Source organism: Mustela lutreola, chromosome 3, assembly GCF_030435805.1.
Source record: "Mustela lutreola isolate mMusLut2 chromosome 3, mMusLut2.pri, whole genome shotgun sequence".
Taxonomy (NCBI): Eukaryota; Metazoa; Chordata; class Mammalia; order Carnivora; family Mustelidae; genus Mustela; species Mustela lutreola.
Genome location: NC_081292.1, coordinates 68,091,805 through 68,235,983, shown reverse-complemented (window position 1 = coordinate 68,235,983; position 144,179 = coordinate 68,091,805). Strand labels below are relative to the sequence as shown.

The window sequence follows — 144,179 nt, the reverse complement described above, 5'->3', positions numbered from 1 at the left end:
AGAACGTACGAAACCAATAGTGAACCCTAGTATTAGTTACAGACTAAAGTTAATAGTAACATATCAACAGTGGTTCATCAAGCTTAACAAGCGTACTACACTAATACAAGATTTTAATAAGGGACACTGCGTGTGGATAGAGCGTTGAGGGTGTATATGGGAACTCTCTGTACTTTCCATTCAATGTTTCTGAAAATTATGGAGAATGAAGTTTCTAAGTCCAGTGGATCCTGCAGTCACCCCATGTGGGTCTTCTTCCTGTCCTAGAGCTACTGGCCTATTCAAGATTTGCCACTGAAGGGAAAAGTCTGAAGCTGAGGGCAAGCTTTGGTTCTTCTCTTATGTTCTTCTGAATAGGCTGGTGGCTCATGGTCATTTGGTCTGAGATTTGAGTGCGCCTAAGAAGATCTCTTGGTGGGCTATGCGCTGTCTCGTACAACCATTGTGAAAATTAAGTGAGGTAACATTGGCAAAGCTCTCAGAACAGGATTTGGGCCATGTAAATGTTACGTGATTGTTAGTCATAATTTATCATAGGAGTGGTTGTTGCTAAACATTTTAACAATTACATCACAAAAATTTATGATTGCTATCTGCAATATCAGATCAAAATATACTTTGTGTGTATATATCCATATGGATATACATGTTATAATGTCTGTAAGATGAAGCATATGTATTCATTATATAATGCCTTGCCCATAGGTTGGTGTTTGTTTTGTATTCTTTTCTGAGATGATCTGTGAGGAGCAGCCACAAGAAGAAACGTGGGAAACACTCAGGAATAAAACAGTTTATTATACTCAAAGTTCCCAGAGACCGGACGCACAGCATACCCCACAAGGGTACCAGGGTGCGAAGGTAGGAGCAAGGAGAACTTTAGGCCAGAATTTTTGTTGGGATTTCCCCAGGAAAGGTAAGGCAGAACAGGGCAAATGAGGTACCTGGGTGGCTCAGCTGGTTAAACATCAGCCTTAGGCTCAGATCATGATCCCATGATCCCAGGGATCGAGTCTTCGGTGAGGCTCCTTGCTCAGTGGGGAGTTTGCCTCTCCCTCTCCCTCTACCCCTCCCACCTGCTCGTGTTCTCATGCTCATGCATGTTCTCTCAAATTAATTAATCAGTCAATCAATTAATTAATTTTTAAAAAACAGGGTGAACAGTTTAGGATTGGCTAGTTTGAATATTTTCCATGGGCTTTGGGCTATAAGGTTGGCCCTTAGTTACCTGATACCTGACCCTAGGATGAACAAGGAAAGGGATATTGTCTTTTTAGATGACAGGCTACCTAGATGAGGTCCACTCTAGATTGGTTAGTTTGCATATGAAGGACATACTCCTGGCTGGGCCCTTTGCTATCTCTAACAATTTTCTAGGTCAGGGAAGAGCGATCTTTCCCCTGCTAGAAAGGTTTTTTAAGATGTCAAAATAATGTAACAGAAAAAAAAAAATATATATATATACACACATATATATGTATCTATATACATATACATATATAAAAATAAATAAATAATATGGAGATCTTCAGGCAATTCCCCACATGCTATTATGTAGAAATATTTCAGTGATTACAGCTTGGAACCCAAGTGAGGACTCCGTCTTTAAAAACTTTAGCCTGCCCTCAGCCCAGCTGAGCTCCCTCCAAAATGAACAAATTGATCCTTAACTTTTTAAAATGAATTTATCTGAAATCTATGCTTTTCTTGCTCTTGTAACCCAAGCGCTTAACATAATGTCTTGCACTTATTCATTTCCTCATTTATCTACATTTATTGAGGACCTACAATATACTAAACACAGAGCTAGTAGCTGTTAAAAAAAAATCCTAATTAAAAATACGAACCTGTTACTGAATACAAGCTGTAGGTCACCTCACATTCTCTTGGCCTCACACAGCTCCTGGGCCTTCTGCCACTCACTTCTGTTCAGCTGTTTCTGCAGCTGTCAGCTCCCCGCCTGAGTTCTACTCAGTCTATATTGTTCTACTGCCTGAGGCCAATTGGAATCTGTGGTTGGAAGTCTGTACTGTTCTACTGTGTGAGGCCAGTTGGAATCAGGAATCTGTGCCACTTCCCACGACCTCCTCCCCTCACATGAATGAAACACAATGCCACAGGTTAGAAAAACCTGGCTTCACAGACTGAATGGGCCAGGCAACCTCACAGAAGTTTGGGGAAGGTGAGGGGCACACTTCCATGGCAGATAAACTTCTCTGTCCCTGCCTATAATGGGCTGTTCTGAGGTATGGAGTCCTGGTACAGTATAAAGGAGGTATCCCCTTTATAGGAGAGGCTCTCAGTGTCCCTTCACAAAGGAATGAAAGGTCTTGTGTTTGCTCCTAGCATCACTGCCTTTCTCCCTCACTTTTGCTGCTTGGAGATTGCATCCCCCCAATGAAGCAATAGTAATTAGGTGTTGCCTTAGGCTATTTTCTGGTAAGTCCGGGTAAAGCCTTACTCATAGAGCCATGCTCTCAATAATCCCCACTACCAACCTTCTTCGTATCCTACTGTGGGTTCTCTCCTTGCCCCTTGCATTCAATTCACTCAGCTCTGTACCATGACTCTCCATGACTCTCCTGATAAAATTGGCTCCATGGATTCCTACCTATTTTTATCCCAGTCCCCCTGTTATTTTGCATTTCTTTTTCCAGCCTTTGCTCCTCCTTCTTATTATAGTTCACAGTATTTTAATATTGGGGGGAAATTACTCATCTCCTACCCTTAGTCATGTGATTCAGGTACAATTAAACTTCCCTCCCCTACTGTCCAGGTAGTCATAATGATTAGTTTGGAGAGAGTCATATGACTAAGTTAGTCCAAATAGAGTCTGTTTTGAGAACTTTGTTGGAATTACTGAGGAATAAAAGCCCTTTTTTATCTTAAGAAGAGAAATAAAGTAAGCTTGGACATGGAATCAGTCTGAGAATGAAGCCAGATCCAAGGGAAAGGGAAAGGGAGGCTGGCTTTGGAAGAGGAGGTTCTATCTACAGAATTCACTCATGCCTGAAGTTTGCTATCCTTAAATCTTAAAGTTTTTTTTTTTAATTAATTAATTAATTTTCAGAAAAACAGTATTCATTATTTTTTCATCACACCCAGTGCTCCATGCAATCCGTGCCCTCTCTAATACCCACCACCTGGTACCCCAACCTCCCACCCCCCCGCCACTTCAAACCCCTCAGATTGTTTTTCAGAGTCCATAGTCTCTCATGGTTCACCTCCCCTTCCAATTTCCCCCAACTCCCTTCTCCTCTCTATCTCCCCATGACCTCCATGCTATTTGTTATGCTCCACAAATAGGTGAAACCATATGATAATTGACTCTCTCTGCTTGACTTATTTCACTCAGCATAATCTCTTCCAGTCCCGTCCATGTTGCTACAAAAGTTGGGTATTCATCCTTTCTCATGGAGGCATAATACTCCATAGTGTATATGGACCACATCTTCCTTATCCATTCGTCCGTTGAAGGGCAACTTGGTTCTTTCCATAGTTTGGCGACCATGGCCATTGCTGCTATAAACATTGGGGTACAGATGGCCCTTCTTTTCACTACATCAGTATCTTTGGGGTAAATACCCAGGAGTGCAATTGCAGGGTCATAGGGAAGTTCTATTTTTAAAGGTTTTTTTTTTTTTAAGATTTTATTTATTTATTTGACAGACAGAGATCACAAGTAGGCAGAGAGAGAGAAGGAAGCAGGTTCCCTGATCAGCAGAGAGCCCGACTTGGGGCTTGATCCCAGGACCCTGAGATCATGATCTGAGCTGAAGGCAAAAGCTTGAGCTATCCAGGCGCCCCAAATATTAAAGTTTTTTGAGGGAATAAGTTGCATTTTTGCCTTTCTGTCCCTATAATGGGGATATACAGATAAATATAGTTCGCTTTCTTTATAAATGCCGAGCTCTAGGGCATTAATATAAATACCTGGATATTTATAACAGGGTACCCAACAGGAGAGAATAGAGCTCCCTAGAAACTTGTGATCTCCATACCTTTCCACTACAGTGTTGTGGGATGAACTTAAATGAGTCATTTGGTAAAGACAAGGATTGAGTTACTGGCCCTGGGGGCAGACACTCCACACCTGGTACTCTAGGAGCCATTCCACAGTACACTCCGTCTTGTCACATCTTGCCTCTCCCCTTTCCCTCCTGACCTATGTTTCTGTGTGAGTGCCTTGCCAGCAATCTGATGCAACTTCTTAAATTCTTAAACCTTCAGGGGGATTTTGAAGCCATTCAGGCACACAGTTCTTAAGTGGAGCAGGGCAGGTGGAATTTCTGGCACCTTACCAGGCTGGAGGTACAAAAGCAGTTCTACTGCCCTGGGATGTGGAGGCAACTCTAGGAGGAACTTCCCAGTCTGACCAACGGTGCCTCCCAAAGTTGGATCTTGTTTATTATTTCTATTTGACTCATATCTCCTTGCTGAGAGGGTCTCTCTTCTTAATCCGATTTTACTTCACTTTACACACACTCTCACACTGCCCTATGCCATGTTTCTTCAGCTCCCCTTGATGCTTTGAATTTTCTTCCTTTACGCTTCCACTCAAAGAAGGTGGGTCTTATCAGTTCTGTTCAAACCTGATGCCATGGGACTTAGATCCTCGTGAAGTCTAATTACTGTGAAGGAGAGCTCTTTAATCTGGCTCAGGCTGTATCAGTGTGTCCCTAACCAGCAACAAAGGATATACCCTGGAACTCTTTGCCTACCTTCCCAAGCTTCCTGTGGACCTCTAGAATCTATGTATAGTCTGCTGTGTTCTCAGAGGAGTATCCTCGTACCCAATTGGTGGTGCATTGAGCAAGATCTAAAGCACAGGCAGAGGCTTTCTCCTGTTTACACATGATGAGTGAATTGCTGATGGGTGAGGTCTTGAAGCACAGACTGGAAAATATTCCCACTTATGTAATGGGGCAGTTCTGGCTGACACGTTACCCCCTTCAGTCTAGCACAATTTCTGGAAATTTGCTTGGTGTCCCTTATTTCAGCCAGACCCCCCCAGTCTACTGAACAGACCGACTCTGGACAACCAGGTGACTTTTAGGCAACTGTGATGGTGGAATTCAGGTGTAAGACAGATGGAACAAACAGTAACAGTAAAACACATTGAGTACCTTCTACATGCAAGGCACAGGCTAGGTGGTAGCAGTTCAAAAAACCAAAATCATTCAATTAAGATATTATTACAAGTTGCAAAAAGTACTTTGAACGAAATGAGCAAGAGGCCGAGACAGAATGATAAGGAAAGGTGACCATTCTGGAAAGACCTTTCTGAGGAGGTGACAGGAGATATGACAGAGAGAGAGAAAAAAAGAGAGGGAGAGAGAGAGAGAGAGAGAGCGATGATCATGCAAGCAGCTGAAGGGAGAGTATTACAGCCAGAAAGCAGAACATATGCTTATTCTCTGGAGGTCAGCATGTTGAAGAAATGGAAAGAAAATCAGGGTAGCTGAGGGGTAATGGTGCTACCCGTGATGTCTTTACAGGTGCATGTTGGCTTCATGACCCAAGAGGGGGAATGGTGCAGGATGAGCACCGAGGTGCCCGGAAGCAGCAGGTTTGACCTGGAGACAGGGACTTGGAGGTTGTCAGCATAGAGACGGCACTGAAATTCCTGGGAATGAATGAGGTCCCCAGGGGAGTGTGTGGTAGGGAAACAGGAGGGCAGAAGGCCGTCTGCTCAAGTGTCCTCCACAAGTCTTGGTCCTGCCTTCTTCAGGCCTCATAAGCAAGACGCAGTTCCCTTCTTCTCATGCAGAAGCCTAATGGCCTCTGTACGGAGTGAGCTGACTCTGGTTGTCCCCTCAGAAAGCCCAGTCCTTCAGCCTGTCCCCACACCTCTACCTTCCACTTTCAGATGAGTTTCCTGCCCCCACTACTGAGGCAAATAAATGATCTTCATGCTAAGAGAAAAGGAAGGAAGGAAGAAACCCCAAAGAACAAACACTATCATCACCTCCCAGCCAAGCAACTTAACCAACAAATAAAATGGAAGTGTGAGCTCTCAGGAAGGAGATCATCCTGCTGGCCAAGTGTTGGGGGAGAATGTGCTCTACTGCCGTTAGCCTCGGAGTGAATCATGCTTCCAGCCTGCTCTGCTTTGCCTCGATAGTCAGTTTATCAGTGCGCAGCACAGATCACATGGAAGGCTGGAACAAGATAAGTTGACTGGCTCTGGGCCAACCGCAGCCATTTCTGGATGAGCACGTGCTCCATTAAAAATGGGTCATGAAGCCAACATGCACCTGTAAAGACATCACGGATCTTCCTGGGTGGTGTGTGAGCTTCAAAGACCTCATTGTGTAATTACCTGCTCTTTTAGTGTGAACTGGTCGAGAGAGTCTCTCATCTGTCTGTGAATACTCCCTACTTCTGGCAGATTCACCCTCTTACCTCCTCTCACCAATAGCTTCCAGACTAAGCCAGGAACTAATTCCTGTACCAGAAAAAAAGCAAACAGGAAGTGTCCCTGTTGTGCCTGTAGACCGCTTGCAACACTGAGGTTTCCTTTTCGAGTTTTGCACCTCTCCTTTTGTTCATTTTGCCCTGCCCTTTTCCTTCCGGTAAAGCGTCACTTTGCCGGCCTTTCTCTGTAGTGCTGAAGGACCCCTAGTTTCTTACCTTCCTGAGTGGTTCACACCCCACCATCTGGCCTGACTGGTCATTGCTGTGCTGCCCAGACTGGTGGTCTGATTCACAACTTTGCCCTTGTGCTTGATCTGTACCTGCCTCTGGCCCCTGACCTCCTGGCAGGTTGCAGGCCTAGCTGTGCAACCCAGATCCACAACTTATGCACATTCTTTGCTCTCCCAGCCCAGCTTCCTGCCTGTCTTTCTGTGCAACCACCACGCCCACAGCAACTCTGCCGACCTATAGTGCATGCACACAGGCTGCTTTTTGTTTCATGATTGTTCTAAATACCCGGACGCCGTGGTTGTACATCCTAATTTATACACTTCATGACACTTGGCTCACCAGTAACTACTCCACCTCTGATTGCTTCCCACCCAGAAAGTCCCCCTCCTGTATCTCTTCCCTTGTGGTCAGCAGTAATGCATGTCACTGCCCCTCAGCAGGGTTGCAAGTTAATTCTTACAAGTGTTTCTCCTTCTTGTCCTAGGAACGTCAGCTTCACGTTAGCTCATCAGTCAGTGTTTCTTGGGAAATGTGAATGCGGACAGGGGTTGTAAAGAGAAAAGCAAGTGTTGGGAATGATAAACTGATGAAGTTCCACCCTTCACTTAACATTTAATGTTAAGTCAGCTGCATAGCTGGCATTCGTGAAGTTGTTTTTTTTTAATTATTTTTATTAACGTATAATGTATTATTTGCCCCAGGGGTACACATCTGTGAATCGTCAGGCTCACACACTTCACAGCACTCACCACAGTACATACCCTCCCTGATGTCCATAACCCAGCCACCTTATCCGTACCCCTCCACCCCCACCCAGCAACTCTGTTTGTTTTGTGGCATTAAGAGTCTCTTATGGTTTGCCTCCCTCCCGATCTCATCTTCTTTCATTTTTTCCTTCCATTCTCCCTCAAACCTCCCGTCCTGCCTCTCAAATTCCTCATATCAGGGAGATCATACGATAATTGTTTTCTCTGATTGACTTATTTTGTTCAGCATAATACTCTCTAGTTCCATCCACATCGTTGCAAATGGCAAGATTTCATTTCTTTCGATGGCTGCATAGTATTCCATTGTATATATATATATATATATATACCACATCTTCTTTATCCATTCATCTGTTGATGGACATCAGGTTCTTTCCATAGTTTGGCTCTTGAGGACAGCATTTGTAAAGTTGTTTAAAGAAAGAAGTTGTGGGTGTCAGTAGTGCTGTAGACTAAGTCATTCTGGGTCTCCTGGGCACATATGGTTCAGTTCTACTTCCTCTTTCCTAAAAAAGTCAGGTGTGACCATGTGACTTGTTCTGGACAAAGAAACACAAGTGCTAGTTGTCTGTGATACTCCTAGGTAGAAACTTTATGAACCAGTGAGCACTTGGGTGTGTTTCCTTTTTTCTGACAAGATCAGCCCCATCCAATAGAAACATGATACCAGCCATGTATGTAAGTATACATTTTTTAGTAGTCACATTAAAAAAGTAGAAAGAAAAAGGTAAAATTAATTTTAGTGGTAATGTTATTATAACTCAAGATAGTTTATATCAAAACTCTCATTTCCACAGGTAATCAATATAGAAAATTATTCTTGAAATATTTCACATTCCTTTTTGAATATTGAATCTTTGAGTGGGGTATGTATTTTACACTGAATCTAAATTTGGACTAGCTATAGTTCAAGTACTCAGTAGACAGATACAGCCAGTGATTACCATGTTGGATGGCATAGGCTTCAGCCATCATGGAATCACAGAGTCCCAGTCTCTGTTCAGGTGGCTTTCTAGGGAGGGTTACAGAGCAAAGGCTACACTGATGCGAATGGATATGTGGGCAAGAGTGAGAAGGAAGATATTGTTGTTTTCATTACTGAGACTTGAGGGTTGTCTGTTAGAGCATAACTTAGTCTATCCCCCTGATGTAAAGATCAGTGAAAGGCGTATAGCACTGATGTAGCAATATACTGGGATGTAACAATATACTGGGGATACCCGTGGTACTAGCTCAGGGCCCAGGCAACAGGTAGCAAGGAGGATAATGGAACACGGAATGGAAGTGCGTTCTTTGTCTCTGAGTAGGAGGCCTTTATGTTTATCCAGTAAGATTTTGGAATCTAAATGAATATATGCCTATCATATGTTCCCAAATTGTAGTGGAAAGATGATAATAAGGCATAAAGAAAAAATATTAGAGCAGCAGAGGAATGGTAGAGATAATTGAGAACAAAGGGAATGAGAAGTTACGGGTAATCAATTATTTTCTCTTTGGAATTACTTAAGGAATAAAATTTGGAATTACAGTTAGATACAATGGTTCCTTGACTTTTCCCCAAACATAACCTTTTACACACACTGCTGTCACCAAACCATGAAACTATGTGTTGAAGTAAAACAAATCAAACCTGGTGTAGGTCATTCATCATTAGGATATGCCATATCTATCCTCCACACATCATCCAGAAGTTGCTACTGAACCGTTCAGTGGCCTCCCATTCCCTCTAAGATAAAACTTAAGCTCCCTTAACGTAGCATCCCAAGCTCTTTGTGATATAACTGCTGTATTCTTTTCTTTTTCTTTTTCTTTTTTTGTTACTATTATTATTTGAAGACTTTATTTCTTTATGTGAGGCTGAAAAAGAGTGAGCGAGAGAGACATAGAGAGGGAGAGCATGAATGGTGGGGAAAGGCAGAGGGGAGAGAGAAGCAGACTCCCACTGAACAGGGAGCCTGCCTCAGGGCTCGACCCTAGGACCTGGGATCATGACATGAGCTGAAGGCAGCCACTTAACTGACATGCCACGCAGGCAACCCCCTTTTTTTTTTAAAATTTAAATTCAATGAACCAACATATTGCACATCAATAGTTTCAGATGTAGTGTTCAATAGTTTATCAGTTGTGTATAACACCCAGTGCTCATCACATCATGTGCCCTCCTTAATGTCCATCACCCAATTACCCCACACATATAACTCCTGTTTTCTTTTGCAGTCTCATTTCTTGTTACTTTCTTATGATTTTTGTTTCAGGAACACCAAAGTATTTTGAGTATCTTCCTCATAACTTGATTCTTCTTTCAAGAAAAGATGCTTCTATTCATACTTTCCTATAATACCCTCCTTTCTCCTTCTTGCCTGGTTAACTCCTACTATTTAAAACTTACTTCAAGTGCCATCTCAGAGAAACCTTGCATATCTAACATTAAGCTTATCACTGTTTTTAAACTTATCACTTTATATTAAAATGATTTATGTATAATTTGTTCTTGGGGACTTGGGAGATTCTTAATAATGTTTTGTGAATAAACATTTCCTAAATAAATGTTTCTGGAAGACAGAGTCAGTAATCACAGAGAAGAATGGATGAGGGAGTCCTTTCCATAGTTCTGGGTTAGCAGAGGCTTAACTAATGGTTCTATTTTTTTTTTTTAAGATTTTATTTATTTATTTGACACAGAGAGAGAGAGAGAGAGAGAGAGAGAGCGCGCGCACAAATAGGCAGAGCAGCAGGCAGAGGGAGAGGGAGAAGCAGGATTTCTGCTGAGCCGGGAGCCCAACATGGGACTCAATCTCAGGACCCTGGGAACATGACCTGAGTCTAAGGCAGATACTTAACCCATTGAGCCACCCAGGTGTCCCTTAATTAATGTTTCTTGAATAAGTGGCCATTGAGTAGTTTGTTGCTAAAAATAGCAGAATCTAATTATAGTTTACAGTCCTCACCTGCATGGCAGTGGTATTTCTATACCAATAATGGATCACAATTTCCAGAATTTATTTTTTTACCTAATGGGTCACCCAAATTCTGATGGTATCAGCAAGTCAGTTTTTCCTTGCCAGCTTATCAGAGAGGAATCCCAAATGCTTCACCTTTTGTTGTAACTTGCCGACTTCCTAGCCTTGCAGGTAAAGCTGTCAGACAGAAATTAGAACCCCAGGCAGTAGGTCCTGTGGTGGAGGGAGCTAGTTATGTGGCAGTTGTGATAATGTCTTATCTGATTGTGCAACCACGGCTGACATATTAATGGCCCCTTACACAACCATGACATTTAGAGTAAATTTATGGACTATGATATGAAATAACAGATACTTGTTAAGCAACTTTTTGTCAAATACTGAGATTATTAGAAATTTGTAACACTATGTGCTCCAGAAACCAATTCAAAATCTTCTCATAACTTACATTGTCTCTTCCTTGTGACTATCTTGGAAACCTATATGCTTTCACATGATCTCCCGGCCATGGTGGATTGGTTTGTGAGTAGAAGCATGAACCCAGAGGGACCAATCATCAAACTCCTCAACTTCAACTCATATTTGATTGCTCTAGAGATTTTCACCTGACCTAAAATTGACAAATTAAATCCAAGGTTGTTGGGCTTGGTAAAAGACCAATTGGAAGTTGTAAGATGCAAGCCTTGGAAGATAATCATCTCTCAAAGAAAAAAGAAATGAAAGATGTAGTTCCTGGTAAATCTGAGAAGTACTTCCAGCTATTCCTTTGATCCAGACGCTCTCCCCACAGTTTTGTCACACTTTCTTGGATAAAGTGAGGCAAGAAATTCCCATTTTTCCTTATAGTTATTTGAATTGGATTTCTGTCATTTTCAATAGGAAAATTCTACACTCATATGTGTTAGGCAGTATGCTATGTACTAGAGACACAAAAACAAAAATACTACGGTTCATGTCCTCAAGACCCTACATTCTAGTGAAACACTAGTGTTTTAGGTCAATGGGTTATTTTTATATACCTTTCAGCAACTCATACATTATCTCATTTTTAATTTCAGGTTTATCATTTTAGTAAACCTTTGTCCTTCACAATAGATAAATGTGGAGATCTTTAGGAATTCCAAAGTCAAAAATATAGTAGAGAAGTAGAAACTTCATTATGTGTTTTAAATTAACAGATGAAATACTGAATTTGATGGCATATTCATTCCTGTCAGCACTAGAGACTCTATTAAATGAAACATCCTTCTATTTTATTTATCCAAAACTCTTAAGAGCCACATCTTTTATTTGTCTTTGGTTTTTCTTTCAACACCAGTATAACTTAAAATAGAAAATTCCCCTAAGGACCAAAGTTGTTTGTTTGTTTGTTTGTTTTAATTTAAATTTTAGCTAACATACTGTGCAATATTGGTTTCTGGAGTAGAATTCAGTGATTCATCACTTACATACAATCCATCCTCCACTCCACCAACCTTCAGTTTGCTTTCTGTTGTTAAGGGTGTCTTATGGCTTGTTTCTCCTCTCTTCTTTTTTCTTTTCTCCCTTCCCATATGTTCATCTGTTTTCTTTCTTAAATTCCACATATGAATGATATCATATGATATCTGTCTTTCTCTGACTGACTAATTTCACTTAGCATAATAAACTCTAGCTCCAGCCACAGTGTTGCAAATGACAAGCTGTCACTCTTTTTGATGGTTGAGTATATTCCATTATGGGTGTGTGTGTGTGTGTGTGTGTGTGTATACATATATATATATATATATATATATACATACATACATACACATATGTATACACACATACACACACACACACCATCTTCTTTATCCATTCATCAGTTGATAGACATTTGGGCTCTCTCCACAGTTTGGCTATTTTGATAATGCTGCTATAAATAGTGAGGTGCATGTATCTCATTGAAGTCAGTATTTTTGTATCCTTTGGGTAAATACCTAGTAGTGCCATTGCTGAATCATAGGGTAGTTCTTCTTTTCACTTTTTTTTCCTTTTAACTTTTTGAAGCTCCATACTGTTTTCCAGAGTGGCTGCACCAGGTTGCATTCCCACCAATAATGCAAGAGGGTCTCTTTTTTCTGAATCTTCTATTGTTTCTTGTGTTGTTAATTTTAGCCATTCTGACAGATGTAATATGGTATCTCATCTTGGTTTTGAGGTGCCTTTTCTGATGGTGAGTGATGTTTGAGCATCTTTTCATGTGTCTGTTAGCCATCTGGATGTCTTCTTTGGAAAAGTGTCTATTCATCTCTTCTGTCCATTTAACTGGATTATTTGTTTTTTCGGTTGTTGAGTTTGGTAAATTCTTTACAGATTTTGAATACTAAGCCTTTATCAGATGTCATTTGCAAATGTCTTCTCCCATTCCATAGGCTGTCTTCTAGTTTTGTTAGTTGTTTCCTTCGCTGTGCAGAAGATTTTTATATTGATGTAGTCCCAATAGTAAGGAGTTGCTACAGCTGAGGTCAGAGAGGTTTCTGCCTATGTTCTCCTCTAGGATTTTGATGGTTTCCCACATCACATTTAGGTCTTTCAACTATTTTGAATTTATTTTTGTATGGTGCAAAAAAGTGGTCCAGTTTCATTCTTCTGCATGTTGCTGTCCAGTTTTCCCAACAGCAATTATTAAAGAGACTGTGTGTTTTCCATTGGATATTCTTCCCTGCTTTGCTGAAGAGTAGTTGACCATATAGTTGTGGTTCCATTTCTGGGTTTTCTATTCTGTTCCATTGATTTATGTGTCTTCTTTTGTGGCAATATCATACTGTCTTGATGACTACAGCTTTGTAATATAGCTTGAAATCCAGAATCGTGATGTCTTCAGTTTTTTTCTTTTTCAGAATTGCTTTGGCGATTTGGGATCTTCTGTGGTTCCACACAAGTTTTAAGATTCAGCAATTGCTGGGTCATATCAATAGCTCTTGTAGGATGTTGATATTATACTTACAAGGATCCTGCAAGGTACAGGCCTACTTTTAAGAGTCATCATACTCAGAGAAACCCAAAGCCTGGCATCCCCATTAGGTATTTATCACTTGATAAATTAAAGATTGTTTGTTCTAGCTCTGTGAAAAATGCTGGTGGTATTTTGATAGGAGTGGCATTAAATGTGTAGATTGCTTTAGGGAATATAGACATTTTAATTATGTTTGTTCTTCAAATCCATGAGCATGGAATGCTTTTCCATTTCTTTGTGTCCTTTTCAATTTCTTTCGTAAGTGTTCTATAGTTTTCAGAATACAGATCTTTTACCTCTTTAATTAGGTTCATTCCTGGGTATGTTATTGTTTTGGTCCAACCACAAATGGGTTGATTCCTTGATTTCTTTTTTCTACTGCTTCTTTATGCAGATTTCTATACACTGATAGCCTGTACAGATACTTCTGTGCACTGTGACTTTGCTGAATTCCTGTATCAGTTCTAGCAAGTTTTTGTGTGGAGTCCTTCAGGTTTTCTACATAGAGTATCATGCCATCTGCAAATAGTTAAAGTTTGACTTCTTCCTGCCAACTTAGATGGATTTTATTTATTTTGGGGGTCTCATTGCTGAGGCTATAACTTCCAGTATTATGTTGAACAGTAATAGTGAGAGTGGATATCTTTATCTTGGTCCCCTAAGGAATAAAGTTTTAAAATACTACAAAAAATTACTGCTTAAGCAACATAAGAGAGAAACAAAGCTCTAATGAGTTGTATGTAGATGTTTATAAGTAGGCCAGGATCAGCAGCCTCACAATAATCATGATTTAAATGGATATTTTGACCAAATGACAAATTATTTCATATCATAAACCTTTAGGATGATTCTAATATAAAGGTAGCCATGAATATTAAATTACAGAATACTTATGTCCTATTGTATTTGCAGATGAGGAGACTGAGAATCAGAGAAGGAAAATGAAACCAAGATAATAAGCATCAGTGAAGGAGACTAGACTTGGGCATCAATCATATTGGATGGCCTTCCTATTTCAAATCTCCTGGTCTGTTAAAGTATGGAGAACAATAGATTCAACTTTGTGGTGTATTAAAGATGGTCACAAAATCTTTGATACTTCCCCCATTAAGAGGTGGACTCTATGTCTCCTCCAATTAAAATTAAGTTGGCTCCCTGACTGTTGTGATGCATAAACTATAGTGGAAATGATACTCTGCTAGTTTAGGGACCCAGAGCTTAGGAGACTGACAGCTTCTATGTCTTCTCATTTGGAACACTCATTTATGGAAGCCAGCCTCCATGAAGAAGTACGACCACCCTAAGATCATTATGATGTGAGAAACCAGAGCCTTATGAAAAGGCCTTGGAGGATGAATACCATGTGGAGTAAGAGAGACAAAGGAGCACTGAGATTAAGCTGGACATATGAGTGAAACCTATAAGTCATCTTTGAAGTGGATAGCCAGCTCCAGTGACCCCCACTGAACAACAAATGGATCAGACACAAGTTGCCCAGCTGAGGTCACCCTGTATGTGCCTGAATTCTCCACCTTCAAAATTTGAGCAAATGAAATAATTGTTTGGGATACTAGATTTTGTGGTGGTTTGTTAAGAAGCAATAGATAATAGGAATCAATATATAGGTACCTACTAAAATTATGTTGCCATTACAAAAAACCTATACTATGCGGCATGGATTTTGAGACTGAATGGTGGGCAGCGACTACAAAGATGTTAACTGAGACTGGAAGGACAGAAGGTTATCATTGAGGCTTGGCAGAACAGCAACCCACAATGTAGAGTTACATAAGGTATAGTTATATAATGTATAGTTATAATTATAGTTACAGAAGTGCAAAACTATCACCTGAAGTATTTTGGAAACAAGATGGATATAATGAACCAGTGGATCTCGATAAGTAGGTTGTTAAAAGTGACAACTGTTTTCTGTATCTGCATATGATAAAATATGCATGAAGAGAAATAAGATAATGAAGTTATTATTATTATTATTATTATTTTGCAGAATTCATAAGAAATATATAGGAGCCAAGACTTGTTGGCTTCAAAAAAAGAACTATTTCCCATCTGTTTTCCAGGTGAGAAAACATTTTTAAGGTACACAGTAGCCTCAGGAAAAGATCAAAACCAGGGTAGTAAAACATAGACTCAGGGCAAAGATGAAGTCAAACTGCAAGTACAAATCTCTGTGATAAGATCTCAGAAAAGTTTAAGTTGATATTCATAGACTCTATCAGCTAGATTTTGAGGGTCCCTTTACAGACCCTCTGTTAAATGATAGAGTTTCTAATAATTTTAAGGATATTGTCCCATCCTTAAGCAATTTTTCAGAAGACCAAAGGTAGAGAAGAGCCTATCTCAAAAATATTTGTAGGCATGATTTTTATCTAACAGATGGGTTATAGTTTTATACACAGAAATCCCATGATTTTTTTTTAACTTTATAAAATTTTATTTATTTATTTGAGAGAGAGACACACACAGAGAGAGCAAGCATGAGAGGGAGAGGTCAGAGGAAGAAGCAGACTCCCCACTGAACAGGGAGCCCGATGTGGGACTCGATCCCAAGACTCCAGGTTCATGACCCAGGCCGAAGGCAGTTGCTCAGCTAACTGAGCCGCCCAGGCGCCCCCCCACATGATTTTTTTTTTTTTTAAAGATTTTATATATCCATTTAACAGAGAGGGAGAGTACAGCAGGGAGAGCTGCAGGCAGAGTGAGAGGGAGAAGCAGGCTCCCTGCTGAGCCAGGATCTGGATGTGGGACTTAATCCCAGGACCCTGGGATCACGACCTGAGCCGAAGGCAGCCGCTTAATGAACTGAGCCACCCAGGCATCTCCCCCCCACCCCATGATGTTTTTAAAGGAATTACAGCACCTTGAGATCAAAGTGTCAGAGAAAATATAAAATCAGAAAGATGGCTCTGGATCCTTAAACTAACAGAAGAAGGAGTCAGGCTGAGAAAATTACTCAGTAGAAAACACAGACTATTTCTTTTGGAAAATGAGAAACGACTTAGAGGACAGAACCAAGAACCACAGAGCTGTGTACCAGGGTGCAGGGCTGAATGAAGGAACTGTCAATACCTCTCTGGATGTCAGCATTGTTATGAAACAGTGATCGCTCTGTGCCTCCTGTTTTTTCCCATTTTGAAAGCACATGTCTACACTGGCCTGCCCCAGCCTTGTACATTGGTATATGAGTGTGTGTGTATATGTGTATGTGTGCAAGTAACTTTAGTCCCAGGACTTCAGGTTAAGAGGACATATACCTGAGGAACCAAATCCAAGGATGTTTATCTGCACCTGGCTTTGAGATCTTAATGACATAATGGGGTGCAACTTTTGGGGACTGTGGAAGGGGGTTAGCAAATTTTGCACGTGGGAAGAATATAAATAGTTTGTGACCCTAGGCAGCATAAAGATGTCCACCAATTCCTTGACACTCTTCCTATGGATAAATGGGGAATCTGCCTTCCTCCCCTTGAACCGGGTTAAAATCTGTGGCTGTTTTAATCAAGTGAAAGTGGCCAAAGTGAAACTACACTGGTTTCTGGATCCAGGTTTAAGGAAATAGGCAACTTTCTCTTCTTGTTTCTTGGAACTCTTAGTGTTGGAAGTCAGTCAGGTCTAAAGAAACATATCTAACCTAATACCAGCATGCAGTGAGAAACCCAGACAAGTGAAGAGACCCTGGAAAATGAGACATCATGGGTCAGGAGAGAAAGCCGAACAACAAATGTGCCACATCCCAGTGGAATAATCATTTTAGCAGTAGATCCTCCAGTCCTTACCACCCCAGCAGGGGCCTCATAGATCAGAAATAAACCCTTTCTGAATTCATGATGTGTAAAAATCATGAGCAAAATAAACTGGTCATTTTAAGCGACTAAGTTGGAAGCAATTTATTACATAGCCACGGGTAACCAGAAAAACTTCTACTTCTTTTTTTTTTCTTTAAACCACTTTTACTTTGAATTTACTATTTAATCAACAGCATTTGCCCTTCCCATTCATAAAAATTGTTACTTACACAAAATTTGAATCTATAGGACCTTATGATTTCAGATGTGACAGAAATGATATCTAAGTTCTGACCCTGGGCTTCTGCTCTTTCTCTTCTAAATGCTGGAGCTTGGAGAAATGAGTCATCCCAGATGACCTTGCAGCTAAGTCCTTGGCTGACCATAAACTTATGAGCAAGCTCAGCTGAGATCAGCTCAGCCCAGCCCAGACCAGAAGAACCCTCCCAGTTAGACCCAGCTTCAAGTGCCAACTCAAAGGATCATGGACTAAAAAAAGATTGTTGTTTTAAGTTGTAAGTTTTGAAGTGGGTTAGTTAAATAGCAATAGCTAACTGGTACAACACCCTTCTACTTGGTTTACTGTTAACCAAGAACAAAGAGAAATATTGGTGGTTCTTTCCAGTTTTAGGTAATCTTTTTTACTCTTGTTCCTTTACAAACTTGAGGATAAAACTGATACACTAACTTTTAATGTTTCTCTGTGGCACAATAGAATGAGAACACAACAACTATGTGACATTTCTGCCCCCAAATCAAAACCTGAATCCAAGTATAAAAAACATCAGACAAACCCAAATCGAGGAACATTCTTCAAAATTGTCAAGGTCATGAAAGACAAGGAAACACTGAGACACTATTCCATTGAAGAAGACTAAGGAGACAGGACAACAACATACAACACTATTCTGGAATGGATCCTTTTACTATAAAGAACATTTTTTGGGACAATGAACAAAATATGGGTAGTCTATGGATTAGATAGTAGTAGGACATTGGTGTTAATTCACCAATTTTGATGGTTGTATTGTGGTTATGTAGGAAATGTCATGGTTTATAAGAATAATGTATTAAAGTATTTGGAGGTTTGGGAGCATCATTTAGGAAACTTATTCCTAGTGGTTCAGTTAAAAAAAGGCTTGAAAAAATATTAAAGAAAAGAATATTAATGGTAAGGCAGCTCTGGTCCCACAAGTATAAAGAATAGGTACCTCCCACTTAGTCAATAATTTGTTCTTGGTAAATCAGAATTATTGCCCTGAAAATGTTGAATAGGAGCCTATTTTCCATTATTTTAAATGAGAAAAATCTTATGGTTGGCATATCAACTTAAAACATCCAACAGGAGTGCTTGACTGGCTCAATCAGTAAAGCATGCAAACTCTTGATCTTGGTATTATAAGTTCGAGCCCCCATTAGGTGTAAAGATTACGTAAAAATAAAATCTTGGGACACCTGGGTGGCTCCGTGTGCTAAGCCTCTGCCTTTGGCTCAGGTCATGATATCTCAGGGAACTGAGCTTGAGCCCTACTTCAGGCTCTCTGCTCAGCAGGGGGCCTGTTCCCCCACCCCCATCCCCACCCCACCTGCCTCTCTGTCTACTTAAATAAAATTTTAAGAAAAAAATTAAAATCTTAAAACAACAAACAAACAAACAAAATCCCCCCCAAAACCACCCAACTGATTTCCTTAGCAGGGAACAAAGTACAATAAAATGCCTACAATGCTTATCTCTATATATGAAATACAATGTTAATATGTAATATGGTTAAAACATCACTTTCTGATCACCGATTAATATAGTTATTAACAAACTTTTGTTTTGTATGTAACACCCCAGATATAGTCCCCTTTACTGTTGCTTAGTATGCTTTTAAATGGTCTACACATTATGATAATAATATAATTATGATATTCTACTAATTTGATTTGACTCAAGACTAATTACTGATTTTATTATTCTTTATATTAACTCAAGACATTCTATCTGTGCTTTTATTAAAAATGTGAGTTTGGGAGAAATATACAATTTTTCTATAAGCAGTGGTGAAAATATTGTACTGAAAAATAAGTATGTTCAATGAAATTTATGTAGTAAAATCCAGGAAGCATTCTAATGAAAAAATTGTTACCTGTGGAGCCATAAGCATTATGCCTGCATCTTATAAGGCTACAGTCAGTTCAGCTGTAAGTCTTAAATAGATAGCCTCTGTAAAACACAATTGATTGAATCTCAGAATTACATCTGTACTATAAAATGTTATAAATATTCAAATGAGTGAGATCACTGGCTAGCGATTGAGAAAACAGTTTAGACCTATATATACATCAATATGAACACCAATTCAAGATAAATTAAAGAGTTAAACACTTTACATGGAAAACCTAGAAGAAATGGAATCAAATTTGTATATTTTGCATGTGAAGAGCTTCCTAAGTTTAAAAGAAACAGAAGTCAATAAGGGAAAATTACACAGATTGTGTTACACTGAAACTTTAGAGTTCTGTGTATATGAGTTTAAAAGCAAAACAAATATTTACAGCAAATAAGGAGACCAAAGTATTAAATAGTAAGAGCTCCCACAAATCCATTAGAAAAACACAAAGACACTGATAGATATGCGGGAAAGAGTGCAAAGAGTCAGTTTGTCTGAGAAGAAATACAAATAGGGAACCAGATTATGGGAGAAAATTACTTTGCAAGTCGTCAAATTGTGGAAAAAATTAACTTTGCTAGTAGTCCAAGAAATGAAAATCCTAACTGGGAACTATCAAAAACATCTACTAAATTAGAGAAGTCATTAAAAATACCATAAACTCCCATGGCAATGAAGGGTGTGGGCACTCTGCACATAGCCAGTGTCTGTATAAACTAAAAGAACCCTTTTGGAAAGTAATTTGGCATGCTGACCCGGGAGCTATGAATTTACTTTTTGGTCCATTACATTTTTGGAATTCACTATTCTTTTTGCACAGAGATGATCATTATGGTGTTGTTTTAATAGCAGAAGAAAGCGTCTGTGTTGGAGTGGGGAGAAAACTAGCTAATGGTGAGGTAAGCTGTGGCATCACCACTTTATACCACAGTATGTAGTCATTAAAGTAACTAAAAATGAACAAAAGTGATGAGACAATGTTTGTTCGTTTTTTCTTTCTTCCTTTTCTTTCTTCTTTTTGTTTTAAGATTTTATTTATTAATTTGAGAGAAAGTGAGAGAGAGGAAGGTCAGAGGGAGAAGCAGACTCCCCACATTGCTGTGAGCCTGATGAGGGCCTCAGTCCTGGGACTCTGGGATCATGACCTGAGCCAAGGCAGCTGGTTAACCAACGGAGCCACCCAGATGCCCGCCCCTTTCTTCCTTCCTTCCTTCCTTCCTTTCTTTCTTTCTTTCTCTCTCTCTCTCTTTCTTTCTTTCTCTCTTTCTTTCTCTTTCCTTTTTCAGAGAGTGAGAGAGCAAGGGCAGGGTAGGGAGGGGAAGAGGGAGAGGAAACAAGTCTTAAGCAGACTCCATGCCAGCCCAAACTCCATGTGGGGCTCAATCTCATGACCCCAAGATTATGACCTGAGCCAAAAATCAGGAGTCAGACACTTAACTGACTGAACCACCCAGGCACCAGTAGAGACAATGTGTTTTTTTGTTTGTTTGTTTTTTGTTTTTTGAAAGCAGAACACCAAATTGTATAGTGTGTGTAATTCATTAACTTTGTCACATAGAAACCAATGCATACAAATTAAATGGTGAGATTTTGCACCAGGATATTAACAGGGGAGGGAAGCAGCGATGAGGTAATAAAAGTTTCTTTAAAAAACTCTTTTCTCTGTTTTTCTACATTAAAAAAGAACATACATTGCCTTTGTAATTAAAACAAAGCAAAAGAAGGAGGGAGGAGAGGGGACCTGGCTGGCTCAGTTGGTAGAGCATGTGACTCTTGATCTTGGGGTTATAAGTTTGAGTCCCATGTTAGGTGTAGAGATTACTCTAAAAAAGTAAGAATTAAAAAAAAATTTTAAAAAGGAAAGAAAGAAGGAGGAGAAGAGAGAAGAGGGGAAAGACTATGTTCTATGTTCCATGTTTGTAGTCAAATGAGAAATTTTTCCTATACAATTATTCAATAAGCATCTCTGTAAGTCCCTGAAATAATCATACAGATGCCAGTGACTACACTCAGGAAAGCATAACTGGATCACAGACCACTGTAAAAAGCCAGAATCCCACAAGGAGCTGATGGCAACCCTAATAAGGCTGAGGTCATGTACTAACCTGTTTAAGGAGACTTTCCAGATAGTCATAGCTGCTATAATACTTTACAAGGCTTCATAAACACATCAAATGCTCACTGGCCAGGAAATAAACCTGGTAGTTAGGTATTTTTGTTTATGCTCAACATAAAGTGTGTCTGTGTTTTTCAACTTCTCATAAGGTTAAGGTCACAGTGTTTTTCCGTTATAAAATTGCTCTTGGAAGAAAATAAAAATCAGCAGTCTCACCATACAGTGTGTTTTTAAAGTAGGAGCAACTGATAGAAGGATCCTTTTTTTGTTTGTTTTTCAAAGATCATTTAAAAAGTTGAAGTTGGATTTATGCTGATAGTATTTTAAATCAAGGAAGTACATTGGCGATATCATTTTACTTGAAGCTTTGCTGTTCTTAGAGTGGAGGATGTTTAAAATGAATGTAATACGGTAGGGGGTAATCTTCCATTTAGCTTTACAATTCTATCAGCAAAACGCCAGGGGAGAAAGAATATCATGTTCTCTTTGAATTGCGTTTTTGCAACCTGAGCTTCAAGTTCAGGTTTCTTGACGCACCCCTGGGCATTGAATCCGAATTAATTATTGTGTCCAATTTCCTCTACCTAGCCCCTGAGACAAGTGCAAACAAGCCAGCCGTGGTTACCCTCATGGCCATCAGAGATCGTATCAGAGGAAAGTGCAGAGCAGTACAGTATTCTACTGGTAAGAATTTATTCATTGAGAAAGATCGAAGGGATAATCAGGTTGACACAAATTGAAAGCTATTGGATACACTGAATGTCTTCTAGTTTAATTCGCACCTTCCAGGTATGGATTAAAACATATTACAAAGAACTTTGCTATAATGATTGAAGGAGGTAGTTTCTTTCTTTTTGTACTTCAGCAGAAATGAGCTGGCCACTGTCTACAATGTGGAAGGCAGGCCTCATGCGGGGTTGTGTGTGTGTGTGCTGGTCAGATTGCTACCCATTCTTACCCGGGAAATGGTTCTTCAAGACCGGTCTAAGATTTGTCTGCCCTGAAGAATGACTCATGAAAACAAAAAGGAGATCTAGGCTTTTTTGAAGTTCCTGCTTTTCTGAAGAGTTGAAAGAAAATGTTACCAACCCTCAAAATGTGATTTCCTATCATATAAAGTTCCCAATAAATAATGAGCAGATTGACAGAGGAATTTCATCATTTTGTCGAAGCACACACTTGCTCTCAGATTGTCTCTTTGTCTTGGTTTTTATTTTCTATAAAACCTAATAATGGAGCACTGAAAAGTCTCATCCTAGGGGAAGTAAAATAGAATAGCTTTTCTTATTCTGCTTTTTAGAGACATAAAAGAATTTCCTCCAATGTAATTTAGCTTTTGGGGCAAAAATTTGAGAATGACTTTGCAAATCACCCGTAAACTAAAGAGGATGACATATGGAGTTTAGTTTTGTACAAAGGAGTATTTTTAAAATAAAAAATAATAAATAATAAGTATTACTATTAATAATAAATAGTAATAATAAAAGACAACTTGTAATAAGAGTCAACTTTGGTAGTAGAGAAGTTAGTCCTTAAAAATAAGTCTCCAGGGGGTGACTAGGTGGCATCTGCCTTCAGCTCAGGTCCTGATTTCAGGGTCCTGAGATGAGCCCCGAGTGGGGTTTCCTGCTCAGCAGGGAGTCTGCTTTTCACTCTCCCTTTCCCTTTGCCCCGCCCCTCTCATGTATGCACGCATGCTCTCTCTATCTGAAATAAATAAGTAATAAAATCTTAAAACAAAACAAAACAAAACAAAACCCAAACAACCAAGTCTCTGGGTAGTACATTTTTGTAAAGTTACAAAACATTGTGTCTGTCAGTTATGAGTTAATACTTATCCTATTTTCTTTCAAAAAATCGGAACAGATTCAGGATTAACTCTACACTAGCATAAGCCTTGCTTGCATTCCCATGTGACCTTTGTGAATCAAAAAGAAATTTTAGGCTTTTGGCTAATATTCTGCGGAGTTGTGACTAATCTCAGATATAGCTATTGTGTTCCCCCCCAAAACACCTGGTTGTAGCTCTAACTTCCAGTACTGCACAAGGTGGCTTTATTTGAAAATAGTCCTTACAATGTAATTGGTTATGAATAGGGTAGAATAGGGTGGGCCCCTCATTCAATACAATTCGTGTCCTTCTAAAAAAGAATGTCATGTGAAGAGATAGAGACACACAAAGAAAGAGGGCTGCATCAAGACAGAGGGAGAGAGGGAACTGTGTAGCCGCACAACTCGGAATGCCTGGGGCTATTGGAAGCTAGGAAGAGGCAAGGAAAGATCCTCTCTTAGAAGCTGTTGGGGGCGGAGCCTGGTCCTGCCGATATCTTAATTTCAATTTCTAGCCTCCAGAACCGTGAGATAATAGATTTCTATTGTTTTGGGGGCGCCTGGGTGTCTCAGTGGGTTAAAGGCTCTGCCTTCGGCTCAGGTCATAATCTCAGGGTTCTGGGATCGAGCCCCACATTGGGCTATCTGCTCAGCAGGGAGCTTGCTTTTTCTTCTCTGCCTACTTGTGATCTCTGTCTGTCAAATAAATAAACAAAAATCTTAAAAAAAAAAAAATTTCTATTGTTTTAAGCCCCTGAATATATGCTACTTTGTTATGAATGCCCCAGAAGATCAATGAATCTGTAGAGTTAGGATGGTGTTTGGGTGAGTATCATTTATTATCAAGTATGAGATACCTCTTCTGAACAAAGAGAATGGAGATAAAGAAAAAAAAAATCTATTTTTTTTCAAAACTATATTGAAGTTTAGGGTTGTTGACTATAAAATTTTGTGACTGGCTAGATATTAAGAATCTTCCCGGAAGATCCCAGTGTCTCAGCCCTGTAATCATGTCTTGATAAGATTGTTTAAGATGGGATAAATGACCAGAGTGCCTGAGGCACTCGTGCTTTGATTACCAGGGCTAGAGCCGGGGGTCTGCCTCCAGAAAATGCTCATAGGAAATCAAGATTGGGCTCTTGGAGGGAAATGATACCTGTCTTAGCTCTGGCCTAAAGATTCTCAGAAGTGGGGCCTGGGTGTGGCCTTGGGATGTTTGGCTATTCCTAGATTATGAGGCTATGTCTGGAGCATGGCAGACATCAGGACAAAGCGCAGGATGCAGCTTGGTTCTGTTTGGGGTTAATGCTGGAGAGGCGCACAGTGGGCCAAGGCTGACTGCTAAAGCCTGGGTTGTGCTGGAAAGGGCTCTGATGCTGTGCCAGCATTGTGGACAGAGCTGGGATTAATGCGCTCTCACTAGGGAACTCATACCAGAGTACGGGAATGAGGAATTGTCTTGAATTTGCTGACCCTGGGCTAAGGCGGGTCTCTTGGGCTAAAATGGAAGATTGAGAATTCTTGTTTCAAAGCTGAATAATCCAGGAAGTTTAGCAGTTAGTTTATGATTTAGATCCTAAGAGTCCTGGTCTAGGGAAGATTCACAACCCTCACCAGTCACCTGAGAACTTGCAGCAGTCAGAATCCTGAGAGAAAGGACTCTAGTTGAGTAACTGAGGTGATTTTATCTAATTTTATAATTTTTTAAAGCAGGAAGCTTTTTTCTTTTTCCTCTCTCTCTTTTTTAAAGATTTCATTTATTTATTTGATAGAGAGAGAGAGAGAGAGAGATCACAAGTAGGCAGAGAGGCAGGCAGAGAGAGAGAGGGAGAAGCCCGCTTTCCATTGAGCCGAGAGCCAGACATGGGGCTTGATCCCAGGACCCTGAGATCACGACCTGAGCCAAAAGCACAGGCTTAACCCGCTGAGCCACTCAGGCACCCCTTGAGGTGATTTTAGTAAAAGTACTATTTGCAAAAGGTTTAGAAAGAGAAAAACAAAGGAGATGGCTTACTTTATGCTAGTCAGAGCAGGGAACCATTTCTACATGTGGGAAGCTATGTGGAAGAGGGCAGTTACCCAGGCTGGGAGATTGCTGTGTGAACATGGCTCCCAGTGGAACCTGTGCATTCAGGAGAGGTTGCAGGCAAACCCAAGCTTCAGATCTCCTGTTAGTGACTCCCATTGGAAGCAAGAGGGTAAAGAAGCCCAAGGATGCAAGCCACATATTCAGCCTTTGGGGGCACAGAGCAGGGTGAGGCCATGCATAGAGGGACTGCCAAACACAGACTTTTTTAGTCAGGACCCTTCTGACTGCAAGTGAAGAACTTCATTCTAATCTAACTGAAATTTAGTGAAAGTACCAGTGGAAAGTGCACAAATGCATTTGAATCTTGGGGGACTGACACATGTCACTTTGGGTTCTCAGCTCCACTCTCCCCCCATCCCCATTTCTGCTTTATGCTCCTTTTTTTTTTTTTTTTTTTTAAGATTTTATTTATTTATTTGACAGAGAGAGATCACAAGTAGGCAGAGAGGCAGGCAGAGAGAGAGAGAGGAGGAAGCAGGCTCTCTGCTGAGTAGAGAGCCCAATGCGGGACTCGATCCCAGGACCCTGAGATCATCACTGAAGCTGAAGGCAGCGGCTTAACCCACTGAGCCACCCAGGCGCCCTCTGCTTTATGCTCTTAAATCAGTTTCATTCATCAGCATCTTCTACCTTTATACCTTTAACACCAAAAAGAGCCTAAATCCCTTTGCCTGTGTCCAGTGGAAAAATCTCAGGACTGGCCTGGCTCACATCTGCTGAGTTCTAACAAACCAGCTGTACCCAGCACTTTGGGGTGCTGGGACTGACTGAACCCCACTAGATCCCTGTGCTTGGAGAGGTGGCAGAAGAAATCCTCAAAGAAAAGTTGGCAATCCCAGGTAAAAAAGAGGGTCCTTGGCAGAAAAAGAGACTAGGCGTCCACTGTAGGAAGAACATGAAAATGACAGTGAGCCTCTTTCTCTATGGGGAAATTGAACAGGTGGAGGGGCATTCTGGTCAGGCTTTAACCAGAAGCTGTAACCTTTGCTTGAGTTATTCCCCTTCTTGCTGTGATGGCAGACACCTCACCACCTTTCAGGAAGACAAAAAGGATGAAATTCTCAGCCTAATGTTTGACCCAAGCCTGGCTTTCTCATTGGATCTCCATCACGCTCATGCAAGTTAGGGTCCAGTGTGACAGCATATTTGCTGTTCTCCAGGAATGACCCACACAGCCATACCTGGCTGACTGCTTTTCCTGTATCTCCACCTTTTGTGATCTTGCTCATCGTTCAAAAGCCTGCTCAAATCTTGCTGTTGCGAACATCCCTGTTTCCCCGCCACAGGAAGGAAGCTTTCTGTTCTGTATTCTTCTGTTACCATCAGAGAGCTATTTTAAATATTTATCAAGGCCAGCTCTCCATTAGACTTCTTTATCAATGTCTACCTTCCTTACTGGATGGTGAGACCCTAAAAAGAAGGGATCATCCTCCCCAACCCCCACACACTTGTGTCTGGCACAATTTAACTTGATATTTAACTTGATAACAGCAAGGACTGTATATTTTGGAATTGTCGAAAGAATCACAGAAGTGGGATGGAATGAGGATTCAAACTTAATTTTTTTTCTTTGACTATAACTGACACGCAATGTTACATTAGTTTCAAGTGTACAACATAGGGATTCAACTTTTCTATACGTTATGCTATGCGCCCAACAACAGTAGCTACCATCTGTCACCATACAGCACCATGACAGTATCGTCGACCGAGTTCCGTATGCTATGCCTTTCTTTCCCACGGCTTATTCATTCCCTAACTGGGAGTGGGAGATAGAGCTTGGCTTTTAAAAGCACGCAAGGCCTAAAACACTGAACTCCAACTCCACCATGGTTAAACACGTGATGAGTTTCCTTTTAGAAGCTGTGGTGCCTCATGAAAGCCAGGGTTGAAATCCCTTAGGGAGTATTTTTACAAGAAATTTTAGAAAAGTACTGATCGTTAAGCCTAATTGGTTGACAAATGTGCAAAAGCATCAAACACCATTTGCTTAACCAAACAGAGCTTGATCTGACCTTTGCAGCCATTAGTCTGTTATAACTCTTGTATTCAGATATTTCACCCCCAAATGTGTTTATACTTTAATATTAAGAAAGAGAAGTAAGACTGTTCATTGAGTGGACTGAAGGTCAATGGACTTTCCTTCTTTCTTTTTTGGTGTTAACCACAGATGTCTTTAACTGTACATAGCCTTTCCAAATGACCCTTTTGGTTTCTATAGCTACTACTTTGTGAACTAAAGTTCAACAGTTTGTGGATTCGACAATTTAACTTGATAATCCCCTAAGCAGAATCTGAAAACAAAACAACTTAATATCTCTGTGAAGAGATCTGATGAAATTCAAGTAAATAAGAAGTCTTCAGTTTTTTGGCTACTAGTAAATAGCCCATCTGTGCCAGGCCATAGTAACCAATTAAATAAAATGTGGCCTCTAGCTATTAAAGTTGCCACTTAACAAAATTATCAAAGGAGGTAAAGGAGAGGACTTAAACTTTTTTGTTACTTCTAGAACACCAAAGAAACAATCCCATCTTCTTCCTCTTTTCTCCATCAAACTAAAGCCATCTGTACCCCAATGTTTATAGCAGCAATGGCCACGGTCGCCAAACTATGGAAAGAACCAAGTTGCCCTTCAACGGACGAATGGATAAGGAAGATGTGGTCCATATACACTATGGAGTATTATGCCTCCATGAGAAAGGATGAATACCCAACTGTTGTAGCAACATGGACGGGACTGGAAGAGATTATGCTGAGTGAAATAAGTCAAGCAGAGAGAGTCAATTATCATATGGTTTCACTTATTTGTGGAGCATAACAAATAACATGGAGGACATGGGGTGTTAGAGAGGAGAAGGGAGTTGGAGTAAATTGGAAGGGGAGGTGAACCATGAGAGACTATGGACTCTGAAAAACAATCTGAGGGTTTTGAAGTGGCGGGGGGCGGGTAGGGGGTTGGGGTACCAGGTGGTGGGTACTAGAGAAGGCACGGATTGCATGGAGCACTGGGTGTGGTGAAAAAATAATGATACTGTTATGCTGAAAATAAATAAATTAATTTAATAAAAAAACAACTAAAGGCGGAGAAAGGAAGGAAGGAAAGGAGGGAGGGAGGGAAAGAGAGAGGAAGAAAGATGGAGGAAGGAAGGGAGGAAGGAAACAAAACAATGCAAACGTTGTCAACAATCAAACCGGTAAAAATTTAACAATGTCTCAATAATAGGTACTGTATTTCTTAGATGAACATCTTTCATTTAGCTGAACAAACCAGAAGCTGTAACACTACTCCTCTTTTGGCTCTAAACCCCCTATCATGACATTTTATTGAATCTATATCTCTATGTTAATTACTACAATTTTTCTAGAATAAAACAGAACGGTAGTACAACGGTTATGATGACATTCAAAGTGTTCAGCTGTGACATACAAATGATCCATGTTGAAAGGGAGGGTGAGAAAGAGGATACTTACTGTTTCCAGCTTCTATAGTAGAAGATGACAAGAGAAAAAAGGAAATTGGGAATAACAACTAGATTAGCCAACCAGGTGAAAAGACATGGCTTGCAGGTGGAATGCATAAGGTTTGTTGGACGAGGGGCAAGTAGATAACATCTCATTAGAGTTGAGTGTACCTGAGAATTAAGAGATGAGATCAGTGAAGATCACTGGGCACTCGGACCCTACCTGCTGAATGAAGAGTTTGGAATTCATTCTTTTAGCAACAGGGATCCATTGGAAATCTGAGTAAAAGAGTGAAATGCTTAACAGTGTTTGAGCGCCAATAATCTGGCCAGAGCATTGAATATACTGAAGGAGGAGACTAGAAGACCACTGCAGTGGGCCCTCCATGAGATGGACATGAATGGTATGGAAGAAATTATGACTATGGAAGAGGTCATAAAATATGAATGGTCAGGACTTGTTGACTAATAAAGGAGCAAGAAGAGGGGCATCAAAGATGACTTTGCAGTTTTAAGCTTGGATCACTGGGAAGACTTGCAATAGAAGTAGGACATAAGAAGGGAGCTGGTCTTAAGAAGAAGATTAGTTCAAGTTGAGATGTTGAGTTTAAAGCAGAGACAGCAGACTGTGCAATGGAAATGTATAAAAGGCACAGCCCACAAGATATTGGAAATTAAGAATAATGCCATCTCTGGTGCTGCTCCCCAGGATATATTTGGCACAGGAAGTGCAGTGGGGTTTCCTAGAGGTGAGTTTACAGAGTGTTTCAGAGAAAGGCCAAAAATTTCCTATATTGTTTGTACTTGGTACAAGGGAAGCCTGAAAACTTTTTGAGATTAGTATTAATGCCCCTCAAAACAAGAAGTGGACATTTCATGGCAGTGGAATATTTCATCGATGAAATATTCAGAAGTGTAGCCTAAAATCTGGGAGAGGAGAATCCAGACTGTATAAGAGCTGAGACAATTGCCACAACACAGGGACTAATTGTTGTCAACAAGTTCTGAGTGAGAAAGAACCTGAGTATTCAGAATCACCTGGATTTTTACATCTAAGCTACTTGTTTAGTCAACTTTAGGTGTAGTTCTCTTTCTAAAAGGTACTGTCATTCCAACAAGACCCTTTGTCAGACCCCTAAGTTAAGGAACCTCTGCATTAAATTGTTACAGGTAGATAACTAATCTCGGTAGACGGGAACTAACCAATACAGCCAAGATGTTCTGCCAAACTTGACACGCCCCGGACAGACACCCCAGAATGCTGTGTCTGCCAGGTCCCTATTTTGGTCTGCCTGTGCCTCTTGCTGCAGAACTGATGCTCTCAGAAGCTTGAGATGGGCTAAAGGTCATCTCCCTGCACACAGTCATTTGGCTTGAGGTTGTGTGGATTCAGTTACATTGCAGAGGAGGGGCACCAGGTGGCTCAGTCAGCTAAGCATCTGCCTTAAGCTCAGCTCATGATCACAGGGTCCTGGGATTGAGCCCCACATTATGCTCCCTGCTCAGCAGGGAGCCTGCTTCTCCCTCTCCTTCAGCCCTTCCCCCTATTCATGCTCCCCCCTCCCAATAAATAAATAAAATCTTAAAAAAAAAAAGAGGTAGAGGAAATACGTGTATTCATCAAATTTTCTATAAGAAGTGGGATTACCTTTTTACTTAGAAAAAAGTTATTAATAAAAAAAACTTCTGAGACCCCCAAATTAGAATAGTCTTAAAACTTTTTTTTTTTTTTTTGAGAAGATAGAACAAGGTGAGTGGAATCATCCTTACAACGGTGTTGTTTTGTAAGTCAGTGTGAGTATTTCAACTTCCTTCCAGAGCTTTCATCTTCTCTAGTTTATCTGTACACTGGGTTGCCAAGGCAACCAAGAAACATCCAGCAGGACTCAAACACCTAAATTATTTTTTATGAATGCCAGCTACCAGACTTCTTTTACTTTGTGTTATGTAAGGCCCAGAGCCCAGCATTCACATTCTACTGCAGTTTATCTTTTGAAGCCTGTTTTCTTTTTGTAGAAAAGGATGGTGATGAATGTGTACAAGATATAGTCATATGTGCCTTTACATGATACACTGTTTATGTAAAAGATGTAGGACATATGTATACATGTATGGGGAAGAAAGTATGTGTGCCTGTTTTAAAACATGTAAATGGGGTAAAAGTTACTGAAAAAAAAAATCCTGAAGAACAAACAATAACAACAAAATGTCTTGACTATCCATATATGAATTAAAATTAAAGGCTAAGTTTTCTGGCTTTTTTTTTCCCTAGAAAAAACAGACATGCAAAAAAGTCCAATTCATCTCAGATATCTTGAAAATGCCATTATTTTGTGCTCTGGCACTTTCTACAGTGGGAGTCCCTGTTAGGGGCGTGAGAGAGGAGAGACAGCTGGGAAAGAGGGCAGAGACTACTCACAGTGGTGGGCCAAGAGACCCCCGAGGGTCCAGAGGACACCAATGCTGGAAAGCAGACGGGTCCACTGCAAGGAGTAAGTCAGCAACTAGGCAATTCAACTTAGCAAACATGCATCAACTCTAACTGTGTTGAAAAAATACAATCAAATCCCTGCTTTCACTTGTTCAACTTGTGGTCTAAGCTCAAAAGGAAAATTAAGACCTTGTCCTTTGGACCCAACAAAAATGCTTGAAAACTCCTCATGCCAAACCTTGAGTCCTATTAATGAACAGGCTGTCTTAGCTCCTTTCTTGTGGTGGGTGCCTTCTGCTTTTCATGTATCTCTTGTAGCTCACTGCAGTACTTGGCTAAGACTCCTACATCTTGATAGCCAAACCGTTTGCCTGGTGGGTCACTTGACTTCCTGGCTGTTAGGTTTCCTCATCTGATTCTTATTCTTTCTCTTCTCAGAGCCCGGATCTTATCTGCTCACAGACCTTCCTTGATCCTCTCTATGTTGCTTCTCAGCACTCTCCCATTCCTCTTCTCGTTGAATTCCCAATCCTGGCCCCTAAGCCTTTCTATACTGTATCATGAAAATTAGGATCTCAAGGAATCCAAATTCTTCCACTCTCCACTTGGTCCAAGCCGGAACATATCTGTGATGTTCACTGCTACTTGCCCAGCACCTCACCTACATATGCTTGGCATACAATAGACACAAAAGAAAGAATAAAAATTAAAATAAGTCGATAATGTAGTACTGACCCCAAACTTAAGATTTTTAATAAGGTTAAAACAAAAATGTGTTCTGCTTAATCAGCAGTTCATAAGAAAAATTTTTTTAAAAAAGGAGAAAATTTATATACTTATAGTTGAGATTTAAATCCTAGTTAAGTCTTTTACCTTGGCCTCCTCACTGCCCCCCAATTACAGGAAGTAGCATCCTGCTTTAGGGCCTTTGTATTTGATATTTCTCTGCCAGAAATCTTCTTCCCTTAGTGTCTGCATGGCTCAATAGTCCTGGAATGTTTTTTTTTTTCCGTTTCTTGAACGACTCGTATGTTCACTTCCTCCACGTCTCTGCTCAAATGTCACCACAGAAGGGAGGCCTTTCCCTAACTCCCCAGCTAGAATAATAACACCCTTCCATTTTCTAAATCTTTTGCTTTGCTTCATTTTCCCTCACCTGACACATCATATGTTCATGGGTCCATTTCTGTCTACTCCTACTAGAATCTCTAAGTTCCATGAGCGAATACCTTTGTTTTCTCTACTGCTGTATTCTCACTCACTGGAAACAAGTACTCACTATTTCATTGAATGGGCAATTCAAGGTAGGAACTTAAATATGCGCTTCTTAATCTGATGCTTAAAACTACATTCTTTTTGCCTTTTAACATTTTATTCATTTATTTGTCAGAGACAGAGAGAGCAGGAGAGAGAGAGAACATGCACGCACAAGCAGGGGGAGGCGGCAGGAGAGCAGCAGAGACTGAGGGAGAAGCAGGCTCCCCGCTGAGCATGGAGCTCAAATGCAGGACTCGATCCCAGGGTCCTGGGATCATGACCTGAGCTGAAGGCAGATGCTTCACCCGCTGAGCCACCCAGGTGTCCTTTAAAACTACATTCTTAATCAGTACTGCAGTTCAACGGAGTAATCATTCTTATTGGAACATATAAGAAATCATAAAAGAAAATAGCCTATTGTATTTAATTCTATTGCATTTAACTATAGACTATGCTTATATTTATAAGTATTGTGACTTGAGGTATATTTTCCTCATTTTTATTTACCCTATTGAGCCTCATTAACCTATTCTAAAATATGTCACTGCTTACTCAACAATATTTCATCTTCAGGCTAAATAAGACAGAACATCTGTCTCCTAGATTACATATAATAGATCATAAAAGTACAAATAGTACATACAGACTCATGTTAGGAATAGTAAAAACAGACCTTTTTAAAAAACACTCATGTTTAATCTTCAAATGGATTTTCTGTGGGGCTTCTGACAATCTGAGAGCCAGAGTGCATTTATGAAATAATGCTTTTAAGGGTACCCACTACTCATTTGTGGGTAATTCTATTGAAAAAAATGTTTTTGTCACATCTAAAGTAAGTCCCAAATCCATGCCATGGGAAAGGATAAATCAAATGTGGGCATTTGTCATGATATCATATAGTCGACACCAGAACCTAACCTCTGGCTTCCCTACTAAGTCAGAGCACCCAGAAAAATATACATACACTTGTCATTCCTAGGGAGTTAATGATCAAAATGGATACAAAGGGATTATAAACAAAAATCAGGATAATCACGGTGCAGAGAGGGCAAGAAGAGAGGTTATAGTGGTGATCTTGAATGCCCAGAAAATATTGTGTGGATGGTCAAACAGATTTCTTTTTAAGCCTGTCAAGCAAGATTAAAACTTTATCCTTTAGTTATTGAAACATAAGGTAGAATCTTCTGCTGCTCTTTTTCAAGTACAAACTGTTAGTAAAAGTACAAACTGTAAAATTTCTATAGGGAAGACTTGAGGCCTCTCCCTCTCTTCTAGAAGCTAGATGAACAAAGAAGAAGCCTGGTCTGGAATCAGAAAAACACTTCCCTGGCATTACAAAAGTTACTCAATTTCTCTGAGCCTCCCCATTTGTTAAGCAGAGATAATAATAATGTATATCAGCGGTCATTATAAATATTAAATGAGATGATATACATGTGCTAAACTGGAGACTTGTGATTTAGTAAGCACTCAATAAATTAATATTAATGATTATTTCTTCCACATTCTTTCTACATCCTTACTTTTTCTCTGTTCCATTTCCTTTCCTTGTGTTTTTCCCTCACCACAGAGCCCAAGTTTAATTATTATTTGTAAATATTTATTGAGCATCAATCAATTACCTTTAAACAATAGTTCAGAAGAGTCAATATGTATGTGAGGGATGTACTCAACAACTCCCAGAAGCAACAGTCCGGGAGAGACTATTTGTGTGGTCTCTGCCGGGTTGGGTACACAATCACACAGCAAGGAAATGCAGGCTGTTAACTCAGCTTGGGACAGAATTGCTGTTGGATTGATCATGGTGGCTGGCCTGACAGACTGAGAAGAAAGACCTGAAATGTTTGGATTCTTAAAAAGCCCGTTCCCATTTGGGAACAAGAAGTGTCTGGGTAAGTGCTTCCCGGGATGGAGAGTGAAAGGGGCTCATTTCCCTGCCTCCTAGAGTCCCTGAGCTCAGGAGAACAGCCTCTGTGAACTCTGGGGCATGACTCTCTCAGGATATTTCTGAGGGGCAGGCCTATCTAGAAAAAGGGTGAGTCCCATCAGAAACATTGGCTCCACTACAGCTGGGTAGACAGCCGTGAAAGTTGTTTCATGGAACCCTTCTCTGTGCTTTCCTTGCTCAGACCTTTGTCTTACCTGATCTCTCTCCCTACTCTTTCCATCCCCTTCGCAGAACTACTGCTCCCAGCTTCCAAATTTCTACGCTAGCCATTCTGAAATTTTGACAGTTTCATGAAGGAGCCTTGTCTTCTCCCCTTTGCTTATTAAAGAGAGGCTTCCTCTGCCTTTATTAAGGCGCTTCTTGGCCTGTCTTTTATTTTTCAAGACCTAGCCCAAGTTCACTTCCCAACAGTCTTTCTTCATCCCATCTTACAAGGCGTGCCTCAGCATGTTCCCATGGTCTCTGTGTCTGTAGCCATGGTGGCTCTCATCAGTCAGTCAGTATGTAACTGTCATGACTATTCAGTCTTCTGTAAGCGTCTCCATAGTACAGACCATGTTTATTTGTTTAATCTCAGTGTCCTTGGTACATAGTACATACTACGTGTACATAGGACAGTTCCTGATGCTTAGAAAGTGATTAGTAAATGTTGGGGGAACAAATGAATGAGAATCCAAATTACATTCCTCTCCATACTCCATCTGCAGGTGAGCTGCTGACTGCTTAATAGTTCAGTAAAATAGTGTTGAAAAAGTGTACACTTTCACCTGTCTCCTTTGGTGTTAAAAAGATTAATACCTATTTGGCAACAAAAATTTAGTAAGGAGCCTTAAGTTCCTTGGAGGAAAGGGCCATACAAATTTTAAAATTCAATAACAACGTTTTTTTTCCCCCAATAATAACTTCTATCCATGGTTATTGTCACCTTTCTCCTTGTGCTCTGCTTATAGAGAATTCAGGTGTCCCAAATTACTTAAGAAAGTGGTACGATTTTTTAAAACACTAAAAATGACTATTACTCAACATTTTTGTGAGATGAAATAAAAGAGGTATTTTAAATGAGCAAACAACAACGACAACAACAACAAAACCCCAAACAACCATTGATTTGATTCATTTCATATACTCTCTACGCTCCAATTGGGGAAAACCAATATTGATTTTGTTGTTGTTTTAAAGAAGAGTGTGGACTGCCAACTGTTTCTGTTTTTTTTTTTTTTTCCTGAGATAATATGTCCAGACATCATATGCCACATTGCCATAGGCAGCAATTAAAGAAGATGGGTAGGACACAGATTCAGATACGAATCCGAGAAAAATATTCACTGGGCATTGGTGGCTCCTCTACTTGGCTTCTGAGAAATCCACAGAGAGATCTTTGCTGAGTAATAGTGAGGGTTTATTGAACACAAAACCCTCCACTCCCAAACATCTAGTTCTACTACGTCCCTTAATGTTTTTCAAAATAAACTCTTCTACCTACCTTTGCTTCAGGGTGCCCTTGGCATTGATGACTGGCCTTCCATAAACGACAATAGGTAGAGCTTGAAGATTCCAATTCTGATCTACTTTCCAACGATATCATCACCTAGGGTTTGTAAAATAAATGTAGAAGAAAAGGCATTAAAATCTTGAATTTTCTGGGAAAACCTCAAAGATGAGCATAAAAATATGCAATGAAAACAGAACGGTTGAAATGTTTCTTGCATCCCTGAGATACCTCCAAGAAAATGCCCTAAAAATGTCACCAGAAAGAGAGACAACATTATCACTATCAGTGAAGAAAGTAAATGCATAAACTTCTATAGTATAAGAAGAGCTTTGACCAGATAGGAGGTAATGCAGTTGTAAAAAACAAAACAAAACAAAAAAAAAATGGACTTTGTAGTAACAGACCAGGTTCAGACTCTGCTCTCTCACATAGTAACTGTATAACATTGGACAAATTACTTAATCTCATGAAATCTACCTCTCTTATTTTTAATTTAGATTCCTAACTGCTTTACAAAAAGCAAAAGGTAAAGGTGATTGGGTCCCCTTAGGGCAATCAAGGAAGGCTTCAAAGAAAAGAGGGAGTTTAAGTATCAGGTAATGTTTAACAGATGAGCAGAGATAGGAAATAAAAAGTCTTCCCCAGCAAAAGCAACAGAGTGGCCAGTGGCATGATGTGAAAAATTTAGAAACTTCAAGAGTTCAGGAAACATCAAGTGGCTCAACTTGCCAATATATTTAAGAAGTAGGAGAGGATTGGTGACCAGCTGAATAAAAAGGCTTAGCAAAGTGAAGGGTGATACCGAGGCTTCTTTAGTAAGAGACTCTGTTGAGATGGAATTCCTTTATTGGGGACACAGAGAAGGGGTATTAAGAAGAAGGGATGACATAGAGAAAGAGGCAAGGGTTCTATGAAACATCTAAATGAAATGTCTTGTAAGCAGTCCAGTGTACTGTTTGGAGCTCAGGATAGAGAGCAGACCTGGAGATTCAGGTTCAGGTTCAGAACCCAGAGCCACCTATGTAAGATCAGCGAGCACTTGGATCTTTCCTCCACATAGGCTAGCCTCAAGTCAAATGAAGAAGTCTGGGTGTAGGGGTGCTGTCCAAGGGGAAATCCGCACTTTGGTTCAGAGTCTTTGTGGGGAAGAGCCGTATGCTTGGGAAACCCTGTGGTCCATCCGTACAGCAGAACTTCCATAAAGGAAAATATGCCATAAATCAAAAAGTACTGTCAAAATTATATAAAGTATTTTATTGGCTTACATTTTTAAAAGCATCTTGAATGAATACAAAGACCATATCAATGCTTCTTAAAACCCCTGTCTCTTTCTCATTTGCTTCCCTTTCATCACAAACTGCTCCTCCAACCCTCCTACATGTCCAGCAAAGCCTTTCTCTACTCCTAGCCCCCACATATCCTATTCCTATATCCCTCCCACTTTATCCTTATCCTGCATCACTAAAATCCCCACAGATGAGCCCAATAAGGCAGGAAGAGTCTTCTTTGGAGGGTAAGGGAGGAGAAAAAATGAAACCTGCAAAGTCAGGATCCTTTTAGAGGCCAGGAAGAGGAGAAAGGTTGGAAGGACTCATGAATTAATAATTTTCTTCTTGTTACAGTAGACTCAAAAGCCAGGCTGATCATCTAAATAAGTTATGCATGCAGATAAGCCTAGCAGAGAGCAAGGTTCCTTGTTCCAGAGAATGGGATGGAAACCAAGAAGAAAAGAAGGTTCTAAGTCACAGGCAAAAGGTGTTTCCTAGAGAAATTCCCTGGGCATTGGGCAACTGCTGCAGCAAAGTGTATATGTTATAGTGATCTCTGGTACAGGAGAAAGAAGCCATTAAACTTCTGCTAGGGCCTAGATATCACTGGAAGAAGATACAGAGTGAGAAGAAAATAAGAGTCATCACAGAAGCTTAGGAAGCATTTTGATGGAGAAAGTCAGTGCAGGATACTGATGAGAACCTGTCAGGAGGTGAAGAGAACTAGGAGTACGTGGTGCCTTGGAAATTAGGTTGCCTTTTTTTTTTTTCCCAAGAAGACAGTGCCAAATGCCCCATTATCATCAAATTTGATACAGAATCAAAGTAATCACTGGATTTGACAATTGAGAGGTCACTGGCTACCTTAGCAAAAACATCTTCAGTGAAATAGTAGAGGGCAAAAGGCAAATTACAGTACATTCATCATGAAAAATGAAGAACTGGAGGCATGAGGACAACCATCTGGAGAAGTCTGTCTGTCCCCTCCTCTTCTCTCTCTCCCCTTTCTCTCTTCTTCCTCTCTCCCTCCCTTTCTTCCTTCCTGATGGGCAAGACTTGAATCTCTTTAAAGGCCGTTGGGTAGGATCTTGTGAAAAAGAGTTTAGAAGTTCAGAATGGAAATTATAGAGAAGGAGGTGGGGGGAGTACAGGGTTAGATTGAAGGATTCACTAGGAATAATAGAAGCAGGAATATGCTTTCCTCTAAGAATAAAGGGAAGGAAAGTTTTATAGGAAAGTAGGAGGTCATCAATCAGGAAGCTGAAGGAGTTTCTCTCTGCTAGCCTTGGAGTTCTCTGCCAGGGAGTTGGCAAAGTAAGGTATAAGGAGGAAAGAGTTGGGTAGGGGGAAACAGGGGGAGGTATGGAATATGACAGTAGAGATGGGAGAGGGAAACAAGCTAAATAGCACAAAAGGTTTGTATTTTTTGATATTGTTCACATGATGGTATCCACATGTTGAGACTAGACTAGTCTCAACCTAGCCTATTTGAGACTCCTAGGATATTTTTCCCAGCTACAGCTTCATGAGGTGTAGAGATGACATCATTAGATGTATTCAAGGACGGCAGTTTGAGGGAGTGAAGTACACTAAAGAAGTACGGGTTAGTAGTATAGACAGCATGCAGCTGTGACTTTCTAGCAGGAAGGAATGTTTTCACTTAGTGAACTTCAGTCAAGTGAAGTCTAATCATGCCATTTAGTCATGGCCGTGAAGGTCTTCTAAAATTGTTGGTTTTAACTTTGGGTAGATAAAGTGCAAAATATCAGGGAGTGCCAGTTGGTTACTGGACCTCAGGTTGTGACTGCTGTTATCTTGAGGACACAACAGGAGTAATCAATTCCCTTTTTGCCCCACCCAAGTCAAGGGAGACAAAAGAATTCCAACAGGTCTAATCCCCCTGCCCTTGGGGACAACCTCTAACATACCAGGAAGTAGTAGAACAGTGACTTTGGGGAACACGCTCACAAAGTATCCGCACACATGAGATAATTTCTTACAATTACTGCATAAAGGCAGAAATATTTCTTTCTTGGAAAAGAAATCTGAACTCAGATAAGGCAGAAGCAAATGCAAAAGAGCAAGAACCAGGAGCAACCAACTTGTCCTTTTTTATACAGTCAAGAAAGTAAATCTACTCTTCCAGCAGATAGGAGTCAAAGCTGGCAAGAGAGATGGAATGAATCAGGAATGCCCAAGGATTCACAGAGATCATGGCTATGCCCCCTGAAATGGCAACATTTGTGTAATATTTTAGAGAGAAACCTGTGCCTGAACTAGAGCCCGTCTTGTGGCATTAGTTTCGGTATGATCTGGGAAGGCGGCTCATGTGTGTATGTGTGAATGTATGCAGAACAAAGCAGAAGGAAAGGAAACTAACATTTACTGGATCCTGACCATGTGCTAGCACTGCACTTTTCCTCATTTAATTCACATATCAACCCTGTGCCATAGATGTGATTTTCTTTATTTCACAGAGGAAAGAATCTGGGGCTCAGTGTGGTATGAGAACTTGCTCAATTTGTCTTTACAGATTGCACACTGCATGGCTCAGACATGAGTCATGGAGGCAGGCAGAAAGGGCCCGAGGACTTGGCTCTGCCACTAACCACCCCTGTGACTTGGGGAACTAGTTAAACAAAATAGTACCTGTGATGATCAGTTTTTTGGGGGTAAACTTATCTCGGTTACAGTCTCCAGTTATTCAATCACTATTCTAGGTGTTGCTATAAAGGTGTTTTGCAGGTGTATTCAAGTCCATAATCAGTTGACTTTAAGCAAAGGAGATTATCCTGGATAATCTTCATTGGCCTGATTCAATCAGTTGAAAATATTTAAAAGTATGCTGAGGCTACCTGCAGACAGCAGCTTCACTCTGTCCCAAATCCCAGAGTACACTTCTCTACAGATTTTGGACTTTCCTTGTCAGCCCACGCAATCACATAAACCGATTGCAACAAATCTCTTAGTATGTATGTGCCTTTTACAGATTCTGTTTTTCAATAGGAATCTTGGCTGATACAGCACCTCCCTCTGGTGGGTCTTGCAGATTAAATGAAGTAATGTATGACTGTCCAGCAAGTACCCGACAGGGTGTCAGAAACACTAAAAAGAGTTTGGAAAATGGTAGTTACTATTATGATGACTTGGCAAACACAGGTTGAGTCTAGTTGGCTTCGAACCTGCCTCCCAACCTGACTCTTTACCCAACAATTTGGTCAAGAACTGTAGTTACTGGTCTGGATTTTCTCCCTAATTCAATGTGACCTTGAGCAAGCCAGAAACTTTTACAAAAGTTTCCTTTCTATAAAATAAGGAGCTGTGTATCAAATGATTTGGGTACAAACTCTTCCAGCCCTGATGTTCTCTGGGTCAGTTTTGATTTAATTTATTAGATTTTTATTAGGCCTGGTCTATCTTATCCAGCTACCAGACAGGATCTATTCCATTACAGTTACATTCAAGATGGTTCCTACACAAATAGACCTCTAATTACTGGGTGGTTTATGGCCTGAGAAAACAAACTAAGTTTAATATTAACCTGAACAAAGCATTCTTGTTCTTTTAGCCAGTGGTTATAGAGCTCCTGCTCTACTCCAGACCATAGGCTTCAGGGAATAATAAAAGAGCATTAAATCTGGTTTGTGCCCTCAAGGAACACAGCAAGATATCTAAAAATCAGGTACTACTATTGGGGACTATTTAAGTCGAAGCATTATGGGAGTTGAGAGAAAGGGAAGAATAAGATCATTCTGAGCTGGAATGATCAGAAAGGCTTAATAGAAAAGATAGGGATTCAGATAGATGGGATGTCTATGTAAAAGATGAGAAAGAAGTTACATCTACCACTCTTACTATGCATCATTTATTCCACAATGAGATTTGGTGAGATTTGGGCAGCTCTTTACATTGCTACTTGCCTTTGTTGGCACAGATGATAAAAAAGTGGATGCTTCATAACTTCAGGTTTTCTCTCCTGTTTTATCGACATGTTCTGTGCAAAGATTAATGGACAGTAGTTGTACTACCTTTCACACATTTACACACGGATACCTTCACACACCAGGGCAACCCCCATCATCCATGCATTAGGGAATCCCCCCATAGGAAATTAAGTTCCATTAAGATGGGATCCATGCTTCTCTTGTCTGCTATATAAATATTCATGTAATAAATCAATGAAATCATTAGTCACCAGAATATGGGAAACATAAAGGGAAGCTTCCCCAACTGAAACCTTCAAGGGATTAAACCATTAAAAACCACTGTTTTTATACTTTGGAAATTCTTTAATTTTCAATGTCAGCCCATTCTGACTCCCTGCTCCTACACCTTGCAAAATGTTTCTTAAGCCCTATTAGCAGGGCTTCTTATCCAAAGAGCCATTGACAGAACTCCTGCCAAAAATTTGCTGGAGCTGAACCAAAGGAAAAAAAAAAAACAAAAACTATTCACTATGTGTAGAAGAAAACTTATGCTTGAATAATAAGCAAACATCAGAAGGATTAATTTTATAAGTTTATCTTTGAGATCAAATAAAGGCAGCTTAAGCCTTTAAAGACAATATTCATTTTTATCAGTTTAATAAACATCTCTTAGCAATATTGATAGTCATCTTTACTGGGAAGGAACAAAGAAACCTTATTAGCAGTAAAGCCTAAATTGTTCACTAATCTTACTTCAGTTTATTGCCTCTTTCATGATGATCTTTTGCTAACTGAGTCTAAACAAAATACTTGGTGATGTGTGTAAAGAAGCCAGAAATTCTCAAGACTGTGGTCTAATGAAAGCAAATAAACATGGTTTACAAAATAATTCAGAACACTGAAAGAGACAGTGTTTGAGGTATAAGTATAGATTTCTAGAAATAAGAAATTAATAATCATAAGTCAATATCCACAAGGATCACTATAAAGATTGGAAGTGGAAAAATATCCTCTGTATTCAGAAACATTTCCTAGTCAATTGCAAAATAATTCTGCCTATAGATTATTAACATTTACATTCCAACAAATTTTTGTAAACATTTATTCCCCTCCAACTATGTGCAATGAAAGTTCTCAAAACATACTGTATCCAATCAATGCAATCAATCATTGCATATTTACCAAGGACTGGACTATGAGTAGTCTGGGTAATATAATGTACATATGCTGTTTTTGTCTGTCAGCCTCTGTATATTCCCCCTTCTTCTGTTAACAACACCTGAATTTTTCCTGTGGGGACCCATTCTCTCCCATTTCACGCTATGTGTTTCTGTGGGATTGACCCCACCTTGCTAGCTCCAAGGATATTCAGGTAATCATGACCTGCGCTGTTGTCCTTTGATTAGAATGACTGATTTAAAGATGGGTATACAGATTAAAGTAGAGTTGAATTTGGTGATAAAATCCAGGCCAATGAGACTAAACTCTGGGGGTTTATTAGAAAAACTTGGGCAAGAAAAGCTCTTTTCAGTTAGTTGAGTCAATAAATTCCCTTTTTCCTAAAGTTGTTTCAATTGGATTTTCTGCTTCTTACAACCAAGAATTCTAATATAGTTTGTCAGGTTGTTTTGAATGCATAGATTCACACAGAACACTTATATAAAAAGGAGAGGATGCTCTAAAGGACTGAATTGAATCCCAAATTCATATGTTGAAGTTCTAACCCCCAATATCTCAGAATGTGATTCTGATTTGCAGGTGAGTTCTTTAAAGAGGTAATAAAATTAAAATAAGATCATTAGCATGGGCCCTAATTCAATCTTACTTGTATCCTTATGAAAAGAGGAGTTTAGGACACAGGCATGTATAGAGGGAAGATACTATGAAGAGACAGAGGAAGAAGATAGCCGTCTATGAGCCAAGGAGAAATCAACCCTGCCAATATCTTGATATCAGAATTGTTAGAAAATAAATTTTTGTTGTTTAAGGCACTTAGCCTTTGATACTTTGTGATAGCAGTCCCAGCAAACTAATGCAGGCACCTGTAAACTAGAACTGGGAACGATACTTCTAGAGGCCAACAACTTTCTCCAGGTCTCTAAGTCAACATGGTCTCTTGGTTTATCTGTGTCTCTCTGTAAATTGGTTCCATTTACTTATTTAACTCACTAACCCATCCATATTTCCCAGTCCAAAGAATCCTAAACTAATTGATTTGGCTAAATACCCCTGCTACTACTAGGGTGAGACCTTTGCACTAACCCACCTCATGAATTTCTAGCCAGCAACGGGTAAGCTGCATTTGGATCATATGGCCTTGTCTGGTTCCACCAGTGGCTACCATGTATAGGGAACAATTATATGGTGGTTCTCTGTATAGAAAGTGGTAGAAGGAGGGTCAGTTTCAGGGACAAAGAGAGGCTGGATGCAGGTGACATTTGGTAAGTCCAGCATTTGGTTTCCTGGGCTAGTGGCATTAATAATTTTATGAAAACATCAACACCAACACATACAGCTCAGATCTGACTTCAATTTTTACTATAATAGCCAATTCCTCATCTCAGTTACTCACAAGGCCCACTGTCTTGACTTTGAGTCTTATGAGACACCCTAAAATCTTTACAATAACTACACTGTTGTGCTTGACTTTGTTTGATGTGTTTGTTACTTGAAAAAAAAAAAAAGCCTTGATTAAAATAGTGGCCAGCAGTATTATTACATTTCTGTCCACAGTTATTTCTCCCTTTGGGGAGGTCAGGGGTTGCACATGGAGGTACTGGGCTGGGGCAACGTCAACCTTGTGGGGCAACTTCAGCTTTCAGGACTACACTGCTGCCCAGTAGGCCCCTCCATCAGAATGGCCAGGGCCATTTCACTTGTATCCAAAATTCTGGAAGTGTGAGAGTTTGAGTGTGTGGGAGAAGCTTGATATTTAAATAAGGCTGAATATTTTGGGACAAGATGGGGCATACTTGGAAAGCCACATTTGAGAGACAAAATGTAAAACACTGAAAGATTTAAGACAAGAGGGCCACAAGACCAATTTTCATCCCAGAAGCACTACTCTGAATCACTTTGAATGGAAAGTGGTTGGGAGATAGGCAGGCTAGAAGTAGAGCCAGGCTTAGAGGGAGGAAGCCAAACTAGAGGTGATGATGGCCCAAATGAGTTGGAGCCAGTGGGGATGCAAAGAGGAGAGCCCTGAGAAAAATGGAGGGATTATGAGTGTGGCTAGAGCCTAATGCCCAATACCCCTGGAGGAGCAGGTGTAAGGAGGAGCAGTAGAGCAGGTACATCTACTATGCTAGGCTCCTTGGTTTTGGCATTGACGAAAGGGATGGGATGATCAGGACCATGCCCAAAGAACTCTGCTTTCAGTTTTTCTCTCTGCTTAAAGCAAGGAAAGAACTTGGAGACCCATCAGGACATTGTAAATTCTTTTAAAAGACAAAAGGATTAGCTCTGTCATCTGCAGCCGAAGTAGTGGGGTTGGAAAGAAAAATTCCTAGATCATTTGGAGCTGGATTAACTGGTGAAGAACAGAACAGCAGCCCTTGGAGAACATGAAGGAGCATCCAGCCATGGAACTGGAGTCAGATTACTGTCTGGGCTGTATTGATGCAGCCCAGCCCTAACTGGTCTTTTAAGGAAAGGAGCTACTTAAGGGGGAGGAAAAGGGGATTTGAGTTTTAAGTGGCTGCATATTAAACATTTTTTTCCCCCTAACCACATTTGCCTCCCTCCTCTTCCAGCTCCCCATACATTTTAGTGACCATCTGAATGATGAATAACAGAGGCCAGACCTTTGTCTGGTGAGGTAAATTGTATTATTGTCAACTAAGTAATTGCATTTCTTTTCCTCCCTCCATTGACATTAGGTCTGGACATGTGGCTTGCTTTGACCAGCAAAATGTGGGTAGATGCGTTAAAACATGCTCCTGTGACTTGGTTTGGCCTTCAGCATTCTTGCCCTCTGTCATAGGAAGAGCACTCTTCCTTTAGCCTGTGTCCCAGGGTGAGTGAGTATAGAAACCATCTACAGACTGGAGTAGAGCCACTGCAGGCAGCCTCAGACCATGAGCAAGATACCTTCATTTTATAGGTCATAGAAATATGTGGGTTTTTTTTTTTTTTTAACTACAGAGTATTGTTATAGCAAAAGCTGACTAATATAGAAATTAGTCCCTAAAAGTATGGTGCTACTGTGATGAGAACTTAAAATACTTGTTCTTCCCTTGGTACTGAACAGCAGATAGCAAGAAAGTGTTGAAGACCAGAAAGATGATGATCTTGTAGAACAAGATTATGTCATAGCAAATATTTGGTAAAGCAATGACTTGAAGACAGAAAATATACCTCAAAAATGAGTGGTTTGGGGTGATAAGACTTCAAGATAGTCTGTTACTAGCATAAGTTGGTTGCTGCCTTTGATTATGGTCTTTCAAGAATTGACCTGCATGTAAGAGTAAAGAGTGACTCCAGAAATTCCAGGACTTGCAAGTCTAAAAAATAGAACTGTTTCTCATCTTCAAATAAAAAAAGGAAAAACAGAAAAACACCAAAAACCACAAACTCTGATTAATGCTAATTACAACCAAGTCTCAAGACAAAGATCAAATAAATAGCACTATCATATTCTTTCTTAAATGTGTTAATGGATTAAGGTGGTATCCAATGAATTCTCTTATCTAGACTAAATAGCTCATAGAAGAGAGATATGGACTAGGTTCCACTAACTTAATAAGCTCAAACTCTATAATTAAGCCTAGAGAGAGAGAGACATGGCTTGAAAATTACTGTAGATATAGTTGTTTCATGGAACTAATTTTATCACATACAAAAATTAAAAATAGTTTTTGGGGAGAAATATAACTCCAAAAACACTATTGCCTGGATTAAAAGAGAATGTGACTCTTTAAGCCATGAAAAAGACCTTAGAATAATAAGATATCAAAATTGGTTCATTAATTGTAACAACTATACCATACTAATGTAAAATTTTAATAATAGTGAGAGTTAGGTGTTGGGTACATGGAACTCTCTGTATTATCTTAGTAACTTCTGTGTAAATCTAAAATTATTTTTTAAAAGATGATTTATTTATTTATTTGACAGAGAAAGAGAGATCACAAGTAGGCAGAGAGGCAGGCAGAGAGAGAGGGGGAAGCAGGCTCCCCGCTGAGCAAAGAGCCCAACATGGGGCTCGATCCCAGGACCCTGAGATCATGACCTGAGCCAAAAACAGAGGCTTAACCGACTGAGCCACTCAGGCTCCCCTAAAATTATTTTTAATTTAAATTTTTATAAAAAACTGAAAGACTAAAAGTTTTTCATCTAAGATCAAGAGCAAGACAAGGATGTTGACTCTTGCCACTTTTGTTCAATGCAGTACTGGAAGCCTTTGCAGCAGCAATCAGAGAAGAAAAAGAAATAAAAGACATTTAAATTGCCAAGGAAGAAGCAAAACTCACTATTTACAGATGCCATGATACTATACAAAGAAAATCCTAAAGACTCCACTAAAAGCTTATTAGAACTAACAAATGAATTCAGGAAATTTGCAGCATATGGAATTAATAAACAGAAGTCTGTTGTAGTTTTACACATTAATAACAAAGTGGCAGAAAGAGAAATTAAGAAAAAAAATTCTATTTACAATTGCGTCAAAAAAAAAAAAAAAGAAAGAAAATATGTAGAAAGAAATTTAACCAAGGAAGTGAAAGACCTGTACTCTGAAAACTTTAAGATATGATGAAAGAACTGAAGATGACATAAACAAATGGAAAGATACCATGTTCATGGATTGGAAGAATTAATATTGTTAAAATATCCATACTACTCCAAACAATCTGCAAATTTAATGCAATTGCTATCAAAATACGAGTAGTATTTTCAGAAAAATGAATCCTAAAAGTCATCTGGAATTTTAAGTCTCCCAAATGGCCACAGCAATCTTGAGAAAGAACAAAACTGGAGATATTACACTCCTGGTTGCAAATTATGCCATAAAGCTGTAATCAAAACAGTATTGTATTGACACAAAAACAAATACATAGATCAATTGACAGAACAGAACAGAGAGCCCTGGAATAAATCCATGCTTATATGGTCAATTAATCTATGACAAAGGAGACAAGAATATACAATGGGAAAAGAACAGTTTCTTCAATAAATGGTGTTGGGAAAACAGAATAGCTACATGTTATCCAATTCATACAAAAGAATGAAATTGGACCACTTACAACATATGCAAAAAATAAACTGAAATAGATGAAGGCCAAAATGGGAGACCTGAAACCATAAAAATCCTAAAAAAAAAAAAAAAAAAAAAAGGCTAGTCATATCATGAACATCGGCCTTGGCAATGCTATTCTGGATGTATCTCCTCAGGCAAGGACAACAAAAGCAAAAGTAAACTACTGTGACTATATCAGAATAAAAAGCTTTTGTACAGTGAAGAAAACCATCAACAAAATGGAAAAATTAACCCACTGAATGGGAGAGAATAATTGCAAATAATAAATCTGATAAGTTAATATGCAAAATATAAAAAGAACTTATACAACTCTGCAGCAAAAAAACAAAGAGTTGGATTAAAAAATGGGCAGAGGACCTGAAATAGACATTTTTCCAAAGAAGACATACAGATGGCCAACAGACACATGAAAAGATGCTCAAAATCAATAACCATCAGGGAAATGCAAATGAAAACTATGATGAGATATTACCTCATACCAGTAAGAATGGCTAGTATCAAAAAGACAAAAAATAAGAAGTGCTGGTGAAGACCTGGAGAAAAAATGACCCTTGTTGCTGGGAATGGAAATTGGTGCAGTCATTGTGGGACAGTAAGGAGTTCCTCCCAAAATTAAAAATTGACATACCATATAATCTATAATTCTACTACTGGGTATATAACCAAGGAAAATGACAATGCTAATTCAAAAGAATACATGCAACCCTTTGTTTATTGCAGCATTATGTATAATAGCCAAGATATGGAAGAAACCTAAATGCCCATCGATAGATGGATAAAAAAGATGTGATACACACACACACACACACACACACACACACAGGAGTATTATTGAACCAACATAAAAATGAATGAGATCTTGCCACATGTGACAACATGGATGGACCTAGAGAGTATTTACGTTCAGTGAATAAGTCAGACAAAGAAAAGCAAATACCATATGATTTCACTTACAAGTGGAATCTAAAAATCAAAACAAATGAGTAAACAAATAAAGAATAACAGAAACAGTCTCATAAATACAGTGAACAACCCATGGTTGCCAAGGGGGAGGGGGTTAGGGAAAGGGTGAAATAAGTGAATGAGATTGAGGCGCAAACTTCCAGTTATAAAATTAATAAGTTTTGGAGATGAAAAGTACAGAACTGGTAATATAGTCAATAATACTGTAGTAACATTCATGGTGACAGATGGTAACGGTAACTGCTCTTATCATGGTGAACATTGTGTAAGCCACAGAATTGTTGAATCCTCAGTGGGCCACACACCTGAAACTAAGAAAACATTGTATGTCAACTATACTTCAATAATAAAAAGAAACGAACCATGCAAAATTAAAGACCTTAGGGTCCCCAACATTCTGCAGGCGGGTAGCAGGATAAGGAAGCTGCTCAGCTGTCAGGGGGTACATAATTTCCTTCAGAAGTGGCCAAGAAGGACAATGGAAAATTACCTCTCAGAAGGTGGAGCCAAGAGTCATGAGAACAATGAAAAGAAAAGCTATTCCCAGGGAACAGACTTGGAGTCTAATCAAAGAACATTTCCCACCTTCAGGTTGGGAACCTGGCAACATTTGCCCAGTGAGATTTCAGAATTGCTACAGACCAGTGACAGCTTCCCCTTCTGCGATGGGCTATTTTTGTCTACCCTGTGACTGTCCTGTATGGTATGTTGAGTGGGGTTGCTCTCCAGCAAATTATCGCTTCTGTCTCTCCTTTTTCACTTACATAAAGACTATCCTACCTTCTCCATTGACGTTAACCGCCTTCGCTGTTTTGGCCAACGAACGTGAGCAGAAGCTTTGTAAGCATTTGCACCATTTGGCTTGACCATTTTGCCTTTTATGTTCCCACCCTCTACGTTAAGAAGAATTTGCCTAGGAGCCACTGTTCGTTTGACCTCCCTCCTAGAATGAAAGACTCATGGAACATACCTGACTGAACATGACCTGAAGCCCAGAGCAGGACTGATGTCGCTGCCCAAGCAACCTGTAAGTAAGACAAAAAAGTTTTGCTATTGGAAATCAGTGAGAATTTTTGGTACACAATAAAAGCTGATTAATACATACAGCAAAGGTTCCCAAGGGACTGAGGAATGGCTCTAGATGGGATTTGCACATAATTAAGGTAAGGGAGGAGGTGGAAGAGAGAGTTGTAGGGAGTTTCCAGATAATGATCTACTTTATCTCCAAAATCAGGGTAGAGTATTCCAAACATCACATTCACGGGAGATTCTAGAAGTTTCTCCAATGACTAGAGTCCAGCATTCTATATCAAACTTTAATAATAGTGATACCATTAAAATCCAGATAATAACTATAGTCCCAAACAAGGTCCTATAATATAGAAATTCCTTGGGAATGAGATTGAGATACAAAATGCTAATAAATATTAGAACCTCTTAGATCATTTTAATGCAGAATACACAAATCTTAATGACACAATCTCAATTGTGGTTTTCTGATAGATATCTTGAAAGCAATTATTAAAATAGGCATCTAAGGGAAAAATTAACTACTATATAGAATAAGATTTCAAAAGCACTTGTTCATCTTTTGAGCTATAAGTTTGCACTTGTAAGATGAACAAAAGTAGAATTAAAACTTTTTAACTGCAAAAATTGTTTGCCAATAATGGTTTAATAATAATAACATTGATATTTATTTTGCTCTGATATAAGCTTTATATATTTAATTTCATGCTAAACAATATTTGATACAACAAAATACCAACACAACAAAATAATTCAGACTTACCCATGAAGTTTGTTTTAATGGGAATTGACCTATGTTCAATGACTGCAAACCACTTTAGCAGGTTTTACTTGTTTATATAAGAGACATTTTTTAAAAAGACATTTATTTTTCCATTTTTCCTGGCATTAACTAGGGACAATCTTGCCACAATTCTACTTTACAAAACTACAAGGAAGGAACACTCAATTTGATGTTCATGTGAAATATAATTACCCACTTTTCTTCCTTACAACATGTACTCCATAGTCAGGATGACAAGCCAAAAAGTGCATAATACATTGCTTGTCATTAATAACAAGTATGCTCTTTTGAAATTATTTCACAATAACACTTACTCAAAATATCCTTTACTTGTTTTTTTGACTATTAAATCAGGGCACCTCAACAAGTATTGCCTTGTTTCAAATCAAAGAGAGAAATAAGAATTTATTGAATAACTGAGTTGACTAGGTACAATAAGTATTGTGAATTATAAATTAAATTGTAATGCAAATTGTAAATTTTAATGTATACAAAGTTTCCATCTCTGCCCATGTCTCTTAAGGAAGTTACACTGGCAGGATAAGGGTCTGTGTGCCAGGATTATAGAAAGACAGCTCCTCCATCTTGCCCTAAATAAATACGATGCATTCTTTAAGGCTCTTCACAAAGCCCACATACTGACTAAAGTCTTTCTTTAGTCTCCCAAGCATATCTGATCTCTTTTTCCTTTAAATCCACAGTGTGTAATTTTCCTCTCTAATAACAAAGCTAATAAGAGTCTAAATCAAACTGATTTATCATTGAGAACTTCCAACGTGCTTTGACCATGCTAAGTAAATTATTCACCATCTAATTTCTTCTTTGCAACACTTCTGCAAAGCATGTATCATTATTTCCACTTTATAGATGAGGAAACTAGGAAAGAATCTGAATTCAGGATTTAACTCCTAAAATGATAGTGTTAATAACTCTGCTGGAAATACAAGTTTTTTTTTTTTTTTTTTAAATTTCCTAAAATGTTTCTCATTGGCCCTCTATATAACTTTCTGTTCTTCAGGGAGGAGCCGACCTTCTAGTACTTAAACTGAAAAGTCCCTGAGACTTCGGTTATGATGCAGAATAAACTCTATCTGGTAATAAAGTTAGCATTGTATTTTTTGGATCTGTGATTCACTTATTATTTTAACCTTCCAAAGCCAAAAATTTTAAGCACTCAACCCAAACTACTTTTATTGGGCAGGAAATGTTTAATTGCAGTTTGGCTGACATTTTCTTTTACAAATGTCATCAGCACTGCTTAAAAATGAATTATGTTAGAGTGTACAGTACTACCTTTGTTTTGAAAAAATATTATGATTCTATGAGTACATGAGGTGGGTCTCATGGGAACAAACATAAGCAATATATAGCTTTCTGATTTTCCAGGCATGCTTATATTTTTATTTAGCATAAGGGCCTTGGCTTGGGAAAAGGCATAGCTTTAGATTTGCTTTTGGGTTTATGTTGAATTCTCATAATATCCTTTAAAGGACAGTCCATGAAGACTTATTTAAAATCACACATAGGCTGCTCATATCTCTTCCCTATTTTGTAGCTAAAGCTCTGGTAATTGTTGATATGCTAACATCAGTGTCCCGTGGGGCACTGAAATCAAATTAATGCAGGCATCTGAAAAATCAAGCATCAGTTGTACTAATTCTTCAATATTCTCAAATATAAAAGGTGCAAAATGAAGGGAATTGATGCTGTTTATTATTACTCGGAGAATCCTGAATGGATGGACATAGATTGCAAGCATTTCAGTGGAAAAAGAATTATTTGTGGAAAAAAATCCTAAAGAAAATAAAAACCAGAGTAAGGACAAACTTCCTCAACAAATTCTTTTCCAAGTCTTTAATAATAAAAATACTCAAGTCTCAAATTGCATTTCCCAGGTCTTTGGAAATGCTTGTAGAATCTCCCTGGTTTCTTGGGCCGAGCACAGGGTTTTCAAAGTGTAGTTCCAACCATTTGCTCCATCATTACGTGGGAATTTGTTAAAAATATAAAGTCCTGGGCCTCTCCTAGGCCTCCAGAACCAGAAACCTGAAGGTGGGGTAAGCAATCTGTGTTTTAACAAATCCTCCAGACACTCTGATGTTCTACTCTGAAGTTTGGGAGCCTCTGGCCTACAGCAATTGTTCTCAAACATTTCTGCGCGGTAGAATCGCCTGGAGGGTTTGCTTCAGCATGGGTTCCCTAATCCAGCTCTTAAAATTCAGTGGCAGTAAAACCAGGGAGTTACGTGGGAATCCACACTAATTTTTTGAAAAAATAAAGCAGGTCGTTCTGATGTAGGTGGTCTGTAGCCCACAATTTGAAAACTTCTGGCTTGAAGTGGAATTTAAGTGTTGACAAAAGGAGTATTTCCTACCCCACTTCCCACAAAATTCTCCTCCACAACTGAGCAAGAAACTTTGAACTCAAATAAATAAATAAATAAATAAACAAACAAACAAACTAATGATGTACTATATGTTGGCTAATTGAACATAATAAAAAAATTAAAAATAAATGAAAAAAAAAGAAACTCTGAACTCTGACTTCCATCTATAATTTATTTTGTCTAAAGAACACCTGCTTGCAGAGGTTTTCTTTCATTCCCCCACTGTCTGAGGGACCTGAAACCTTTGTGGGCTCTGTGTCTGAGGCTTTGCTTACCTCTTCTCCAGTTGTCGCCTGTGTTTCATTATAGAGCCCTCCACAAAAGAACTGATGTAGTCCTTACGTTTGCAAAATGTAAAGTATTAACTATCTGCTCAGATAACATAAAACACAAGTTAGGGTGTGATTTTTTTTTTTTTAAAGATTTTATTTATTTATTTGTCAGAGAGAGAGAGAGAGCGAGCAGAGGCAGACAGAGTGGAAGGCAGAGTCAGAGGGAGAAGCAGGCTCCCTGCGGAGCAAGGAGTCTGATGTGGGACTCGATCCCAGGACGCTGGGATCATGACCTGAGCTGAAGGCAGCTGCTTAACCAACTGAGCCACCCAGGCATCTCTAGGATGTGATTTTAATCTCCTAAGATAACTGAAAGGAGCTCAGTTCAGGAAAAAGAAACTCAGTCCAGATCCTACCATGAGAATCCTTTGTTCTAAGAAAGGTGACTTTTAAACTAAGTTTTGGAAATTGTTCATTTAATCCATGGACACTACTAAAAATACTAGTGAAAGTAGGGAAATTGTTGGTTCGCTTTATGATTCTTCTAATGAATCTGTGCTAGCTCTATAGGTCTTTCCACTTTGTGCAATAAGAGGAATTTGATAATGTAAATGGGTAATAAATAAAAAGAAATAGAAAAATGTATGTTGTACACTGATTTCACTATAGAAGCAATGCTACAGAGATGTATATATGAATATAAATGTTCCGTAGCTCTTTCCAATTTTATCTACTATATATGTATACTTCAAATAGCCTTTTTTCTTCATTTAAGAACATACATCCATTCTAAAACATTTAGAAAAGGTAAACAAGTAAGAATGGAATCACACATCGTCTCCCATTCTGAGATAACCACTGTTGATAATTTGGTATGGACCTTTCGAATTTTCCCCAGTATGTGTATTTATTAAAAATGGTACCTACTTGGGGCACCTGGGTGGCTTAGTTGGTTAGGTGTCTGCCTTCAGCTCAGGTAGTGATCCCAGGGTCCTGGGATCAAGCTCTACATCCAGGTCCCTGTTCAGCAGGGAGCCTGCTTCTCCATCTCCCTCTCTCCCTCTGCTGGTCCCCCTGCTTGTGCTCAAATAAATAAATAAAATCTTAAATATTGGTACCAACTTTTTCACTAATATCTGTGAGCATTCTTCTATATCATGAGAATGGAAAGTCCTGTGTTTCCTAAAGCATGATATGTAATATGTGCCACAACTCATGTATGAGATTATTTTTTGGTATTGCATGAATGCGTTTGAAACATTTTCAGTGCTTACATTTTTTTGAGTAATCGAAAAACATAGGATATTGAGCCTGCAATTTTGCAGATACTATTGCTTCTGCCAATACTGTAACAAGGTCAAGGAAGGAAGCATAGTGATAATCGACTTGTTGAAAAATGTGTGGATCACAGTGAGATCCCCAATTATGCCCATGAATATCTCAGATGACTTCTTAGAACTGAGTGGTGCTCAACACTGTCAGGGCCACTGTTCCCTTTTAATGACAATGCTTTATCCCCTAATGTCAAATTCTGAAATGATAGTCACAGATAGCCTGCCTATGTGCATAATTAAATAAAAATTTAATAAAATTTAAAAATTGTAAAATTTAAAATTTTAAAAATTTTAAATTTGATAAAAAGTCAATGTAATCCCCTACCCTGGATAAAAGGAGAAACTAAAGAAAATAATTCATATAAACAAATATACATTTTAGTAGTTAAATGCTTGAGCTTGACTATGGTGGAGAAGATAATGGGAGATTTGCTGAAATGCTAGTGTAGACAGATACAGGTGAGTTTCAGGGTGACTTCAGGGCACCATGACCATTGGATAGGCTGGTTTTTTCAAAATTGTGAACATTGTTTGGTAAAGTTGTAAAGAAACAAGAATATGGTCTTACCTGATGTACAAAGCTGCTGCATTCTGCATTCTGGAAAAATCAGTGTATATTAAAACTGTGCAAAAATTTTGCATTTACATATTAGAAGGATTCATATCTGGCTTAGGTAATTATAAATTATGAATAATATTTAGGTCTGGTTCACTAGTTTTTTCACTGACTTGGATATTCTGAGAGAATAAAGTCACTGGGAATTATCAGTCAATTCTTGTTCACATGGGAACATGCCTGACATTGCAGGCTAACATCTCTAGCCTCTGCTTCACAAAGCCAGGAGTACCTCCAACGCATAATGATTGCAACAACCAAAAACACTCACAAATTTCTGAAATGCTTTCCAGGCTGTAGCGCGGTTCCTGAGAGCCATTAGTGAAAATCACATAGAGGGCTAGGGCGGATTCTCACATACTGACTGCCCATGTCACAGCTGTGCTCTTTTCTGAAGTACATCAAAAGGTCACTTTGGGAAGTTAAAAGGCATTTAGTATCCCAGCTATGTAATTGCCATTTGGAATCAGATATGCACTACGTTTCTTTTCCTCACAGAACCTGTTGTACAATGGTGGTGAAAAAAGGTATCTAATGCAGAAAGGTGAAGATCAAGACAGGAATAAAGGGTATTAATTGTGATTTGATTAAATCAGTCACAGTTTTTGCCAGGCATTAGCAACAAAATCAATGCATTAATAGCATTACTTTGTATTCTTTTTTTAATCAAAGAATAATTGACATACGATATTGAATTTGTTTCAAGTGTACAACATAGTGATTTCGTAGATATATACATCACAAAATGGTCACCACAATAAGTCTAGTTACCTTCTAACACCATGCAAAGTTGTTGCAATATTACTGACTATATTCCCTATCCTGTATAATATAACCCTGTCTGGATGACTGAACCTCATTATCCATTGCCTGTCTGCCTCCCTGCTGGTAACCTTCAACTTATTCTCTGTATCTATAACTTTCTGTTTTGTTTGTTCATTCGTTTTGCTTTTTGTATTGCATATGTAAGTGAAATCATCCAGTATTTGTATTTCTCAGTCTCACTTATTTCCCTTAGTGTAATACCATCTAGGTCTATCCATGTTATTATGAGTAGAAAGATTTCATTCTTTTTTTATGGATAAGCAATATTCATATGTATATGAATATTATATATAATTTATATATTATTATTAAATAAAACAAATATTATATATAATATAAATTTATAAAGTCTTCCACCCCATGAGCATGGAATATCTTTCCATTTATTTCTATCATCTTTAATTTCTTTCATCAATGTCTCACAGTCTTTCACCTTCTTGGTTAAACTTATTCCTAGATCTTCTTTTTGATGCAACTGCAAATGGGATTGCTTTCTTAACTTCTCTTTTTGATAGTTATTCGTGTATTAGAAATGCAATGTATTTTGTATACTGATTTATATCCTGCAACTTTACTGAATTTCGTTTATTAGTTCTAATAGTTTCTTTTTCATGGAGTCTTGAGGGTTTTCTATATATAGTATCACGCTATTGCGAATAGTTTTCCTTCTTCCTTTCCAATTTGGATGTCTTTTATTTCTTTTCCTCGCTGAACTTCTGTGGCTAAGACTTCCAATACCATGTTGAATAAAAGTGGAAGCGTGAACATCCTTGTCTCGTTTCTGATGTTTGAGGAAAAGCTTTCAGTTTTTCTCCAACGAGTGTGACGCTAGCTGTGGGTTTTTCATATATGGCCTTTATTGTGTTGAGGTATATTCCCCCCACTTCCACTTTGTTGAGAGTTTTCATAATTAATGGATGTTTAGAAGCATTCTGCTTCTGTTGAGATGATCATGATTCTTATCCTTTGTTTTGTTAATGTGGTGTATGACATCGACTTGCAGATGTTTAACCACCCTTGACTCACTGGAATAGATCCCACTGGATCATGGTGTATGATCCCTTCAATATAGTGTTGAATTTGGTTTGCTAATCTTTTTTGAGAATTCTTGCCTCTATGAACATAAGGGATCTTGGCCTGTAATTTTCTTATAGTGTCTTTGTCTGATTTAGGTATCAGGGTAATGCTGGTCTTTTTTTTTTTTTTTTTTTTTTTTTTTTTTTAAAGATTTTATTTATTTATTTGAGAGAGAGACAGGGAGAGAGAGCATGAGTGAGGAGAAGGGCAGAGAGAGAAGCAGACTCCCCGTGGAGCTGGGAGCCCGATGCGGGACTCGATCCCGGGACTCCGAGATCATGACCTAAGCCGAAGGCAGTTGTCCAACCAACTGAGCCACCCAGGCGTCCCTAATGCTGGTCTTGTATATGTGTTTGGAAGCATTCCTTTCTCTTCCATTATTTGGAACAGTTTGAGAAGAATAGGTATTAACTCTTCTTTAAATATTAGGTAGATTTCACCAATGAAGCTGTTTGATCCTGGGCTTTTAATAACTGATTCAATTTCATGAAGAGTGACCGGTCTGTTCATATTTTCTACTTCTTCCTGATTCAGTCTCAGAAGGTTCTGTTTCTGGTAATTTATCCATTTCTTCTAGGCTGTCCAATTTGTTGGCATATAATTGTTTTAGTAATCTCTTATGAGCTTTGACATATCTATGCTATCAATTGCAACTTCTCTGCTTTCATTTCTGACTTCATTTACTTGAGTCCTTTCTCTATTTCTGTTGATGAATTTGGCTAAAGTTTCCTCAATTTTATTTTTTAAAGAACCAGTTTTTAATTTCATTGATCTTACCTACTGTTCTTTTAGTCTCTATTTCATTTATTTCTACTCTAATCTTTATTACTTCCTTCCTTCTACTAACTTTGTTATTCTTTCTCTAGTTCTTTTTAGGTTTAAGGTTAGATTGTTTATTTGAAACTGTTCTTGTTCTTGAGGTTGGCCTGTATCACTAATAAAATTTCCTCTTAAAACTGCTTTTGTGTGTTACCAGACCACATGACAATTCCTCCCACCCCAGGGAAGCCCTGTGGTGGGGAAAACGCTTGGTTGGAAGATCTAGTTTGTAGCTGATGTTACTCTTTCCACTTAATTAGCTTTGTGATCTTGTGCAAGTAGCAACCTCTCTTAGTTATAATTTTCTCACTCATAAAATTGTACTAAAAATAATACAGTGTTTACTTCACTGAACTGTGAAGATTAAATGAAATGATATATGTGAAAATAGCTTGTAAATGCTAAAACATGATGTAAAATGTTAGTTGTTGGTGTTATGAAAGTGCAATATATGTTCCCCTCTTGAGAAATTTTGTAAGTACAAGTCTCTGGCTTCAAGATACAAGTCATCTCATGCAATGCATATAATTTTTTAATGCCATATGGGGACAGTATCTAGAAAAAAGTGAATGGTATGAAAGAGAGTTAAATTCCAGTGAAAATCTATTGCTTTACCGGTTATTCTTTCCCATTCTCTCAACAAACACTAGAACCTTATATGGCATTTCAGCCATCGCTAATCCCGGGTTAGGCATTCTGATCATTAAATCTCATCGAAAACATCAGTTACTCAGAAGTCCCATTACTTGTTAATCTAGAATAGGTCTGGTGGCTCAGGATTTCTGAGTGTGGGCCAGGACCAAAATTAGCTATTTCTGGTACCTATAGATTGTCAGAAAACCTAATGTCAGAAAACCTAATCTTAGGGAAGATCTTCCCTAAGACTCTGTTCTCTTCCCACGATGCACATTATCTGAATGGTTTCTTGTCATGGGTGGATTCAGATAAAACTCATCCAACAAGCTATCTATCAGAGAACAATGATGTTGACAAACTTCACAGAGTAGGACCCAGCAGGGTTGCAGTGTTCAGAAGGACAGGGGGCTGACAAGGGGGGCACGTGGGTTTAGATTTAGCTCTGCCGCTTACCTACCTGGAATCTGAATTTCCCCATCTGTAAAATAAGGGAGTTAGTTTTAAAATCTAGTCACTAGGTCTCCAAGACCTCCACCCATAGTAAGATCCTATGATTCTAGGGCTCAGTTAAGAAATAAAAGGATTAACCTTCCCCACCTCCCATCATGCGCAAGACAGAAAATGCTGAAGCCAGAGGGTCTCAGCTGAGCCTTTGGGAGGAGCAAGTATTCTACTCTGTGACATCACAATATCCAGCCCAGGCTCAGCTGTGGCTACTGAGTAGAAGGTTAACAGAAGGTTCAGCTATTGATATATTAGAGGTGGGACGCTACCTGACAGAGCTAGAAGGAATCAGCCAGCCATGCCTCCAGTTCAGGTATGTAACAACTGCTAAGCTTAGAACAGAAATTGCTGGTATCTAAAAAAACAGGAGAAGACCATAAGACGAGTGTACCATCAGGCTTAGGAATAATAGTATAAGCACAGAGACTACGCACCAGACACTTTACAGTGAGCAGAAAAATGGCCGAAGGTAGTCCTACGAGAAAGAGAGCTTGAGGAGTATTCTCCCAATAGCCAGACCTATTGTCATGAAGCCGGAGGAGGACATTCCCAAGATTGTCAGCCCCTTCCTGTTCTCTCCCCAACCAATGTAAAAATGCCAAAGAAACAATTACCTCAAGAAGTCAGTGTAAAATTACTTTGTAAAGTAGTTTACATTTATTACCTGGTAATGTTTATTCTTTTAATAGCTTCTCCCCATAATGACAGGGATAAATAAACTAAACAAAAAGTTAACTGAAAGAGGCATTTTCATAGAATATAGCATAAAAATAGAAACAAAAGTAATAAAAAGAGAAATAAATTTATTATGTGTTACAATCAAAATTAATTCTAAAGCCTGGTTTTGAGATTTCAAGGCTTAAAAGGCAAAAAGGCCATCATCCCCTATAAAGAGTGAAAGAGAAGGGCCTTATGGTTGAGAAGTAGGTAAAACAGTTCAGCTGGAACCATTTATACAACTCCTCCTCCTCTAAAGAACTCACGCCAGTGAAATCATCGCTGGGGATGCGGACATTTCTGTTTTCTTTACCTTGCCTTGGGGTTTTGGCTTCTAAAGTATTTGTTTCTTCCTGCAGTCTTGGGGCCCTGAGAGGCTCCAGTGACGGGCAAATAGCTGTTCTGTTTACCAGTAGGGCGGAGCGTGGGGTGGGTGCCAGGTCCTGACTCATCTCCATTGGCCTCCCTCTGTGTCTCAGCACACTGCGACCCCAGAGCTGAGTACAGGGCTGTTCAGGCAGGCACGCTGAGATTTGCCTGCAAGAGCTAAGTTGATTGCCACATTCCCTCAGTAGAAGCAGCAGTCTAGTTTCTGACAGGTAGATTAGTTACCCATAGGGGACCCCACCAGCAATAGACAAGGAGAAGGGAGACACAATCTCTAACCACAGGACACAATTTTTAGCAGTCTTTGGTCTCCAACACATCAGGAATAAATATATCCCAGCAGTAATTCCAACACTGTATATACTATAAAAGTAATAATAACCCAAAGCATGTTGATAAATCCCGAGGTCCAGATAAAAACAAAACGTACTTTCACATTAACTCTAGTATATATCCAACTTCCCTCTAGAGAAGCCACCATAATTTTTACAATTACATTATGAGCCAACATCTTAGGTCCTTGAAAATTAAAACTTCACTGATTCAATTTTTAGAGTTCATTCATAGTCAGTGACAACTAAGTTTAGGTTTAACCTGAAATAATATCCAAAAAACAAAGAATGTCTTAACTTGTCTATACATATATATTGACTATAATGTTCTCTGACCATTGTGTTAGTCATATACCACAGAATTTTAGAGTTGGAAGGGAACTGAGAGATCATCCCTTCCAATGTCCTCATTTCCAGAAGAAGAAACCAGCATAGAGAGGTTGTGTCTTGACTTAGAGCATTAAGCTAGGGATTGCTAGCTTGGGAACCATAGCTTAAAGCCTCTTACTATTAGCCTGTGGCTTCTTCAATACTCCCTGCCCTTAATTCATGCTGAATGAATTTCTTCATTCTTATTTCAGCTATTTTAGAGTATCCTAAGGGAGGAAATCTCATTTTATTCCCTTGATGTGTTTGTTGGTCAATTCAAGTACTCTGTGGTGAGTGACACTAGTCACAAATCTCTCCTAGCCTTTACCACTCCACATAAAAATCAGCTTTGGTCAAGGTCAAGAAAAGGCACCCAAGACCCCATTGAACAGGCTGAGATAACAAGGAAAATAAATCCAGGGAAATCCACAGGTTACTCTGTCTTGAGGCCTGATTAGGAGTAGTTTGCTGGGGGCGGGGGGGGGGGGACATTTATGCCATTAATGGCCTTTTTGCTTTATAATAAGCATGCAGACTTTCTGTGGCCTTGTCTTTCCAGTTTAGATAGATCGCTTTGTTTATGTGTATGTGTGTGTGCCTACTCTGTGATACACATGTGTACTCCATAACTGTATGTATGAATGGACACTTCATCTGGCAGGTATGGCTGTCATACCCTTTGTGGTAACTGGCCTATCCTTATTGCCTAATATGTCTCCTTTATGAGCCTTTCCTAACTTATGCCGCAAATTAATATTTTATTTGGAGTTACCTTGATATCTTAGGTGCTCCCTTAGATTTGTTTTATGTAGAGCTGCACAGGTCTTGCATCTCTAATTTGTAAGTTTGAGCCCAGGCATTCCCTGGATACAGACACTCAGAGCCTTTTCTAATTCAATTCATTGCAAATGTATTAATATATGTCTGAAACCCTCAAATCTGAAAGAAAATGAAATGAAGAATTGCTAAATATATATATAGATCTCATTCTCATAGTCATCGGCTGCAAAGGTCTGATGAATATTTTCTAGGTCACTAGGTTGTTTTTAACTTAAGGGTCTTCCATACGTTTCTAGCTATCCACACAGATCATCTTTAATAAAAGTATTATTAAGTGATCACCAAGAGAAAAGAACATTCCATCATGGCATAGGGTTTAAACAGGGCTGTGGTAGTGTTCTTTCAGCTTCCATATTAATTTTTCAAAGGCTGTGTAATATATTGTGTAATTGCATATATACGTAGCATAAAACTCTAGGAGAAATTTGGTTATGAGAAATGGAGGGATAAAAAGAGCTTTAGTTTCAGATTCTTCATTGTGAGTTTTAAATTCTCCAGTAAACCAAAATGCAGGTATGCCAAATGAACTTTTGAAATGTTTTCCATCAAATTCCCTCCAAAGTTTCATCTTGATAAGTCTTATTTAACAGCCTTGGGAGAAAAAATAAAAGAAAGCTATCTCGCTAGAGATCAAGACATTTGATTCTTTCTCTAGCTGCTGCCACCTGGAGTGCTTTGGCATCTGGCCACACCTGGGTCTCTGACATGCACAGGACTTTTCTTTATCCCAGCCCAGCCTCCCTGCCTCTTCTCCTAAGAATTGTGCAATAAGACCTTTGTAACCTGAGGCCTGTGAAGTCTGGAAAGGAATGTGACACAGAGCCAACAGACATTGCTGCCACCAGAGCAAAGGAGATTTCCTGCTGTTCACCTGGTGCCTGGGGCAATCTCAGAAGGGGAAAGGTGTATGCTCTAAAAAGGAGTGGGAATGGAGCCCTTGGCAAGACTGTGAGGCAATCACTCCAGTGTCTTTTTCTCCTGGTCTTTGCCAACCTCCAGAGTCATGTGTCATGCTGTTCCTAAGAGTAGTCTCACATCCATTTTGGAAGCACGTTCCTTTCCTACTGCTAAGTGCACTCCCTGTTGAAAGCTATGAGTTGTAGTTGTCATTCTTCCAGTGCTCCCATACATGCTGAAGGGTGATCCATCCTAATGGGGAGGGGGTGTTCCATATTAAATAGTGGTGTTGTTGGTAGACTGACAGATGCTTCTGGCAAGGCAGCTAGAGAGATCTTTGTGATTTGAAGCCTACTGGTACTCATCAGCTATCACCAAAAATCTCTTCTCCCCACTGCCCCCACATACATCTTCCTCCATCAATGACAAGTGCACAGTCTGCTCACTGGCAATACCTAGGGTTAGCCCACCTTCATTCCTCTGCCCAGGGAATTATGTAATGAGCTGAGTCACGAAGACCCTTCTTTTAAGTTGCCCAAACATCACAATGGCCACACAAGTGGACCTCTAACTAAAAGGAAGATCTAAAAAGAAGTCAAAGACTTAACCCTCAGTCTTGCACTGTTTAGTACAACTAAATATAATTAACCATAAAGGACAAGTCTTGTATTTTATCAATATTGCTCATAAGCCAAAGGTGGCACCTGAAAAAAACACTTTTAGCCAGTTGAGAAGACAACTTACTTGACAATTAGAATACTAGTATTCCTCTCTTCCTTTTAGCATATTTAGAATGCAAAGTCGTTATTCTTAGAAGAGGGGGAGAGCATTTCTTTTGTGTTTGAATAGGTTCCTTTCTAGGTTAGGAACTGATACTGTCTCACACCTCTAACCAACACATTATCTCTTGACGTACTCTGTCCTGTTAAGGTGGTTACTGTCCTTCCTTCTTTCTTCCCCAAATGAATTCAGTGTCAGTTTCAATCCACTTTGTATTTTTTAAAACAATATGTGACAATTTAAAAAACTACATGTTGGGAATAAATTCAGCTTTTAAAGAATTAAAAGACTTGAGAGACCTGATATAACCTGTGAAGAGTTCAAAAGCAAAAAAGGAACTGCATAACTTGAAAAATGTTTGCACTGTGGCTTCCGAGTGCCCCAGGAGCTGAGTGCCGAGTAGAAGTGAAATTGTCCTGAGAGTTCAGTTTGCTCATCACAGCAGAGTTGGGACTTGAAGAGAAAGAGTAGTGACTGACACAAGCTTGGAGAGAAAAACAATTTTCCAGTGCAAATTTCAGCCCTGGCCCAACAGATCTTCTCCCACTTACAGACTTTATCTCCACTTGCCCTGTGTTTTTACAACTCCTTCCCTGAATGCAAGGCTAACAATTCACATGACCTCGTCAGGATATGGAAAACAGGAGACATGGAAACATGCCACACCAGAAAACATGAAACCAACCCTAACAGGTGGTTTCTGTGAAAGGCTCCACACGCTGTACCCTGGGCTGTGTCTGATTTTAATTATGGACATGGGCTTCTTGACCTTATACCCCAAAGTCCAACATGTTCCAAACTTAATTCATTATCTTCCTCCAAATCGGCTCTCCTTTTGTGATTCCCATCTCAGCCAATGACCTCATCCTATTCCCAGTTACTCTGGCTAGCATCGTGCGTGCGCTCTGATCCCTGGGTCTCTCCTCTCCTTCCCTTTCATTAAGCCCAGGACGTTATCTCCACATCTCTCTCAAAACCATCCCTTCCTTCTAGTTCTGCCTGCTGCTGCCCTGGGGCACACACTCGTCCTCTTTCCCTAAGATCACCCATCTCCCCAGCTTCGTTCCTCTGCACTCTGTTGTTCACAACTTTCTAATGTAAGAACTGGAGGTAGTCATTTGCCAGTTTAAAAACAGTTCAAGTTTTCCCACTGTTTAAAAAATGAAGATCAAACTCTATCTTGGCTTTCAAGGTCTTTCACCTTCTCTATTCTCTCCCTTCTGTCACCCATTGACTCAGCCCTCCTCACTTTATGCTTTAGAGGGACCTCTGTTCTTTCCTTTCTCCAGCCTGCCCAGCCCTTTCTTTCATCAATGGTGTTACTCATACAGCTCTCCCCTCTTCCTTCTGCTCCTCCTCCTCCTTAAGATTTTTTTTTGGTGGGGAGGGGCAGAGAGAGAGAGAGAGGAAGATAGAGTCTCCAGTGGACTCTGCACTGAGCGTGAAGGCTGACACAGGGCTTGACCTTACAACCCTGAGATCACAATCTGAGCCAAAGCCGAGAGTCAGGATGCTTAACCAACTGTACCACCCAGGCACTCCATACATCTCCCTTCTGATAGCTGAACTCCTACAGGATTCCTCCTAAATGGCTGACTTTTTCTTCCTCAGTTATTTCTGATTTTCTTATGACACTCTTATTTTTACCACCCTTTATGCTGAAGGAGTGAGCAAGGTGGGGTTGGAAGACCAGTGAGGAGAGTGTAGAAGAGTTTTTCATTCTCTTTCTTTCTTTCTTTCTTTTTTTCTTTCTTTCTTTTTTATTATTTATTTGAGAGAGAATGAAAATGAGTGGAATCACAGAGATAGAGGGAGAAGCAGTCTCCCCACTGAACAGGGAGGCTGCTGTGGGACTTGATCCCAGGACGTTGGGATCATGACCTAAGCCAAAAGCAGATGCTTAAGCAACTGAACCACCCAGGCACCCCAAGAGTAGAAGAGTTTCTTACGATAGGAAATAGCATGTGCAAAGACTCAAGAGAAAAGAGAGAATGGTACCTTCAAGGAACTAAACAGTATATAGTAATTAGTGGAAATGGAATCTGAGGAGAGAATAAGGAATTGGAGAGAGATGGCAGTGGAGAAGGAAGCAGAAGGTTGCCCTGCTAAGGACTGGGATTTTAGCTTAAGATCAGTGCACAATTTTTTTTTTCTCTCTTTAAATAAAGTTTGTTTTTTAGTAATCTCTACATTCAGTACAGGGCTTGAACTCACAATCCCAACCTTAAGAGTTGTGTGCTCTCCCAACTGAGCCAGCCGGGCATCCACAGTGTTTACAAGTTACAAGTTACAAGTTTACAAGCAGGGGACAGTTAGGATACTATTTGCATTTTAAAACAATGTAGTGTATGGAGAACAGGTGGGAGTGGAGAAAAACCGCAGAAAAGACTGTCAGGAGGGCATGGTAAACCAGGAAGATGATGAGTCTGGTTTAGGATAGTGACGGTGGGAAAGAGGAAGGCAGTGGGCTTCTGGAAGGCCCAGGAACAATACTAGTCGTACTACGTGCAGTATCACTTCCCACTAATGCCGTACTAAGCAGATCAGACTTTCTATTGCAGGAAACAAGGGCAACAAGGATTTCTTGGCTCAGGTAAATGAACACTTTTCAAAGAGAACACCGGAGATGGGGTAGAAGATGGCTAGAAGGGGAAGACTAGTTGCAGTAGGACAGACAGAAAGGCAAGGCAGCTGAGGTAGACTATTAAATATTGACAGTGCCCAGCTGCTCAAAGCAAGTGGGCCTCTCAGAAACTCTGATCCTGCCCCAAGCAGAGTTTAATGGAAATAGAGTTTTAATTAAAAAGTTATATGTGCATGTAGTAAAGATTTAAACATCATGAAACTTTATGTTATGAAAAACAAGTCTTCCTCTTCTCCCAGTCTCCAGTCCTTTCCCTCCATGGAACTTGAGACAGATTTCACATGCTCTCCAGAAATATTCTATGCATATATGAACATGTGTAAGTATGTATTATGCATACGTCTCTCTCTCTGTTAAAGTTCCCAGATCACCTAGGTATTCAATAAACCTTGGTAAATAGATGTCTGTACCTCTATTGTTCCTGATAGTCTCCATACTATTTTTTCCTAAGAATTATTGGGCATTTTATTCTCTATTACTCTTCACAGCATAAATTTTAATTTGACCCTTTCCTTCTCTCCAACTCAGATTTTAGATGAAAGTCTTGATTTGAAGACAAGTTTCCTACCTGCCAGGTCATTGACAATCCTCAAAGGCTTCAGTGGGTCCTTTTCAGGGTGTGTAATGTCTGGTAGCCGGGGTCATCACCAGAAACCCAAATTGTGTCCTTTGACAGTATCCTGAGATAGCTGTCTGAGTCCTACATTTTTCTTTCTCAAAGTCATTGCCTATACCAGAAAAGATAAAGTGCCCCCAGACGCCTTATTTATATTATAATATAAGATGTATCTATATCTTGATACATACCTACATACATGTTATAATAAGTGTTTGTTTTAGATCGAATACACCTTCTGAACAGCACACAAATAGTGCTATTTAGGCCATTATTTCTATTTTCCCCATCTCTCAAACATAATTTCAGTCAGATTTACATAAAGACAACATTTCTTGCCAAGTTCTAAACTAACAGAAATAGCAATCATAAAAACAATTTTTTTTTTTTGTATTTAGCGCCTACTGTATTAGGGTGCTCCAGAGAAGCAGAGCAAATAGGAGATATCTAGCTATGTTTATATCTGTATCCATATCTATATCCATGGTTTATTATAAGGAACTGGCTCACACAATCATAGAGCCTGACAAGTCCTAAGACCTTCATTTGGCATGCTAGAGACCCACGAGAGCCAATAGTATATTTCTAGTCCAAATGCCAGCAGGATAGAGACCCAGGAAACACCAAGGGTTAGTTACAGTATGAGGGCGGGAAAGAACCAATGTCCTAGCACATGACAGTCTGGCAGAAGGAAATCTCTTCCTTGCAGGAGGGTCAGCGCTCTCTTTTATCCAAGCCTTCAACTGATGAGTGAGGCCCACCCACCTAGGGAGAGTAATCTGTTTTACTCAGCCTACAGATTCAAATGTTCATCTCATCCAAAAACACCCTCACAGATATATCTGGGATAATCTTTTTGGTCAGACACTAGGCACTCCATGGCCTAGTCTAGCTGACACATAAAATCAGCCATCACATCTTTTATGCCACCAGCGGGCTTAGGAATTATGTAATTGCCATAAAGAGCCATGTAGAAAGTAGTGTCACTTTCTGATCAAAAGAAGTTTATTTAACAAATGTTTACACATTTTAGAGATGAGGAAACTGTGGTTCAGAGGGTTGGAATAAGTTCTGTAAGGTGGCAGAGCCATGATTCTAACCTAGGTCTAAATGATTCCATCTGGTATGCTTAGCCTGTGTGGTAGCTGCCTCCCAGTACTGTTGCTACGTTCCCCGTAAGTCCGGAGGTGCTCCCTCCTTAGCAGTAGGACATGTCTGAAGGCATGAGCTATTGATCCAAGCTCAGGGGCAGCAGCAGCAGGGTTTTTTTTTTTTCCCCCACATGTCTGAACATACCAAACTTGAGTGCCACTCGGAGCTACCAGTAGGTTCTTCACGTTCCTTTGCCTTTGAGGTAATCCACAGAACATTAACAGTTGCTACCCTTTACTGAAAGCTACGTTCTTGGACTTTGCATGAATGATTTCATTTAATGTTTGCAATGACCCTGTGTTCTTCCCACCAGTCCACTCTCCCGTGGAAGGGCGAGGATGACATGGTCACTGTAGACTGTCAAGGGCAGGGACTCTGAGATATCCCTCTTAAACCACTGTCTTTGGAGCCACCAAGAGTGCCCCACATTGTCTTCAAGGTTCCCATGGACCAGCAAAATCCTATAACGCTCCCCCAAATTTGCCCATAAAAACAGCTTACAACATGCACGAATGAATAATTCTACAGCTGTGTGCTGTCTGCTGATTCACCCATGGAACAGGCCTGGGCTTTCCCTACATTGGGTTTGTTCCTCATGGCCTGACATGTTGCTGCTCCTCACTTTCCATCTCTTCTAGCCCTTTTAGGAAACATTGTCCAGTGACAAACTTACTGTACGTCTCTAAATCAATCTCATTCAAAGGTGACTCCTCCATCCTGTCTTCCTACAGCACTTTCTGGATTCTGAGCTCTCCAGAAGTGCTCTTCATGCTAACAGCATAAGCAGTTTCTACAATGCTGCGGAGTCAGCTTCAGCCACAGCAAACCCCTTGTCTGAGAGAGCAGGAATGGCTATCAGTAAGGCATGTCTTACCCAGAATCAGAATTAGAAGCCAAATCATCCATCTCCCAGTTCACTGTTTCTGGCATACCATGTAGACATCAGTTCTGATGGGAGTGGGGTTCAGTCCAATATGGTGGAAGCAACATATCTCCAAGGCAACATATAAGGGGCAGACATGCAGTCTGTACCAGGTGACAAGGGGTGTCAGCACTTCTTTTGCACGTCTGCCTCTGTTTACAAAAATGCACAAGGACGTAGGTGCAGCATGAACAAAGCAAGGGTCGGCAGAAAAACTGGGACAAGATGGTCCTTTTTTTTTTTTTTATCAACAGAAGCAAATTGCCTTTGGTTTTCATGCTTCCCTGGAAGGCCCAGGAAAGAGCTAAGATTCATATCTGTCTGGAATTGCAGGAAGTGACTCACTATGGCCCCAAATCCCAATGGAAGAGGCTTTGGCTTGTAGCATGTGTTTACAGAAAATCAGCCTGTAAGTCTGCATAGATGCACCCATGATCCACCTGTGTAGGCCAATGAGGAAGCATCTGGGGTCTGTGGGATGACATTTCTAGATCAGAGCGCTGGTCTGCCTCCATCTCATCACTGGTTGTTTCCAGAGCTTGTGAACCATACGACAGAAGCTGAGAGTAAACAGGTTTGTTTCACCAAAGACTCTGAGAACTCTCTACCAGAAAAACACTAACACAAGGAAACAGTCATTAGTCGTAACAACTCACAAAAGAAAGAAAAATAAAACTTTTATTTTGTTTTATTCAAGGTCATCTACTTTTTATTTTTAAAAAGAGGGTAAATGAACTCTAGGTACTTTGAGAGCAATAAGGCAGCTGAGAAGGCAGCATATTCTAGAGGGGCATAAAGATGTTGGAAGGTACCCAGAGACATGGGTGCTCATCCCAACTGCCAAGAACTCATTGGCACCCTTGGACAAATCACCGACTTTACTGCTTGACCTGGGATTCTTGGAATTGGAAGACCTGTGTTTCTATCAGGTTCTGCTAATAATCATCTGAATTTGATGTGAACGTTCTCTGCACCTCAGTTTCTTGATTTGTAAAATGGAAATAATAACATATACCCTGCCTACCTGTACCAATCACTGTGGGTTAAATGAACCTATGTGAAAATACTCTGTAAACAACAGAGTGCTCTCTAAGCTTTTTCCTATGATGCGCTCATAATGTCTTTTGCTGAAAGTGAAGCAGGAGATTGGAGGAGGTGGTGGAGCATAGTAAAAAGACTAGGGCCCTCTGGGACACAGAGAAGCATGTGGGACAGGGATGCAGCTGGGTTTGGAGACCATGGGCCTATGGGGGCAACATCTGCCTCACCAGTGAGTGGGCAATCGACTCTCAGCTGTAGTGGTGGAAGAAATTAGGGGTTTTGACAAGGGAATAGTTACAATGGTGATGCCAGAATCTAAGTTGAACAGGGAAAGTGTTGAAGAAAGGGACTTGGTTGATAGATTTGGGGAGCTGGAGGTATGAGTGAAATGTAAATGTTATGTACCGAAAGGAGTTAGCTGGTGAGGTAGACAGTGATGGGCTTGGAGTGTGAGTTTGGAGTTCAAGGTTTGAGAGCTGGAGGATATTCTATTCTAGTAGGGCAAGGAGCCATGAGGGAAAGGGTGCGACTTGGAAAACCATCTGGGAGCTGAAGGGCCCCAAGTTGGTGACAGGATTTGGCGTGGAGTCAGAGCTGAGCGCCAGAGTCCTGAGAGAATATGTGAGGTGTCAGATCTGGGAATGGGTAGGGGGAGGACACGGGAACATGGATGGTAGACACATCCAAGGTAGGGGGCAGTGCGTGTGGAAGGGCTGTGAGGAGAATGCTGAAGGTCTTTCAAGGTAAATGAGGCTCAGAGAACAGAATGACCCAGAGGCATGCTTGATTTAAAATTTGGTATGAGTTATATATAAATCAACCATTTTACGTTTTGATAATCAAAAGTTGTAGGGGCATCTTGGCCTCAATATGCAAATATTTAAAACAAATTATAATGGAAAACTCCTTTTAACCTGTGACATTTTTTATAACAGGCCCAGTGGCATGCTGGAGCCAGTTAGTACCAGTGGATGAGAGCCACACATTGGTAAATTCTCTGGAATTTTACGAGCTGGGTGTCATGTTGGCAGCTTGCAATCGGCCTGGAGGGAATAGTTACACCATGAAAATCCACAAACACTATGAGCTAGGGCTTCTTCTCCCCTGAAAATCTCTCTGGTTGTTAAACATTTCCCAAGACACCACTGAAGAGGCCTAAATACACACTCCAAATCTGCCCAACTTTATAGTCCTAAACTTGACTAGCTGCCTCACTGACAGACATATGGTTAAACCCCTCGGACCTGGGACTCCGATCTTGTTTGGAAGTAGGGTCTTCGCAGATGTAGTTAGGATACGTTAACATGAGGTCTACTGGAGTAGGGTGGGTCCTTATTCCAATTTGACTGCCATCTTTATAAGAAGAGGAGACTCAGAGACAGACACACAGAGAGAACACCGTGTTGAGATGCAGACACGGGGAAGAACGCCACGACTATGGAAGCAGAAATGGAGGTACCTCAAAGATGGTCTGCAACTCCAGAAGCTAAGAGGAAGTTGTGATCCAGATTCTCCCTCAGAGCTGCCAAAGGAACCACCACCTGCCGACACCTTGATTTCAGACTTCCAGCCTCTAAGACTGTGAGGGAATACACTTTGGTTTTTCGAAGTTACCCTGTTTGCGCTACCTCGTTACAGCAGTGCTCAGAAAGTGAGGTATCTGTTATGCTATCAAGTTTGGGCACAAAGCAAGTGGAAGTTCCCCAGTGTGAACCACAAAGGGAAGGTCCCTGGTCCCTGTGCTCTGGTTCCCAGGGGGATCCTCCCCTCCTACTCCTCCACCATGTATTTTCTGTACCATCCTCTTGTCCTTCTTGTTGGGCGCCTTGTGTTGTGTATTATGCTTTCAAGTGGAGACATGTTGCCTCCTGCTCTTCTAGGTGGTAACCAGAGGTTGTATACTCATGCCTTGTGGATCAAAGTTGCTAAATGTGATGCTGGGAGAACCATTTCGGAATGTGTGTCTGCCTTTATTTTTAAAAAATTTCTTGTGCACTTTATTGTTTTTTAATTGAATTTTTGTGTGTTTGCCTTTAAATAAAAACACCCCATCTTGCTGGCCAAGGAAAACTTGACTAAGAGCTGCCATCTGGGGACTTCCTCAATATACCCAAGGGAGAGAGAATGTCTCTTGGCCTTTGCCTCCGCCACACCTCACCCAAGCTGGCGGGCATTTATTCAGCATGAACTTGCTGCCTGCATCTCTTAAATCTTCTGTCCGGCCCAGCCAATCAGTAGATGGGCCAATCAGTAGAAGTTCAACAACTGTCCTGAAGTTTCTGCCTTCAGACAGAAGCTTCAACACAAATTTTTGTAAGCTTGTGATTGAAATCCACCAACTGACTACTTGACACTATTGCAAAACTTCGGCTTTGGAAGAACGCAATAAAAGGGTGATGCCCCCCTACACATGGCTTGCCCCACCCCGATGCTTCCCTGAGTATTTTTCTCATAATTCTGGGAATCTCAGGTGGCCGAGGGAGAGGCATCAGGGATACTGAAAATCAAGGGTGATTTGAGGTGAGTAATATTTCAAGGTTGAAAGTTGTTTACAGTCCATTGCTCTTCCAACACCAGAGGGCGATACATCCACACTGAATAGCCAGTGTCTTGCTTCAGGACTGAAATCCTGGGAACCCATGAAACTTTTTTCTTTCTTTACTTTTTTCTTTCTTTCTTTCTTTCTTTCTTTCTTTCTTTCTTTCTTTCTTTCTTTCTTTCTTTCTTTCTTTCTCTTTCTATGTGAGAACAAATGCTGAGCTGAATATTTGGTCATTTGGCTATTTTGTTTAGACCTCTGATAAAGTTACAGAGAAGGCTTTTGAGCCACTTACTGGGTGTCCAAGCCCTGGGACTTGGGGAAGGGATACCCGCAGATGGGTGCTGTGCAAGGTTGCTGCTTCCTTTGTGGGCAAGCACTTGTCACTCACACTCTTACTCCATCCAGAGATTGTCTAGTTCTGGTGAGTTTTGTGGGAGGGTTTAGACTGTGTCCCAGTAAGAGCTACCTTGTATAGAGACCCAGCTTGTCACTTCCAGGGCTAGTCATTTTTAAACTGGTTCCATGGGGTTGCTCTACTTAGTATCTGGAGGTGAGGTCTGGCCCTGAGAGAATGGAGAAGAGAGGAGATGCTGTGGGGAGGATTAAGGGAAGGCAGAGATCGTAACAGTTATTACCTAGACAGAAGTAGGGCTCCGATGATGGTGACCACTGACCAGTCTGTGTCTGTGGCCTTATACCAGCTCCTAGCAATGCCCTCTGATAGGACATCCAGCAGAATGTGCATCATTTCTGGAACAACACAGAAAACTGTATAGTTCACTGAAGAGTCTGGAAGGAGCAGGAGTAGGCTGCAGAGTAGAGGAGGAACTGGGGAGGCTGGGAGGCTTGCCTATGGTGAGAGCCCTGGGAAATGGTGACTGGGTCGATATCGAGGTGAGGACTTGGAGCCCTGAGGCCTGAACGAAGAGCCCAGTTTGGACAGGTTCCTGCCTAGGTGGCAGGAGGGAGGAGATACCACCAGCAGTGCTCATCTAACCTTGCATGTCTGGAACCCATGGATGTGTGTACGCAATTATAGAAAAATCTGCACCCAATTACATGACTCATCCAGAAAGGGATTTGTCCACATTCACCCCCTGGGAGAGGCAGCTAAGCTTTAGTCATTCATTTCTGAGCACCTTCCACTGGCACTCAAGAGAGATCAAGATTGTTCTTAGCAATGGCATGTTTTGTCTGGTATGTCATCAATAGCAAAGTACCATTTACCATGTAAGATACAAGAAGGTCTTGTAGATAAGAAGTAGTGATAATGGGTTGGTTGCAATTTAGTGGGCCAGCTGAAAGGGAAAACTTTGACAAAATGAGGGAAGAGTGTATATGTAAAATAGAAGGTACAAGGTAACTGTCATTTTTCAGATGAATAAGATGAAATGTACCAATGAGAAGATTCACTTTGGACAGTAGAAATTGATGCAAAAATCTTGGCACGGTGGACCCAGAAGGCACAGAGGACTGCTTTGCTTCCCAGGCCTGTGATCATCACAGGGGCTGTCTAGCTGTGTACACCAATAAGAAAAGATTCTCTTTGTCATTTACAATTATATTGCTCAATACAGCCTTTCTACTTAAGGATATAAAACAAAAGAATTTGGAAGCAAGGCACTTAGAGTTCACTTCAGTTCCAGCTTTTTGTCCCTCATCATTGATGTTCATGCTTGGGGAAGTCACATGACCACACTTAGCCTGTTATCTCTTTCCAAAAATGAGCATTGAGTATCAAACGCTGGAAGGACCAGTGAAAATACTTAGGAAATTACCAGGTGGGACATAAGTGCAGTTACTGGTCTCTAGAGGGCATCCTTAGCAATTCCTTCTCTTTCAAATATTTGTCTTTTCCCTGGGCTGGGTGAGGCTTCTCTTTTCTTTCTTTAAAAAATTTTTTTTTATTAATTTTTTTTTATAAACATAATGTATTATTAGCCCCAGGGGTACAGGTCTGTGAATTGCCGGGTTTATACACTTCACAGCACTCACCATATCACATACCCTCCCCAATGTCCATTACCCCTCCACCCTCTCCCTACCCATCTACTCCCGGCCACCCTCAGTTTGTTTTGTGACATTAAGATTCTCTTATGGTTTGTCTCCCTCCCAATCCCATCTTGTTTCATTTATTCTTTTCCTATGCCCCAACCCTCCACGTTGCATCTCCTCATATCAGGGAGATCATATGATAGTTGTCTTTCTCCAATTGACTTATTTTGCTAAGCATAATCCACGTCGTCGCAAATGGCAAGATTTCATTTCTTTTGATGGCTGCATAGTATTCCATTGTATATATATACCACTTCTTCTTTATCCATTCATCTGTTGATGGACATCTTGGTTCTTTCCTTAGTTTGACTATTGTGGAGATTGCTGCTATAAACATTCGGGTGCACATGCCCTTTTGGATCACTACATTTGTATCTTTAGGGTAAATACCCAGTAGTGCAATTGCTGGGTCATAGGGCAGTTCTATTTTCAACTTTTTGAGGAAACTCCATGCTGTTTTCCAGAGTGGTTGCACCAGCTTGCATTCCTGGGTAAGGCTTCTCTTGAAAGGGGGCTTCATTAGAGTTAAGATAAAGCTATATGTTAGGTCAGTACTGTTATTAAACTACCACTTAAATGCCAAACAAATAGGGATGAAAACTATATTGCTTTCCACGTACTGTTTTCATAGGCAGTTTAGCTACATTCAGACGACAATTTGCAGAACAATCCCTTTGTACTGGAAACTGTCGTGAAGGTCTTTTGCCTTGCGCGAAAGTTTTTGCCTTCTACGGTTTTCTTTTTAGCTAATTAACATAAGGAACACCTTGGGCTACTGCGAACAGAGAACAACTATTGGTAAAAACAAGGATCAAGGGTCGGATTACAGACATTTTGTCAAAGAAACACTTCTGTTGGATGGAAAACCTTCTTGATTATTACAGCAATGGCTTACTGTAAGTAAGTGACAAGGTGTTTAAGCTTCACACCTGTGAAAGATGTACTGTGTTTCCTGATCAAGGGACAAATCTTGGTCAATTCTTTTTTTTTCCCCCCAGTAACACAGGTCTCAGACTCAGAGCTTACTTAACTAGATACTGTTCTTGTCCCCAAACTACAAGGTAGACCTCATGAATGAATGTGCTTGTGGTAATTCCTTGTTTGTCATTATTTCAACAAATTTTTTTTTCTTGAACTTTCTCACATACACTATCTGACTCAGTCACAGGTTAATAAGCAAGGGACTATCGCAGGCAGCAGTCCCCTGCAATTAGGCGGTAAGCTTCTGAAGCAAAACTCTGAAGTGTGAGCTTAGACTAGGGAACGGCCAGCCAGTTTCAAAACCTGGGTCTGCTGCTTACTGGTTGGCGACCTTGAGCAATTCATTTAACCTCTCCTCTCTAAAATAATTTTACATTCCTCCTCTATAAAATAAGAATGTGAAAAAACCACCTTATACTTTTGTAGGATTTCAATGAGCTAATCTAGTTAACATGTGTTAGTTACTATCATGATGTCATCATCATCATCACCACCTCTGAGCCTCACAATTTCCACTGTAGTGCTCTGCACAGTGTGATAACAGGGGAGCAATTTCCCCTTGCGGTGCAACCGACTCTACCTACTAAGGAATTATGAAATTTCAGATGAAATCTACCAGGAATGCCCATTCAAATTCTTGGAGACTTTCAGATTACTCTGCTCTTATTTTAGAGGGTAGGAAGAGTGCTCGCTTCGGCAGCACATATACTAAAATTAGAGGGTAGGAAGAGAGTAACTTTTTAACAGTTGCCTAAATACCAACCCGAGAAGACAATCATTAGATCTTTGTTTATAAAAATTCCTGGTGTAATCTTAGCACGCCGTAGCAGACTTTGATTAAAGGTCTGAGAAATAGAAAGGTTCCTATTTCATTTTACAGAGAAGACACAGGCTTATAATGACTTATAGTCTAAGAAACAGGAATGTTATTTTTGGATAGTCTTTCCTAAGTTAAATTAGGCAAAGTCAAATTCTATTGTGTGTTTAATAACACAGATGCAATTATCTTTAGTAAATGTTTTCTTAGGAAACCCAAGTAGTGAAAAATTCCCCCAGAGAGCTGCTTGGCTGGCAGACATTTTCTATGTTACTTAAGCGAGACATCTCTGTCCATGAGATCTAGTGAATAAAAGAAGTGATGAACAGTGGCTCTCAACCTGCTCAGCTCTTTTGAACCACCTGGAATCCTAAAAATGCCTGAGCCTCGCCCCACCCTGAGATTTTACTTCAGGATAGCTCAGAGATTTTGCTTTGGGATAATCTAGTAGGGCCTGGGCAACAGAATTCTTAAAAATCTTTCTGAGCAATTCTAGAAAGAGTTCCTCTTTTGTCTTTAGCCTTCTATGATTCTATAGTCTCACACTTCCTACGTACGTATAGATTTAGCACATTAAAATACCATCCCTTTGTAACTTCTCTTTAAAAGGGACATTTTTTAACTTTGGAAAAATATGAAACATGATAGGAATTAAATAATATGTTCTTCTAGACCATATTTAAAAATCTGATTTTACAGAGAAATGCCATGATTGCTCTGTCTGAGATGTCACTGGTGTGGTAGCCAATAGCCTCTTCATTTTACACAAGAAAGCATCTGCTTTTTTTTCCTTTCTAAATTCACTTAACAGAAGGAAGCTCTTGCCCAAAAGACTCTTCCCTTTGAAATTTACAAAAGGATAACCCAAACTCCATACATTATAATACTAACACAATGTAGAGAGGTAGTAAAAATAGTAACAATGCTGCTAATATTGCCTCTGTTCATCCTGTTAGGCTGTTTTGAATAGGATTTGTGGGGGACTACATGCTCTTCCATATTGTATGTTCAAAGATGAGTGATAGCTGCACCTGCCAAGATATGAAATTTAAATGAAACTGTTTACTCTGATTTTCATGATTGATAGACTATTTTGGTTGAATATCCAAATTCCTCTTATACATGCTGCAGCTTCTGTGCTGCAGTACTAGTCCTTTCTTATAATAAGCCTAACGCTATGCAGCAACAGAGAGAGGAGCATAAAAGGTCCCTAGGAGCACCTAAGGGAATGGCAAAGACCTCATAAACAGAAAACAGAGAAAACTGGCATGTAAACTACTCCCTCCCCACCATATATGGTTCTCTCTCCAATTTTCTATCTCCCAGAGAGAGCAACTTTTGCTCAATCTTGGAATATCTCCTAAGCTCTCCTCTTTAAACTTGAATGATTCAATTGGCAATGCTTTTACAGTACTCTTAGTGCATTTCGTATTGAGGAATTATTTGTGTGCTTGCCATTACTTCTTTCCTTTTACAAATATCACTTGAAATACACGGCTTCTCGAAAGTCTCACCTAGTTAAGTGGAATATGATCCCATCAATCTCTGGCTCTATCTTTAAATGATACACGAGAAGCCATATATGCATAGGCATGTGCTGAAATCCTATGTATGAGAGCATAGTCTGCATATTTCTTTTATTTCTCCAATTTAAGCACCATGGGACAGGTATGTTCAATGGAATGTACTCTTCCAACTGCTCAGAATATGTTTTGCTTCTACCAGCAACCCCTTCCTCTAGCTCTTTTCAGAGCTCTGCTTGTTTGTTTTTGTGTGTGTGTGTGTGTTTTAAAGATTTTATTTATTTATTAATTGACAGAGACAAATCCCAAGTAGGCAGAGAGGCAGGCAGAGAGAGGAGGAAGCAGGCTCCCTGCCGATCAGAGAGCGCAATGCGGGGCTCAATCCCAGGACCCTGGGATCATGACCTGAGCGGAAAGCAGAGGCTTTAACCGACTGAGCCACCCAGGCGCCCCTCTGCTTTGTTATTTTTGTTCAGGGAAGCTTTCTTTACTCTGTTACACTGTTGTACATGGTCTTGGAACACCTCTCCTAAGCTTCATTTATATATTTAACTGAGTGATCGTTTGATTAATACCTGCCTTTCTTGGTAGACTGGATCTCTGACCACAAACTGAAAGTTTACATTTGATTTTGTTTACCAGTATATTTCTAGCCTTGAGCCCAGTGCCCCGACCTAGTAGGTGACTAAAAGTTGAATGACTAGATGAATAAGAAGCTGTGTGTTTTCTCTTTGAGACACAGATACACTTCTACTTCACATAGAAGTATTGCAATACTTAGACAATTTTCAAACTCATGGCTTATGTAACACATTTAAAGATTAAAAAGTAATGATTAATATTTAAGAAGTGGTTCATTATATAAAAATAATGAATGTTCCTAAAAATATTAAACTGAATTTGAAGCATAAGCTATAATTTTTTAAAAACAGTCAGCCATAATTTTATATTATTATAGCAGCTTTTTCATTTCATCAAAGGATGTTGTCTTTAAGCTGATACTATTTTTGTTCTAAATGTTTTTAGCTCTCCTCCCCCACCTACTTCTCTGCATGATGATAGGTTGCTTGTTAAACTCTGGCTAGAAATCAGGATTTATGAGATGCAGCTTTTTATTCCTATGTATCTAAAAAAAACCAAAAACAAACACAAACAAACAAACAAAAAACCCCAATGCTATCTAGAGACAAAACTGCTCCAAAATGTTCACATAAAATAACCTACGCTTGCTACCTGTTGTGCTAAGCAGCATAACTTAAATTCTGCCTTCAGCCTCAGGAACCAGATCCCATTGTGCCAAATTCAGAGTAACATCTATCTCATTTGATTTAAGACATTTTCAGTTATAGAATCTTACTCAAAATCATAAGAATTGTCCTTTCATGTGACTTTCTGTTGTATATAAAACTTAAGACATTGTTTTAACAAGAGGTTCCTTCATTCTTAAAATCACTGCATTTATCCCTAGGACTCGGTGCCTCTTGACCAAGATTCAAGTAAAATGTTTAGATATGAAAATTAATTACCGATTAATGATTAATGTAATGAGCAAATAAACTCTCCTCTTTATTAATGTTACATGGTCTTTCCAGTATTTTTCTAATTGTTGAAGTATAGTTGTCATACAATGCTATATTAATTTCAGATGTACAACACAATGAATTAACAATTACATACATTATGAAGTGATCATAATGGTAAGTGTAGTTACTATCTGTCACCATACGATGTTATTGCAGTATTATTGACTGTATTTCCTATGCTATAATTTTCATACTGTGGCTTATTTTACATTTGGAAGTTTGTACCCATTAATTCCCTTTCCCTGTTTCACTGAACTCTCCACCCCTTTAACAACCATCAGTTTGTTCTTTGTATTTATGAATCTGTTTCTGGTTTAGTTTTGTTTTTAAGATTCCACATATAAGTGATATCATATGGTATTTGTCTTTCTCCAACTTATTCTAGGTAACATAATACCCTTTAGGTCCACCTACATAGTCACGAATGGCAAAATTTTGTTACCTTTTTATGGCTAAGTAATATTCCATTCAGATCTTCTTTGTCCATTCATCTCCTGGTGAACACTTAGGTTGCTTCCACATCTTAGTAGTTGTAAATAATGCTGCAGTAAGCATGGGATGCATCTTTTTGAATCAGTATTTTTGTTTTCTTTGAGTAAATACCAAGAAGTAGAATAATTGGATTGTATTTCTATTTTTAAATTTTTGAGGAAACTCTGTACTGTTTTCCATAATGACTGCATCAATTTACATTCCCACCAACAGTTCCCTACCTTCTACATCCTCATCAACACTTTTTATTCCTGCATATTTTCTTAATCGGCTATTCTGATAGAAACCTGGAGGCAGTTCCATGGTAGCATTTGGTTGATCCAAGCACCAGCTGACTCATGATCAACAGTTAATGTAACATTTGGTATCACCTGGTACCTTGTAATGGCAACCTTTACTGTCATGCATGTTTTATTCTCCCTTTGTTATGTTTTCCAGAGGGATAACGAATTGGCTGATAGAGTAACAAATGAAAAGTAATCTGACTCCACTGACCTGCTTCACTCTGGATGAGAACAATGGAAAGGAGTAGCCTTTTGCTTTGAAACAGTGGAACAGGTACAGAATTACTCCTTTCTTTGTTGCCTCTCTTTATTTCTTTGCACATCTATTTCCAGACCAGTTAAAAACAGCAAGTTGCTCCTGTTTTGAGAACACTGAATCGGAGTTATAGGAACAGGTACTGTGGGTTATTTGTAACATTTCCAAGTTTTCCCATCTTCAAGTTGCTATTTCTCTAAGTGCCAATGCAATTAAGAGATAATTATTTTTCTATATTAAGTAATTATGCTAGGGAGAATTATTACTTTTGAACATAAGATTAGCATTTTGGATGTGTGCTTAGCTTTAAGATACAATGTTATTTGAATAAGGAAGTTTTGCTTCACTAAGTAGATTTCCATGGAGGAATCACAGAAGGAATAATAAAATGGTAAAGCATGTTGGTTTCCCCAGTGACAGCCACTGGAAGTGTTTTTGCTCTGTTTGATGATCTAATTTCCCTTGCCCACATTCATTTTCTGAGTCTTGAAGAAAACCTTTCAAGAAAGGTATAGTTAGATTTTTTTCCATTTTTGAGAATTCACATAATGGATACAGGTGAAAATTTTTTTTTTTTTTTTTTTGCTTTGAAAGGAACATTTTATGTCAACATGAAGAATTTAAAACAGCATTTGTAAGACTCCTGGATTTAGAATCTTTAAAATCAGTGTTTATTTTGAATTGGATGCCAATCATCATTGGACTACTAAACCTTCTTTTGATTATATCTTTTATCAAAAGACAGGTGAGCTGTAGGTGTTTTAGTAGCAACCATATAGTTGTCAGTGCTTTAAGAAATTATGATGTTAATGGCATTGTAATGTACCAAAAAAGTAATTTAAGTTCAGAAGATTAAGTATCATGTACTGGATGATTAAAATTAAATTACTTAAAATTTTGCATGACAACATTTTTTCTTCATTGGATGGCTTATATAGATGAGGGACTATGAATAAATAATAAAGACTTGAATTTTACATAGGAATATTAGAATTCAAAAGTCTACAGAAAAAGTATTCATAAAAATTATATTTTATATAAGGAATTAAAGAAGAATATGGCTTAATTATTTAGTATTTAGTTTAAGGTTATTTAAGGAGAGGTTTTACAAGACATTTTAACTATTACTCTGTAATTAGTATGTTCTCAGGGCACATATCTATTTTTATATATTAAAATGACTGAAAGTTTCAATGTATTACACCATTGAATTTGAAACTAAATGTCATCTACATCAATAATGTATGAAGAGTCTGGTTTCTATATCAGTAAGGAGACAGAAAAGGAAGCACGTCATTGCTGTTTGATGTATAGAGAGCAGTTCTACAGTTTTTTGGTCCCTCTATATTTCTCTCTGTAGAATTAGCCAGCAACTAACCACATGAACCAACTATTGACCAACTGTCTTTATCTTATGTTCCAATGGTGATATAAAAGGGCTCTTTTTAAAAAATATCTTAACAGACTTTATCTGTTTGAAAGGAAATCTTTTGGGAATAGAGCAAAGTAGATGAAACATAGTAATTTCCAAATTCTTTATAACAACTCACTCTACATATTGTTCAATCCGCACCAAAAAACAAATCAGCTACTGGATTTTTTTTTTTTCAGTAGGAATGGATTACAGTATGATTGGATTTCTGAAAGAGGGAATTTGAAAAAATACATAAACCAAAATAATACCAAGTTACCTACCATGTTTTCCTGGGTGTGAGTTTCTACATGTGAAACTATTTGAGGGATGGAATCTGCCTTCCTTTTTTCTATCAGGAAGAGGAATGTATAGAGGGATAGCCATGGGGTAAGAATCGAAAAATCCTAAAAAAGTCCCAGTCACAACGTGAGAATATCCTCCCTTCTCTTTCAGACCCTAAGCCCAGAAATCCTCTTTCCTTTTCAGTTATACAAATAAATGATCAAGAGAGTCACTGGTTACACATCGATGCAGATCCAATATTAGGCTTAGATACAAAGGCTGTAATAGAAATTTGTGCCAATTTCTTCAGAAATAAGTGGTTGTATTATTATCAGCCTAAATTTCATCTTTTCTGTGATGTTCTCCCTAACTTTTCCATTCAAGTGAACCAGTCAGTTTTGATTTAATTACCCAACAGACATTTATCACACACCTAATACATCCCAGACACAATGTTGGGCCTCTGGGGGCACAAAGCAGAATCCCTGCCCTCCAGAAAATTCCTTCTTGTTCTATCCTCAGTACTTGTTTAACCTCTAAACACTAGTTTCCTTATTAGCTTACAGTTTTGTATTTCATATTAGTCTGAAATCTCCTAAAAGACTTGGCCTGAATTGCAGGACTTGAATAAATAATTGAATTTTCTGCTGTGGGTATTACCATAATCTGTTTAACAGATGATCTTCAGTAAGTATAAATCCTTTTCCTGGATTAGTGACAAGATCCAAGTAGGAAGGAATCCAAGCTGGTCATGGGGCATGATGCTCACAATTGTGGAGATTGTGCATGTCTGTGTCTTGTTAAGATTAATTTCAGGACATCTGTTGATTAATGGGAGCCATGATATCTCTTATTTCATGAAATAGATGAAGAGTGAATACATTTTTTTCCCTCAAATCCAAATTGTTTCTTTGGAATGCTGAATATAGACATAAATAAAGCAAAGATAACTACTTGTCATACTTTCATTTCTTCTTAGTTCTCCCTAATAGCTATCCATAAACTTTTGCTGTGAAAGTGTTTTTTTAAAATTTTTACATTTATTTATTTATTGTCATTTTTAAAAATTAACATATAATGTATTATTTATCAGTGGTACAGGTCTGTGAATCGTCAGTTTTACTTAATTCACAGCACTTACCATAGCACATACCCTCCCCAATGTCCGTCACCCAGCCACCCTGTCCCTCCCGCCCACCCCCCAGCAACCCTCAGTTTGTTTCCGGAGATTAAGAATCTCTTATGGTTTGTATCCCTCCCCGGTCCCATCTTGTTTCATTTTTTTCCCTCCTTACCTCCCACAATCCTCTGCTATGCCTCTCAAATTCCTCATATCAGAGAGATCATATGATAATTGTCTTGCTATGAAAGGGTCTTAACCCAGATTTATCACTGCTCCTTTTATCTGTACTAGTAATGTCTAAACAATACATCTGAATGAATCTGTTTGAATATCTTAGTATATGTTGTTATTTCCCCAAAGTATTCATTTCCAAGTACCAGGAAGCCACATTCAACTTAAAGGATGAGTAGACGCAATAATTTAAGATTAGCCTGGCTTGGAAGCCCATGGGGAACCACTGGTGGTGTTTAATTGAGAGAGTACATGACAGTTAGGAGTTTGGGTTAACAGTGAACAAAACCTAGCTAAAATATGCTGAAAAGAAAAAAAAAATGTGTGTAAATTTGTGTATGGAGAGGAATTTTATTGGTTAAATCCAAGGAAAAGTTGATTGGCAAGCTGTAGGAGGGGAAGAGTTGTGCACTCTGAAGTGCACTCTGAAACAACTGGAACCAGAAGACTGAACTCTACTGGGTCTCTCTCTCCATCTTTCAGCCATGACCTACCTTCTGCGGATCAGTTTGAATCTCTCATTTCAGGCCAGCCAGTAATACCTAAATTTTACATTTTACTGGTTTTACCATCTGCAAGAACTTCCTATATATTAAAAAAATGCTAGGGAAGAACTTCTATTGGTCTGCCTTGGTACCTACTCTCTTTCTCCTCAACTGAGATCAGGTAAGACTGAAGTAGGTGTCAGGAAGGGCATATGTTGCAGTGGGAATCTGAGCATCGCCCAGTAAAAGGAGATCTAATAGACTAATAGTAAAGTTATCTGCTACAATGATCTATGGCCCAAATTTCCCAAAAGGCATTTGTTAAGCTGGCTTATATAACCCCTAAGTTCCTATCTTACAGTCCAAAATTTGAATTATTACGTTGATATTGTCTTAGTTTGTGACTCTGGGGATCCTGTGGCCCTAATCCTTGTCCACAAAGCCACACAGAAATACCTATCTTCTAAATCCCACTCATTTGTGGCATTTGGTATTACTTGTGAGAGACCAGCTGGTTGCCTCGATTCCTGGGAACCTGGATGAATGTATAGTGGAGAGCATCAGTATCTCGACCATTTCTTTGTATGGTGGTAGTAGGACAGAGGGACCAGGGAAGGAAGTAGAGAGGGTGTCAGACATTTGGGTACTTCTTCCTTCAATTGTGAATAATCAACTGGGCTGTGATTCTAAGGGCTGACCTGTAGGACTGAAACACAGAGATGAATGACATACCCCAAGCCTTGAAATGCTTACTCCCTAGGGAAGTTGTGATGGGTAGGCAAGAAATGTAAGAGCAGTAATGAAAGTAAGTGCACAATTTACTGAATGGCTGCTGGTCAGTATGGACATTAGACTTCGTTCAGTGGCACGCAAAATCAGATTCCTTCTCCTCTTATCCTTGTGTGAACCAGGAACTTGGGACTGGGGTCCTTCTGGCCTCCATGGACACTAGTTTCACAAGAAGCTGATTGAGGAAGGGATGGTGCAGCCACGCCACAAAATAAGCCCTCGTCCTTGGTGCCTTTAGGCAAGATTTTTGCCCACGTCTGACTTTTTTCAGTATTCTTCAAAGCTCACAAAAGTATTTTGGAATTCCTCATATTGTTGTTCATTGAATTCTTTAAGACCACAAACACTCACGGTACAACACTGGGGTCTCAGGGACCCCTAAGGCCACCCTGACCCACTAGTTGACATCTAGGGTCTCTGCTCTTGCATATGTTGGTTTGGTTGGTCATTAGTCTGGTGAGAACAGAGTTGGGAGGTCAGCTCCATTCAACCCCATCCACCACAGGGATGTCCAGTTCAGCTGTTGTCACTGTTGTCACCAGGGATTTCCTTTGTTGGACATGAGTGTCTCCACAGTCCTAAGACAATCTCCTGAGTCCTGGCATATTCATTCATTCATCCTTATAGCACTGGCTGTACAAGGCTCAAAGCTAAGAAATGCACTGTGATTTTCAAGGAACTTCCATCCCTTGTAATCTAAGGACTTTGATATCTAAGTAAATTTTTTCCCTTGTTTTGTATTTGTGGCAAAATTTAACATTTACTCTTTGAACTATTTTTAAGGGTATAATTCAGTGATACCAAGTACAATCACAATGCTTTCTAATCATCACCACTATTTCTAGATTTTTTTCATCATCCAAAACAGAAACTCTGTGCCCATTAAATAATAATTCATCATTCCCCATGCCCCACAGTCCTTGATAACCTCTACTCTACTTTTTGTCTTGACAATTTATTTATTCAAGGCATCTCATGTAAGAGGAATTATATAATATTTGTCCTTTTGTGACTAGTTTATTTCACTTAGCATAATATTAAGGTTCATCTATACCTTAGCATGTATCAAAATTCCATTTCTTTTTATGGCTGAATAATATTTCATTGTCTGTACATACCACATTTTCTTTCATCTGTTCATGGACATTTGGGTTGTTTCTACATTTTGGTTGTTATAAATAATGGTGAACATTGGTGTATGATCACTGGTGTATGTTTTCTCTTCTTTAATATATGAATATGTTTAATTCTTATAACAGCCTCAGGATTCTAGGCACATTTCAATCTCTAGTTCACAGATAGGGAAGGTCATGGCAAGGCCAATATTCTGAAAAGCTTGACTACGGTGCAGTCTCTGAATTACATATGGTGCTGCCTTTAATAAAAAATAATTATCTTATTCTTTGAACTCATTATGTCCTGCATATATTATATACATTATTTCTAAATCCCTAAGATATCCTTGTGACGTGGGTTTTATTATCCTTTTATTATAAATGAAGCCCTTAAGCCTTAGAGAGAGGTTTAGTGGTGGATGTGGGAATGCCCCTAGGTATGCTTGCTTATCTTTGCTGCCCTAGAGCCAGAGCATGGAAGGCAGATTTTATCTGGGTCTTAGGGGTAGCACCATTCCTTCTGGATAGACCATAGGGAAATGATTAATCTCAGGTGCAAAACCCATGAGCACTGTGGGGGATTCTGACATCCTATAGGTGTAGATGAGAAGTTCTATCCTGGCTCCCAGATGATTTTTTCCCTCTGATACTTCAAAAAGTTTTCTTTCTTTATTTTTTTAAATTTCTTTTTAAAACTCTTGCTCTAACAATGGCAAGGCCAATAGAATCAAAGTAAAATGGGAGATTATTTCCACTGCTAGCTAAATTTGGAAAATATACAAAAAAAGCTGTTCAAATTCTGGCAGAAAAGAATTGACATAGGCTGACCAGTGAGGATTTATTTCCAACAATTCTGAATTAGCTGGGTATTTAGATAACATTTCACTTCTATTTAACCATGTGGACAAAGCCATATTCCATTTACATGACTGCCTGTAGCCTTTAACAACCTGACTTGAAGCTCTTCTTTTGGCTCTCCTAACCCTTTTCTCCTCTCCTTGTGTGGCTGGCACACAAATGTACCTTAGATTGTCATTTTGCAAAAGGTTAGAGATAGACTGTCTTTCTCTTTAGATAGTGGGACCCAGTATGCATAACCTTCATGGCTATTTCCCCTTTTTGCTTTCACAGCTTGAGAAAATGGCATGTAACATACCTAACCAAAGACAGAGGACTTTGTCTACATCTGGAGAAGCTCTATATGAAATTCTTGGTCTGCATAAGGGAGCATCAAATGAAGAAATTAAGAAAACCTACAGGTACAGAGAAAGTTCAATGATGACATCATTCTACTACTAGCAATAGTTATTTTGTGATAGGCAAATTGTGATATGCCCCCAATTAAAGACAAAAGCTTCTTGCAAGACCAAGTAATCGGAATCTTGAACCTCATGTCCCCTGTTCTACAATATGGACTGTTAGAAATAGACAAGTATGAAACTCACTTTTTGGGCCTTATAAAAAGGAAGCTTGTGTTCTAGGCCTTCAGTGTGAGAGAAAGACAGAGATCACTGAGAATGACCAGGAGTTTTGATTTAACTTAAATGATATAGCATCATGGAATCTGGTAGAGGGATTTTAAAAGTGGGGGGTGGATTGTCACAATTGTCATATTTTATGCTATGCTTTTCAAGTCTTCAATTTTGATTTTTCATATCTGATCTAGTTCAGAGTTAGATATAATTGGGAAAAACTCAAATATATTTTTCTTTAGAGCTCCAAGAAATTAAAAAAGTATTGAGCAGGAAATACTGTATAAAATTTGAAATTGCTCAAAAAGAAGACAATAACATTTATTCATAATAATATCTCTATCAGTAATTATTGATATTTTGTTTTCTTCTAGTCTTTTTTTCTGTCTAGATAAGACATTTAAAAATCAAATTGGATTTGTCAATACCCCTTATTTTTTAACAAGGTTCTATCATGTAAATATCTTGGTATTATTAAATACTGAATTTTTTAATGAAGCTTATAGTCATCCTGTAGTATCATCACTTTGAGCTATTTTTTTTAAGTTTGTTCTTTTAATTTCCTCCTATACTTGATATTCCTACATGCAAATCATGATGCATATTTCCAAATATTTCATTATTTTCTTTTTAAAGATTAAAGATTATTTATTTATTGAATAAATTATAGCATGCAAGTAGGAGTGGGGAGGAGATGCTGAGGGAAAGGGAGAGTGGGAATCTTAAGCAAACTCCCTGTTACCACAGAACCCCCTACAGGGCTCTATCTCACAATCCTGAGATCATGACCTAAGCCAAAATCAAAAGTTGGACATTCAATCGACTGATCCACTCAGATCCCCCTTATTTCCTTATCAAGGAATAAAGCTGTGCCTTTAGAGGAAAAATTAAATCAAAATATAAATGAAGTTTCAGATTTTAATTGGTTACTTCTTGATTTGACCTTGAACTTGGTTTTTTAAAACTTAGAGTGTATATATTTTTTGACATATGGGAGTTTAGAATTATGAAGACAAATTTGCTAGTAATTTTCTTTGTGGATTTTATCTGTGATGTTTAAAAAGCTACTCTTCATTATAATATTATAAAAATATTAACCCATGTCTTCTTTCAGTACATTTATAATTTATTTTCACATTAAATCTTTGATCCATTTGGAGTTTATTATGACATATGGTATGAAGGTGAGAGTCTAGATTTGTTTTTTCCCAAATCACTAGCCCACAAATATTTATTGAGTTCTCCATTTCTATGTATGAATGGGAAATTCTTTGACTTTGGATTGTAACCCTCACCATGTGGTAAACCGTGGGACCTGAAATGCCTTTAAGAAGCATGTGAAGAATAAATGACAGAGGTGAAAATTGCCATTTGGACCCAAACAGTTCTGTGAAAATGGTCAAGGAGCTTGATCCAAAGTCACTATCAATCTTATAGTTTATGTTTCACTTAAGGTACTGGGGACAGAAAGTCTTTACCATTTCATTGTTCCCCAGAGTTATTTAGAAGTGTACCTGGGAGCTGTTCAACCTCCTGTGGATAGATACCCTTGGCTGAAAGTTATTAGACTTGTCTTTTGAGGCTTCAGGCTGAGACACCATGCTGGAAGTGGGGGTTTGGAATCAAAGTAATTACACCGCAAGCTTATTACCTATAAAGATGCTCCCCCAAATGAGAAAAAGAGTGATACCTAACTACCTTGTAAGCCTGAAAACCCACTTTACTTTACAAATGTGACTTTTAATTGCCTCAATTAATTTTGTAAGCTAAAATTTCAGGTCATATCCTAATTAAGGCACTAATTATGCTGAGTTGTTTGCAAGTTTAATAATTACAACCTAAAATCTTTTCATGTAATCAGTGTCCTGCTATTAATTTTGTTTTAATGTCATACAAATATCATTTTTCCAGCTGATTAGGGTGCTAGTATGCTGCCAAAAGCATCTACTTCTATCTAAATTACACATTTGTATTCTGCAAGTTATTATTCAAAATGTATGAGCAGGCTGAAAACCCACTGAGAACATTATTCTTATATTCAGAGATCTTGATCAAAGCAGTCACAATATAGTGAAATTAAAAGTCAGTGAAATTTAATAAAATTACAAACTGTTGAATCCATACTCTGCTTGACCAATGTTGCAATGCTTGGTTGTGCTCTTGAAAGCAAGGCTGAATTAGATTTCTTCTTCTACATTTTATTTTTATTTTTGAACAGATAATATATTCACCTGATTAAAATAAGAACATGCAAACACATATACAAAAAAACTTTCCCTTCTACTTCATATTCCCTAGGTTCCCTCCTCAGGAAACGCAATTCTTTGTGTACCATCTAGAGAGATTTTAGGCCTATATAAGCTTATATAGAGATCTTCTGATCTGAGAAAAATGGTGTAGACTTGTTTCTCTCTGCTCCTTCCTGTCAAGCATAACTAAAAGCCTTGGAAATAACACAAGTGACAACTAGAGAAGAATCCTAAAAAGTAGAAACAGGAAGATGAATTAGTTAGGGACCAGAGGACCAAGGGAACAACACAGTGGCAGGGCACGCTCTGATTCTCCATCTAAGAGACTATAACCCAGGCCCAGCCTTTCCTGATACCCAATCTAGCAAGAGAAAGCAGACAGATAGCCTTATTCTTCCTCCAAACTGAGCAGGAGTCCTGGCAACAACTCTAGACAAGCCTAGAAGAAATAGCAAGGAGAACAAACTGAATGTTCCCCAAACAGTAAACTACCAGAGAACATACCCACCATCTGAGACTCCCTTCTCCTACCCAGGGACTTCACCTGACAGGGGAGATTACCAGGTAGGATTCTTTCACCAGCACCCAGCCCAAAAAGTGTTTTCTGTCTCTGCAGCCTGGAGATTCCCTTTCTCCACATAATGGCACCAAGTCACTCAGCCTGGGAAGCTCCTTTCACTTCCTCAGCTAGTACCAACAAGTACCAGTGCGGTCTCAGAGGCAGGAGACAAAGAAGACAAACATAGTACCATCAAGGCTCTGAAAATCAAACTGTCATTGGAGCCACCGCCCATAAAAGTAGGCTATGACCTACACGCTAAATCTAAACACTCAATGCCTGTTAAAATAAAAAATTTAAGACCCAGAGTCTCCTAACATAATAGCAAAAATTTCCAGATACAATTAAAATCAGTTATCATACTAAAAAACAAAACAAAACAAACAAACAAACAAAAAAAAAAAAACAAGAGAATTGTAACTTGAATGAGAAAAGATAATCCTCAGCGTCTCACACTGAGATGAACCAGACATTAGAATTATCTGACAAGTAACTATCATAAAAAAAAATTCTACAAACAATTACAAATTCTCTTTAAACAAGTGAAAATAAAAGCATCAGAAAATTTCAGCAGAGAAATAGGAATTTTAAAATGGAACCAATGGAAATTAAAGAACTTATAATAAAAATAACTTGAAGAGTTCAGTCGTAGAGTACAGCTAACAGACGACGGAATCAGTGAAGTTGAGGACAGATCCATAGAATTTACCCAATTGGAACAAATGAGAGAAAATAAACTGAAAACAAACAGAGCCTCAGGAACCTATAAGACCATAACAAAAGATCCAACATTCATAGAACTGGTGTCATAGGAGGGGGGAAAGACTGAAGGAGTATTCAAAGAAATAATGACTGGAAATTTCCCAAATATAACAAAACATATAAATTCACAGATCAAGCAGCTAAGTGAATTCCAGAAAGGATAAATCCAAAGAAATCCATGCCCAGACACATCATAATTATACTTCTGAAAACTAAAGACAAAGAAAATACCTTGAAAGCAGCCAGAGAGAAACCATGCATTATTGATAGAGGGACACCAATTCAAAAGGCAACAAATTTCTCACCTGAAACAAAAGAGGCCAGGAGAAGTAGCACACCACCTTTCAAGAAAGAAAAGAAAGAAAATTACTGTAAACTGAAAATTCCAAATCTGATGAAACTATACAGGGAATTAAGGGGAAATTAAAAAATTCCTACATGAAGGAAAACTGAAAGATTTTTGTCACTTAGCCGGATATGCTTTTACAGAATAGCTGAAGGACATATTATAAAAGAAATGATAAAAGAAGGAATCCTACATTATTAAGGAAGGAAGAAAGAACAATGGAAAATTTAGAAATATGGGTAAATATAACATACTATCATCTTCATGAATTTTCTAAATTATATATGACAACTGACACAAAAATTCTTAAACCATCTGGTACTCAAGACAATGATATTTAAAAGCGGGGAGGACAAGAAATGAAATGAAAATGTTCTGTACTTAGATTGGTAAAACACTGATATCAGTAGACTGTGATAAATTATATATACATACTCAACCACTAAGAAAACTGTACAAAGTAATGTACTCCCAAACACTACAATAAAGCTCTTCAGCCCTGGGAGATTTCTGGGAAGCCCTAGGCACCAAACTTCCAAGCATGCCATGAATTGCCCAGATTCCTAGCCATTAACAGTAGACTGAGATGGCTCAAAGATGGCATCCCTACCATAGCCTTACAACAAAGCTACCTAATTCTGTGTTCCCCTTGGTAAAATGAATGAGGCAAATACAGTTCACCAACCACTTTAGGCCTGTCATAGGGTATGTCACTGTTCTTGACACTGACTGGCACATAAAAATCCTTCACTCCAAACCCCGCAGATTGTTGATCTATACCTTACACTGCTGCCTAATTATAATGAAGCTAGGAAGGCTGATCAGGGCATGTAGCATGTAGTATGTCTAGAATCTCTTAGAATCCTAATGGCTTTATAACAAGGCTTGATCATTATTCAACAAATATTTCTTGAGTACTGTTTTGAGCACTGAGAAAATTGCATTGAACAAAAGAGATGAAATCCCTACTTTCCTGAAGCCTATATTCTGGGCTGGGGGAGAAGAGGGGCTTCGTAATAAGGTATACAGTCTATCAGATATTGGTAAGAGCTGTGGAGAAAAGCAAAGCAAGTAAGATGTTGGGGAGTGCTAGGAGTGGTGCTTGAAGTCACATATTCTCTTTGAGGTGTTCCAAGTTGATTTTAACACTAAACTCCCTCAGTTGCAGTGAATTTTAAGTATAAAGTAGCAGCAGTTAAGAGTAGAGGGTATGAAGTCAGAAGGACCTGGATTCAAACCTCTTCTCTTAGCCTCATTTTCTTCATGATTAAAATGGAGAAAACAGTACTGATTGCAGAGGGTTGCTAAGGATTAAAAGAAGTAATATATGTAAAGTGTTTAGCCAAGTTCTGACACACAGTTACTGTGTACCACAAAGAATACATAAGGCACCAGAGAAAGAAGCCTGTAGAATAGCATTCTTCAAAGTTGGCTACGGCATGGGTGTAAGAAGACTGTCCAAGAAATATGTGTGTGTATGCATGCCTACGCATGTATGTGTGAGAGTGAGTGTGTGTGTGTGTGTGTGTGTGTGTGTGTGTGACTGTGTGTATAGTTTCTGTGATATTTAAATTCTGTTGATAAATTTAAAGGAGTGTTAAAACTTTTATTTTAACATGTCAATGTCTATAATATGCTGAAAATTACACCCTTTGCATCTGTTTTAACTTACAAAAAATTTAGATGTAAAGTTTAAAATATTGAGAGGACAATTTCTCAAATTTATTTTAAGGAGCATATAAGCAAAAAATTAGAATCTAATTGAGGGAGGGAGAGAGAAAGATAAAGATGGAAACCTAAACATCATACCCAAAATGATTATGAGGAGCCATTTAGGTTGATTGGGAGAGAAAGGCAATGGGGGCCTTCCCTGTAGCATATTATATATTCCATAACTCACTTTGCTGTTATGAGAGCATAAAATTCTCACAGGTTGTAATTCACTCTTCTTTTCTGCCTTTCCCATTCCATCAATTCCCTCAGGCCAAGCATTATGTTTTGTCTTCCATTGCACTTCCATTAGTTCTAGCTAATATTTACTAAATTCAAAAGTGAATTGGTCAACAGATAGATTTTGCCTGTGGGTGTATGTCTCTTTCTCCATACTTACATTTTTAGCTTTGTCAGGACCTTGTCTCAAATGTTTTGCCATGTAGTTGAGCAAAGAGTCATTCACTGACCCAGTAAAGAGAGGGACAGCTCAGCAAGGAAAGACTACAGTTTCAGACTTGGACACAGTGCACTTTTTTATGGCTTGAGATCTTCAAGTAAAATGTAGTTAGGGGATAAGGAGTAGAAAACTCTAAGAAAATAGAGCCAGTTATGTAAATATAGAAAATGTGAGTATCAAGTATTGAAATTTACATTAAAAGTTACATGCAACTTAAATGTTAGTTTTTATTTACACTGATGTGTACATTTTTAAATTTAGATAGAAACAAGAGTAAGATACCCAAAGGAAAGTCAGCAGGTTTTTCTAGTGTTTTGGGTACAGGGACCTAACAAAATGCTGGCCTACTTGAGGAGAAATGAGACAAAGATGTAGCCCTTCCTTACCTCCTCAGAAAAAAAAAAAAAACCACAAAATCAGAGTGAACTAGTTTTGTACATTAGCACCTGGGTTTCTGTGCCTCATGGATGAGCTTGTTGATGAGCTCACAGGGCACAGGGACTCGATTTTTCTATTTCATTCAATTTCACATGGAATTTTCTGGAAATCATCCTCCATCTCTGAAGAGGTGAGTTTGCACAGAGTAGACCAACATGAGGCAAATGCTATTCTCACAAGAAGCAGGAAAGAGTGTCATTTCCATAGTGATCTGTGGCAACCCCAATCTGTGGTGCTTTTACCCATCTTTATTAGCAATTATAGGTCATAACAGAGGCTGCTTATGAATAAAGTGTAAATGTCAGGGGATTGCATAGCTAATAGAAGAATTGTAAATATTTACAAGGCAAAGTGATGATTCAAGCTCACAAGATAAATTGAAATTAATCTCTATCAGTACTAATTTGTTTCCTGAATTCTAAAACCTTCCACTAAAAAGAAGAGTATATGAGGCTATCTCAGAGTTATCTTTCAGGTCAGTGGTATAACCCCCTTTGTCCCATGGCAAATATTCTTGGTCCTTTTAGTTCTTCACACTACTTCATTTGTTCCTGGGCACTAAAATTGTTATGACCAATGACATTTTTTCCCAACCCACTCATTCACTCATCCTATTTATTTTTGGATACTTATTTATTTATATTATACTCTCACCTTATAAAGAGTTAGATTTAGTAAGGTTGAAAGATACATATAGAAGGACAAGCAAAATAAGGGAGACTATGGTAAGAAGAATAGATTGACTTGAGCATAGAATTCATATTAATCATTTAAATGAAAAAATGCTTCATTCCATCACTTATTCCAGTCCTAGAAACTATGCTAGTTTCTATAAAGAAATCAGTTCTGTCATATCCCTGGGAATCTAGAAGCTACTCACCTGCCCACAGTTGTACACACACTGGGAAAGACTTGAGAAAGCCCTAAGTTCTCACTTCTGGCTGACCTTGTAGCTCTGTTCAAGCAGGAATAAAGACTAAGGGAGAGTTGTAAACTCTCTGGCTCAGCACTGAAGATGTGTCCTAACACACATAAAATTCTATATATAGTAAAACCATCCATATAAAATGAAGGGAGATATTAATTTATTTCTAGATAAATGAGTAACTGAGTCATTGGCAGACCTTTTCTATAAGAAATGCCAAAAGTAATCTTTCAGAGTGAAATAAACACTGGACCATAATCTGAATCCACATGAAAAATTAGGGAACACCAGTAAAGGTAATTGCACAGGTAAATATGTTTGTAGGTCCTCTTTTTTTCCTATCTAATTTGAAAGATAATTGCATAAAACAATAATTATATATCTATGTTGAATGACACACAATGTATAAGGATGTAATTTGCAACAATAGCAGCATTAATGAGGAGATGGAACTATATAGAAGTTTTTGTGTACTTTTGACAGCATATTAATGTGAACTAGATATTTAAAAATTAAGATGTTAATTTTAATCTGAAGGGTAACCACATACACTAAAAAAGCCTTAAAAATATATAAAAGAAATGATACCGGAATTATCTAATTCCTAGTAATGGAAAGAAGCTAGTAATAGTAATAGGAGAATTGAACAAAGGGATGTAAGAATATAAATAGAAGAGTGCCTGGGTGGCTCAGTCGGTTACTGTTCAACTCTTGATTTCAGCTCAGGACTTAATCTCAGGGTTGTGAGTTAAAGCCCTGCATTGGAATCCATGCTGGGCATGGGCTCTACTTAAAAAAAAAAAAAAATAGAAAGAAAGAAAGAAGGAAAGAAAGAAAGAAAGAAGGAAAGAAAAGATACAAATAGTAAAATGACCAAAATCCTTCCTTATCAGGAATTACTTTAAATATAAATGGATTAAAATCTCAAACTAAAAGACAGCGATTGGCAAGTGATTTTTTTTAAAAAAAAGATTCAATTCTATGTTGTCTCTAGAAACAGTCACCTTAGATTAAAAGACAAATAGGATGAAAGTGAAAGTTGTAAAAAAAAAATATTATATGGAAGTAGTAACCCAAAGAGAGCTGTAGTGGCTATACTAGTATCAGACAAAATAAACTTTAAGACAAAGTTATCAGAAACCAAAAAGGAAATTTATTTATTTTTTAAAGTCAATCTTTCAAGAATATATAGCAATTGGAAACATATATGTGCCTAACAACAGAGCCCTGAAATACATGGAGAAAAAACTGATGGAATTGAAGGGAGGGACAGATGGTTCAACAGTAATATTTGGAGACTTCAATAACTCACTTTCAATAGTGAACAGAACAACTAGACAGAAGGTCAGCAAGGAAACACAAGGCTTGTACAATACCATAAGCCAACCAGAACCATTGAACATCTACAGAACAATCCACCCAATAACAGAAGTGCTCATGGAATATTCTCTATGTTAAACCATATGTTTGTTCACAAAACAAGTATCAATAAATTCAGAAATATTTGAATCAAAGTATGTTCTCAGCTATAATGGAATAAAATTTGAAATAAATAACAGAAGGAAATTTGGAATAATCAGAAACATGTAGAAATTAAACAACACACTCCTAAATAACTAATGCATCAAAGAAGAAATCACATGGGAAATTGGGAAATACTCTGAGATTAATGAAAACAAAAACTTATGGGATGCAATGAAAGTAATTCTCAGAAGGGAATTTAGAATGGTAAATGCCTACATTAAAAAGGAACAGAGATATCAAATAACTTAAACTTCAACTTTAAGAAACTAGAAAAAGAATCACAAATTAGACCAAAAGCACGAGGAGAAATAAGACTAGTAAAGATTAGAGTGAAAACAAATTAAATAAAGACTAGAAGAATGAGAAAATCCACAAAACCAAAAGCTGGTTATTTCAAAACACCAACAAGATTGACAAATCTTACCTAAACTGACCAAGAAAAAGAGAAAATTCAAATTACTAAAATAAGGAATAAAAGCACAGGGACATTACAATTGATCTTGAAAGAAAAAAAATTATAAAGAATACTATGAACAATTGCTTACCAATAAAATTAGACAACCTAGATAAAATGAACAAATTCTTAGAAACACACAAACTAATAAATTCACTCAAGAAGAAATAGAAAATCTAAGTAGATCTATAAAATGTAAAGATTGAGTTCATATTAAAAAAAATATCCAACAATGAAGAGTCCTGATCCAGGTGTCTTCACTGATGATTTCTACCAAGGAGAAGGAGAAGGAGGAGAAATAACAATAATCCTTTCTCAAATTCTTCCAAAAAAGTAGGAGAGAGGACACACCCTAACTTCTTCTATAAAGCCAGGGTTACCCTCATAATAAAGTTAAAGACATTACCAGAAAGTGACAGGACTATAAATCTTATGAATATAGATGCAGAAATCCTCAAGAAAATACTAGAAAACAGAATTCAAAAACATATTAAAAAGATGATACACTATGACAAGTATTATTTACTCTAAGAATATAAAGTTGGGTCAATATATGCAAATCAATGTATTTTACCAGATTAATAGAAAATGGGGCACCTGGGCAGCTCAGTCCGTTAATCATCTAACTCCTAATTTTCACTCGTCATGATCTCAGGGATCTGGGATTCAGCCCCACATCAGGCTACATGCTCAGCAGAGAGTCTGGTGGAGATTTTCTCTCTCCTCCTTCCTCTGCCTCTCCTCCTGCTCACTTCCTCTCTCCTTAAATTAAACAAAGAAATCATTAAAAAAAAGAAAGAAAAAGAAAAAATGCATATTCATCTTGATAGATGCAGAAAAGGCTTTTGACAAGACCCAATACCTTTCATGACAAAAATATTCAACAAACTAGCAACAGAAGGGAATTTTCTCAACTTGATAAGGGGCATCTATAAAAAACTCATAGCTATCATCATATTTAAGTGTTAAAGACTGAAAACTTTCCCCCAAAGATCTGGACCAATATAGGAATGTCTTCTCCCATTACTTCTTTCAATGGTGTTTTAGAATTTATACTAAGACAATTCAGCTAGAATAAGAAATAAAAGGAGTCCAGATAGGAAAGGAAGGAAACTATCTCTATTCACAGATGACATTATCTTATACAAAGAAAAACATACTGAATACATGTTAGTGTGCATGTACACACACAATTAGAACTAACAAATGAGTTCAGCAAAGTTTTAGGACTTAAGTTCAATATACAAAAATCTATATGCCCACACAATCCAAAAATAAAATTAAGAAAAGAATTTCATTCACAATAACATCTAAAAGAATAAAATACTTAGGGAAAAACATTTAACCAAGGAAGTAAAAGACTTACACTGAAAACTATAAAACGTTGTTGACATAAATTAAAGGCCTAAATACATGGAAAGACATCCCATGTTCACAGATTGTAAGACTAAATATAATTAAGATGAATCTACATATTTGATGCAATCTTATCAAAATTCCAACTACATTTCTGCAGGATTGGATAAACTGATCCTAAAATTCACATGGAAGTGAAATGCAAAGAACCCAGAATAACAAAACAGAATATTGAAAAAGATGGATCAAGTTGAAGGACTCAACGCTTTCTGATTTCAAAACTTATCACAAAATTTCAGTAATCAAAACAGTATGGTACTGGCCTAAAGACAGACACATAAATCAATGGAATAGAATTAAAAGTTCAGAAATTAACCCATACATCTATAGTCAAGTGAATCTTCATAAGGATGTCAAAACCATTCAATGAGAAAAAGAAAAATCTTTTCAACAAATATGCTGGCACAACTAGACATCCACATGTAAAAAAATGATTTTGATCTTCTACCTCACACCTTATACAAAATTTACTCAAAATGCATCAAAGCCCTAAAACTACAAAAATTAGTACAAAACAGGAATGAATCTTTAAGGCCTTGGATTAAGCAACTGTTTTTAAAAATATGACACAAGAGAAAAAACAGATAAACTGGACTTCGTCAAAATTAAGAACTGTCGGGGTACATGGGTGGTTCAGTGGGTTAAGCCTCTGCCTTCAGCTCATGTCATGATCTTAGGGTCCTGGGATCAGTCCCGCATCTGCCTATCCCTCTCTCTGTGCCTGCCCCTCTGCCTACTTGTGATCTCTCTCTGTGTCAAATAAATAAATAAATAATCTTAAAAAAAATTTTTAAAAGATTTTTTTAAAAATTAAAAACTGTTGTGCACCAAAGGACACCATCAAGAAAATAAAAAGACAGCTCACAGAACTGTAGAAAATATTCAAATAAGACATCTAACAAGTGTTTAATATCCAGGATATATAAAGAATACTTACAACTCAACAATAAAAAGACAACACAATTAAAAAATGGGAAAGATTTAAAATGGACATTTTCCCAAAGGAGATATACAAATGGCCAATAATTACTAGATTAAAATCATTACTTATCAGGAAAATGCACATCAAAACCCCAATAAGACACCACTTCTTCACTTTTAGTAGGTTGGCTACCATTAAAAAAATATTGAGAAGAATATAGAGAAGTTGGACCCCTTGTACATTTCTGGTAGGAATGTAAAATGTTACAGCCAGGGGCGCCTGGGTGGCTCAGTGGTTTAAAGCCTCTGCCTTCAGCTCAGGTCACGATCCTGGTGTTCTGGAATCGAGTCCTGCATCAAGCCCCGCATCGGGCGCTCTGCTCAGCAGGGAGCCTGCTTCCACCTCTCTCTCTCTGCCTGCCTCTCTGCCTACTTGTGATCTCTGCCTGTCAAATAAATAAATAAAATCTTTTAAAAAAATGTTACAGCCACTGTGAAAAATAGTCTAGCAATTTCTCAAAAAGTTAGTTATCATATGACCCAACAGTTGTGTGCCTTAGTCCCAAGAGAACTGAAAACATATTTACACAAAACCTTGTACATGAACATTATACTAGTATTATTCATAATAACAAAAAATGAAAACAACCTAAATGTCCACTAACTGATGGATGGATAAACAAAATGTGGTACATCCATATAACAGAATATCATTCAGTCATAAAAAGAAATGAAGTACTGATTGATACCTGTTACAACATGGATGAACTGTGGAACTGGATATAAAAGACAACACATTTTATGATTCATATGAAATATCCATACATCTAGTCCACAGAATTAGAAAGTAGAATACTGGTTGTTAGGGAATCAGGATATGCAGGAATTAGGAGGCACAGAGTTTCTTTTTAGGGTGATGAAAAATAATCTGGAATTAGATTATGATGTTTGCACACCACTGTGAATGTACTAATGTATTAAAACCACCGATTATACATTTTAAAGTGGTCAGAATAGTTAAAATTTGCATGATATAAATGGTTATTTACATTATGTAAATTTTTTCTCAATTAAGAACTTGATAGTTTATTGGATGAATGTTTATTTCTGATCATGATCTTAAAACAAATTAAGTGTATTACTTTGATTAGAATATTTACTCGATTTAAAAAACCATCCATAGGGCACCTGGGTGGCTAAGTTGGTTAGCATCTGACATTGGCTCAGATCATGGTCTCAGGGTCCTGGTATTTAGTCTGCATCAGGCTCCATGCTCAGCTTGGAGTCTGCTTGTCCCTCTCCCTCTACCCCTCCCTCCCTGCTTGTGGTCTCTCAAATAAATAAATAAAATCTTTTTAAAAGGCCATCCATATAACAATGCTGTTCAATGAGTATCATTTTTTTATCCTGAGTAAGGCACACAACTCAAAGAATTGCAAATTGTCAACCAGTCAGAATTAGCATTCTGTAGCACAGAAAACTATATTATGTCTAATGCTAGACCTAAATAGATACTCTTATTAACTCTGTTTGGGGCGGGGAACGGAAGCTTGTTGGAGATTTTGCTGGTTTAGTTCAGATAATTCCAGGATTTTGTGAATACGAAATCTTCCCTGAAGTAAAAGACATGATTTTTTCCCCCTCTTCAGCACATCTTGAAAGGAAACTGAGGGTATTGTAGAAACACGATGCTAAGTTGTTTTTCTAGTTTACTTATTTATTCATTTATTCCATAAATATTTCATAAGTATTTCTTTTTGGTAGGCATATGCTAAGCTTGGATCCACAAAAGACTAAAACATGCCTTCATTTAAGAAGGTATAAAACATAATCAAGAGAGAAAAAATAGAAGAAAATGAAATGAGAAAAGACAAGAGGTTCAGGGTAGGTCTTTCCATAAGAGTTAATGCTTTGAGTTAACAATTCAAGCATGAGTAAAGATGAATAGTTAGATCAAAAAAAGTATAGAAGTTGGGGAAAGAATGTAATGTTAGCAAGGATAGGTATGCAAGGCAGAGACAACAGACTAAGCAAAGATGGAGAAAAAGGCCATGGGGTATTTGGAAAAATACTGATAATGTGGCCGTGTCAGTGCATAATATACAAGCTGTGTGTGGAGGACATGAGATAAAAGGTAACCCAGGATATGATTATGAGAGTTTTGTAACCAAGTTGACAAGCATAGACTTGCACAGGGAGGTAGGTCAGTGTGTTTCAGATTTGAATAATATGTCATTAAACCCTACAGAAAACGAGTCATATGAACTCTCAATATTAGGTTAAAATAGCTTTGTGTTACAAACCCAATTTGAAGATAAACTCTGAGTGCAAACATAAAATAAGCCAAATTTAACAAAATGAAGGATAAAAATCATATAACCTCAACAGATGCAAAAAAGCATTTGACAAAATTCATCCATTTATGGTAAATGCTCTCAACAAAATGGGTGTAGAGGGGATGTAACAACATAATAAAGGCCATATAAGACAAGAGCACAGCTAAAGTCATACTTAATGGTGAAAAGCTAAGAGCTTTTCCTCTAAGATCAGGAACAAGACAAAGATGTCCACTTTCCCCACTTTTAGTCAACATAGTATTGGAAGTCCTAGCCAGGGCAATTGGGGGATAGGGCAAGCATTCAAACTGGCAAGGAAGAAATAAAACTGTCACTATTTGCAGATGACACATTTTATAGGGAAAACCCTACAGACTCCACCAAAAGACTGTTAGAACTAATAAACAAGTTCAGTCAGTTGCAGGAAACAAAATCAATATAGAAAAATTAGTCAGTCATGTTTATATACACTAATAACAAACTAGTGGAAAGACAAATTAAGAAAATAATCCTATTTACAACTGCATCAAAAGGAAGGGAATAAACAGGAATAAATTGAACCAATCAAGTAAGAGACTTATGCACTGAAAATTGTAAGACTGATGAAAGTAACTAAAGAAAATGCAAGTAAATGGGAACATATTCTGTGTTTATAGATTGGAAGTTTAATAATACTAAAATGCCCATACTATCCAATGCAAACTACAGGTTCAGTGTAATACCTGTCAAAATCCTAATTGCATTTTCACATAAATAGAACAAAGAATCCTCAAATTTGTATGGAACCACAAGAGACACAGAATAGCCAGAGCAATCCTGAGAGAAAACAAAGCTGGTGATATCATGCTTCCTGATTTCAAACCATATTACAAAGCTATAATAATTAAAATAGTACAGTATTGGCATAGAAACAAACACAGATTCATGGAACACAATAGAGAACTCAGAAATAAATCTGGGTAGGGGTGTAAGGGTGTCAGTTAATTATCTGACACTTGATTTTGGCTCAGGTCATGATCTCAGGGTTGTGAGATCAGGTCCCATGTCAGGCTCTGCACTGGGTGTAGAGCCTACTTGAGATTCTCTCCCTCTCTCTGCCACCCCCCCACCCCGCCCCACAGTTTATGCATGCTCTCTCTCTAAAATCAATCCAGGTACATATGGCCAATTTGTAACTTACAACAAAAAAAGAAAGAATATACAATGAGAAATGGACAGTCTCTTCAATGAATGGTGCTGGGGTAACTACAGAGCTACATGCAAAAGAATGAAACTTGACCACTGTCTTACACCATATACAAAAATTACCTCAAATTGGATTAAAGATTTGAATGTACGACTTAAAGTCATAAAATGCCTAGAAGAAAACTTAGGTGGTAAACACTTAGACTTGGATCTTGGTGATGCTTTCTGGATTTGTCAACAAAAGTACAAGCAACTAGAGCAAAATAAACAAGTGGGATACATATAATTAGAAAGCTTTTGTAGAGCAAAGGAAACCATCAACAAAATGAAAAGGCAACTTACCTAATGAAAGAGTGGGTATTTGCAAATATCTACTAAGGGATTAATATCCCCAAAATTACATAAAGAAAACATGAAACTTAATAGCAAAAAAACAAATAATCTAACTTTAAAATGGGCAAAAGACTTGATTAAGCAATTTTCCAAAGAAGACATACAGATGGCCAACAGGTATAAGAAAAAAAGCTCATCACTAATTATTGGGAAAATGTAAATCAAAACCACAGTGATACCCCAATAACAAAGCAGAAAGAAATTAAGAAAACAATCCCATTTAAAATAGAATCAAAAATCCCATCCAAATCTGGGAATGAAACTAACAAAGGAGGTAAAAGACCTGTACTTTAAAAATGATAAAACACGGATGAAAAATATTAAAGATGACACAAACAAATGGAAAGATATACCATGTTTATGGGGGATCACCTGGGTGGCTCACTCAGTTGTGTCCAACTCTTGATTTCCACTCAGGGTTTGATCTCACGACCCTGATCAAGCCCATGTTGGGCTCTGGGCTGTGTGTGGAGCCTACTTAAAAAACAAAAAACAAGAAAATGATATACCATGTTAATGGACTGGAAGAATTAATACTTCTAGTATACTTAATAATTAAAATGTCCATACTACCCAAAGCAGTCTACAGACTGAGTGCAATCCCCATCAAAATGCCAACAGAACTTTTTATAGAACTAGAACAAATAATACTAAAATTTATATGAACTACAGAAGCCCTCCCCCCAACAGCCAAACCAATTTTGAGAAAGAACAGAGCTGGTTACTACAGTCCCAGATTTCAAGATACACTACAAAGCTGTAGTAATCAAAACAGTATGGTACTGGCACAAAATTTATACACATAGATCAAGAGAAGAAGAGAATAGAGAGCCCAGAAATAAACCCATGATTATATGGTCAATTAATCTATGACAAGGGAGGCAAAAATATACAATGGGGAAGACAGTCTCTCCAATAAATGGTCCTGGGAAAGCTGGACAGCTACATGAAAAAGAATGAAACTGGACTACTTCTCAAGCCATACACAAAAATAAACTCAAAGTGAATTAAAGACTTAAATATAAGATGTGAAATCATAAAACTCCTAAAAGAAAACATGGACAGTAATCTTTTTAACATGGACCTTAGCACCATTTTTCTACATATGGCTCCTTAGGCATGGGAAGCAAAAGCAAAAATTAACTACTGAGACTATAGAAAAATACATTTTTGCATGGGGAAGGAAAGCATCAACAGAATGAAAGGGCAACATACTGAATGGGAGAAGGTACAAATGATATATTGGATTAGGGGTTAATATCTGAAATAAATAAATACTTATATAACACTACATAAAAAAATAAATAATCAGATATAATAAATGGGCAGAGGACCTAAAAAGACATTTTTCCAAAGAAGACATAGAAATGGCCAACAGACACATGAATGAAAAGATGCTCAGCAACACTACTCATCAGCAAATCAAAACCACAACAACATATCACCTAACACCAGTCAGAATGGCTAGAACACAAAAGACAAGAAATAGCAAGAATTGGTGAGGATATAGAAAAAAGAAAAGCCTTGTACACTATTAGTGGGAATGTAAACTGGTGTAGCTAATGTGGAAAACAGCATGGAGTTTCCTCAAGAAATTATAAATAGAAATACCATATGATCCAGCAATTCCATGACTGGGTATTTATTTTAAAAAAATGAAAACAATAATTTGAAAAGACATGCACCTCTATTTATTACACTTATGTGCAATAGGCAAGATATGGAAGCAACATAAGTATTCATCAGTAGATGAATGGATAAAGAAAATGTGATATATATGTATATATATTATGGTATATATGCATGTATTATATAATGTATATATGTATATATAATAGTATAATGGAATATTACTCAGCCATAAGAAAGAATAAGATCTTGCCATTTGCAACAGCATGGATGGACCTAGAGGATATTATGTTTAGTTAAATAAGTAAAACAGAGAAATACAAATACTGTGATTTCGCTTATATGTGGACTCTAAAAAACAAAACCAAATAATAAACAAAAAACTAAAAGGAGATAAAGACTCATAAATACAGAAAACAAATGGATGGTTGCTGGGGGGTAGCGGGGCAAATTGGGCAAAATGGGTGAAGGGGAGAGTAGAGGCTTCCAGCTATGGAATAAATCATGAGGATGAAAGGCATACTATAGGGAAACATGTTTGTTCATGGTATTGTAATAGCATTGTAGCTATACTTGTGGTGAGCACAGCATAACATAACCAAGTTGTCAAATCACTATGCTGTGCACCTGAGACTAATATTGTGTGTCAAATACACCTCAATAAAACATGTTTAAACCCAAATGAGATGTCCCTGCATGCCTGTCATAATGGCTAGTATCAAAAAGGCAAAAAAGATCTAAAAGATAAGTGTTGGTAATGATATTGAGAAAAGGGAACCCTGTACACTGTTGGTGGGAATGGAAATTGGTATAATCAATATGGAATATGTAATAGAGGGCCCTCAAAAAATAAAACTACTCTAACTACTATATGATCCAGCAAATCCATTTCTGGGTATTTATCTGAAGGAAATGAAGAAACCATTTGGAAAAGATACATGTACCTCTTTAATCATCACAACATTATTTGCATAGCTAAGACATGGAAACAACCTAAGTGCCCACTGTTGGATGAATGAATAAAGAAAATGTGGCATGTATACAATGGAACATTATCAAGCCATAAAAAAGAAGGAAATTTCATCATTTACAACAATATGGAGAAAGTCAAGGGTATTATCCTAAGTGAAATAAGTCACACAGAGGAAAACAAATACCTTATGATCTCACTTATATGCGGAATCTAAAAGAAAAAAAAAAGAAAAAACTCATAGATACAAAGAACAAATTGGTGGTTGCCAGAGCCAAAAGATGGGGATAAAATGGATGAAAGAGGATCAAAAGGTATAAACTTTCAGTTGTAAAATATATAACTTCTGTCCAAATATATAAAACAAAAGGAGCAGGCTTCACATGTTTTAGTAAAGATCAAATTGCCACAACATGATGATAGGTGTACTCAATGCTTTGCCATAAGTATTATACAATATGTTAAACTACCATGGGGAAAAAAAAAGCATCAAAAAATAATAGCATTCCAAAAAAGTTGTTAAGAAAGTGTTAAATAGCTTGGAAATTGGCAATTCAGTAGTACATTAAAAAAATAAATAAAACAAAACACCAAAAAATTCTATCCAAATAGTCAAACTCATAGAAGCAAAGTTAGAACTGTGGTTTCCTGGGTTTGGGAGAGAGGAGGAGAAAATGGGAAGTTATTCAACAGACAGAGTTTCAGCTTCGGCTTTGCAAGGTTAAAAAGGTCTAGAGCTCTGTTGCACAGCAAGGTGACTAGCTAGTGCTACTGATCTGTACTCAAAATGGTAATTTCACGTTATGGATTTTTTTAAGCACAATTAAGGAAGGAATGAAGAAAGAGAAAGGAAGTGGGGAGGGGAAGAAGGAAGGAGGGAGGGAAGAGGAAAGGAGAAAGGGGGGAGGAAGGAAAAAGAAAAAAGAAATAAAGAAAAGGAAAGGAGAGGAAGAAAGATGTGTTAAATAGTAGAACTTCAAAACCAAACTTTAGTACACAGCCAAATCAGCTGTGGAGTTTTGCAAGCATACAGATGTCCCAGACCTGCAGAATCACAACCTCTAATAGTAGAAGCCTGACACATGAGTTTTTAAAAACATCTCATTCACAGATGATTCTGAGCATCAAATGTTGAAAACTACTGATTTAACTGGGGAGCACAGAAGAAATGATAAACATGGATGACTGTAGCAACACAGTCAGATTGTCTACTCTGTTTCTGGTCCTTTTTATGAGAAGTGACCCTCCTTTGGTTTATTGAGAGTGAATGAAATCCTGTATGTGACAATGTCCACTTAACTCTCAAGTGCCTGCTCCTGGCTTCCCAGTTCTTCGTCTGCCCTATCCTTACTTGGTGTTTGAATACTAGCTTGCTTTTGGAGCACTGGTCCCTTTGGGTAATACTCCTGCCAATCTTGGCCCCAAGGAACTCACATTTGTCTGCTGCCTTGTCTAGTCTCCCAGTCAGGATAGGGCAAGAATCAGGAAGTCATCCTGGAAACCAAGGGAAAAGAAGGTGTGGTCAACAAAACTTATAGAAAGGTCAAATAGAATGAGGGCTAAAAACAGCACATGGATAGGATGATGGAATAGAGAGCAAGTAGAGAACTAGAAATGAGATTACAGTGGGCTGAAGAGTCAGTAGACACTGAGAATGCAACCTTTTTGTGTAAACTACACTTTGAAGAAGTATTACAAAGAAGGGAAGGAGGAGATAATTCAATGATTTGAAGGACAGGCGAGGACATAAATATAGTTTTCCTTTAAAAAAAAATGATGGGGCATGTTTGCTTGCTGAAGACAAACAAGACATTAATGAAGATAATGGAGTTGGGGGGGGTGGGTAGGATTGGTGACTGATGGAGCAGGTTTTGGGAAGATGAACAGGTAGATCCTAGAAAACACTGGCAAGGTTATCCCTAAAGAGAAGATGTTCTTCAGATTAAAAAAAAAAAGGGGGGGGGAAGGATGGCACAATCATGCAGGATTATTTTCTTCTAATGAACTTTTTTTTTTTTAACTTCTCTTGAAGTAGGAAATGAGGTTTCTTGTTGAGAGCGATGAGGAAGAGGAATCAAAGAGAAGATGTAAATCTGGTATAACTGCCACTTGAGAGGGAGTTTATTGAGGCCAAGCAAAAGGACTGACAAGTAGCATAGAAGATCAGCTGAGGCAGAAAAGTGTTGGTCTTTATTGGCCCCAGTTTTCATGATTGTGCAATCTTTTGGAGTAATGCTGGGCATCCCAGAAATGGGAGTACAAGCAATGGAAGACTAATTTCCTTGAGGGCATGGCAGGATATCCAAAATATTTATAGAATTGAATCATTTGATTTGAGCGGTCATGCACTCAAGTGTATGATCACAAGGGTCAGACCGTGCAGTTAAGGAAATTAAGTCAGTGAGGCTGGCATTCTGGAAAAATAGGTCCTGGTAAGTTTAAGACAGGTTTAGGGAAAACAAGAAAGTGAGTGCTTAACACAAAGATGTATCAGGGAGTTATGCTATATATTTTTGCATTGAGAAACCTAGAAGATAAAGACACTGGGGAACCTACAAGAACTACCAGCCTGGACCACCAGTGGAAATTGCCAAGAACTGTCTGCAGCCTTGACACAATTCACTATCACCAGCATTTGAGCTATCTGAGTAGGTGGAAGGCTTGCAGATAGCAAGTGCCTGCTGAGGGCTTTGACTAGAACCAGTCAGTGGTGGCGCTGCTGTTGGAAGGAGACAGAGTTTGTATGGCTGTTTCTTCTACATCTCAGTCTTCTCCTTTGATGTCAGAGTTCAGTAAAGATTGCTAGCTTTAAAACAAACAAAAACAAAAAACAAATCAAAACAAGAAAACAAGAATGCAAAATTTTTCTCAAGAAACGTAGTACTAGGTTACAGGTCCAGAAACTTTTGTTGGAAACCTGAGCCAAATATAGAGATGTTAAGTTGTCTGCAACTCTCAGATTTTGAGCAAGCTACAGGCTGGTAAGAAAAACACATTTAATAAAATGTAACACACAGAGATCTTAGTGGCCTGCTAAAGGCTTGAAGGTTTGCAGTGGCCGACTAGTGTCAGAATATCAGGTCCTTAGTCCTTAATGCAGTACTTTTATGATTGGTATAAAGAAATACTTCTAATATCAGATACTTTATCTACCATGTTTATACAAATATTCCAGTTTATTCCCCCTGATTAGGAAGGATAAAACCTGGTTCTTAAAATTAACCTTAGAAAATTACTGTAACCAGAAAACTATATAAAAGAAAGAGTTATCGATTGGCATTTAAACTTCTCAAAAGTTTAAGTATTTTTAAGTCTCCTATTAAAAAAATACTCAAGCATAATACCTCAAAAAATCATTATATAGTCTGATAAAAACTCAAGATTATTTGCCGTAAAGTGGTATCACTGCCTTGACTGCCACTAGAGGTCAGTACTTGACTCTCCATCTGGTTTTATATGGGGCGGGGTTCAATTCTCTAAAACAGATCATCATTTATGGTTCCTATTGTTATCTCATGCCATCTGCCTCGAATCACGAATGTGACTGTGGATCACAGAGAACTAGAGAACACCCTGACAATTGCTGGGGTGAGCTGTTCTATTCCATCTGCAAATGTTAGGAAATCATAGGACTGTGTAATGTGGCCTTCAGAGGGCCTGGGTGCCTCGGTGGCAGAATACTTGAATCATATACTATGGCAGCAGGTGTTCCAGAAATAATTACATGGCAGGGCAGTGTTGGCATCATTATTCGCAATTTGAAGCTAAATGGTGCCCTGAATTTTCTATTCTGTCCCTTTTGGAGGAAATCTGCACTAATCCTCACCCAGTGGCTCTCTTCCTTGAGCGCTACTAACACTCTTGTTCCTGATTTCTTTCAGCCGCAGACTGTATTGAGTTTCTTGTGGGGAAGGAAAATGTACTGGGTAGAAATGCATGAAAGTGTTTGTCAAGGTTTCAAGGGATTTGGGGGCTGATCAAGAGAAACGATATGACCACGAGAGGCAATAACACACAACCAGATTTATTGGGTGTAGCTCAAACAGGATTGCTTGTGAGGGGAAGACCCTCACAGCATGAGACCATCCAGAGGCTTACAGCTTGGGAACTACCCTCAGAAGGGGAGGGGACAAGGGAACTCAGAGAAGGGGGTGGCAAGAACATTGGAAAGGGGGCTTGCATGTCTGGGCGATATCACTCAGGAGCATAGTAGGAAATCTCTGAGTCAGACAGCTCCAGAGGGCCATGGCAGCTTGGGGTCTCAGAACCATAAGCCTCTATCTTATCAATGGCTCCCACATGTAGGGGGAGGTCTTGCAGGATATAAAGTGAGTAGGCTCTAAAAGGGTGATAATCTGTTTCTTTGGGGTATTTTAAAAATAATTGAATATGTAAAAATTTGAGTTTCACTCTGCTCAGCTTTTGAGCTAATGGGTCTCAGCTTGCATAAAGAAATAAACAATACATAGAGGCAATCTTTGGGCCATTTATATAACAGTGGTATATAGCCTTTTATGTCATTAACATCCACAGTTGACCCTTGAACAACATGCATTTGAACTGTGCTGGTTGTTCACTTTTATGTGGATTTTTCTTTTTTAGGTAAATATAGCCCCGTACTGTAAATCTATCTTCTCTTTATTTTCTTAACAACATTTTCTTTCTCTATTTTATTGTAAAAATACAGTAAAAATTGACTATTTATGTTATCAGTAAGGCTTCTGTCAACAGTTGGCTATTAGTTGTTAAGGCTTGGGGGAATTGAAGTTATACATGGATTTTTGACTGTGTGGGAGGTCAGCACCCCTTACCCTGACATTGTTCAAAGGGTCGACTGTACATGAAGGAGGTGATGGAAACATAAAAGATAACCAGGAGTTCCTGGTTATCACCGACAAAGTAATTTTGATTGGTTCTGCCTTCCACTGAGAGAAACTAGAAAAACTGGAAAAAATTGTATTTTTATATATACATCTTAAAAAAGCAATTGAGATTAAAGAATTACTGCTGATTAGGTCATGATAAGGAAGAAGAGCAGCTGAGAGGCTGAGCAGGACTCTACAGAGAAAAGAGAAAAATCTGGGGCCCTCCCTGACAAGTATGGGAGTCCTGCAATTCTGTTTAGACTCTGCAGTGCTATACTCCAGGACACAGGGAAAAATGGAAGTAAATCTTCTGTGGCTCACTATTACTTTTGTGGTCCTCCATAAACCGTATTCCCTGGTATTCATGTCCTTGTATGGCCCTCTTGAATCTGGACTGTTTCTCTGACCTAATTTAACCAGAAAAATGTGGCAGAATAGTGATGGTGTATCTTAAATCCTAAAAAGGCTCAGCAGCTTCTGCTTTTGCAGTCTGGTTTAAGTCAGCCACCTCTTAAGAAATATATCTATCCTGAGATTATCAAATACTGGGGCTCCTCACCGAGTCACGTGGAGAAGCCACATGGAGAAGAGATCCCAGTCAACAGCCCTCATGGAGCTCTCAACCAGAGCCAGTACCAACTTAACAGCAGGTCAGTGAGGCCATCTTGGAAGCAAATCCGCCAGCTCCAGCTGAGCAGTCCTAGCCAAAGCCAGAGCACAGAAAAAACTCCCCACCAAGGTCTGTCTGATTACATTGTAGGCAAGTGAATAAAATGTTTGTTGTTTTAAGCTGTTAAATTTCACCATGCTTATTATACAGAAACAGATAAGAGTAAACACCAGTCTTTATGGATTATAAGTGAACTTTGAGCCATCGGGGTGACTGAAAAAATCTCAGCATCTAATACTGGACTGTGATGACCCCAGTTCTATAAATGCCTCCAGATACCTGAAAGTAGGAAATAAAACTGCTCTCTGGTATAAGACAACATTGTCTTTGTAGTCCAATTATTTCCTTTAAAATTTTTTTCCAGTTCTATTGGCAAATAATTGGCATACATCACATGTAAGTTTAAGGTATACAGCATGATGATTTGATTTACATGCAATGTGAAATGATTGTTGCAATAGGCTTGGCTAACATTCATCATGCCCTCTAAATACAAAAGAAGGAAAGAGAAAAAAAATTCTGCTTATGGTAAGAACTCTTAGGATTTACTTTTTCATCAATTTCCTATATATCATATTATTTTGAACTTCCTATTTATTTATTTATTTATTTTTAAAAAAGATTTTATTTATTTATTTGACAGAGAGAGAGATCACAAATAGGCAGAAAGACAGACAGAGAGAGAGATGAGGAGAAGCAGGCTCCCTGCTGAGAAGAGAGCCCTATTCGGGACTCGAAGGTAGAGGCCTAACCCACTGAGCCACCCAGGCGCCCCATGAACTTCTTATTTTTTTTAAATTTTATTTTATTTTATTTTAAAGATTTTATTTATTTATTTGTCATAGAGAAGTGAGAGCAAGCACAGGCAGACAGAGTGGCAGGCAGAGGCAGAGGGAGAAGCAGGCCCCTTGCCAAGCAAGGAGCCTGGTGTGGGACTTGATCCCAGGACACTGGGATCATGACCTGAGCCGAAGGCAGCCGCTTAACCAACTGAGCAACCCAGGCATCCCTAAATTTTATTTTTTAAAGATTTTCAAATTTATTTATTTATTCCTGAGAGAGAGAGAGAGAGAGAGAGAGGCAGGCTTAGGGAGAAGCAGGCTCCCTACAGAGCAAGGATTCAGGTGTGGGACTGAATCCCACAAGCCTGGGATCATGACCTGAGCCGAAGGAAGATGCTTAACCAACTGAGCCATCCAGGTGTTCCTCCTTTAAACTTTTTAAAATACAATATCTGAAAAAAAAAATACAATATCTGGCCAAAGTGATAAGCTTAGAAGTCAAGACAATATGAACAAGAATCACCAGAAATGAGATAATAGACATAGCACCACAGACAGCCTCAGGTATTAGAATTATCAGATATAAATTTTAAAATATCTATGATCAAAAAATAAAATACAAATTTGAGAATTTTCACACAAAACTGAAAATCATTAAAAGGGACATTTCAATTTTTTTTTTAAATGAACACATAAATTTTACAACTAAAAAATACAGCAGCTGAACCTAAAGAATTCAAGGGTAGTGTTTAGCAAGTTAGAGAGCTGACTGGAAGAGAGTCCAGAATAAAATAACAAGAAAAAAAACTACAAAAGGACAGGAAACAATGCAAGAAGGTAAAATACATAGAAGATCCATTAAGAAGGTCTTAGAAAAATGTAACTGAAGTCTGAGAAGGAGAGTGGAAAGAGAATAAGAGGAAAGCCATTTGAAAACAATGTATGTGAATTTTCCAGGTTCACAAACAGTATCAATCCATATATATCAGAAGCCCAATAAAAGCCAAGCAGAACAAATAAAAAGAAATCTGTATCAAAGCACATCACAGGAAAACTGCTGAAAACCAATGATGTAAAAGCCATTATGGCAACTAGAAAAATAAAATGCAAACTATCTTCAAAGAACAACAATTAGACTTAAAACGGATTTTTCAACAGAAATAGTGGAATTCAGAAGAAAATGGACTGACATTTTCAGTGTGAAGAGAAAATAATTAATAACCTATAATTCTGTATCCACGGGAGATACCCTTCAAAAATGAAGGTGAAATAAAGACATTTTTAAGTTAAACAAAAATTGCAAGAATTATCAGCAGATCTGCACTAACAGTTATACAAAAGGGTGTTCATGGGCAGAAGGAAGATAACTTTTGATGGATGGTCAGAGATGCAAGATATAATCAATAGCAACAAAATTGAAAAATACATGAGTAAATGCACATAAATGCTGTGAAAATCATGAAATAATGATTATATTAAATAGCAATTCTTGAGGGACTAAGAGATGGAGAGAATTAAAGTACATGCTACCAACATTTAAGTTGGGAGGCAAGTAATAGTGTTCATGTTCTAAGATTTTTATATTGTCTTGGAGAAAGGCAAGAAGCACCTTGACACTGGACTGTAATATGGGTTTTGTAATCTCTAGGAAAATCCCAAGGGGAATTTTAAAAATGTGTAATTTTCAAACCAACAGAGGAAAAAAGTAGAAAAATTAAGAAGAACCAATCCAAAAGAAGGCAAGAAAGGTGAAGAAAGAAAATATATTTTAAATGTGACCAAAAAAGTGGAAGTGGTAGATTTAACCTGAGATATATCAATAATTATATTAAAAATAAACATAGACCAAATACTTCAATTAAAAGAAAAAGATTGTCATTGTTAATTAAATAACCAAAACACACATCTAATTTGTAAACATACCAAAAAATTGAAACTAAAAGTAGGGGAAAATATATCCCATGTGATGCCTACCCAAAGAAAGTTGGTGTTGCTTTATTAATATCAAGGTGATAATAAAAAGTGTTTTAGGGATAAAGAGGAATATTTCAAGTGATAAAAGTTCAATTCACTAGGAATGTTTAACAGTTCTTAATTTGTATGCTTCAAAAACCACAGCCTAAAATACAGCAAAAAGTGACAACTATAAGGAGAAATATGTAAACCTACAGTCACAGTGGGAGACTGCAGGTTTAACAAACCTGTTTGATAGAGTAGTAAAATGCCCAAGAATTTAGAAGATTTGAACAAAAATATTATCAAATAAAATCTAATGCTCTTATACAAGAATGAAGCACTTAACAGGTATGGAATGTATTCTGTAAAGTATACTATGTATTAAGTTCACATGAAACATTTACAGAAATTGAATAAAGAGAGACGTAAAGCATCTCTCAAATTTTGAAGGATTTAAATAAAAATATTTTTCACTATAGCACACTCAAGCTTGAGAGCAAAAACTAAAAGATAACTAGAAAATTCCAATATATTTGAAAATTTGGAGGCACAATTTAAACTAATTCATCAGATCAATGGAACAGAATACAGAACCCACAAATGGACCCTCAACTCTATGCTCAACTAATCTTTGACAAAGCAGGAAAGAATATTCAATGGAAAAAAGTCTCTTCAACAAATGGTGTTGGGAAAATTAGGCAGCCACATACAGGCGAATGAAACTGGACCATTCTCTTACAGCATACACAAAGATAAACTCAAAATGGATGAAAGACCTAAATGTGAGACAAGAATCCATCAAAATCCTAGAGGAGAACACAGGCAGTAACCTCTTCAACATTGGCCACAGCGACTTCTTTCAAGACCTGTCTCTAAAGGCAAGGGAAACAAAAGCCAAAATGAACTTTTGGGATAAAAAGCTTTTGTGAGCAAAGGAAAGAGTCGACAAAACTGAGAGGCAACCCGTGGAATGGGAGAAGGTATTTGCAAATGATACTACAGATGAAGGACTGGTATACAAGATCTATAAAGAACTTTTCAAACTCAACACCCAAAAAACAAATAATCCAGTCAAGAAATGGGGAGAAGACATGAATAGACACTTCTCCAAAGAAGACATACCAATGGCTAACAGACACATGAAAAAGCATTCAACATCACTAGCCACCAGGGAAATTCAAATCAAAACCACAATGAGATACCACCTTACACCAGTTAGAATGGCAAAAATTAACAAGAAAGGAAACAAGTGTTGGAGAGGATGTGGAGAAAGGGGACCCTCTTACATTGTTGGTGGGAATGCAAACTGGTACATCTCCTCTGGAAAAGAGTATAGAGGTTCCTCAAGCTCTAAAAATAGAGCTACCCTATAACCCAGCAATTGCATCACTAGGTATTTACCCCAAAGGTACAAAACTAGTGAAAAGAAGGGGCACAAGCACCCCAATGTTCATAGCAGCAGTGCCCATAATTGCCAAACTGTGGAAGGAGATGAGATGCCCTTCAACAGAGGAATGGATAAAGAAGATGTGGTTCATATATACAGTGGAATATTACTCAGTCATCAGAAAGGATGAATACCTGCCATTTGGATCTACATGGATGGAATTGAAGAAGATTATGCTAAGTGAAATAAGTGAACCCGAGAAAGACAACTATCATATGGTTTCACTCATATGTGGAACATCAGGAATAGAGCAGAGGACAACAGGGGAAGGTAAGGAAACTGAATGGGAAGAAATCAGAGAGGGAGATAAACCATGAGAGACTCTGGACTCTGGGAAACAAACTCAGGGCTGCAAAAGGGAGGTGGTGGGGGTATGGAGGTAGCTGAGTGATAGGCATTAAGGAGGGCATGTGGGATGATGAGCACTGGGTGTTATACACAACTAATTAATCGTTGAACACTACATCAAAAACTAATGATGTGCTATATGTTGGCTAATTGGACATCATAAAAAAAGAATACATATAGAAAATAATGTGTTAAAAAATAAAACACAATTAAAATGAGAAAATATCTAGAAGTGAACATTACATATTAAAACTTGTGGAATGCAGTTGAAGTAGTACTTAGAGGAAAATTTATAGTATTAGATACACATACTAGAAAATTGTGTCCAGCAATAAATTAAAAAATAATACATAATGAACAAGTTGAGTTTATCCAACCACACAAACTTCATTTAACATTAGAAAACCAATCAATCACATTAACAGAGAGAGGGAGAAAAAATGTGTTTCCTCAATAGATGCAGAAAAAGCATTTGATAAAATTCAACATCAATTGACTGTTAGTGAATAGTAAAAGAGAAGAACTTGCTTTTTAAAAAGATATATTATTATATCTATAGAGATATATCTATATCTATCTATATCTATGATATATGTCTTTATTTATTTGAAAAAGAGAGCGTGAGCTTGGGGAGGTGCAGAGGGAAAGGGAGCGAGAGAATCTCAAGCAGACTCTGTGCTGTGTACAGAGCCTAATTCAGGGCTTGATCTCATGACCCTGAGATTATGACCTTAGCTGAAGTCAAGAGTTAAACTATCAAACAACTGAGCTATCCAGACACTCCCCAGAAGAACTTTCTTTTTAAGATACTAAGAGATACTTTAAAGTACCATATTCCAAACTATTATTGGCCCAGAAATAGCCAAGCAGACCAATGAAGCTGGACAATCTAGACATATAAGGAAAGGATTTTATTTTTTAAATAAATGGTGCTGGGACAGTTGTATAACCATATTTTAAAGATGAGACTGGACATCTATATTCTACTACATTGAAAAATCAGTGACAAATCAATTCCTGACTTCCATGTGAAAGGCAAATCTATAAAGGTTTTAGAGTTTAGAATTTATAGGACAATATCTTTCTGAATTCATGATAAAACTCATAAACTAAATTAAGAATTTCTGTTCATCAAAAGATTCCAGAAAGAAACTAACAACAAGTTCCCAGAAAGGGAGACTGTATATGCAATACAAAGAAATAACAACAGATTCACATATATAGTACGTATTTTTTTTAAATACTACAATTTAAACATCAAACTAAAAACAGACAAAAGACTATGTACTTAAATAGATGATATCCAAATGCCATATATATGTGTGTATATATATATCAGCCTCATTAGTAATTAGGAAAATGCAAATTAAGCCACAAAGGTGGTGATGTATCGCCAGACTATCAAACACTCAATGTCCACCAATACCAAATGTCAGGGAGATGTGCACTGGGGCTCCTATATTGGTTTATTATGTTTTCACTTGGGTGTTAGCTTAGTCCAAGAGGGCACAGGAGTTCCACTGAACTTCCAATATTATGACAACTATCAAGTCCCATTATCATAACACTTGCCATCACCTGGGGTTGCTAATCTAGAGTTTGTTTTCACCTTCAACTCTGGTTTATAGCAGTTCATTTTCCTATTTATCACCAGTCTCCTTCCCACGATAGCCATTTTTTTTCTAGAATGAATAGTCTATGTCTCAGCTCAGATTTTGCTTTCTTTTGCAGCCTGAGCTTTTTCAAACTCAGATTTTGCCTTTTTTTTTTTTTTTCCTATCTTTGCAGTAGATGCTGACTCTGTCACAAGGATAGTTTTAAGGGCTCTAGGATATGGGGGGAAAATCACTCTTCCTTTTCTGTTCTTTCCTCTTAGGCAGCAGGTAGCTTCTTCTGGGACATTGGAAGAGGGGCAATAAACTTTGTGGCGGAGAAAGCTTAGCAGAAAGTCACACCACAATGGAGAATATTTTTTTTTAAGAGGAGGGTGGGTGCAAAGGGCAGAGGAAGAGGGAGAGAGAGAATCATAAGCAGGTATACAGGCCTCCATCTCCCCACCCTGAGATCATGACCTGAGCCTAAGTCAAGAGTAGGACGCTTAACCAACTAAGCTACCCAGGCTCCCCCATAATGGAGAAATTTTGGAACAGGAAACAATATGTGGTCATTGGAGAAACCAGCTGGAAATGTATTGAGCAGGGAAAGGCAACTTATAGACACAGCCATGCCAGGATGGGACTTAGTTCCCAGAAGCTTGGATCCCCAAGGTTTCCTGTGACATTTCAACCCCATGGAGGTATATCTGGTCTAGAGGTGAGGGAACATGGTCAGAATCAGGTCTCAGATAACTTAGAGCCTGGTAGACAGTGGTAGATATATCTGATGTTAAGAAGATTAGATATTAAGAGGAAGAAAACTGAGCAGAACACTGTAATTCTTATTAGAATTATGCTACTGCCTCAGAATAGGGGCATTAAGTAATTACAACAATATATCCCATGTTTATCTTATCTGCCACTCATTGAATTCACTATGCATTTCAGTTGACAGTTGTCATTGGATTTTGAAGTGGAAGTTAGAGGAATTGATGCTATTATTCTAACATTAGTTATAGCCATACCAGATTAATAGATGACTGACTATAGAGAGATTTAGAACAAAAGGCATACATTCTGGTTGAGTATTATGTCACTCTAAAGTATAAAATGAGAAATTATAAGATCTTCAAAATAAATTAGGTAAATTTTATATTTAAGTGTACTCTAGACACTTCCCTTTTACTCTAAATTCCATACGTGCTTCCTTGCTCTATAGGCAACTCCCAAAGATGGGTCATTGACCAACTACTTCCTGAGCAGTTGTGTAGTTTTGGCAGCTGCCTCTGCTAGCCATATTTCCCAAGGATTCCTCAGAGCCAAGAGTATCTGCCAAGAGGAGTCAAAATGCTGCTGACGACCAGGAATTGGATTTGTTACAAATGGAGATGGTCCAGCCCTCTGAATTTGCCAAAGCTATTGTTAGAGGAGTGTGATAAATGGTTGAGTGCATCTGCCCTTGTGAGCTGACAAAGAGCTGAGCAGCTTAAAATATGACAGGAAGCCAGGCTTCTCTGGTTAAGTCTCGGGCAGTGTGTATCAGTCTACAACTGAAACCTAAAAACAAGGAGATTTATGCAAAGAGACACTTTCCAGGGGTTTCTTTTTTCAAGGCAGAAGTAATGGCTCTTGTATTTGATAGGCCTGGAAATGATTTCTGGGCCTAGTAGGGGAAAATGTAGCAATTGTATCCCAGGGCACCATGTGAGAATTCCAGGAATATCATCCCATTAAAATTAATGTGTTTAAAGGATCCATTTGATGTGTTTTTGATGATCACTGTATCATTGAAGTTAGAGGACTTCTTTCTTCCTTTTTCACCCCTTCTAATTTGGTGGGAGGTCACTTAAGAGAACTAAACATTCAGCTACTAAATGAAAACAACATTTATAATGAGGTTGGAAATGCTTACAGAAGGAAACTGTGCAAAGTAATCTGTATATTTTTTTGTAACAAGAAAAAAAATAATCATCTATAATCCTAATGTGCAGTTATAAGCACTGTTAATTGTGGTTATAAACTTCCATGTTCTTCTTTCTACTGATTTTTCTGCTTTATTTTTCCTTATATAAAGACATATATACCAATGTGTATGTGTGTGTGTGTGTGTTTGTGTGTGTATGTGTATGTGTCAAGGTCACTAAAGATTTCTATATCACTAAACCCAAGTGATCAATTCTTCATCCTCATCATATTTGACCTGTTAATGGTGTTTGACAGAAATGACCACTATCTTCCTCGAAATACTTTGTTCACTTAGATCCCAAGACTCCATATTCTCCAGATTTTTTTTCTTCTGTATCATTGGCCTTTCTGTTTTAATCCCTCTGCTTGTTCTTCTTTCCTGAAGCCCAGTTTTTGGACTTCTCTTGGACCCACTCCCTTGGGAGTCTTTTCCAGTTTCATGGCTCTAAATACCATTTATCCACTGAGAACTCTCAAACATATATCTCCCACAATAATTCTTGCCAAAACTCCAGACTCATATATCTCTTTTACCTCCATGTCCACTTGGAAGTCCAATAGGCATATCGAAGTTGTCTAAAATACAACTCTAAATTTTAGCAAACCATGCCCTACTGCAAGAACAAACAAAATCTCTTGCCAACTCATTAGATAGTAACTACAAACTTTTGTTTGCTTAGCCCCAAACTCGAGCACCATCTCTGATTTCTCTTTCTTTTATATCCCACATCCAATCCATCAGCTAGCTCTCAAAATATATTGAGAAACCAACCACTTCTCATTATATTTTTCACTACCACACTGACCAGAACCACCATGAACTTCACTAAAAGAGTGTCACTGCTTTGGGTTTTGTCCTCTCCAACAGTTGATAATCCTTCTAAAACTAAAGTCAGATCATACCACAGTTTTTCTCAAAAAACCCCAATGGCTTCCCATGCCACCTAGACCAAAAGCCAAAGTCCTTAAAAATAGTGTACTAACATTCTATGTGCCTTACTTTTTTAATTAAAAATATAAAACAGGCAGCATGGTGATGGTTAAGAGCATGTGTTCAGGGTCAGATTGCCTGTATTCAAAGCCTGGTTCTAATTATTAGTTGTATGATGTTGGGCAAGTTACTTAACTTTCTGGGGTCTAAATTTCCTCATCTGTAAAATGGGATCATTATAATAACTATTTCAAAGAGTTGTGAATATTAACAAATATTTGTAACATGCTTATAATAGTGCTCGTATATAGCAAAGATTATAAAAGATTTTTAAAATGACAAAATAGGCATTTATGCTATTGCCATGATTTCATCATGAATTCTGCACATCAAAAACATCTCCAGTGGTCCTATCTATAAGAATTTATAGATAATACAAATGTTTCTCAAAAAGCATGAAATGGGGGCGCCTGGGTGGCTCAGTGTATTGGGCCTCTGCCTTGGGCTAAGGTCATGATCCCAGGGTCCTGGGATCGAGCTCCGCATCGGGCTCTCTGCTCAGCGGGGAGACTGCTTTCTCCTTTCTCTCTCTGCCTGCCTCTCTGCCTACTTGTGATCTCTGTCTGTCAAATAAATAAATAAATAAAATCTAAAAGAAAAAAAGCATGAAATATTTTGGTTAAACAAATTTTAAAAATGAACTATCATTGCTTTTGTTTATTCTGAGTAAGAGTTGAAATAGATTTTATACCATGATTTATACTTTTAAGTACTTTGGTACTTTTTTTTTTCAATAACTATATTTATTAGTAAATGCTCACAACAGTAAGTAAAGCTACCATCGATCACCATACAACAATATGCCAATATTATTGACTATACTCTATATGCTATACTTTTCATTCCCATGACATTTATTTTATAACGAAGTTTGTACCTCTTAATCCCCTATACCTTTTGTGCCCATTTTTTTTTTCCCTCTCCACTCTGGCAACCAATTTGTTCTCTGTATTTATGAGTCTGGTTTTGTTCGTGGGTTGGTTGGTTTCATTTTTCATATTCTACACATAAGTGAAGTCATATAGTATTTGTCTTTCTCTGTCTGACTTATTTCACTTAGCTTCATACCCTCCAGGTCCACTCACGTTATGCAAATGGCAAGATTTCGTTCTTTTTTATTGCTCAGTAATGTTCCATTATGCTATATATATACTATAAATATACTATATTTATATATAAATAAATATATAAATATTTACGTTATTTTTAATATTTTTAAATATATAAATATTTACATTATTTTTTAATCCATATATACTATATATTATCCATATATACTATATATTATCCATATCCATACCCATATTCATCTATCAATGAACACTTAGGATTCCGTATCTTGGCTATTGTAGATGATGCTGCAATAAACATACGGATGCATATATCTTTTCCAATTAGTGTTTTTGTTTTCCTTGGGTAAGTACCCAGAAGCGGAATTACTGAATCATATGGTACTTCTATTTTTAGTTTTTGGAAGAAGCTCCATACTGATTTTTATAGAGACAACAAGAATTCACATTCCACCAACAGTGCACAGGGTTTCCATTTCTCCATATCCTTGCCAACATTTATTTTTTCTTGTCTTTTGATACTGGCCATTCTGATTGGTGTGTGATGATATCTCGTTGTGGGTTTGATTTGCACTTCCCTGATGATTAGTGATGTTGAGCATCTTTTTACATGTCTGTTGGCCATCTGTATGTCTTGCCTGGAAAAATGACAGGTCCTCTGCCTATTTTTTTAAAAATTATTTTTTTAAAAGATTTTTTAAAAAAATTTATTTGATAGAGAGAGATCACAAGCAGGCAGAGAGGCAGGCAGAGAGAGAGAAGGAGGAAGCAGGCTCTCCGCTGAGCAGAGAGCCCGATACGGGGCTCGATCCCAGGACCCTGAGATCATGACCTGAGCTGAAGGCAGAGGCTTTAACCCACTGAGCCATCCCGGTGTCCCCCTCTGCCCATTTTTAAATCACATTATTTTTTAAACACGATGATGCTGAGCTGCTTAATCACCCACTTTCTAACCAGCAATAATTTAATTCCTAAAATAGGTGAGATTTCTTTCTCCCAATTTACTATGTAGATTGACTTATAAAGTACACTTTATTTTTCTGCTCTATTTATGGTCCATTGTTATTGCATTAAAATGAAATGGTTTAATCTAAACCCAAACAAAAGCTTAGGGTATATTCCTATATATATAGCTATCATGGTCACAGTAGAGAGAAAAAGTCATACAAAATTTCCAGTCCGAGTCATAAAATTCATTGAGTGGAAAAATTACTACAGGCTCAGTTTTTTGACATGGTTTTACTCATTATTTAAATCTGTCTGTAAAGGGAAGTGAAGGAAATGGCCACCAGTTACTCCCCTGATGATCACAGCTCAGTTCTTACATTCATTTCATAGGGTTATACTTGAGTATAACTGAAGAATAAATAACCCTCAAATATCTCCCTCCCCCTCACACACTGTAACATAACACATACACATACCCTTCAGGAAATGACTTGTGATCCACAGAGAAGAGAGCACTTTTTACACAAGTAAATTCCTACAGATTTTTCAATTTTGAATGGAAATTATTCAAAATGGAAAGACCTATTTGAAAAGACGTCAAAAAGTTAAAAAAAAAAAAAAGAAAAGAAGTCAAATATACATTTGAAAACAAAGGAAGTCATAGTAGCTGCTCATTAAAATGAAAGGGACTAAGGATTTGTGTGAGATTTGTGAAAAGGGTCATATTATTTATCCAAGGGAATATGAATCAGATTTTTTTTGACAGTTGAGTTTAACTTTTTGAATACGTGGTATGAAGTTTTGTTAATTCTAGAAACTTGTTCCAGTTCTAAGTGGAATTTTGATATAAACTGACCCTATTGCAGAACTCTTAAAGGCCTCTGCATATTGAAGTGGGCCACTGATCAGCTCCTAGGTAAAAATAAAGTTCACATATTTGCCAGCAGCAAAAACGGACTCCACAACTATGCAGCAGTTTGAGAATTCCTTTGAGGATGTGAGGAAAGAAACAATCCTACTGTGCCTGCACATTAGAAACAAGAGACAACGTCTGATGAAAACTTACTCAGTTACACCAACATTTTTGTGAAACTTACCACCTCACAGTAATTGCCTGTAAACACAACGTACAAATGAATAGCTTCCCTCCTAAAATGTCACTGCAATTTGTTGTCAAATAACCCTTTTCCTCACTTTTTTTTTAATTTTAAAAGAAAATTGGCCCTGAAACACCATCCAGACAAGAATCCAGATGACCCAGCTGCTGCTGAGAAGTTTAAAGAAATCAACAACGCCCACACAATACTTACTGACATGTCAAAGAGAAACATATATGACAAGTATGGCTCTCTGGGACTCTATGTGGCTGAGCAATTTGGAGATGAAAATGTTAATACCTACTTCATGCTGTCAAGCTGGTGGGCAAAGGTAAAGCAGTTTTTTCTTTAAAAATTATATCCTAGAAAAATCATGGTGTTATTCACTCTTTAGACTCCATTTCAGAGAAAACCTAACCTTCACTGTATTACTAAACTCTTGTAAATAAAAAAAGAGATGCCCCTTCGACCAAAAGCTGTTATTTGAGGATCCTTTTTGTTTTGTTTTAGCTCATCAAATAATTATAAAATACAGCACGACTTAAAATACCTCTAGACAGACATTATAATTGAATTTGAGGCTTTAGGTTAATTCTGACTGCCCTCCCTCTCCCTGTAATGACTAATTAAGAACTGACTCACTGCTCAAAAACAAAAATAATTTATTAGTGAGACAAGTGCTTAGTAAATCATTATAGGACAAATTTAGCCATGTACTGTACTATCTATAGCATAAGCTACCTGAGCAAACATAGTACTTGGGAGAATGTGTGGTAATTATGTCATAGGCTCACATGGGGCCTGACTTCAAGTAATGGAGAAGGAGCTGGAAAAAGTGAGAATTAAGTAATGCTGGACAGGGTGTTGAAGAGACACAGAGGGAGGGGGAAAAAAGTATATCTGGTCAAGAAGAAGGCAATGTTTTATTTAAGGATTTAGTGCAATCAGAATTGACTTTTGACAGTAATTATTGTGTGTTTTCCTAGGAATACCTAGTGTTTGATGATGAGTGTTTGATGATGGTTACATATTTGGTTATGAATTTTAATATCCTTATCTTCTGATAAAAGTGTATTTACATGTGAACCATATATATGGTCCATCAGCATATTTTTTGGACAGTTCATATATTTTGTGAAAGCATATGAACTCACATTCATATGCGTACTAATTAATAATTTTAAAAACTACATATTTCCAAAAAGAGGGACTGCTATTTTCTTCCACTAGAATAAATCTTGCTAAATTGCAGAGTTTGATATACACAGGAGGAGAGAGAATATATTTTTATACATAAGCATGGAGAGTCTGCAACCTGAAGGCTCACTTGTCTTCTACAGTCTCCTAAATTTCTTTTTGTAGAGATAACTGGGATTCCCACTGAAATCCCCTTTCCCTATTGTTGAAGACCTGGGAGGGAAACAAGTTCCCACCGAGTGGATTGGACCTTGGAATGAGAGTGTACATAATGACAATGTCATTTAGGATAGATGGGGTGTTCATATAACAATGTGGCTTGCCTGTGAATCTAACCTCCAGGTATGACATTCTCTCCATGGGAAGGTGCATCTGGCCTTCTAGATAATTTACACACTAGAACCTTGTTGTATATTGGGGCTAGCATTCATAAAAACAAGAATAAGCTTCCTTGCTGAGGAAGTTGACAAAACTGACCAAAATTCATATAGAAAAGCAGAAGCTGTCCAGCAGTATAAGAGGTATGTGAAATAATTCCTAATATGGCTCTTTAAGATAAGGTTATTTAAAAAATCCACGTTCTTCTTCTGTTTATGTCAAAAACCTCATTGTGCAGTGCCCATTAGAGTGGGATGGCATGTAATGACTGTGTATTAAGTATGCACTGCAAGAATGATTTATGGTATCACTGAAAATACGTATTTCAAAATATTGGACTCCTACTTATGCCTAGTAGTGTGCTAAGAACTGTAAGTATACAAGGCAAGGTTATTTCTGCAAAAGGTAAACAATCTAGTTGGAATAATTAAAGAACAAAACAGTATACAGATTAAAGGAAATTTTTGGAGAAGGGAAAAATATGGGAATTGCATGGTAAAGACAAAAAAGGACAAAGGTAGGTAAAGAAAGGAGGAGCTGGTTGGGGCAGTAACCCAGGAATACTGCACAGGAGTGTTTTGGAGGCAGTTGGTGAGGTGAAGGGTGTTAGAGTTCTGTTTTCAGAGTAATTTATTTAAGTCTATGAAAATGTAGAGTATACATGGCAAAAAGATGATTGACATGAGAAGTGTGACTAAAGCTACCTCACTCCAAGCCACTGTAGGCTCCATGCCATAGGGGCCAGGGTCAGGGATGGGGAGCTGGTCTAGGAAGCAGGAATGAGCCAGATGAGGTTCATCAACATTAAAGATTTCTACCCTAAGTTTCTGAAGAAGTGCGTACGAATAAGACGATCTTCATCCACTTCCTCTTTTTAGATAAAATCTGCATTCTTATTCAAAGATGTATAAAGCACTTCCTAGATTAAATAACATATTTTTTTAAAAAATCAAATTTATTTTCCTCAATTAACAAAAGTTGGCATATTTTAATTTAAATTGGAGATTGGGGAAGTTCTTTTTATTTGAAACTATGGCAGACTTCGTAAAGCAAACTTTTTATCTTAATCTTTTTAAAGTATTTTTATTTATTTATTTTTGAGAGAGAGAAAATGAGCATGGGGAGGGGCAGATGAGCAAGGAGCCTGATACAGGACTCAATCCCAGGACTCTGGGATTAGGACCTGAGCTGAAGGCAGATGCTTAACTAGCTGAGCCACCCAGGGACCCTTAAGCAAACCTTTTATATGCTTGTGGGAAAACCCTAGTGCTGGATGTTCATTAGGAGGAACAAAACATTTGTTTATCTATCCATTACTTCACAATTCATTAATTCAATAGGTATTTATTATCTTCCACAGGACATGAACTAAATCCTTAGGTTAGGAGGGACTGAAGGATGACTAACATATAGTTCCAGGCTTCAAGAACCTCAGTCTAATGTGAGACAGACATATAAAGTGATCAATGTCCTAAAGTGTCAACAACAACAACAAAAAACGTGGGGGAAATTTATATGTATAGTTGGGGCACAAAGGAGGGAGAAACTGTTTGAGTGGGGGAGATCAGAAAAGATGTCAGAGAGAGGATCTTTGAGATGAACCTTGAACACAGAGTGAGCATTTTTTAGATGGCTGGGGAATGGGAAGGAGCCCTATGGGCAGATGGATCCACAGGGAAAGCAAAGCTAGGGTAGGTACAGCAGGAACAGGGCTGTGCTAATTCACTGAAGGGTTTTAAGCCAGATGAATATTAATAAGGAGCTCGAACCTTTCCTGAGAGGCTGGAAAGTTGCTACATAGGTTCAAGAGAATGTGTATTTCAGAAAGTTCCAACTACAACGTACAGAATAGAATAGGAGGCAAGAATAGAAGCAGGGAGGCCAGTTAGGAAGCTAGTGAAATGTTAAAGGCATATATAATGAGATCTTTCTAAAGTCCTACTGGTCAGAATAGAGACAAAGAGGGCGAGTGTAAGAGATCTTGAAGAACTGGCAGAAGTTGGTGACTAAGAGAAATGTGGAGGTGGGAGGGAAAGCTATCAAAACTCTTCTTTGGTGAGAATGATTCAGTACCCTTGGTTAGCTCATTTGATCTGTAGAGGTTTTTTGTTGTTTTGTTTGCTCTATTCTTTTTTTTTTTTTTTAAGGATTTTTTAAAAACTATTTATTTGATAGACAAAGATCACAAGTAGGCAGAGAGATAGGCAGAGAGAAAGAGAGAGAGAGGAGGAAGCAGGCTCCCCGCTGAGCAAGAGCCAGATGTGGGGCTCAATCCCAGGACCCTAGGATCATGACCTGAGCCGAAGGCAAAGGCTTTAACCCACTGAGCCACCCAGGCACCCCTTGTTTGCTCTATTTTTTTTTAAATTTCTCTTCAACATAACAGAATTCATTGTTTATGCACCACACCCAGTGCTCCATGCAATACGTGCCCTCCATAATACCCACCACCTGGCTCCCCCAACCTCCCATCCCCCGCCCCTTCAAAACCCTCAGATTGTTTTTCAGAGTCCATAGTCTCTAATGGTTCATCTCCCCTTCCAATTTCCCTCAACTCTCTTCTCCTCTCCATCTCCCTATGTCATCCATGTTATTTGTTATGCTCCACAAATAAGTGAAACCATATGATAATCGACTCTTTCTGCTTGACTTATTTCACTCAGCATAATCTCTTCCAGTCCCGTCTATGTTGCTACAAAAGTTGGGTATTCATCCTTTCTGATGGAGGCATAATAATACTCCATAGTGTATATGGACCACATCTTCCTTATCCATTTGTCCGTTGAAGGGCATCTTGGTTCTTTCCACAGTTTGGTGACTGTGGCCATTGCCGCTATAAACATTGGGGTACAGATGGCCCTTCTTTTCACTACATCTGTATCTTTGGGGTAAATACCCATAGTGCAATTGCAGGGTCATAGGGAAGCTCTATTTTTAATTTCTTAAGGAATCTCCACACTGTTCTCCGAAGTGGCTGCACCAACTTGCATTCCCACCAACAGTGTAAGAGGGTTCCCCTTTCTCCACATCCTCTCCAACATACGTCGTTTCCTGTCTTGCTAATTTTGGCCATTCTAACTGGTGTAAGGTGGTATCTCAATGTGGTTTTAATTTGAATCTCCCTGATGGCTAGTGATGATGAACATTTTTCCATGTGTCTGATAGCCATTTGTATATCTTCATTGGAGAAGTGTCTGTTCAGGTCTTCTGCCCATTTTTTGACATGATTATCTGTTTTGTGTGTGTTGGGTTTGAGAAGTTCTTTATAGATCCTGGATATCAGCCCTTTGTCTGCACTGTCATTTGCAAATATCTTCTCCCATTCCATGGGTTGCCTCTTTGTTGACTGTTTCCTTTGCTGTGTAGAAGCTAATGACCACCATAGTTTATGAATAAAGAAGAAAACATCACCCTTCATTACTTAGTCTACAAGTCACTTCCTGTGAACTTGTTAGAAAAAACTATATAAGGAATTTGTTTCCAAGGTAACTAAAAAGCTATTTCTTGTATGTAATAAGGATGAGGGTGACTATGAGGTCTGCAGGGTGAACCGTGTTATCTTCAGGTCTCTGAAGATAGATGGAGTCACACTTAATTTCTGGGATTCTCCCATACCCCACCACCCTTCAACCCTATTTTGTTTTGCCTCTCCCTTAGACCCTGTTTGTCATCATTGGCCTCTTGACTGGCTGTTATTTCTGCTGCTGCCTATGCTGCTGTTGCAACTGTTGCTGTGGACACTGCCGGCCCAAATCATCGGTGCCAGAGGAGGACTTCTACGTGTCCCCAGAGGATCTTGAGGAGCAGATCAAAACTGACATGGAAAAAGGTGGAGTAAGATGAGAGCAGAGCTAATGGTGTCCCTTCACAGACCTGACCAAGCATGAGGTCCCTGATGACAATTATCACTAAAGTAAGAGAGATCCAACAACACAATGAGGGGAATCCCAAAGATGGTCACTTTGGGTACCTTTTTTGAAAAGGATGAAAGGACAGTTCCCTTTCCCAGCTGCAGAAAAAAGCAGAACCTGACACCACTAAAAAGAAATCACAAAATATGCTGATCACAAAGCAAAGCTGATACAATTCATGATCTCGTTACAGGAGCATAAGGTCTAGGTGCAGGGAGGTTTGGGTGGGAATGCTCAGCCATACACAAGAACCAAGCCAAGCCTGTTACTTTGGGATCTCTATTTATATAGAAGGGAACGGACATTAGGAAAAGTCAACAACCCTTGACTTTTTCTTCTTTCTGATCACTTTGTGGGTAGTTTTGGGTAGGACGGACGAAGGGTGATCTTTCTTCTCTTACAAATCCACACATCCAGAGCTAGCCTCAGCCAGCATCAAGAATACTGTCCTGTGGAAATGGGACTATTTGCTTTGCTAAATCACCTCCACATGTTTGTCTATATGTATACATGGCTATGACATAGTACTTGATTCATCAAGCTCATTCCACCTACAATTGATAAAGAAAAAATATAAAGAAAGATGAAACCTCACAGAATTCACAACACCGGGAATACTTCCTATGCTCTGGGAAATGCCTTTGTGTAAACAAGATGGAGTCAAACGTGCCATTGTCCTTTCTGTCTTGCAGCCATAATCCTCCTATCATTTTCTCCTATACAATGCCTCTTTATTCTGTATTACAGACTTCATCACTAAATCACTAAGAACCCTGCGCAGCCAAATACAAGAATTACTTGATAATTCAGACAGGAACCCATTGTTGTCAGAATGGCTGATATTAGGAATGGTACACTTCTCTGCACTGGACTGGACTCTGATTCTTTTGATCACAATGAAACAGAATTTCTATGACATCAAACAGCAGAGACTATTTAAAATCTGCCATATACTTTTTATTCCCTACCAAATGTGATGCTAAGTAATAGTGTTATTACCCACCCTGAGTCCAGCTTGAAGGAAGAAATCTTCCATTATATGTATCACACTTAGTCCAGACCATTTTAGAATTGGGAGTCAGAGAGGACTGATGGATTTTCCTGCAACCTGTGACCCTTTCTGGGGACTACTAGGTGGTCATTCTAGAAAACAGGGGAGTTACTCTAACAATTAAAAAAAAAAAAGACTTTATATATACACTTGAGAGAGAGAGAAAGAGCACGCACAAACAGGGGGAGCAGCAGAGGGGGAGGGAGAAGCAGGCTCTTCACCAAGCAAGGAGCCCGATGTGGGACTTGATCCCAGGACCCTGGGATCATGACCTGAGCTGAAGGCAGAGGCTCAACCGTTTGGGCCACCCAGGCGCCGCTAACAATTTTTTATTACTGCCCCTGGAAACAAATTATGGGCCCATGGTGAAATATAATTATAATCGCATTTTGCCTAATTCAGGATCTAAAAGGACAATTAATTTTTTAATGAGGACATACATATAAAAAAGAGCAAGAAGCAGTACTATTTAAAATTGGGTTAAACAGAAATATATATGTATGTAAGCACTTCTCCATGGAAGGGCCAGTGACCTTGCATAGCTTGTTTAAGAATGATGACTCCAGTTCATTAATCCCATCTGCCTTCGCAAGGGAGATAAATTATTATAAGACCACATTAGCTGGCTCTGTTGTCTACAGGATCTCCCATAACATCCATCAATCCAGTAAAATATTCAGTTACTAATAGAGGCTAGGAAGGGATGGTGAGATAGGAAAGTACAGTCATCATCATCGACTGGGTCGACCTTATCTTAACTTTTTCTGCATAGTGCAGAAACCAAAACTAGGTGAATTGAACCTAGATATCCCAAATCACTGGTTCACACTTCTCTGAAAAGTCTCAAAGTCTCTCCTCTTTTAAATTAGATGAAAGCTCCACCAGGCCATTTCAGCAGACCTCCTTTGCAGTTTTCTTTTCTGGAACAGAAATTTATAGTTGGTGCCAAATTCCACCCAGGTTTCCTTCCTACAGGATGACTGGTGATAAATCTGTGTGCCTCTCACTGTTCTCAGTTCTGACACCCCAGAGTTAACCAATTCCATTGCAGAGGTCATATTCTAGACTAAGCAAAGCATGATTTCACTTGACTGTGTTACTAAGAATCCTTAAGCAAAAGGAAAAGCTTTATTCCATGCCCAAACATTTAAAAGCTCTATGCAGAGTTGATCCAAGCTTTAGAGGGCCAGACACTTAACACAACTTGGGCAGTGCTCCTTAAGAAAAAGAAAAAGCACAAAGTTACAAATACAAAATTAGGTCTGAAAGCAAATATTTGTAATGAGAAAAGGAAATCACAACAAATTGCAAAGCTTAAAAACTGAAGATACCGTAAATATCACAACGTCTAGAAAAATAACAATAGTTAGCTGCCAGGCACACCTCTGTAATACTGTCCCCCTATGTTTTCTGGATGCACTATTCTTTGACTGCCTCTTCATTTAACAATAATTTTGGAATATCATTTTCTATAGGAAGAATAGAAAATTCTGTTCTTCCTCTAGCATGTTTGATCAAAATTTGTTTTCTCTCATGGTTTTATAACTCATTAGTAATAATGTCTAAATTCTTAGGGAGAGCTATTAAATTTGGGAAGACTAGTCTATTTCATCTATAAGGCATAAGATTGGGAAGAATTTTTCGCAGGCCACTTTTTCAGTCTGCACATTTCCAACTTTGTTTCCCCTCCATCACCCCTTCAATACCAGAGCCCCCGGGCACAATCATACAGGGTGACATCCCCTCTGCCACGGATTTTCATGTCTCCCCAGCAAGTGAACTGGCATAGGGAGCTATAGGAGTATTTCTCAAGCCATTCCTATGCCAGTATGGCTAGCAAAAACTAACTATATACAGATTTGCTGCAAACCACAAAAACATATGCCACTAAACTCAAATGAAGCTTATCTCTCAACTCTCAACTCATCCCCCAAATATCCCCCCTCTGTTGCCCCTCATCAAAAAGAAATGTATGATGGAGGGAAAATCAAAGTGGAAAAAGATCCTGTTTTGGCTGATTATGGTTAAAACACCTTACTTTTGCAAATCTACACAAATATAAGTACTTTGCTTATATTTGCTTATATTTCTGAGGACCCCAAGGACCCTCAGAGAGCTCTGCACAAATAGAGATCCCTGGAGGTTCAATTTCATTGACCTTATTGTAAATTCACCACCGCTCTTCAGTCTAACATTTCATTATGAAAATTTATGCCTTATTTGCAGCTAGGTATACTAGTTTCAGATTTTTACTCCATGAATTCAGAGACTTAATGTAGTTTACAGATAGAATTAGTGTAAGTTAGGTCTTAGAAAGATGAAAAAGCAGATTCCATGTGAAGATTTCTGGACTGTGATCCAATAAATAGAATGTGGGCTCTTCTGTTCTACAAAAGAAGGGGACCCACTTAGAGTTGTTTAAGAAAATACACTTGAGGTGGCGTGTCTGGGTAGTTCAGTCACTTGAGCGCCCAGCTCTTGGTTCCAGCCCAGGTCATGATCTCAGGGTCCTGAGACTGAGCCCCAAGTCGGCTCAGTGGTGAGTGTGCTTAAGATTCCCTCCCTCTGCTCCACCCTGCTTGTGCATGCTCTCTCTCTAAAATGAATTTTAAGAAAACAGAAAATATACTTGAAAGCAGTTACTAGTCATTCAGATATCAATCTACTCAACACAAATGATAAGCAGCACACATCCAGGTGGTGAGTATTAGAGAGGGCATGGATTGCATGGAGCCCTGGATATGGTGCAAAAACAATGAATACTGTTATACTGAAAAGAAATAAAAAATTAAAAATAAATAAATAAAAGATTTGAGTCCATTAGAAGACATTGGTGAGCCCTGGGGCTTTAAGACTTTTTTTCCAATGATTCTGAAATTTAAAAAAATATGGCAAACATTTTCTCACTTAGGGAATTCTTAATTATCTTACATTGAATCTAAACATAAAATCTTAGGAATTTCGAGTTGGAAGAAATCCAAATAGTCAACCCTCACCTCCCCAAAACTTTTCTAGCAGACTGTTGCCTAGCCTCATTTGAAAGTTGCCAATGGTGGGGAGGTTTGGGACCTTGTATAAAAGTAAGATATTCATAAAAATTCAATAACTTCAGAAGAATACAGAGTCAAAAGCAAATTTACACCAACATCCTGGTACCAGCTCCCCAAGGATAACAACACTTTAAAAAATTTTTTATGTAAATATTTATGGGGTTTTGTTTTACAAAACTGTTACCATGTCGACACATATTTTCTGCTTCTTTGCAGAGAAAAAATTCTGATGAACAAGCTGTCAAATTTTTAAGTGGATTATGCTTTTAATGTCATGTCTAAGAACTTTTAGCCTAACCCTAAGTCATGAAGATTTTTCTCCAATGTTTTCTAAAAGTGTTACAGTTTCATGTCTAATATTTTGATCTATGACCTATTTTGAGTTCATTTTTGTTTATGGTGTGAGACTTTGGTCAGCTTTTTTTTCTTGCACATGGAGCGTAATTGTTCTAACACCATTTGTTGAAAAGATTATCCTTTCTCCATTGAATTGTTTTGCCCCTGTCAAAAATCAATTGGCCATATTTCTATGGCTTATTTGTGGACTCTCTTCTGTTCCATTGAGCTTTGTGTCTATCCCTTCACCAATAACACACCATCTTGCTTTCTGAAACTTTAAAGTAAGTCTTAAAATCAGCTAATGTGATTCCTCCAGCCTCATTCTTTTTCAAAACTGTTTTGGCAATTCTAGTTTGTCTTTCCATATATGTTTTGGTATGAGTTTGTCTAAATCCACAGAAAAATACCAATTTTTAAAATTAGAATTGCATTAAATTTGTGTATTAATTTGGAAAAAATTGAAATCTTTATTACTATGTTGAATTTTCCAATCCCAACACAATATGTGTCTATACTTATAGGTCTCATTTGATTTCTTTTATGAGTGTAGTATAGTTTTCAGCATACAGAGATGGTATATGTTTTGTTAAGTGGGTACCTAAGTATTTCATTTTGGGGAGGACTATTAGAAATGGCATTAGTTTTAATTTGGGTTTCCAATTGTTCATCACAAATATTTACAATCATTTTCATGTATTGACTTTGTATCTTGTGTTCTTGCTAAGTTCACTTACTAATTTGTATTTTTGTGTGTGAATTCTTTGGGGTTATCTATGATGACAATTATGTCATCTGCAAAAAGGAATGGTCTTATTTCTTCCATTCTAGTCTGCATGCCTTTTATTTCTTTTTCTTGCTTTATTGCACTGACTAGGATTTCCAACATTTTGGTTTATTGTTCTGCTGTCACCATTTTGAAATTCTTAGCTTTTGAATTGGGTAGGCCACATTTTCATTTTGGATTGGGTTTTGTAGTTATATAGCCAGTACTGCTGAAATAATTTCCCTGTATGGACTACAGATACTTATTTCAAGCTTGATACTCACTGGTAAGGAATAGAATAAAATGCCTCCACAGCATAATACCCTGTTGATAGGGAAGACTGAAGCTAACTGAGATGATAAGGTAGGGTGTGGAGAAGTAGGTGGAGCGTGGGTTTTATATTATCAGTCTAAATGCTATGCTACAGATTATACTGTGCTTAGAGATTTGGCCTGTGTATTAAGATTATGACTGAAAATTTATTTTTCATATGTGAGTATTAATTTTTGAAAAAGTATGGTTAACATTTCTTACATTATTCTGAATTTAATTTCCAGAAGTGCCAAGATAAAAAGTATAATAAAACTAATATGAGATTATCCTCTCTCCAGAATAAAAGTTAGAGCTGCTTTGTCCTTATGGCCTCCTTATGTCTAACTATACTAACAAAGAAGAAGAAGGAACAGGAGCTAACTAGAGGAAAGTATTTCTGATTTGCTCAAACCTCACTTTTAAGGACACATTATAGAACACTGTACATGCCTCTAAATTTATGAAAATCCAAATTTAAAATATCAAACTTTTTAACCAACTGACTTATTAAAAAAACATTAGAAATATTTTTCACCTACCTTGAGATATTTAATAATTCTAGTTTTATATCTAAAGTCTATAATTTTTCTTAGGTTTTTTTAATTAAGTGCATATTTCAAATATGCCTACTCCTCAACACTGGTTAAAGTCCAAGATACCTTTTGATGCTATAAAATAGTACCAGTTTCTGTTTGAGAACAGTGTTATAGGATTTGGTAGTAGAAAGGAAAGGTCGACTTTAATTATGGTTTCTCTTTCAACTATGTGAAAGGGTATAATCCAGCTTCTACCCTTAGGAAATAAAGGGGGGAAGTTCAGTGGCATCTTCAATGTTCACTGGAAACTATGGGACTTGTAACTGGCTATCCTTCTCTTTCTCAAAATAAAGATATACCCCCAGTGGGATCCTAGGAACACCAGGAAATGCTATTATTCTTCTGAATCAATAAGGATTAAATAGAAAAAAGTGTCTAGGGGGAGATCATCACCCTCTTTTTTTTATCTTGGAAAATTTGAAACTTGAAAGCTAAAGGTTATGGACACCAGCTGATTTCCCTAGCCAAGAGAACTTTGTAAGCCATCTTGAGGTATCCTGTTTCCTGGGACTCTGTGTCTGTGTGTGTGAGAGAGACAGACAGACAGATAGTGTAACAAGATACAGTAGCAAGAGCATAAATGAGAACCAGTTATTTCTAAACACCCTGGTGAAAACAAACCAAGAATACAATAGCTAAATTCAGGTGTTGGTTGGTTTGTTTTTCCCCCCAAACTGAAGGCAATGGACTGAAAACTTCCATTTAAATCCTAAAGCTTTGGGGCAATCATGATTTCTCCATTTTTTTTTTTTTTTTGAAGGAGAGGGAATAAGATACGTAAAGAGAATAATTTATAGTGTTGACCTTGGATCTAAAAATATGAAATACAGTGATAGAAAAAAAATCTATTGATTACTTAACTGTTCTTGATACTCACCTGGATAAAACCCAAATAAATTCACAGCCACTGAGTTGAAAAGGCCATATGGCTTGTAATTAGACTCTTGCTCTCAGCCAAGATATTGAGACATTTATTATATTTCCTCTTCAGCATCCATCACATATTGCTGTCCAGGAAAAGGGCACAAGAAAGAGATTAAATTCACCTTCCTTTTGTTTACCAACCAGTAAGCATCATCAAGGCTCTGGGCCAGGGGATCAAGACGAGTGAGTCTGCTCAGAATGTGACCCCCAAAGTGGCTCAAAGTGGAGGGGGTTCTTCAATTTTTGGCTACCAAGGTTCAGTGAGCAAATTTACTAGACAGGCTTATCCACCTAGCTTTTCCACAGCAAACATAAGTTGAGCACTTCATATTTTTAGACATTTTTTCTTCATCAATTAAGACGATCATGATTTTTCTCCCTTAATCTATTAACGTGAAGAATTATATAAATTATTTTTCCAATGTTAAGTCTTATAGTCTTGAGTATAACCCAATGCAGTCATAATTTTTCAACTATTTTATTTTTTAATGAAATGGGTTTGCTGATGTCTTGTTTTAGATGTTTGTATCTATGTTAATGATTGAGATTGCTCTACAATTTTCCTTTCTTGAACTTTCTTTATAGAGTTCTATACCAAGATTATGCCTCATGAAATAAATTACAACCTATTCCTTCTTTTTAAACTTTTCTTAAAGAGTTTGTATATTACTGGATTTCTTTCTTTCTACAGGATTTTATAGGACTTTTTGGGCTAATGTGCAGTTGTACAAATTTTAGATTACTGATTCAATGTATTTAATGTTTATAGGCCATTTAGATTTGCTATCTTTACTTAAAAATTAGTTCTTCAAAATTTCTTATAACCTTTCATGCGTCTATAGGATCTGTATTACTATCCCATTTTTCATCCCTTATATTGCTTATTTCTGCTTTTTGATTTTTAGCCTTTCTATCAGATTTTTGAAAATGTAACTGGTTTTCCCAAATAACTTTTGGGTTTGGTTCTTAGGTATATATATTTAAATTTTTATTCTTTATTATTTATCTTAATTTATTGTTAGTTTTCTAACTTGTTAATTTTTATACTACTTAATTTCCAAACCTCCTTTTAGGATAGTAAGCATTTACAGTTGTAATTTTTCCTATAAGTACCATTTTAGTGTCCCATGTGTTTTTATATTGTTCTTAAAATATGAGTTCTAAATATTTTCTAATTTCCATTATAATTTTTTCCTTGATATATACATTGGGGCTATATGTGTCTTTTTTAAAAAATATTTTATTTATTTATTTGACAGAGATCACAAGTAAACAGAGAGGCAGGCAGAGAGAGAGGAGAGAAAGCAGTCTCCCTGCTAAGCAGAGAGCCCAATGCAGGGCTCAATCCCAGGACCCTAGCTGAAGGCAGAGGCTTTAAATCCCGGAGCCACCCATGTGCCCCTAGGCCTATATGTGTCTTAATTTGTAAACATATGGGGATTTTTCAGGTTCTTTATTGTTGTTTGTATCTAATTTAACTGCACTGTGATCAGAAATTATGGGAAACATGATGCAATACTTGAAAATATCTTGAGGCTTGCTTTACATCTTAGAACTTAATTTTTATAAATGTTCCACATGGCTCCAAAATAATACATTCTGTATTTTTTAAGGTTCACTGTTCCATTTATAACTATTAAATAAACCCAATTTTTATATGTACTAATTCACTAGGGCTGCTGTTTACAAAGTACCACAGAGAGGGTGGCTTGAACAACAGAAATTTATTTTCTCATAATTCTCAAGGTTAGAAGTCAAACTTTAAGGTGTCACGGGGGCAGGGTACCTGGGTGGCTCAGTCAATTAAGCCTCTGCCTTTGGCTCGGGTTGCTCCGGTAATGATCCCAGGGTCCTGGGATTGAGCCCCACATTGGGCTCTATGCTTGGTGAGGAGCCTTTTCCCCCACTCTCTCTCTCTGCCTGCCTCTCTGCCTACTTGTGATCTCTGTCAAATAAATAAATAAAATCTTTAAAAAAAAAAAAAAAGTAAGGTGTCAACAGGGTTGACTCCCTCTGAGGCCACTCTTCTTGGCATTAGATGGCCATTTTCTCCTCATGTCTTCACATAGTCTTCCCTCCATGTATCTGTGTCTTAATATCCTTATCTTATAATGACATCAGTTATATTGAATGAATGCCTACCCTGAACCTCTTTTTAACTTAATTACCTCTTTAAAGACCATCTCTCCAAATATGATTCACATTAGAGGTACTGGGGGTTAGAACTTCAACATATGAACTAGAGTGGGGAGGCAGAGTGTTTAACACAATTTAGTTCACAACATTATCCTTTTCAAATGTTTTATATTCTTAAGTATTTGTTTGTTTCATCAGTTACTGAAAGAAGTGTTCAAATCTTCCACTGTGATGATGAATTCTCAATTTTTCTATAAGGTTCTGTCAATTTGGGTTCATGTGTTTTGAGGCTATATTAGTGTATATAAGCCTAGAACTTTAATAGCTATTTGGTGAATTGAATTCATATTTTATATTACTCTTTAGCTCTATCAATGTTTTGTCTTTTGTCTGTTAAAATATAGTTCGATTAGCTTTCTTTTTAGTAGTGTTTGTATGATAAAGATGTTTACATCTTTTTACTTTCAACTTTATTTTTTTGCCCTGTTTTTTGTTGTGTATTTTATAAACAACATATGGTGGGGGTGGGATTTCAGTTTGAGAACATTTTTCTTTTAAATAAGGTATTACGTCCATTTGTATTTATTATAATTAATGATACTTTTTTTCCTGCTAACTTACTCTTTTATGAGAGCTAGTATAGCACGGTTTTTAAGAGAACAGACTCTAAGAAATACTGTTTAGGTTTGAATACCAGCTCTATTACTGACTACCTGAGTAACTAGGTCTAGATACTTATAATTAGTTATATTAGTTATTACTTTATTATTTAATTATCACTTTAAATTGACTTTTTTTCCTTTTTTCTTTTATAACAATTCATATTTCATTTCTTTCCCTCCTCTAGTTTGGAAATTATTTTCTCTGCCCTGTTCTTTTAGGGTTACCCTAAACATTCATTAAGCATACTTGTTATCAAAGTTCAAAATTAATTCTTATCTTCACCCCCTCCTGAACAATACAAGAAATTTGTAACAATTTAACTCTGATCACTTCCTTTTTGAGTTATATACTATTCTTGTCTTCTAGTTTTATCTTAATTTTAATTATTACTGTACATAGTCAACAGTCACTTATTTTTATTCATAGATCCAACATTTCTTTACTAATCATTCCTTTTACAACACAAATTTTCCATCTACTAACACTTTCTTTGTGCCTGAATTACATCTTTTAAATTGAATCTGTTGGTGACACAATTTCCATATGTATTGTCTGAAAATGCCTTTATATTATGTTTTTTAAAAAAGTAACAGTAAGACAGTTTGGAAACAAATTTAAGTTGATATCTTCTTTTAGCATATTAAAATTATTCCATAGTTTTTGGCCTTCCATATTTGCTATTGAGAAGTAAGATTGCTGTTAAAACCATTGTCTTTGAGGGGTGTCAGTTAAGCACCCAACTCTTGATTTTGGCTCATGGATTTAGGCTCAGGTCATGATCTCAGGGTTGTAAGATAGAGCCCCCTGTAGAGCCCCACACTGAGCTCCATATAAGGCTCTGTGCTGGACATGGAGCCTGCTTAAGATTCTATCTCTCTGCTCCTCCCCACTCACTCTCTCTCTCTCTCTAAATAAATAAATAAATAAATAGTCTTTAGTGTTTTTCAAAGTCACTAAGATGTTTTAAATGTGAGTTCTTGGGGCACCTGGGTGGCTCAGTGGGTTAAAGCTTTTGCCTTCGGCTCAGGTCATGATCCCAGAGTCCTGGGATCGAGCCCCAAATCAGGCTCTCTGCTCAGCAGGGAGCCTGCTTCCCTTCCTCTCTCTGCCTGCCTCTCTGTCTACTTGTGATCTCTGTCACAAAGTAAAATCTTTAAAATAAATAAATAAATAAATAAATATGAGTTCTTCTTTAATTTACCCTGATTCTTGAATCTGTGGATTGTTGCCTTTCTAGAAAATTCTCAGCCACTGAATCTTTAAATATTGCCTCTAATCTTTTCTTTTACTTTCTTTATGGAAGTTTTATCAGATGTGTTAGACTATATCATTCTATTTTTCATGTCAACCTCTCTCTTTTTTTTTATGTTTCTCTGTGTGACATTCTGATGAATCTCTGATCTGTCCTCTCCTTCATTAATTGTCTCTTTAGCTGTTAAACCCATTCATCAGGTTTAAAATTTTCAGATATTTTGAACTCAAGTTCTTTTGCATTAGTTTCAAAATCCACTTGATCACTGAAATTCATCTAATTTTTTTAACAAATTCTGTGTCTTACAAGTGCAGGATTTGAAGTCCTTTTGGGTCTCATCTGACCTTCCATTGTTTCTACTAGCTCTTAGTGTACATTGTTTTTGTGTGTAATCTTTTACTCTTTCCTTCTCAATATTTAAATCTTTCTGTCTTTTTACTCAATTCATGTTTCTTATAATTTTTTTGTTAGTTTTTGAGGGTTTCTATTTCTCTAATTATTTCTATCTCTATCTCCCCTTTCTATTCATTTTTATCTTGAGTTCATGTGTGTTACCAATACTTCAGTGATTCTCTGAGGTCTGGGTTGAAGATGGGGCCATTCTTTTCTGGTAGGTACTTGGGATTACATCTTATATTGGACCATTTTAAATTAAACTATCAACTGAGGTTTCTTAGTACATATAGATATTTAAATTTGTTCTGCCAATATGTGTGCTCATTGTCTTACCATTAAATATTTGTAGGGGAGCTCTTTTCTCTTTCACTTGAGCAACAAAGCTCAAGACTAACAAATTTCCTTGTAGATATAGGGGTATGGGGATTTAGATAGTGCATGCCATTTTGGATACCAGCTCTATGTGGGGAGCTTCCTATTAGATTGTCATCTAAGCAAGCTCTGGGCTTTGACCTCTGTCCCAAACAGGACCACATATGTCATTGTACACTGAACAACTTTAGGGGGCATCTTTCATACAGATATATACTGGGGTCTATATGACCTATGAGGTGGACCTGTCCTTATCCCCCACAAGATGGTGAAAACTAAAGCTCCAGTTCACCTGGTTCAGCAATTGCCTCAAGTTGAAAGCAGAGTTTAGTGCTTTAATTTTATAATTCTATAACTGACAGAACTTAAGAGTAAAGACAGTGTCTTCTCCCTTTTGAAGCTCTTTAAAAGGCAGGCATCCTCAATATCTTAAGAAATGAATTAGTTTGCCAATAATCATTTCAACAAAAATATCCACCACTTGCCCCATTAAGGGAAATGTAATATGATCACAGGGTATTTATTGCTTTGCTTTGTTTATTTTTAGATTTGGACTTTCCAGTTGTTCTCCAGCCTACAAATGCAAATGAGAAAACACAGCTAATCAGAGAAGGACCTCGAAGTTATTGCACAGACTCTTAATATTGAGACCATTGGGGGTCCACAAGTATCCCCTCTTGATTCAGCCATGTCTCCAGGTGGTCATGGGTGGAGCAGGGTAGGGGACATGAAATGCTGTGAACTTTTCCACATTCATATTTTATTTTTTAGGTTAGGAAAAGATGATTGCTACATAATTTTCTCAGTATGCAGTCTCACTCTTTGAGTAGAATTCCTAATGAAACACATTCCATTTTGATGAATAAAAGCCTGAAGAATTGTTTTATGCTCCTTGCATGAGGTAAGATGGTGGCACTGGACAGGCCATCTGAGCCAGCCCTTTCTGTGACCCAGATCTAATTCCTTACAGACTAAAGTAGCATTCCAAACAGAAGCCACAATTCATCTATTTAACTGAATGCAATATTCCTATCTGCCACAAATATCAGCAAAATATACATGGAAACTTAAAAGGAATTTTGTGTGTGTGTGGAGATTTTCCCCTGTCGATATCTAATAAGGCTACAGAAATATTTCAAGAGGCAGGAAGAAATTATTAGGTAAAAAAGACAAATCACTTAATTTTAAAGTATATCTTTGAAAGATTAAAAGTTGTCATTTACTGAAAACTGATGAGTAAAACCAGGAAGAAACAGTTTTTGTATACTTTTAGACTGGCATAAAAAACAAAAACAAAATTTCAACCTGGTCAAATGTTATAAATGACCCAGGAAACCATACCGAGCCCAAAACAGCTGCCCAAAATATGTTGACCATTTTTAAGTAAAAACAATTACTGTACAACTGACCTAGATTAAACAGAGTCAGGAAAAGAAACATGTAGGGTAAAAAGTAGAATTCTAAACTCTACAGCCTAACTTTAGATTTAAAGGCATTTCATTTATACCATTTTTGGTGAGAATAATTACATTGACCAGAAAATGCTCAGTTCTATGCATGTTGAACAATGAAGCTCAAAGGTCATGCCTGCATTTACTCTTTGATCCTTATATTCATTATGTGGTCAAAGTCATGTCCTTAAACCATGTTTTAAAATAGTATAGAAAGTGTTTGTTTTTTCTCAGTCTTTTATATAATATTGCAGCTTTCAAGATCTTGTCATGTTTTTATATAATATTGCATGAAATGCCATTTTCTTTTTTGTTTCTTTTTCCCACCACCACCACCAAATTACAGTCAACTGAGCCTAAAATATTGTAAGTGAAAACTGGTGTTACAGCTCTGACAAGTCTGAAGTCATTAAAACTGTACTTTAACTCTTGAGTTACTGGAATGTTTTTTAATCGACAATCAAGTACAAAAAGCCCTGGCTGGAAAGTTAGGAAACCCGGTTCTAATCTAAACTCTCACTACCTAGCCCTGTGACCAAGTGAGATGAGAATTATATGGCTAATTATATGGCTCTATGACTCCGTTACTTGCTCTGACCACCTTCCAAGTTGCTGTAAGACAGGATGAAATGTCTGAGGTAAAAGAACTCTACAAAGTCAAGTGTTCGACAAATATGAGGTGGTTTTACATGAATTTGTATAAGTTTATACACAGACAAATATAATGTGATTTCTTATGCAGATAAACTCTTACCCAGAAAAACTCATGAAGATCCGTAGTACTAACAGTGACCAGCAAGAGCTTGGAACTCTGTATTCAACAAACAAGTGCTACTTTCCATTTGAAGGGAACATGGGATAAATAGCCCTGTCTGTGGTAATTTGAGCCACTACATTTCCTTCCTGGAGTCTTTTTAAGCAAAAAGGTCAGGACTATTTTTGAATTGCAACCTGTAAATCACAAAGGTCCTTTTTCTCTCCCAGACATCATTTTTCTTACATGGAATTTTTTACTGCTACTCCCAGCTTGTCCAGAGCACTGGTACAAGCGTAGAAAGATGAGAACAGGGCATGAATCAGAATCAGAGTCAGATGGTGGAATTAAATTCATAAAGGGGTTCTTGTTAATGTTCCCCACAAAGGGCTAATTACTGATTACAATGATGTGTGGTAAATGTTAAGGACATGAATGTGTATGAATGAGGAAACCCATCTACAGAATGCCCCTTAGCTACATAGAAATGAGGATCAACCCTTCATCTGAGGAGAGGCCACTTAGTATCATGTGGGATTCATCAGAAGCTGTTGCCCAGAGTCACCGGTTATTCTGAATCCATAAGCACCTTAGCAGAGAAGCACCAAGAAGAAACATGCTCGTTATGAACAAGCACTTCAGTGGCTTACCACCTAGTCCTGGGCTTCAGGTTATCAGGTAAAAAAATTTGTGTAAGTTTTCAAAGTTCCTCCATTTATTTTTTTGCTGTTTTACATAACATAATTTTTAAAAGTATGCATTTTTCTTTACCAAATTACGTATGTCTTAATTCTTTGAGAATAAATGACATTCTAGTTCTACATCTTAAATGGTATGAATGTTAAATCACATTTGATGTTTCCTAGCCTGGAAATACACCCACCTGGTAGTGCACTGCTTGATTGTTTTATCTACACAGAGGGTTCTACTTAGGGCTACATAATCTTTGTAGCTGGCACAATGATGCCCCCTCCAAGATGTACTTATCCTAATTCCCAGAACTAGTGACTATATCACCTTTTATGGAAAAAGACACTTTGCAGAAGAAGTCATTGTCAAGGATTCTGAGATAGGGAGATTATCCTGAATTGTCCAAGTAGACACAGTCTAATCACATAGCTCTCAAAAATGGAGAATATTTCCTGGCTATGAGAGAGATGGGGCTCTAGAAGGGTGCCTGAGTAGCTCAGATCTTAGAGTCCTAGGATCGAGCCTTGCACTGGGCTCCTTGCTCACTGGGGAATCTGCTTCTCCCTCTGTCTCCCAACTCTCATTCTCTATCTCAAATAAATAAATAAAACCCTTAAAAAAAAAAAAAAAAGAATGATCAGAGTTATGCTTTGAAGTTAGAGAAGGAAAGGGGCCATAAATCAAGGTAAGCCGGCAACCTCTAAAAGCTGGAAAATCAGCTTAAAGATATGGATTCTGGGGGTGCCTGCGTGGCTCAGTGGGTGGCTCAGTGGATTAAAGCCTCTGCCTTCAGCTCAGATCATGATCCCAGGATCCTGGGATTGAGCCCTGCATCAGGCTTTCTGCTCAGTGGGGAGCCTGCTTCCTCCTCTGTTTCTCTGCCTGCCTCTCTGCTTACTTGTGATCTCTGTCAAAAAAATAAAATCTTAAAAAAAAAAAAAACAAAAAACAAAAATGGATTCTGCTCTGGAGCCTCCGGAAAAAAAAAAAAAAAAAAAAAAAAAAAAAAAGCAGCCCTGCTACCACCTTGATTTTGGCCCAGTAACAGCCATGTCAAACTTCTGACCTTCAGATTGTATGAGTTCAACACTGAGTCAATGCTTCTCACTTGTTTCTTTATTGTCCTCATTCCTTTTTCTAGATTTATTTTTTTCATTCC

The 144,179-nt window shown here is 38.1% G+C and overlaps 1 protein-coding gene across 3 annotated transcripts; it reads left to right on the top strand.

Annotated features, from left to right (window-relative positions):
- The first annotated feature begins 48,936 nt into the window (after positions 1 to 48,936).
- DNAJC5B (DnaJ heat shock protein family (Hsp40) member C5 beta) lies at positions 48,937 to 142,009 on the top strand. 3 transcript variants are annotated; one of them, XM_059166335.1, is made up of 6 exons: positions 48,937 to 49,378; positions 79,762 to 79,881; positions 86,434 to 86,561; positions 122,903 to 123,116; positions 128,018 to 128,189; positions 140,673 to 142,009. In XM_059166335.1, the coding sequence occupies exons 3-6, from the start codon at positions 86,443 to 86,445 to the stop codon at positions 140,765 to 140,767; spliced, it is 600 nt and encodes a 199-aa protein (XP_059022318.1). In that variant the 5' UTR covers positions 48,937 to 49,378; positions 79,762 to 79,881; positions 86,434 to 86,442; the 3' UTR covers positions 140,768 to 142,009. The 3 variants fall into 3 exon arrangements, with proteins under 3 accessions (XP_059022318.1, XP_059022317.1, XP_059022319.1); XM_059166334.1 differs by lacking the exon at positions 48,937 to 49,378 and adding an exon at positions 58,837 to 58,946; XM_059166336.1 differs by lacking the exon at positions 48,937 to 49,378 and adding an exon at positions 71,713 to 71,850.
- The last annotated feature ends 2,170 nt before the right edge of the window (positions 142,010 to 144,179 follow it).

Bases quoted from the DNA above. Each gene is read 5' to 3' on its own strand.
- DNAJC5B (XM_059166335.1), top strand. From the start codon at position 86,443: ATGGCATGTAACATACCTAACCAAAGACAGAGGACTTTGTCTACATCT. The intron at 123,117-128,017 runs GTAAAGCAGTTT...CCTCTCCCTTAG, and splicing joins TGTCAAGCTGGTGGGCAAAG to ACCCTGTTTGTCATCATTGG. The intron at 128,190-140,672 runs GTGGAGTAAGAT...GTTTATTTTTAG, and splicing joins CAAAACTGACATGGAAAAAG to ATTTGGACTTTCCAGTTGTT.